At 43.0% G+C, this 144,179-nt stretch overlaps 3 protein-coding genes across 3 annotated transcripts; 1 reads left to right on the plus strand and 2 right to left on the minus strand.

The window, feature by feature from the left end:
• Window positions 1-5,823: 5,823 nt before the first annotated feature.
• bcap29 (B cell receptor associated protein 29) lies at window positions 5,824-9,078 on the plus strand. Its single transcript, XM_069686984.1, has 7 exons — window positions 5,824-5,915; window positions 6,412-6,512; window positions 6,646-6,793; window positions 6,925-7,060; window positions 8,063-8,159; window positions 8,336-8,436; window positions 8,528-9,078. The coding sequence occupies exons 1-7, from the start codon at window positions 5,824-5,826 to the stop codon at window positions 8,561-8,563; spliced, it is 711 nt and encodes a 236-aa protein (XP_069543085.1). The 3' UTR covers window positions 8,564-9,078.
• A 1,394-nt stretch (window positions 9,079-10,472) lies between these two features.
• LOC138612539 (solute carrier organic anion transporter family member 1C1-like) lies at window positions 10,473-28,696 on the minus strand. The gene is made up of 15 exons (XM_069685855.1): window positions 28,614-28,696; window positions 23,110-23,280; window positions 18,933-19,074; window positions 17,860-17,992; window positions 17,566-17,687; window positions 17,033-17,179; window positions 16,621-16,719; window positions 15,352-15,600; window positions 14,529-14,693; window positions 13,810-14,005; window positions 13,444-13,609; window positions 12,581-12,765; window positions 12,206-12,270; window positions 11,427-11,544; window positions 10,473-10,838 (listed from the first exon to the last, which is right to left on the minus strand). Exons 2-15 carry the CDS (start codon window positions 23,203-23,205, stop codon window positions 10,613-10,615), a joined length of 2,109 nt encoding a protein of 702 aa, XP_069541956.1. The 5' UTR covers window positions 23,206-23,280; window positions 28,614-28,696; the 3' UTR covers window positions 10,473-10,612.
• Window positions 28,697-36,869: 8,173 nt separating this feature from the next.
• LOC138613137 (cGMP-inhibited 3',5'-cyclic phosphodiesterase 3A-like) lies at window positions 36,870-117,244 on the minus strand. The gene is made up of 14 exons (XM_069686739.1): window positions 116,348-117,244; window positions 75,982-76,032; window positions 66,258-66,518; window positions 63,220-63,377; window positions 53,144-53,217; window positions 51,285-51,433; window positions 51,006-51,143; window positions 50,226-50,337; window positions 49,865-49,978; window positions 49,100-49,299; window positions 47,572-47,775; window positions 46,260-46,421; window positions 40,711-40,969; window positions 36,870-38,778 (listed from the first exon to the last, which is right to left on the minus strand). Exons 1-14 carry the CDS (start codon window positions 117,242-117,244, stop codon window positions 38,465-38,467), a joined length of 3,093 nt encoding a protein of 1,030 aa, XP_069542840.1. The 3' UTR covers window positions 36,870-38,464.
• Between the last annotated feature and the right edge of the window lie 26,935 nt (window positions 117,245-144,179).

Here is a 144,179-nt window from a genome sequence, read left to right on the forward strand (position 1 = left end):
GAAATACTTTAATTTGTCGTTGCAACAATTTATCTTGGTATTGATTTTTGTTCATATCTCCCAGCTAACCTCCTCTGCTAAACAATGGCATCTGAGACCTTTCATTGTGCATGACACGTACACCCAGCGGATACTGCAGCTCTAACTGCAGCAGCATGAACTGATTCTTCCTCTAAGTTCACTTTCTGTCTTCTCTTCTGAACCTGAAATACCTCCTTCTGTACACCGATCAGTAATGCACTAACAGATGTCTGCTCATGTCATTTACCAGGCCCTTAACATGCATAGTGTTCTGCTTTACCTAAACCAGGTGTTTTTCCCACAAAACATATCCTCCACACATTATGATGCAGTGATCTAACCACGTACCTGTGCATAAAACTCTGCACTCTGTGCTGAAAGGGATGTAACCTCTTTGATAGCCCACATTTACAGACCTATCATTTTTTTTTTATTCGCACTGTTAACTTCACAACAACACCCCCTCACCTCCTCTTACTGTAGCTCTCTGTGAAACTCTGTTTTCCACCCCCTATATACGTGGATCTTAAAATAGCGTTGCTGGGAAACAGTCTATACGGTAAAGAAATTGAGAATTCATCACATGTATTTATTTTCTTTATCAAACAGTTACTATTGAGAGTTGACTAGTAACTCCTAGTAACTATAATTAATTGCTTAATCTTTACATGTGGTGGTGTATCATCACTCGACCACTGCTGTCTGACTTCTATCCTTTTTATTTCTGAATATTTATTCCCTACTTTCCCTACGTTTAATAAAAAGGGAGAAACGCTTTAAAAAAAACCTCTGACCTGTGTTGATGTGTATTCAGTCTTGATGAGCTTTAATCTAAATGTGAGAATTATGTATTTTAGGCACTTCCAGAGAGATGTGCCTCATATTTCTTCTTTTTCATAAGCTTTCCTGAATCAAAGGTTATGGTTCGGTTACTCGGTCAGCCTCCTTTTCCGCAGACAGCGAGGTGTAACCAAGCGAAGCACACCACCTTGAATGGGCTGTGTAAAAGAGGCTAGAGAGATTTTCCTCACCTCAACCTTACCTACTGACTTTGTCCCTGAGTGTGAATGAGCCTCTTATCTTTCTTACCCGTTGTGTGTATGGTTACATACAATTTTGCCTCTTGTGTGTAAGCTATGCGTGTTGTGTGCTCCTACCAGGTCCTCATAGTGGACAGGAGTTCAGGCGGCTCAGGTCAAATCTTTTTTAGTGGCACCTTTAAGTCTCTTGACATCCTCCTGGATCCATATTCTTCAACCGACTTTGCAATCGACAAAAAAAAAATACTTATTTTTATAATATATATATAATTCTACTATTAATTTTTCAGTATTACATGAACACAAGACATCTATAGCATTTCTACCAATTCTTGTAGGTAGTTTTACCTTACTTAGAATCTAGAGTAAATTGTTAGTTTTTGTAATCCTTAAAAAATTGTGTTTTGGGGCCATATAGTTTATAATAATTCCGACTTTACCTGAAATTGACAACCAACAAGCAGCTGCAGCAGCGCCAGGGAATTGTGTTTGGGCAGGTTATGGAGGGTGTTGGACTGTAACAGTTAACAGTTAATAACAGGTGGTGAAAGTAATTTTAAGGCAACAAACATTCAATAAATAATATCACTCCAGAAAAACGAGATTAACCCGGTTGCATAACTCAACGCACGTTACTAAATGTACAACTCACGCGCAATTAATTCCGCACATTAATTTGTGCTGGCCTACACCAAAGTTATAGGGAAAACTACAAAATGTAACACCAATCACAAACTATCACGATGCAAACCAAAGTCTACACAAAAAGCATCCATGAATTTATAAAATACGTCAGCTGTGAGCAAAAACGGCTATAACACTTTCTAGAGTTTGACAAGGTAAAGCAGATTTATGTTACATTTCTATGAGACAGCAATACACAACTCCAGCTAGCTGGCTAGCAAACAGCTGCTTGCTAACGTTAGCCCCGCGGCACGCAGCACAGAACAGAAGTAGCTTATATTCAGACCACAAAGCTAATTTACCTAGTTAATGTAGCTATTTCAGACAATTATCCTCCTCCATAGCTGTTATCATACAGTCATTGGTTGGCATCAAAGAATGTCCTCCACAACATTATCAATTAGCATACTTATTGCTGGGAATAGGAGTCGTGAATCATAGCCACCACTACTCACCACACTAGGCCTACTCTCCCTGGTAAAACGGTCCATAATCAGCTGATATATTTAACTCACTGACGAACTTTATAGTAATTCACCGAATAAACACGTAGTATTTACTCCAGCCAATCCAATCTAAGAACGCAGCCACAGTCCACGGTCATCACTCATGTCAAATGTAAATGGGAAAATATAATTGTTTAAGTTGTAACCTAATTAAAGGAGGGCTGGAGCTTATAGGCATTGGATAATGGATATGATGCATCAGAACCTGCAGTGAGACAGCAGACTCAACAGAAAAGGACAGTTGCACCATTAAATTGTCAAGTGCTGGGCTTTAGACAAACTTGACAGGAAAAGGAGAACACAGCTCTGGCTGGTACTGAGCAAACTGCGCAATGGGCTCTCCTTCTATTTATAAAAGTCCTGATTGAAGGGAGATTGAGTTCACCTGTGTCTAATTGACTCCAGCTGGCACAGGTGTGCATGTTGCTCCTCTCAGAGCTCAGAGGGATCATGGCAGATATGAAAGATTTCAATAATGATTATCATATAGGTTTTGCCGTTGTTGTTGTTGTTGGTTTGCATTTTGAGTATGAGCCATTGCAGTTACTGTATTTATATATATATTTTTTATTCCATTGATATTTTTCCAACAAAATAACTTGGAGGAGGGGGGTTTGGGGAGCTTTGCCATTCTCAGTTGGCGCTCAAGGCCCTGCCAGCCCCTCTCTCCGGCCTGTCAACAACAAGGCACTCCAAGGCTAGTCATGCTGGGACCCAGCCACTTTGGCCACGTTGAATGGTGGGAATATGAGTTGAACAGGTGTGGACATATTCACAAGACCCCAGCTGACTGCTATTGAGTTGGAGCTTCAGATGCATAAAAAATCGAATACCCAGTTTTGGTAGAAGCTATAGGCGATGTTAAATTATGGAAACATATTGACACAGTGCAGGAAAACATTGAAGGGAAGTGACCTTGAGAAAGGATCCAGCTAATCAGAATTAAAGTGATGTTTTGTTGATGTACTTATGAGGGTTTTTATCTTTGCAGGTATATTTTCTTTAATTAACTCGACCACCAGGCTAATTGTGTAAGTTTCAGGAGGGGAGCCTGGGCTTTGCTCTAATATTTTTCAGTAAAGGTGAGGAAATACTTACGTTGGCTGGGAAATTTAGGTGAGAAAGTGACATTTTCAAAGTTGTTATGTCTTTAAGGCAAGAATAGATAAGTTGGGAGAGGCAGAGCCCTAGATTTTGTCAGTTGTGGCTTTGCAATCTCTCAGTGATATCAGGGACATATTGCCAGGAAAGGCCTTCAAGTAAGTGAACCGAACAAGATGCCCCTGTGGCACCAGAGGATGATTGCTAAAATGGGCCTCACAGGTAGTTCACTCTTTGCTCCATTAGTGACCCATATTAGCAGACACACGTGGGACCGATACAGACCTCATGGTGGGACATGTTGACAGAAATGTTCACAAGAGAAGATACCTTGGAGCGTGACACAGGCAAATATAAGTGCATCAAATAGCATATTGATGGCCATTTGGTGAAAAAAGCATCTGACCCTGAAGGCAAAGCTCTCAATTTACAAGTCGATTTATGTACCAACCTTCAGCTGTGGTCATGAGCTCGGGCAGGGAAATGATAAGATTATGGATTCAGGCTGCTGAAATGAGTTTAGCTTGAAGGGTTTCTGTGCAACCCCCGGGGACTGTGTGAGGAGATCTGATGCACATGAAAAACTCAACTTTATGGTTGCCTCTGTGGATGTATTCTGGGCACAAACAGATGGATGCAGACCCAATATTACACCTATAACACTCATTAGGGCCTACATTTGCTCATCCTAGAATGCCCTTGTAGAATAGAGGCACTTGAACCAATGTGAACTCTGGTTGCCCGCTGTTACTGTAGATATTCATGTGTATTGTCCCATACTATGCCTGTCATGACAGAAATGTGTAAAGACAGGCATTGAATAAAAAAAATGCAGCTCTCTGGTTAGACCTCTCCACCAAGCGCACAATCATCATAGCCTGACCATCTGTTTATTGCAGGCATTTTGCTGTAATGACTCTTCAGTCTCCTGATCTGCGACCTCTGAGATGCTGAGGAGAGGAGAGCAATCAAAGCCCATTCACGTCTGCCCCAGTCATTTGCCCACACTCCAAAAGCTATCACTGGGTGCAGCTGTAAACATTTTGCTCCTCGGCACTCCTGAGACTCGCAGTCAAAGAGGATAGCAGCTATCAGTCTCCTTCACGGAGGAAGCCCGGGTGAATACACTTTGCGGGCTGAATACAGTAGAGAGAGAAGTATACACAGAATAGTCCTTGGAGCTGAAATCGAGCCGAAAAACCTCATTATTCAAACGGAAGAAGAGTGCGCTGAAGGATACGCTCAAGAATTCCCCCAGCCTGTGTTGTTGATGTGCAATACCTTTGCAATTTGTGTGTGTATGAGCAAGCCAAGGTGTTTGTGCTCCCTTTGAAAAGGCACACAAAGACACAAAAACAGCAATCCTTTTGAAATGAAAGAGCTTCCCAGAATGGGCCTATATCTGCGATTTCACTGAAGACTATTTATATTCAACTGGCGTGTAAACTGAGGACTTGATCCGTCCTGTCTGTATCTCTTTTACACACAGGGAATACCTGGACGGACATACAGGACTTCCTACCGACTCTGAAAAAGCTATAATCAATATACTCTATCATTGGACAACACCGCCCTCTTGTGGACATATGTAAGGCTTCTTTTTTGCAAGAAAAGAAAAAAAATCAGAAAAATCAACTTATCCAAAGAGATAATAACATATAAAGTCTGTTTGTGTGTTTTGGATGTCACCAAGGCTGCATTATTAGATTAATAAGACACACAATGTGCCCCCTCACATGACTATTTTTGTGCCATGACATGAAATGTGAGAAGACATTAACAAACAGACACACACACTCTCTCCCTCTCTCTCTCTCTCACACACAGACACAAAGGGGGGGAACAGAAGACAAAGAGGAAAATCGTGCAGACTGAAAACACATTAGTTTGCTTTGTCAGGCTGTGATCTTTAACTAACCCAAAGGGGCTGCCCAGTGATGTCAGCCGAGTTTTATTTTAGGGCTGCAGCTCCTCAGATGCTCACCAGCAGCTGTTGTGAATGTTTGTGAGGTTGTGAGTGCGCATGTCTGGACTTTCCCCAATCGTCTGATCGCACAACTTTTTCTGGTAAGCCAACAACTCTGTGTATTGCTTTGAATGGATTGACCACCCGGTCTTAAACATAATGAGAACACCAGCGGATTAGAGTAAAGCTGTAGAGTAAGACTAGATTTGAAGGTAAAAGCCTAAGAATAGTAAATGGGCTATGAATGCATGCTGCAGAACGGCTGTTGTATGTAGGAGGCCTACAGAAACATTTGTGCGTGTATGCTCAGAAAGCCACTCTACAATATAGAAGAGTAAAGAGTAAATAAAAATATAGAAGAGTTTTCATTGACTTCCACTTGCTTTAGTGGGAATAATTGTCATAATATTTTGATGCATTTAATGTTATTTAATGGAGAATTATTAGTGATACCACATGTGGAGCTAATCAAATCTGTTAATGTCCTCAGGAAACCACAGTCACAATGACTCTTCAGTGGACGGCTGTGGCTTTCTTCCTCTATGCAGAGATAGGGGTCAACCTCATCTTGTGCATACCCTTCATATCAGCACGGAGGTACTGCAGTGTAGCACACAAAACTGTAAAACTACAACATAATCAAAAGTTTAAGAGACAATGCCGCTCCAGAGTTTACTTCAGAAAGGCCGGCTGTTGAATATCTTTTGGCATATCCCCCCATAATCTGGCTCCTTTTATTATCCAGCAATTATTATTTTTATGTACCATAAAGATTACTTCTTTTCTGATTTTACATGTTTGTTTGTCATTAATGTTTTGTTTTATATATTGTGTATATGCCAAAAATGTTGAAACTATTTGACAAAATACAATTTACAATGAGAAAAAGACCATTAAAAAAAAAAAGACAAAGAGGCTAATTTTGCTTATTCAGCGTCTCCTTTTCTGAATGATTAAAAAAAACTCCAGTGCAAAGAATTGAAATAGGCAGTTCACATAAACAACCAGCAGAGTGCGTTCACGTCCTTTCATGTTGGATCCTCTGTGAATAATGACTGTTAAACTCACTGTGTCCTTTTGACCTATTTTGTAGATGGCGTTCGGTTTTCAGCTTGAGAATATGGAACTGGTTATCTCCATACTGGAACAAATGCTTCTTCACTATGATCATGGTTCTTATCGTTCTTTTCCTCGGTGAGCCATCTGCTGAGTCAGAGACGATCTGCTGAGTCAGCGACAGACATTACACTGAGTAGACTGACAGCATGTGGGCAGTTCAGCCAAGCCAGCATCAGTCACGTTTCTGTCTCCCCCTGCCTGCTCTCAGATGCTGTCCGAGAGGTGCAGAAGTACTCGGGTCCTGAGCCCATGCACGACGCAAAGGTGAACCCAAATGTGTACGACCATGTCCACATGAAGCTTTTCAGAGCCCAGCGGAACCTCTACATATCTGGCTTCTCTCTCTTCCTCTGGCTGTTAGTTTCAGTTCTTCCTACTTTTTTCCTGCCATATCTTTACTTGATGTCTTTCCACTTGATCTTCTACTTGCATATTCAATTTCTGAGCTGCTTTCTTATCTTGTTCTTCTGGTGCCCACCTTTTTCAGTATCATGCGTCGGGTTGTCACCTTACTAAACCAGGTGGCTGTCACCTTGGACAACACTGCAGGTCTTCAGGCACAGATGGACGGTGCTGTCAAAGCAGCCAAGCAGCACCAGGAGGACAACCTGATGCTCAAACAAGTCAGAGCTATAGTCTTAAATCCTGTTCCTTCACTTTCTCCCCCAACTGACTCTATTCATACCGTGGCCATTTTCCTATTTTTTTACCGCTGTGTAACAGTTTGCAAGTCCTATAAATGTAGGAAATGTGACAAAACATAATCATTTAAACTCTTCTAGATTGATAAGCAACTGAAAAGACAATTAACAGTGAAAATCAGGAGGAAAATCGGGCCATATTTCAGGTTAAAGCCCAGTATTTTTTACCTGATTAGCTACTTTCAGACAGCGGCTAATGTTAGCATTCAGCCCCCTTCCTATCTAATATTACTGTTAGCTAAAAAGGAGCTGAATGCTAACATAACCTTTCAATATTGTTATATGGTACAATAGGAAAGGTGATAAAAGACTTTTCAAAAACAATTTGATGATCCGCTAGATACTACCAGACAACAGCTAATGTTAGCAACCAAAATCAGTTCCTTGCTAACAAAAACGTTAGCTTTTTCTATGGTGTCATATTGCAAAAGGTTATGATAGCATTCAGCCACTTCCTAGCTAAAAGTAGCCCAATATTAGCTTGGAAGTGGCAGAATTCTAACATTAGCAGTTGTCTGATGCTAGCTAATGGGACGTTAATTTAGAAATGGCCTTCTGTCCCTCCTGATTGTCACTATCCATTGTGTCATTTGTTTATCAATTAGGAAATGGTCAAATGGTGACAATGTTCAGATTCCCAACGTTCATACAACTTAAAACTTAGAAACACAGCACTCTGAAATAACATAATTTAAACTTCCCACCCTGAGTGTGATTTCAGAGGAAAATGGCAGCCGTGTGAATATGGCTAATGTGTAGCATTTACTATACTTTAATTTCAATTTCTTCTTGGCTCATGTCCATCTTTTATAGTACATAGGCATTTTATTTTTCTTTAATGTATTTTTCAGTGTTGTTTCAGTTTTGTTAATTTTGTACGCTGCTGTCCACGGTTGGTAATTAAAGAGAACTCTCCGCCCTCAGGCTCTCCTGGACGAGGAAAGATCCATGTCAGCGAAAAAACAGCAACTGAAGCTGGAAGCTGAGAAGCTGGCAGATCAACTGAAGGTTGCTGAGGAGGGTGAGTAATCACCACTTTGTACCTTTTAAAACCAATGAACCGTGCTCATAACAACATGTTCATGAAATCTATAATAATAGCAAAGCATTTTTTTGAAACATTGGCAGAGCATGAACCCTTCTGGTCACTTGTTATAGTGTAGATCAATGTTTAGATGTAATCATGTTTGTGTGTAGCTGTACGCAAGTCCCAGGCTGAAGTGGAGGCCATGAAGAGGCAGGCAAAAGGTCTGGCTCAGGAGTATGACAGACTACTGAGGGAACACCATCAACTCCAGGTAAAACACACTCATGCAAAAACAAAACATAAAACGCTTTTTCTATTTTAACCCTACTTATACTGTTTTTAATTCTTTACTTGATCCACAGAATCCACAGAGTGCTGCAGACAAAAAGGATCAGTAACCTCGAGAACACAGTGGCACATTTCTTCTCATTACTCATGAGCTGTATACAGAAGGCCACCAGAGGCCATCTTTTATAACTTTAATTTCCTTTAAAGGTCAAACCGAGGCACATTTTTTCAAACAATCATCCATCATATACACACGGTAGCATGACTGTGTTTTCAAATGCTGCACAAATCTTCCTACTAAAGTCTTCATTACAAACAGGAAATACATCTGTTTGCACTTTACTATTTTAAAAGTGTACATGTGAATTCAATTAGTTCTCATGCTTATTGCTAATGCTAACATTAGCATCACAACAGTGTCCTGCAGTGTGCCAACGCTTAGATGCTGTACATTAAGTTATTGCATTTGTATGGTAGTTGTGTTGACTTTCTACTGCCTTGTAACCCCAATACATGCTATAAGAAGAATAGTTTTTTACTTGACCCAGCTTTTCTTGACTATCTGTGATTTCATCAGTTTATATGGCATATTAAAGAAGGTGTGGACATGAAAAATAAACAAACAAAACGCCAGGTAGTGTGTTCCTAATTGTCATGCTGAGAGCAATCATAGAATCATTGAAAAGGCTGGTGCTGCCTTTACACTTACTAGGGTAACATGTTGAAAACAGAATGCAGTGAGCCGCGTAATGAGGCACTCTGCTCAGTCAGGTAGATGTGGTTGGATTTGTAACAAATCTCATCATAAAAGCCAAAATGCAAAATACAATACAAGATCAACATTGTCCTATTTCTGTTGGTTGACTGTGGTCAACAAGTACAGCTTGAAAATATTTATACTGTGAGGGAGCATATATTATGTATGTGTACCATGACTAAAAATACAATGAAGCAAATTCATTAAATATTAATGTAATAGTTCTGATGGAATCCTTACTGGTACATTTGGACAGGAAGTGGTTTATCCCCTTTATGCCAGAGGCATGATCTTTGTGTGTTGCCTCAAACTTTCATCTGCTTGTTGCAAGGAAACGCTTACGTATCTCAGTGCAGCCACAGAAAGTCTATAAACTAGTAGATGTATACATAAGCCAAGCTATTAAAGGGGGCATATTTTAGCTATGCAAACAATTGTGTAATTTTCTAATGTGTTTTTGAATCACGTTGGTAAAGCTTGTTTCGTTTTAAAAATTGTATTCATATTCTATTTCAATTATTTTTCGGAGTCTCACCTTCCTCTTGAAACAAACAGGCTGCTTTGCCATTCAAAGGTCAGATCTTAGCCACGATTGGCTGACAGTATTTGGAGTGACCACGTAGCCCCTTCCTCATGTGTGCAATCCCACGTAAGGGAATGGACGCACTGCACTGTCACTGTCACAAAGTTGTAGAAAACATGGCTGCTTTTGGAGCGGTTATTCTGTCTTATATGTATGAGCCAGAATTGGAACCTAAGTGGGAGGACGATACACCGGGGCAAATGCAGAAACCCAGGAGTTCCCAGGAGGTATCGGAGTAGTAAGTTGGCAGCCTGGGTTGAATGACGGTGAATGAAGATTGGTTGATTTCAGCGAAAGCAAGGTTCTACGTAGAAACCTGCAGCTGTTCTGAACGGCCCATTTCAGAGGCGACCTTTTTAAAAATGTAATTCTGGAAAAACACGGAATGATGCAGTTTTTACTTTTTCACTGTGAACAATAAACACCCAAAAATGTGAAACCCATGAAGAATATGAGAACATCCATTAAGATATGGCCCCTTTAACACAAGACTGACATGATGGCGTTTGACCATCTTTTCAGGCGGATTAACATACAATGAATCCCACAATCAGATGTTATAAAGTTTAATCATAAAAATGAAGACTAGCATTATAAAATACAGCACAATTACATGATTTTTCTGCAAAAGTCTTCCATTCATGAAAAACACAAAAACAGAATTGTATACATTCCAGAAATAAAAAATCGCAAGTCTACACAAATGCTGTACAAATATTTACTCAGTGTGCTACAGTATGAAAAGTGTCCACAGTGTTTCTCTGTACATGAGATGTGCTCGATGGAGCTCTGTCAGAAGACACGAGCGTGTGCTGGGGCTCATAAGCGCGTCTCTCTGTCAGGATTACGGTCGCAGGCGGGGATAAACTGCTCACAGTGTGTGTAGCTGCTGTCCTCTTTCTTTAGTGACTCCAGCTCTGCGTTGCCATTGGTCAGGGCGTTTTTCTCCTCCCTCTTGATGTGTCTCTTAAGAAGGGCAAAGCCGGGAATACAAAGGAAGAAGGAGACCGTCCTCAAGCCCAACGTCAGGCCCAGGTACACGATCCTGCAGAAAGTAAGGAATACTGTGAGGGGACAAACTGGGGCGGTCATAATCCTAGCCTCAGGTTTATACACTCACATTACCACCCAGGATGAAACTCTTAGTTAATGTTGGTTTCCATTACAATAACCAAAAACCAGTGGATTTGAACATTGTCCTCTGGGAGTTGTTTAAAGAGTGTTTCCCTTCAACAGGACAGCACATTCTCCACTGGTGATACAGTAGTGCAACATTAATATTGATACAGAGTCTGCTCTTAAAGGGCCACGACCTTTCTCAAGTTACCAACCCTGCAGACAGTATCAGTCTCACTTGGGGTAGAACAGACGGTTTAGGTTAGCATTCAGAAGTGTAAGCATCTCATTAAGGATACAGCAAACATGGCCTTGCCGCTGGTAGTATATTGAACAACAGCTATATCGTACATCTAAAATTCTTTGCTCTGAATTGATTAGCATTACGGCGAGACAGGGCAGCGAGAATTTTTAAAGATATTCCGTCAAGTAAACTCGAGAGTTTACCAGACAACCCAGTGAATAATGCATACAGAGCTTCATAACAAAAGCCAGATCAAAAGACAGATCGAGTTACCTGTAAGATGAGGTGTTATATATTCTGCACGCTCCTCTTCCTGCACACATCTTGTATCCCCATTTCAGGCACGTTGTGTCTATGATGGCTCCAAAGTAAATAGGGGCAGGGATTCCAGCTGTTGTGCAGTTCAAATAGTTGTTAATACAAGCAGAGACCAAATAAAGGGTTACTACATCATTTACAACATAAAAAATGACATAATACAATAATTGCTTTTGCTGATTTGCTGCTGATTACTTGATTTGCTTTATATGACTGTATTTAATGAGTAACAGGTGACATAAACTCTTGTTAAAATAAATGTTGAGCTTCAGGTAATGACTTGTTTCCATACACATATTCCAGTAGTTCTGCTCACTTCATACATTATAGTGATAATCTTGAAGATTTTCATTTAAATAAATGTCTGTTAAGTCGCTATCTATCTCCAAATGAGGTAACACAATGGTGATTGAGCCTATGGCCCACTGATGAAAGCCTTTGCATTTGCAGTATATAGTATTATTATGGACTGGCTGTCTGGTGCGACTTTCGCAGAAAAAATCACAAGCGGCGCCCAGTTAGTGACGCGTTTTCCATCACCCAGCAGTGGTTGGTCTGCCAGAGAGGGTAGGCGGAGCTAAGGGGCTGCTTTTGCGGTCTCTGCAAGTGTTGCGAGTAAACAGTAATCTACTATGGCTGAACAAACAAAGAAAAGATTTCTTAGGAGATGTCTGTGTTCTTAACATTCACTCTAAGTAGACCATAAAGGACAGAACACCAAAGATGTTTCTCACCGAGGGTGCGAGTGGCCAACGTGTGGATTCCAAGAGCGAGAGATTTCAGCTCAGGTTTAATGCACCTGTGAAGACAGAGAGGTTAAAGGAGGACCAACCTTCAAACCATGCAACACTTAAAGACAGACAGTGTTTTGTAATGTTATCAGTGGAAGATGTAACATTGATAAGATGTTTTAAGGTACAAACATTTCAAAATTGCTTTAATGCAAATTCTGTGTCATATGGTTGTGATAACGTTTTTTCTTATAACAGCAGTGAGTTTAATCTGTCCACCAGATGATGTATTGCTTCAACAACAGGCTGAATGTGAAATGAGTCCACTGTTTCCAATATCTTTCACAAGGGGTCCACGAGACGGTTTTGTCGACAGACCTGACAAGCAGCACGAAGCCAGGTGTTCCCCCCAGAGAGATGATAAACGAGCTGACCACGGACAGAGCCAGGAAGTAGGGGAAGATTTTGTCACAGCTGTCTCTGCGTGGACACTGGCCCAGAGTGGCTGTCAGGTTTCCTGGTTGGGCTTCAGCCAGCGTTACACAAGTGCAATTATTAAACACCTAACAAAGAAGAAAACAAGAAGTTTAACAGTGATAGATGAGCTGCAGAAAGTAAGGAAACGTGCATCCTGCAGGTTCATAGCCCTGCAAATACAACTGAAATGTCATTTGCTACCCCATTAGCATCATTAAAGGGGGGTATTATGCTAATTTCTTCATAATTTCTAAAGCTTCATGTTTTTTCTCTGTGATACCTGTGGAGTAGCTTAGCATAATTTACAGTTAAAAAAACTCTTCACACTGGTGCTCTGTGCAGGCCCTCATACAGCCTCTTCCTGAAACGACTCAGTCAGCTTATCCCTTTAAGAAACCCCGCCCCTACAAGCCCACCTTCGTCTGATTGGCCAGCCCTCCGAAGCCTGCTGAGGCTGCACTTTGTGACATCACAAAGTGCAGCGTGTAGAAAAACACCTGAAACCTGAGAAGTACTTCTACCTACAGATTTGAAACTTCACCCACGTTTAGTCTGGACATCCAACATTTTAACATTATATATAAGTCTTAAAATGTGAAACAGCATAATACCCTCTCTTTAATATTAGGTTACAGCAATAACTTTTGCATAATACAATATAATATGATATGAAATCTGGCAATTAAGCCCTTATATTTTCCTGTTATCAGCAGTTAAACAGCAGTGTCAGCAGGGTGTCATGAAGTTGTTTGTGTTCGTCTGACCGTATTTCTGCCTGATCCAGTGGACGAGGTGCATCCAGCCCAGCACGGGGTCACATAGGTGATCCCGTTCTCCCCACACACCGGATCCCACTCCCTTCTCGAGCAAAAGCAGCCCGAGTTACAGTCAGAGAAGAGAGACAGTTCCTGATAAGACAAGCTCTCCACTCTGCATGTGATAACATGAAGAAAAGGCATATTTTATTGTCAGCTCATATAAAAAATGCATCAAATAGAAAGCTCACTGTGCATGGGATATGAAAGTAAAGACAAAGAAAGGCAAGACAACACAAAGGAAATATGTTAGCTTTAAAGAACGTAGCTCCTTGTTCTGTATGTTATTTATTCCACTGACATTCATCCACACACCTGGTATACGAAACCGTGATGCCTGCCACCTTGGCATTCTCACAGCCCATGGCGAAGAAAAAGAGCGACAGGAAGTAGCCCAGCAGGGAGGTCCCAAAGGCGAACTTAGCCGCTTCCATGATGCCCAGCTTGTACTTCTTCATGATAACACCTCCAGAGAACATCCCAAGAGCCACAGCGGGGATGTTAATCATGCCTGGCCAATACGCACAACACAACAGATTCTTAAAGGGACAGAAGACCAGGAAGCAACATGGCTCCCTAAGAGTGATGGCAGAACTCTTCTTCATATCAAAGTGACTCATTCATAATTCATGTTTAGTGTCGAAAAGATGACTTTTAATGATTGAGAAGATACGGATGCATCCTCTAACCACTGTTGTTAATTCTAAAAGGTTGACCTACTGTTTTTTTTTAAATAAATGTTTGTAATTTTCTATTTGTCCAACGATTGCAATAAACCTGGTGGTCACTTTAAAGCGGCGGCATTTATCTCAGAGCGACGTGCGACTCAGAGTATAAAAAATTCATCAAAAGCTCGCTCATGAAACACTTATGATGACCGGCCAGCACACATCTCTTTGCATCCTTAAAGACGCTCCTTTCAGTGAAGCAACGCAGGTTTCAAACATGCTTGTAAATCATTTAAATATAAGATAAGCAGCCAAAGATCATGCAGACAAGGTAAACATCATGCATTATCAACACAGCCTGCTTACCCATAAGGAAATTGGCCTTAGATGCAGACTGGCCGTAGTGCTGCTCGATGTATTTGGGTTTGTAGGTGACCATCCCGATGAGAGAGTTGAACTGGATGATGCTGACGCATAAGTAGATGAGGTACACAGGGTTTCCAAGGAGACTCTTCAGTGTGGGCACGAAGTCTGTGAGGGGAATTTATGAATAGCAATTAAAACATGGGCTTTACCTCTATCCAAGCTTTTCTTTTTTCTTCATCGTTTCATAATTGACTTTTGCATTCTAAAAAAGCAAATGATGATCAAAACTAGACTCATAACCTTTTAATATGAAAACTAGTGATGCAACGATTGATCAGCCAAAACTCAGTATCAGCCTAGTCAGCCATATTGCTTTGTTTGCAAACATTTGCTGATGGCAGTTGGCAATGTTTATCTGTTGCATAGCAAAGTTGGCTAAATAGTCTGTTGGTTTCTTGTGGTTTGATTAAAATAATAACAAAAAATGATGACTATCGGCGTCAGATATCTGCCAAATTGTTATTTTAAATGTAGGCATCGGCCCAGAATTTTAAAATTGGTGTATCTCATGACACAATCTTTGATTAGTTGGACAAACTGTTGACAAAAGTTCTTTGTGAATCTGAAGAAAAAAAAAGCTCAAAAGAAGAAATAAACTTGTGCCAGAAATATAAGAATACTGCGGGCAAAAAGAGTCTTTTGGAGAAGCAATGGAGATTCAGGTGACAGCAGTAGAATGAAAAGTAATAACTCCCCTAAAGACTCCACAGTCTGCATACAGATCACTCTCTTTTTTAATACCTTTGTGTGACTCTAATCATACCTTTGGCCATCTGATGTAAATTAGCCGGCTCCTCAGGTCTGAATTTGTGCTCCATGGTCGGGGAATCTTTGATAAACCTGGTTTGCTCTGGAGTGCAGCTGGTGTCGTGTTTCTCCACAGGCATGGGCAGAGATTTAGGCAGGAACCAGAAGGGAACAGCCGACATGAGGGTGATGGTGCCTGCGATCAGGTAGCCCAGCCACCACGCCCCCACCCAGCGGGCGTCACCGGGGGTGATAGTCACCGTTTCTACAAAGAAAAAGAAATCCTATCATCAAAACATCATTTTTTTTCTTGTTTCTCAATAACTTAAAGATATAATCTTTTCATGTAAATAAATATCTGTTAAATCACTGTCTATTGCCGAATGAGGTAACACGATGGTGATTGAGCCTACGGCCCACTGATGAAAGCCTTTGTATTTGCAGTATATAATATTATTTGGACTGGATGTCTGTGGCGACTTTCGCAGAAAAAAATGTGGCGCCCAGTTAGGTACACGTTTTCCATCACCCAGCAGTGGTTGGTCTGCCAGAGAGGGTAGGCGGAGCTAAGCGGCTGCTTTTCCGGTCTCTGCAAGTGTTGCAAGTAAACAGTAATCTACTATGGCTGAACAAACAAAGAAAAGTTCGATGACTACAGATACAACTTCAAAAATAAGTGAAAATCCAAAGAAAAAGAAACAAACTCGACGCTCAGATGAAGGCAAACAGTCTAAAAAGGAAAGCGACCGTCAGCAAAGAAAATCAAGGGTTACAACTGGAGCCAACCGTGGACGTCTTGATATGTAGGAAGTATACTCCCAGTTACCGTTTATCGCCATAGGTGCCGCAAAAGAGAACGAAACTGAAATCTTTGAGATTATAGCTTTAAGTAACATTTTTTGGTAGTCAAATTGATTTAATTTTACATGTCAGCAGAAAGACAAATGTATAGATAAAACATAATTTATATACAGATTCAGTTCCAAACGATTTACATTAAATGCAGAGCTGTGGTAAATATTCAAACACAAATCATAACACATGAACGGATGTCTTCTTGCTTTTATCGTTACACAGAAAGATTTAAAATCGTCACATTATACTGTAACAGAGGATTAACACTGCCATTATTCATGTCCTCTTTGCAGATGTGATGTGTCTTGTGCTGATTTCACTACTGTCATGTACAACAACCAATTTCTAAACCCAACTGTCCACAGAGGAGTGGGACTGTGTTTCATTGTTGTTCAATCATAAATTATCATTCAGGTAACAGCGTACCCACCCATATCCACATAGCCGATGTCAACGTATATCTTGGCACACAGCGACCCCAGCAGGTACCCGAACACAGGGCCGATGATGGCTATGGTTTGGACACATCCTTGAAATTTAAACAGAGAAACTGTGTTTCACTTAAACTGCAACCAACACTTACACACAACCTGCAAACACAACAAGTTTGCAAGGAACGCATTAAATATTCTAGAGTTGTACTATTAAATATTTTTTAAACATTCACCCGAATTCTTTTTATGTCACACAAATTACTAGATACCTCGATATAAAACCCTCTTATTTAATAGTATAAATGTAAACAAACTCCACTTCCTGCACAGATTACATTAAAAATAAAGTGAAAATAATCTTTGTTCTATGCAAATCTATAAACATAGACAGTGAGTGAGGTGCTTTACCAATATAAAGGGCAGCATTTTCAGATTGTGCATAATCATCAATATAGGAGATTCCTAAAGGCTGCACTGGAGTCTCTCCGATCCCACGCAGGACGTTTCCCAGAAACACGTAGATCCACATCGAAACGCTGGACTCTCGCTCACAGCCTACAGTCCCAAATAAAACAGGAAAAAACAAGTAGAAGACAAATTATACTTAAAACCTTAAAACATTCACAAAAAATGAAAAACAAAAATTCTTCACGTCTATCTGGACTAACTTACTAAATAATTACTGCTCTTAACCGTGATGAGACAGCCGGTTTTTGGTGAACGACATGACATCACCACACCCTGGTGAAGTCATGTAAATCACAGATGTCAAAGAAAAATAATAGAGTCTGAACTTAATGGATCTGTGGCCCGTGAGGTAAAGTTATACAAATATATTTTAAGTATTGGCAGGAAGAATTTCACCACATCCTCGGATGGGTAAATAAACTAAAACACAATGAGTCCTTTTGACTACTGACAGGTTCCGCTGCTAATCTTACCTCTATAGGTCAGTATAGAGGGTCGGTCACCTGCCCGGGAGGACTCAGGTGAGCTTGCTGGACATGGAGAGAAGTTATTGGTTGAATTCACTGAAGATCTAACTGATGTTTCGATCTTATAGCTGCGTACAAAATACCAATGTGACTGTTAAACAAGGGGAGGAGAAAGCATCGGGTATTGTTAGATACTCACTATGTGGAGCATAAATAGAAACTACAGTTCCAAAGTTCAAACACTGCCTCTACGTTGCTTGAAGTTACGCTGCATGCATACAGACAGGACACTCAGCCTACCGGCCAATGATGAAGTGAGGCATGGCGATCAAGAAGGTCCCAAAAGACATCAGGACACATCCGATTGCTATGATCTTGGGTCGGTGGAGTTTGGCACCAAAGTAGCTCACAAAGGCGATCACCAACAAATTCCCTGCAGGGTTGGGAGTGATTTGAAAAAGAAATGGAGATGGAGAAGTAAAAGGCATTAAACATGACACCTTTTGTTGAGAATATTTCAATTATTTTTACTTTTGGGAATGTGAAGTTACATCACACAGTGGTGCATGTTGGTAACCTGCTTACATTTTGTGTTTGTCTGGGTTGTTTAAATCAAACACATTTAATGGAGAAGAAAAGAGAAGTAAAAGGGACCCCAGTGGGAGAAATGGAATTGCAATTTAAGCACGATAAACTGGAGGAAAACGTTTGTTAGGTTATTTAATTGTAATTATTAAGGTAGTAGCAGGATATCTACTGTGTATTAAAGACACATAAATTCAGGAGGGAATTACTTTTTACATTTAGACTGTTTGACATTTTGAAAAATAAACTGACTTGACTATTATATGAGGCTTATATGTGTAATATTTTTTCCCTTGTCAGCAGGTCAAATCTTGCTAATTTGAATTTTTCACAAAATATCAGGGACAGATGTTTCTCATGATTCCTCTGCGTGTTTGTCATTTACAATATAAACAGCAGTGCCAGACAACTCAGCAGGTTTTCATCAAAGTCTGGGGAAAAACATTCATATTCATCTGAAGCATTCACACGCAATATTACATACTCTTCATTCAGTATCCAGTCTGCTGTGCTAATGCACAAACCACTACAAAATCCCTTTTTTTCCAGGCCTACATGCTGTAGCTTCAAAGGATTCTTCGCTCATTAAAAGTCAATTAGGTACGGGACCATTGTGACTATTCCAAGCTCAAAAGGAGAACCATATATGCTATAGTGTCAGGCTTGCTGACATGCTGAGGACATATTTTCGGCTTACCCGCATTAGCATCTAAATGCTTCAAAACATGTGCATGAGTAGCCAGTAAATAGAGAGAGAGATGAAAAAAAAAAGGAATTGAAAAACTCACCTATTTCAAAGCTCCCGTCTATGATGCCGATCAGATAACTGGGAATCTCGAAGCGCCTCTCTAGTTGTGTTATTGTGCTCTTCATGTAGCTGCCAGATAAAGCTTTGGCAAAGTAGGCGAAGGACAAGGCAGCAAGAAACATCTATAGAGACACAGAGAGAAGACAGAACACTGTGTCACAAAATGATCCTGAAGAGGTACTCCTAAATAATTCTACCTGTCATTTTTTATATTAATGGGATCAGTGGTAGCACAGTTTAAACACTGTAACATTGACTATTTACATTCATCTCAAAGTCAACAATAAATCAGATGAGAATCCACAATGGAAAGGAAATGTTGAAAAGTACGATGAACTAAGGTCAACTTCTTAAATAATTAAAAACTGAGCACAAGCCTGCAGCTTGCGAATGTATAGCTCATGTATGTATGCTGTGAATTTGCAGTGCAGGTACATGTTTGCAAAAGTAAAAGCTAGCCGTGTGCTGTTAGAGCTCGGACCAGAGTGTATTGAGCTCCCTGCTCCTTTTGCAGAACCACCTGTGGACACTAACAGTCAGTAACAAAGGGAGGATTAGAGGGAAGGCTGGGTTGATAGAGAAGCCAATCCCACCAGGACACAGACACATATTACCGCACGATGAGCTGACAGACCTACCGACATGCAGCGTAATTAGAAACAGGTGAGAGGTAACCACAGCTCCAAATCTCAGGGATGGAAATAGCTAAGGCTTGGACGAGGCGCACGTGCCGTCAACCAACACACGGGCCTGTTTTTTTTTCGTTAAAATTTCATAGCGTGTTTCAAAATGTTAAAACTACAAATAAAAATAGTTTCAACAGTGAATACATGATATACAAGTGACTACAATATCATGGTTGGCTCCATAACAGGTCTGCAGTAACAGACGGACAGACAAAACAATAAAATGTTCCAAATTAAAAACATTGGTCTTTAAATTATTCCTTAAAATTCCAAGGGAGTTTACTGTCCTGAGATCCAGGGACAGAATGTCCCACAGGGCCATAAAAACTGAGAGCAGTCCCCACCAGATTTCTGTGGGACCCCCGAGGAACAGAAAAGCAGTGGAAGATCTGAGAGTTTGAGTTGGGGTATAAAATGAAAGGGGGTCACAAGCTGGCAAAAACTGACGCTAGTCTCTATTGTTCTGTTTTTGGATCTGCGAGTATTATTTCAGTTTTCTACTTATTTCTTCTTAAAATGTTTACCCATCCAGCCTAAAATTCAGTGAGAAAGCTAAAAAAAAAGAGATGTTGTCTGGCAAGACAGAGATGTACAGTTGTGTATTGTCCATGTAAGAATTAACATTATGATGGCTATTTTCTACGAAGAGGGATCATATATTAAGAAAAAAGCATAGGACCGAGAACACTTCCTTGAGGAACACCAAATTCAAAGTAAAAAGTCAAGCAAAAATGAATTTTCTATCTGACATGTATGAGTGAAACCATTCAAGCACTGTGCCTGAGAAACACCAATGGCGTAGCAGGGCTACCACAGTCGTTTCACACATGGCAATCAGCTCAAAGTTTAGATGAATAGGAACGGTTACCTTATTTGACTTTCACCCAAAGCTCGTCCAATCAGAATGTAGCGAAGTAAGAAGCTTAACAAGTGTTTTAGATTCCAAAAATACTATGTGATAAAAGTTTAACATAAAATACGTTTTCTAAGCATTAATTTGACTGAATAAACAACCACTGTGTCTCAGGTTTTCTGCAGCAGAGGTCCCATTAACATGGTCCTGCGGACTGAGAGAAGGAAAGAGACAAATCTGTGAGGTGCTGAGAGGGACCAGCGGAGCTATGGCAACCACCTGGGTGGTCTGCAGCTGATTAATAATTCTCTCAATTCAAGAGCAGGCTTTGCTCTAATGTCAAGTGCATAATTACCCTTCATACCACCGAATATACAGAGTGGATGTAATGCTTCTGCAGGAATGCTGAGGCACGATGCCTCTCATATGGCTCCATTAGTAATGTTGACATGGGTTTCTAGGTACCTCAAACCTGCCAGCATCATGGTGTCAACATTTTGACAAATGCCACCACTTCAAAGGAGCCTTCAACACTTCATAGAATATGGATGGTGAGTTGTTTGAGGAACATATTTTCAGATATCTTCCAAAACTAACTAAAAATCATTGTTTTATATCCCCATTGCTTCATCATTATTTAGGGCACAATTCAAAGCAGCATTCATCCATCCGTCATCGATACCTACTATCACTGATGATTACATCACTTGATGTTAAGTGTCTGTTTTAAAATCTAGTAAGCATCAAATTAGTACTGATCATGATGCCTTATGACACATTGTTTCACAAGTCACTTACACTCACTTACGCACATACATTCCTCAAAGCTCTCGTTACAAAGGCCAATTTACAAAAGTGTTTTTAGTTTCATTTAAGCTTTAAAAAAAGTGCACATCCAACATTATAATAGGTCAATTACTCAAAATAATAGTGTCCACCTTGTGAAATTAACTAAATTAATAAATAACATTGTGAATCTTAAATTGTGAAATATGTCTTAATTCTACCTATTCTGCTTTGCAGTTGGATAAAAGTGTACATTTTCTTATAACACATCATGCATCAAAGAAAGTCTCACATTATTTTCATGTGTGGTACAACACATAAACAGTATTTAGTATAATCCTAATGTGGCCTGGAAAAACATGCAGAAGACTGCTGGGAATATTTCTAGCCCATGTGCTATAAAACAGACAAAAGGCCTTTCTCTAGATAAACAATTGAATGTTGTATCAGAAGCACAGCCCCGAGAGGTTCAATGCAGGATTACCACACAGGAAAACACGCATGGACAAAACAGGCAGAAACACAAGTATTTCACTAAGCAGCTTTCTCTCACTTTTGTTCCGTGTGCTTCTTAATCCAATAAAGAGGTACAAACCCTCCGTTCTGACCTCTTTTACTCAAGCACAAACTTTGTTTAAGGAACTTTTCACAACATAATACCCGGTACAAAGGGCACTGAGAGCTGCTGCACTCAACACCTTGCATGGTCATCAAGTAGGCCCACCAGAAACATTCAGCACACTCAACTTAGACTGTTAGCAGGTGTTCAAACAATGATGGATTTATACCACCACATACAGAATACACCTATATTAGCTTAATTCAGCTAGTCATCCATAAAATAATAGCTATTAAATGACCTGGTGGAAGAAATAACAACACAGCAGAGATACCTTCAGTTATACTTTTAGATATCTTCCCCATACATGATGAACCAACACAAGAACAGTTAAAGGGGATCAGAGTTTGATATTATAACACCTTTTCTGTAATAGTGCTAGCTAGCTAGCTTTGCACTGTCTTAACCTTAGACTGTATAAAAAGATGGACGACATGACAGCTCCCTAAAAGTGAAGCCAAAACATGTTGAGCGCCCCCTGCTGACTGGCTGCAGTACAGGTCATAAAGCCCGCCTCCTCCATGTTAACAGATGGGACATGAGTCAAACTATAAAATCAAAATACAGGTCAAATACATTTTTCTCAAACATCGTTTCTATCATTATAGCTAGTTCTTATCATGCTGATTTACGTCCAAGTGTTAATTTTTCTGACAAATTGATTTTTAATTAGTTATTTGATGCTGTAAAAAGGGCGATTGACCGGATTAGCAGAGTAGAGGAGGAACGGCGAGAGGAAAGTTTCCACATCTGTGAACGTCTGCTTCAGACCCACGCAAAGAAGCTGTTAAATACCGCTGTGCGAGATCATTGCTGTTTTTTTGGTAAGTTAAGTGTGTGTTCTGGTTAGCGGAAGTGGCTACGGCAGCTCCACCCGCCGTCTCTACTGCGCAACTGTGGCTCCAAATGACATCACCATTGCAAGATGGCAGCGCCTATCAGGGGGGCGGTTTTGGCTTTTCGTACAATGAGAGCAAGGCGCGTTATCCTTCTATATAGACAGTCATTTGTCTTAACCTAAAAGATGGAAATAAAAGGACTTGGAGATATGAGATATGTAAGCAATCAAATTTCACCAAACCAATGCACCAAAAATTAACCTTCATTCTAATCCTGCATCCTCGTTTACTGAACGTGGTGTTCTTCCATGTGTTCAGCAACTGCCTCAAATGATATAACATTTCAGAGAGTGCTCATTTCTACAGTGGCCTACCTTCAGATTGGGGTGGCAGGAGTTCTTCACAGCAGAGGAGGTTGGGCTGCTGTCTATTGTCCAGCTTCCTCCTGCTGTGTTGTCCATTTTCATCATGGCAGCGCTTCTGCCGTAGCTCGCCTCTGCTGTGCTTTTCTCTTCAAATGATCCAACAGCTGTCCTCCCTCACACCTGTTGGAAAGAATTCAGACTTAGAAATCCAAGCCAGCACGTCAAACAGGTTTATGTGGAAGGAATAAGGTGTTCCTTGGACTAAAATAAGGTTGAACATCAAAGCAAAGTTTAATGTCAATGTCATCTTTGTGAATTAACAACCAACACGCTAGGCTCAAGACGTGTATATCCTAGCTTAAACACTGGTAAGAATAAATGGCTTGATTGAAGATGCCTTCCATGATGCACTCCATTGGTTTCCTCTATGCACGCTTGTATATTTAAACCATGCAGCCATCTTGTTTAGCAGATATGGTTACAGTATTAACAACATGAACAGCAGCAAGATTTGACCTCTTGATGGAGATGTGCACAAGGTCAAACCTCTGAAGAAAACCCAGGTCACTCTTCAATGTGCTTGTTCAGCATTGATGAACATGTATTTAAAGACATTTTGGAGGCTGTTTAAAGGCACATTTTGTTTCTTTGGCATGAAGCTGAAGCCATTAGCTGTCTCAAGCTTCCTTTTCCACAATTTCTTAACTGATGGGAAAGTGACCTGGAAAACAAGTCTTTTGTTCCCCTGAATGACTGAGACTTCCTTTAGTGCAGTGGTTCTCAGCTGGTCTAGCCTCAGGACACACCATCCCCTAACTCCTAATTGATCGCGACCCAAATTTCGGAACATTTTCAACCACTCAAATTTATTTAATGAACGAGACTAGGTCAAAACCTAGTATGTGGCTGACCGCATCAGGTCAATGTGCACTTTTGTGGGCAATGTGTTAGAAGGACCGTCCTTATGAGGCCGATGACAACGTGTTTGAAAGCAGGTGCGTGCTGTGGACGTAGGTGAGGACAGCGGACGGGAAGCGGAGGAACAGCCCCGCCTACTCCCCGAACAAAGTATCCAGAGCCGTGTAGACAGAGTCGTGTCATTGGAGGTCCAATATGCTCCATGATCCACCATTGTGATGGAACTCTCTCTCTCTAGGGCTCTCAGTCAGGCAGTTACTCAGTCAGTCACATACAGTAGAGCGTAGTGTAGAGCTCACCCAACACATCAATAACATCACAAAACATTTCCAACATCACAAAAGACTAGAGAGTCTTACTTTCCCGACGAACACAGTGTCACAGACTGGTCTTGCCTTTACGAAGTGAAGCCTATATGTTAGTTCACCCCAGAACGTCTTCTCAAGGAAAATTTGCTCCGTCTGTGTTGAGCGCAGACCTAATCTGCCCTGGAAAACTCCACCCGCAGGGGTGCTGTGATGGCCAGATCAACTCACAGTCTTTGTATCTTAAATACTCACCAACTGCAATTGAATTTATTAATGTATCTTATTGGTTTAATTATTGACTTCAAAACTTGCGATATTATTCAAAATAGCAACTGATAGGTACACACCTGCACCATAACCACTTTTCTTTTTTTTTAATGAATTACAGCCGAATCACACAGTTTTCTTTTTTGATCTCGTCAAACTCAGACATGGTAATAGCAAAGAACAAATTGTTTGCACTTACCAGTCCTTGTTGTGTTGAGATCCTGTTCGTGACGCCAATTTGTGATGGAATTCGGTAAGCTTGATGAACCAGGAGACTCAGATGTTTTAAGTTGAAGAGTTTATATACTTGATCAAGGAGAAGTGACAGAAACAATACTCTTGGAGGAGTCAATTCTAACAGACCTCTCCTGGTGCTTGGTATTTTACCCCGCGGACAATGTGGTATCTATCTACTATCGACCATACAAGGTCCTCACTGGAGCCAATAGTCCTAATCCTAGAAGTACATTGTAAGCAGTTTTACTTATAGTTAAATGAGACAGACAGCCTCAAATGAGCAGAGACACGGGAACAAGTGTTAGGAAGAGTAATCAAGGTAAAGAGCCACTCTGTCCATAGCAACAGATAACTCGAAGGCCAACTGTCCGGACGGTGCATATCTTCATCAGCACACAGTAGGATTTACGATCTACAGTGTTATAGGGTCACTCTGAACCTTGGGAATACTATCTCCTGCTATCGCCTGACCACTGAGTCCGTTAGGCCTCAGCGGATGCTTTGACCAATATCTTCTTACTCTAAGACCTGAATGAGGACTATTTTACCACACACAGTATAATAAGCAAAATATTCCCTCTACAAATCTTTCGTTTAAATTCTGCTACCCACTGAAAGCAGCTCCGCGACCCACTTTTGGGTCCAGACCCACCAGTTGAGAAACCATGGCTTTAGTGTAACACTGACCGGTGCTTATAAATTAATCTTGGGAGAGAGAATCTGATCAATCCTGCTGAGACTGTTTTTGTGGGGCAGCATTTGCTTTATGCGCGACGTCTGTTTCAGGCCAAAATGGATTCTGTGAACCACTGATGCTCTAACTAATAACTCCACTGACTATTTCAGTATAAGTGTAGGTTCATTGTTTCTTAGTTGTATGTACTGAAACATGTCAATCAAAGCAACAAAAAAAAAACTGTGTAAATGTCATTTAACACAAGAACAGTGTGATTGTCACAGCCTGACGTGGTTATAAAACTGTACTTACACCCCCTCACCTCATTAGTTTCCTTCTTGTTTATTTACAGTCAGAGGTATAGTTATCTTTTAATGACCTCTTTAATAGGCCTAGTTATTACATTCTTAGTTTATTTATATTTGGGTAAAATAAAAACCCCATCTTTAAAATCAAAAGCTCTGTTTCCCTGTGCCGCTCTGATCGGTCCCTCACACACAGGCGTCGGATAAAAGAAACCACTACATCAAACTAGGGTGACATGATTGTAGAGGACATTTCCATCATGTGAAAAACTCGCAGCATTCTAAGTAGATGTCCTGACATATAATTTATGAGTCCTGACTGCAGCCACATCCATCTTACATATAGGTCAAATATGCCTACATCAACAGCACACATGAGAGCCTGTTGGGAAATCCAGACAAGCCTTGAGCAGATGTAATAAGCCAGTAAGAGCTCAGTAAATACTGTAAATCTGCTATTTCATACAGGAGAGGAAAGTGATTGCCCTTCAGTTAAGACCTTTCCCATGTCTGAACTTTTCTGTAAGGACGAGAAACACTGTTTGTAAAGCACATGCAGTGAGTTTAACATCCGGGATCAGCTGTCATCATCGTCATCAACAACACTGAGCAACTACAAGGACGTTTCTCCTTATGTCAGCTCCAGACAACAACATCATTCTGAAGAGTTCTTTCAGCTAATCGCCTCTTTCACAGCCATGACGACACTAAGAGGTTTTAAGAAAGGTCAAAGGTCAACTGCAAGAGGAATCATATAAGCCAATGATGGCTGACAGAAAATAGTCCAAAAGACAAAGTAAACGCAGATTTCACTTATAAGCAATAATGCAAATGTCCCACTTGACCTGAGTTGCCACACATGCAACAGCAAACAGGTGACAGGAAAAATAAAGAAGTCTCAGCCATAGACTGTATAAAAAGATGGACGACATGACAGCTCCCTAAAAGTGAAGCCAAAGCATCGCTATCGCCCCCTGCTGACTGGCTGCAGTATAGGTCATAAAGCCTGCCTCCTCCATGTTATCAAATTGGACATTGGTCAACCTATAAAATCATATATTTTTTTCTCAAACATGGTTTCTGTCATTATCATTTTTATTTATGTCAAAGTGTGTTTCTGTGTTTAGTTTTAACATTGTGATTGACAGCTCTGTTGACGAAAACGGCTCCTGCAGCCGATCTGCTGCAGAGAAGCAGAGCAGAGGAGGAACAGCAGGAGACGCAGCTAAAGCAAAAACTACAGTCATTGAACCTCTCATATTTGTTAATATCTGCTTCAGACCAACACAAGAAGCTGCTCTGCTGTAGACTGTGTCGACCTGAGGGACCTCTGCTTTTTTAGTGGTAAGTTAAATATGAGTTTGTGATGTGATGAAGTCACTTGTGCAAGATGTGCAGTGATGTTTTGGCTTGGCGAGAGGAGGATGTACAGTCAAAGGTCTCACAAAGTTTTTTCGTGCTGGTAAATAATGCATGAATGAGGGAGACGTATAGAATCTCAGAGAGCTGAGCCGTGCAAAGAGCAGAGCTGTGACACAGTTTAAAAAGCCAGACTGCTTGTTCAGTGCATGACAAGTCCCTATGGATTCCTCCTCCGGGCACCAAACCACACACGTACACACACACACGCCCCCAAACTCTGCAGCTGCAGTTGATGACATAAGGGCTTTCATGCTCATCTCCCCCTAACAAACAGAATTTTGGCATCAAAAAAAGTCTGTAAACAACAATGTCCTCCATGTCTCCCAGACATGCATGAAGAAGTTCTTTGTTGTTATTTACCAATTAGGGATGCACAAAGAAAAAAGAGCCTTTCATCCAGTCTTATCATCATGCAATGATACGATGACAAGTCAACTTTTGTGAGCAGTATTCGGAACATGCATAGACTGTGAGAAGAGTGTTTCTGACTGAGGGGTTTGTTCCGAGAGACGCTGTTAATGGGCAACACCCCCCAATGTACAGACATACTGCATTGTCTGAGAGTCACTGTGGGTTTGGACTAGACATCCCGTTCAATACAGGAGGAAGGGAGGGAGGGTGGGAGGGGCAGTTTTCTGAAGGTGAGTGAAGTTTTTTTACTCCACTCGTATGAACATTGTGTTCAAACTCACTAAAATGGACCAATCTACATCCTGTTTCTTCAGGACACGATGCACTCTTCAGCTCAGCCTTGAAACGTTATATTATTTGACATATATTACACATTTAATAGATATCCTGAGGTCATGATTAAAAGTGATTAATGCTTTCAATGCAATGACTTGCCACCTGATCACATTCCTGGGAGTTTTGCACAAGTGCCTGCTGCCATGTGACCTTTGCACTTAAATTAACAGAGGTGCATAAAGACAAAACGCTTACCATGGGGCAAAAACTCTGTGAAAGAAACTCTGATGCTCAGAAGACAAAGAGAAGGGAGTAAACTTGTGCTAAGGTCAAATACTATTTTGACTTTTGTTAAACATAAAAGCAGTCACGTGATGTCAGTTGAATTAAATGTGAAATCAAATGCACTCAGGTTAATGAATTAATATGCATAAGTAACCTGATAAGCTTTCTAAGGATTCTGCAAATCCCCATCTGTCTGTTCGCACAGCTGTGCGCACTGCACCGCTCAAGTGTTGGCTGATGCACACTTACAAATTTTAGGTTTATCACTTAAATCTGCAAAGAACATCAAATAGCTGCAACTTCACTCAGTTCTAGCCCCCAAGACAGTCAGAACGCCAGAGCAACATTATCCGCGTGTTTCTTTGAGCCGCTGAGCATTCCCACTAAAAAGAACATCATGATACTCACCCAACTCGCAGCTGTAACCCTGCCCCCACGCGACGTCTCCAACTTCTGATTCTCAAAATGTAAAATTAAGGCGAGAAGGATGCAGCCGCTTCGCAAAAAGCTTCAGCTGCATGCAAAGACCCTGTTCTGATCGAGTCACCTCCTCTTACTGTACATGAGAACAGCATGTCTCACCGGGAGCGACAGGGTGGATACTGAGCACCGTGTTCACAGAGACGCTCACGTGACGCGCCTTAAAGAGCTGCGAAAAGTATTCGCTATACCATGTCCCACCTTTTCCCCGTGTCTGAGAGGCTGGGAGTGGGGACATGCTACTGCAGACGTCTGTGTGGAAGTCAGAAAGAAACCATTATTTCAGATTTCAACAAAGAACAGTGAATCTATCAGACCTGCAGCATGTTGTGGCTTTAATTTGGGAGAAGTACAGCAGACCTGCATCATGCTCAAACATGCATGGATAAATGGTTCCCCTCTGCCACCCACAGTCTGTGCGTGCATGTGTGTTTGCAGCTCTCAAATCCTAAAAAATATGCCGAAACCACATCATGCACACTGCTCACACACACACAACGAGGTCACATGTAAATATAGAAAACATGATCCTGGATGAGAAGATGTGGACCACTGCGTGTCTTTGTTCCAGTTTATTGAGTGCATATGAGCATTTAGACTATTCCCTCACTTTAAACTGAATTTATACCCTTATTTACCTCTCAGGCACCGTACAAAAGTCAATTATTCTTAATAACACGGACAGCATAATGTTGCAGTAGATTTTCATTTGAAATGTCTTTCTTATCTGTGGCTAAAAGCCTGTGTTCCTTATTTAGACTCTGTTAGACACTCCATCTGAAAAAGGGTCATTTTCACCATGGAAGAGGATGAATGGGATTGACTAAAACTTTTGCCTGCCTTTATTGACTTTTTAAAAGTGGGATATGAAATGTTTTAGCAGCCTCAAGAAATAACTTTGACTAAACTAACATCATTTATCATCACCATTCTGCAGTTTTATTACCTCATCCATACCATGCAGTTGAATTACTTCTCATGTGCAATATTTCACTTTACTTTTCATCAACCATATCGCCATTGTACAAAGTGTGTCTTTAACTTTGTATTTATTTATTATTAATATTATTAATTAATTAATATCTTAATGTGTTTTTATTGTCTTTTTGTCTTTTTTTTTTTTTATCTATCACTTGATTTACCCTTGTCCTTTACTTTGAGCTGTTCTAACAAGTGAATTCCCCCAATGCGAGATCAATAAAGTCTTATCTTATCTTATCTTAAACTGCAGTGAGATTCATTAAAATGTGACAGAAACACGTATTGAAGACTGAACCAGCCACAAAAAACTTGGTTCAGTTCTTTGCCTGTAAACTCAGGAGGGTATTCACTAAACTAATATTAACACTTTTAATTGGAGCCTCCCAGCATAAGAATTTCACACAGTTGTAGGCTACTTGTAGAACCGGAGTGACAGCATCTTAAATCTTGAACTGTAGCGAGTACTGAAAGTTAGCAGTTGAAATAGCATAAAGCTAAATTCAACTTTAACTTAAGATGATAATGTCACGTTTTAGTCGTGTTTACTTTTGTATATAACTTCACTGTTCTTATTTATCGTTCACACTTCCGTCTCGTGTTGCTGCACGTCCTGCCTTTGTGTGTTTTCCCGCCTTTGTGATGGCGTGCCCCGCCCTCATTGTTTTCACCTGTATCTCGTTGTGTCTGATTATCACATTAATCTCCGTGTTCCTCTCCTCTGCGCCTGTTCGTTTCGTCAGACTTTTCAACCCTGCTCCTCTATTCCTTGTAGCTTGCCATATTTTCACCTTGTTGATTTGGATATTTGTTTGCCTAGATGAACAGTAAGACTTTTGTTTTTGCCTTATTGCATTTTTTTGTTATAATAAATCTACTGTTGGGTCCTCTCCCTTTTGCTAAACTCAAACGTGACAGATAGCTTTGTTGTATTCAACTAAAAAATCTCCCTAAAACTGTCCATTGTCATTAAAATAAGAAACGGTGTTTTAAAAGAGCCTACAAAAAACAACAGGGTCCTAATTCAGCTTCAACGCATGGCTCCATAATAAATATGTGTTGTAGATTAAGGTCATAATTCCCCCGTTGAGCCTACAGACGCTCCAGACAGCAGACCTCATTTCTCAAGTTTCACTGTTGCCATGGGGATAACTGGTCTATACACAGCAGCCCTGCTTGTTATGAACATGGTACACACCTTTCACACAGTCATATGCACAACTAGCCAAGATGCTCATGTGATCTTATTGTGTTTCTTTGCTGCAGCAAGGCAGGGACAGCGCTGCTAAGGGATGTTTTCGCTTCATGATTTGTGTATGAAAATGTAAATAAAGGATGAAAAGACAGGATACTGGTGTTTCCTCTGTGCTGGGATGTACAGTTAGAGCAACAGGATTACATGCACTGGCTTTTATCTTAGAAAAAGCAATACTGGCAAAATGAAATGTATTTTATCGGAAGCTGGAAGTGGGTAATATCATCTTCCATTGCTGTAGCTTTAATTTGAGATTAGAGTATCGGTATTATGACAAACGTTCAAGAAAGACACGACTGGCATGTATCTTTGTGGCAAATCCAGCAATACCTAATTAAAGTGTTAAATTACATATTCAATATTTGCATAAACCAGCCCTTATTACCCACAATGCTGCAATAATACAGTAAACTCAGAGATATTAAAGCTCTCAATACTAACCCTGCTGGAAATGTGGAAGCCTTTTCTTTGCTGGACAATTAAAACAATGACCTTTTGACCTTTTGTCCTACTTTGGAGAGACACATTCTCATTTTGTAAGGCACCAAATAAACGTGCAACAGTGGAGGAAAGTATATTTGTGTACATTTACTTGTCTAAACAAGCTGTCTAACTGACCTGGGTAGTTAAAATAAGCTTCACATCCAGCAGCTAAAACATTAAAATCAGCAGTAACAGGAAGTAGTCTCATCAAATATTATACAATACATGAAACTAAATAAGAATGGTGTGGGCTTTGTGCTGTTGACAAGTTATTTTACTCTCGATACTTTAGGTCCACTTGGCTGTTAGCATGATAACATTTAGCATCTTTAACATAAGATATTATAAGAGCTCCTCCGTGCAGTCCTGGTTAGTCCATTCTTGTCTCTGCTTTCAGCCACTATCCCTCCCTCTCCCCTGGACACCTGCATTACCATCCTCCATCCAGTCACATGACTCTCACATCCACCTGCTCACTGGTTTCCCGCTCTGCCTCATCAGCCATGCAGTGTTCATGTACCAGTCCATTTGTTTACATACTGATCCACATAAACCTTTACCCTGATTCTCATTAACTCTGTAATCTTACAGCTCGTGTCACCTGAATTCTTGAACCTCTACCTGAGCCTTTATATGCATAAGCCTGCCCCTGTTCAGTTTGTTCTGTAAGAACTCCCAGTAAGCTTTGTCTCTTCGCTTCTTTTGATAAATTACTGGACCGTCCCTGGCTGCCATGCTTGTCTGCATCTGGATCCTTGCCTGACATGAGCAGGCACCATGCTAAAGCAGAACACATGTTGCGTTAAAGGGGCTTGGCAGACCTCAAGAGAATGTTGTCAGTGCATTATTAATGGTTTGCTCTCACCTTGGAACAACATAGAAATAAGGCATGTGGCACATATATACCATAAAATCAGTCATACTTATGGTTGCTGCAACTTTAGATACGTTGGAAAGGGCCTGATGAAAATAAAGCTGATCAACACACAGAAACATACAAATAATGTTCTTATCATGATGTAATGTTCAGCAATAAATATAAATTGCTAACCCACTGTTTCAATTTATATAAAATAATGTCATTCTTAACAAATATGTCCATGTTTGTGTACACTATATGAGTCTGTACGCCTTACCTCTCCATGTCTCCCCGTAACTCCTGGAGCTCTTCATCCATCTGCCAAAACTGTCATCGAAGTGTTTGTGCTTCTTTTACCTTAAATCTGAAGAGGAAATAATTTACAGCTTTCTATCATTTGAAATTAGAAATGTTATAAATATCCCCACAATTGAAAAAAAAAGCTGTCGCCTCACATTTAGAAGGTTCTTGGTTCGAATCCCGGGTTTGGACGAAGCGGGCCTTTCTGTGTGGAGTTTGCATGTTCTCCCCCGTGCATGCGTGGGTTCCCTCTGGTACCCGGGCTTCCTCCCACAGTCCAAAGACATGCTCATTAGGTTCACTCTAAAAGTTGGTCGTAGGTGTGAGGAAAGGTTGTCTGTCTCTGTGTGTCAGCCCTGTGATCAGTCGTGGGTGTACCCCGCCTCTCGCCCAATGACAGCAGGGATAGGTGGATCATTGTTAAGATTCAATAAGGCCAAATGATGCGTTTATCTTCAGTAAAACATATGATTCTGTCTGTGCCCAGAAAGCGGCTTGTAGAGTATCTCTGGTTTGCCTCTGACCCATTTAACAAATCCAAATGTTTCAGAATTGTGCTTAAAAAGGGGAAGCTGATAAAGTCTGTTGTTGTTTCATAGTTAAAGGAATAATCTTGAAGATGTTAATTCAAACAAATGTCTGTTAAGCCACTATCTATCGCTGAATGAGGTAACACAATGGTGATTGAGCCTATGGCCCACTGATGAAAGCCTTTGCATTTGCAGTATTACAGGCGGCCAGTTAGTGACGCGTTTTCCATCAGCCAGCAGTGGTTGGTCTGCCAGAGAGGGTAGGCGGAGCTAAGTGGCTGCTGTTCCGGTCTCTGCAAGTGTTGCGAGTAAACAGTAATCTACTATGGCTGAACAAACAAAGAAAAGATCGATGACTACAGATACAACTTCAAAAATAAGTGAAAATCCAAAGAAAAAGAAACAAACTCGACGCTCAGATGAAGCAAACAGTCTAAAAAGGAAAGCGACCGTCAGCGAGGAAAATCAAGAGTTACAACCGGAGCCAACCGTGGACGTCACACATGCAGCACTGTCTGAATATCTGGGAAGTGTGCTCCAGCAATTACTGTTTATCGCCATAGGTGCCGCCAAAGAGAACTCAACTGAGCTCTTGGAGATTAGACCTTTAAACTAAAATGAAGCACAAAGATGGTCTTGATGAAGCAAAGCACCTAGAACTCCCGAGGGCATTTCGTCACGATGAACCTTGTCGATTTGAATATAAAACTAAGTGTCTAAATATAGATCAAAGGCGTAAGAATAAACACAGGACAGACTCAGGGATACCACAGAAATTATAGTCTTGTAATTCAATGTATTCACATTACAACATCCACATGGTTCAGTTTGTGACAACTTCTAATGATCTTCAAATATATTCACTGTATGATACATAATACCAATATAGGCACTTCCAGTAAGTCTGGCAATATTGAAGCTACAGTATAGTGTCTAAATTACAAAATGGTAAAAATAAATAATGTATATCTAAAAGAGTTTTTGTAGGTTTAAAATTTCTTCACTGTACAGCATATATGTATATTGTACAAAATGGAGCATCGACCTGCAAGAAAGTTAATTATTGGACGTTCACAAATACTGTGTATTTGGACATGTTCTTCCCCGTGTGAGTATTAGTACATGTGGTATAAGTGCAAGTAACTAGTGAGATAAAGTAAGTATTTAATCATGTGTCAACTATATAAAAATACTTTTTTTTTTTTTTTTTACATAATTGTAAAGCTTGTTTGGTTCCCATTGTTACAATTATGCTACACGTGTGAATAAGTACGACAAATAAAACCGATGAAGACGTGAAAAGTACACTCAATCAAACTGATATACTGTCTCAGCTCAAATGCAAGTATTAAATTAAGACTGGTGTGATGAGGAGGGGGGAAACGCACACGCTCTAAAAAAGACTCCCGTTTACCTTTTAAAGCTGGGAGACGTCATGTGATGAACTCTACTACTGCTGCCAGTGAGGATCTCTGATCTGCAGGATGAGTGGACGTCAGATCAAAGAGGAAGCACAAGGAGAAATATGCAAGAGGAACTTCAGCGCAGATTTCATCTGAGTGTTCGGGAAGAATTGAATTACTGCAGCACTTAACCCTTCAATATACCACCGTATTCACTTTTCCCCCTTTTACTACAGAGGAAAAGTTCGCCAAATACAGGACGGAGTCACATGAGAGAGGCCAATGGAAGATTTAAATACACACACACACACACACACTCTTCCTTTCTCACACGCACATGGTACACTGTATTTATACATTCACTTTATGTTATTATGTCATTTTACAACCTGGAAGCTTGAAACTAAAGGTGGAAGTTTTCTTTCTTTTAGTACACAAGTGGTATCTGGATACGAAGCCGAATAAAATGTATCCACTGTGTCTGTTATGATGACCACAGCTCATTAGGAATGAACTGCAGGCGTCATACAGGAACAGCCGGCATGTTGTATGTAGGGTACAATGAGCGAGACGGCACGCTGTCATTAGAGGCCCGAAAAAAGGGAAACTTGTTCTGAATCAGTGGCTTCTAACAAATTTGGTCTAATATAGAGGGTTCGGGGGTAAATGATTCTCCGGCTAATGCTTTTCTCATCAGTGGGTCAACCAATTATCTCCAGCTCATGTGTCCTGAGCTGCAGGATGAGCCCCACCCCCCCATTTCCTCCCTCCCTCCACACTGTAGCAGGGCAGCGGTAAACAGGCCATTATGGATGTAGCGCGCAATTCACCGCAGCCTGGGACATTGTGTTGTGATCGGGAATGTTAATGCAGAGTCTGTGAGAAAACAAGGACAGGATGTTCCACACACGTAACTTCTGATGTTGTTGCTCAGTCGGATCCTTTCTGCAGGCCGACATGTGTGCTCCTCACTTTTTTAACAGATCACTTTAAAGAAATGAGATTACAGAGGCGAGCGTGAGATGAGACACCAGCGCTTAAGAGATTTCAGATGTGCATGTAGGTCATGAGAACCCGACAAGATTAGCGGTGGATAATTCATTACATATTGCCTCACTGCACTCTGTGTGACGGAGAGTCGACACGCCAACTCCGTGTAGAGGACTGAACTAACTCATGATCTACTTATGGCCCCTCAAACACATTTTCTATGTAAATTTGAATTATTTAAGCAAAGTGGGACACTTTGCATCCTACACAATGAGTGAGCAGAGCTTGGTAACCTCATGGATGTTTCTCAGAATAAAGGGGGGCCATCATGTGAACCCTAGAAGCCTAGTTTGGTGTTCTTAGCATTACATTTTCATCACAATCATGCATCAGGTCCTGACCTTCTATCATCATGTTCTGTGCAGCTGTTATCATGCTAAATGATTAAGTTATGTATTTGAAACAATACATTTTAAGTCTCTCAGAAAGTTTTTTTTGTTTCAATTTTCATCATTGATTTCGACAATAGAATGATAGTCTTTAAGATTTACATTTAAGTAAATGTCTGTTAAGTCTCTATCTATCGCCGAATGAGGTAACACAATGGTGATTGAGCCTATGGCCCACTGATGAAAGCCTTTGCATTTGCAGTGTTACGCACTGGGTGTCTCGTAAAGCATCCCAAGTGGCACCCAGTTAAGTTTCCATCACCCAGCAGTGGTTGATCTGCCAGAGAGGGTAGGCGGAGCAAAGCGGCTGCTTCTCCGGTCTCTGCAAGTGTTGCGAGTAAACAGTAATCTACTATGGCTGAACAAACAAAGAAAAGATGGATGACTACAGATACAACTTCAAAAATAAGTGAAAATCCAAAGAAAAAGAAACAAATTCGACGCTCAGATGAAGGCAAACGTCAGAGAGGAAAATCAAGAGTTACAACCGGAGCCAACCGTGGACGTCACACATGCGACACTGTCTGGATATCTGGGAAGTGTGCTCCCGCAATTACCGTTTATCACCACAGGTGCCGCCAAAGAGAACGAAACTGAGATCTTCGAGATTACAACTTAAAGTTCTGCTGTGTTTTATGTTTTGTTGTTGGTTGGCTATGATGGCTGACATGCCAATGGAAAACAATTCACTTATAACTTAAATAATTCCACCGCTACTGTCACTTTAAGATCATCTTATCTTAATGTATAATTACGTGTATTGTTATGTGTATATTGGACATTGTTCTTACATGCTAGTGCCAAACAGCAAGCTCCATTTTAAGTCAGTTTAATGGACAATAAGTATCTGACCTGAATATCAAATCAACTATACTAAATAGCATTCTATTTTTACTGTGATAATGAAGCAATAAGAACACATTAAAAGTGAGTGCATAAAATGTAAGTGCCAATGTGAGGAAAAATCATGTACTGAGTCTGAGCGACAGAATATTTGGTGATCAGAATTCCAAACACAAACTGCTGCCATCACTGTCACCTGAGCCGTTACTGAGACGGTGACTTTTCAAGGTTTTCAAGGTTGTCAACTAGATTTTTATTTCATTAAAGAAAGAACAATCTTTTCAAGTAGTTAGCTTCAGAGTGCTGCTTGGGCTGTCATAGTCTTTCACCACCACTGTCGAAACAGAATCTAATCTGAGAGCGGGTCACCTGACATAAATCAGGCTGTTTTTATCAGCTTAAACGTGATTTCAAACCATATTTTCCTCATGTAAAATAGTTTGAGGTTGGGATGTAAAGTTCAGCCTCGTTTGAACCGACCGTCCCTGCACGTCTGTAACATGATTGACTTTATACTTCTACAGTTTAAGGTGTTCCTGAGGGTAAGAGGTTAGCATCATTTGCAGGTTTGTATTTACATAGAATGAGAACCAGTAAGTAAAGCGTATTATAAAGCACGCTGAGAAGACAAAGAACACTGTGTTGGTTAGTTTACCTATAGATTATACAGTTTATAATTTATGTAACTGTTTTATAGATTATACTTTCCTGTTTTATAAATACATGGTTAGCTGTTTCTATATTTAAACACTTTGGCAGTGTTATTGTACGCTTTGTGTACTTCTTTTTGGTCGTGTATTCAGCACAGATTCGGCATGATTTCAGGCCTCTGGACTACACCCTTAAAAACCCTTTAAAGACTATATTGATGTAAAGACTGGAGACTAAAGATGGCACAAAAAACAGGTCATATTTGTAGGCTGAAGAAGAAATTGTGCATTTGAACTTAAACACGCGTACACATCCACACCTGCACACACACATACACACACAGTGTCAGTAGCCTCATCTGTCCTTCCCTAAACTAACGTGGAAACACTTGTGGTATAAAGTACATCATTTGGCAACAAATATCAAACAGAAAATGCATAACAATTCGATGTTGTAAGCTAAAGCCTGTGGGTGAGTGCTTAATTTTGGCAGACGTTGAAAGGAAGAAAGATACGCCAATGTTCCCTCATGTGATTGGCTCCTTTTATAATCCATATATATATAAAAACATATTACGGCCCATGTGAGACCTCAAAAACTCTCGCTAAAATTGAAACACAAGTACAAGTAACTGTGGTGTCTATATAGAATTGCATTCAGAAAATAATTATGTATAAATTGGCAGCAAATTTCTGCAGTCCTGTGTTACCACGTTGGGTTGAGGTCGGTGCAACCAGTCTCTCTCTTCTCTTGACAGTAGCAAAAGAGTCTGTATCCCAAAGTACACAAAGAATCCTGTATTGCAATATGGAAAGCTCCTTTAAATGTTTGGTGCAACCAGATATTCAGATAAAATGTGTAAAGCACAAGTTTTCCCACCCTGTTTTTCTCTGTATAGGCACACATTTCCCAAACATCTACAGTGTTGTGTCTAAGTGACGTGCTGGCAAAAACAGGAGTCATTTGATTGGATAAGAAAACAAGAAAAACGTCTTCATGTCCGCGCCCTGACCGACTCCATATTTCCCATGGGGCTTTTCACTGTGGGTCCCCCTCCTCTAGTTCCTCTGGAGGTTTAGAGTCTTCCTGCGGGGACACAGGCCACTCTGGTTCCTCCTCTCCCTCCTCGGGATCCTCTCCTTCTACCAGCTCCTCTCTGCTGCCCGGCTCCTCCTCCTCCTCGTGGATAGCCAGGATGGGCTCAGCTACATTGTTTAAATGGACCGACTCTGCTCCCTGGCCCTGTTTCTGGGCCTCCTCCGCGATCACCTTCTTCCACATCTCGTGGTTCTCCATCAGGTGCTGCGTGATCTGGCAGAAGGCTTTCCTCCTCTTCTTGGGAGCTGATTTCTCTGTAGCAAAAAGAAAGAACATTTTTGATGATTTACTTGAATCAATTTAAGCCTGAACAGAAAATGTACTTACAACTGCAGGCACACATCAGCACACTGACTGAACAGTCACACATAACACCTATGTCGATCTCATTGTACTGGGTTCTTAGCGCTGTTGCCTCACAGCTCGTATGCCGGTTCAGACGTAGTGGGCCTTTCTGTTTGGAGTGTGCACACATGTTCTCCCTGTACATGCGTGGGTGTGGGTTCCCTCCAGGTACTCCGGCTTCCTCCCACAGTCCACTGACATGCTCGTTAGGTTCATTGGTGATAAAAAAATTGCCCGTAGGTGTGAGTGTGAGTCTGACAGGTTGTCTACCTTCATGTGTCAGCCCTGTGATTGACTGGCAATCAGTTCAGGGTGTACCCCGCTTCTCGCCCAGTGACAGCTGGGATAGGAACTAAAAAGATACTAAGTTTAACTGGGACTCTATTACGGGGTCATACTTACAGTGTTGAGAAATAACTCCAGGCTTCAGGAGCTGAGAGAAAATAATTCTGGGAACTCTAAAATCTAAGGTAAATGTAGAGTTATAATTCAACAGAAAATAGAAAGTAGCATTTACTGTTGTTCTGACTGGACCGGATCTTACATCTTTATATATTATAATATACTTAAAGTCATATTACATTTAAAGCTCGCAATGTTCTCAATGCTCTGTTTTTAACTGTGTAAGGACTTTGAATGGCTTTATGTATGGATGGTGCTTTATGCCTTTTTTACCTGTGTTAAATAAAGAAAATGGCAAAAGAACTGTAATTTATTAAACGTTTAATTTGTAGTTCATATAAATATTAAACCGGGGAGGAAGTATATGTTTTATGAATTATAAAACCCTCTACTTTGTGCACAGTATTACTCCCAGGCTGGTCTAGAGGTTTACTAAACACTGCACTTCCCTTAAGCTTTGCAAGGAGTTTTTTTTAAGTGACAAGTGTAGCCTGATCAGAGACCTTGTAATATACTGTTGGACTGCAGTTTTGTATAACATCCCTTTTCAATGACCTTTTTCTGAAGGGGCTGATTTCCTACATTTCCTATGTCAGGCCTCTAAAGTGAGGAATTTAAATCAACAACATCCATCCATCATCTATACCGCTAATCCTGTTCAGGGTCGTGGGGGGCTGGACCCTATCCCAGCTGTCATTGGGCGAAGGGCAGGGTTCACCCTGGACTGGTCGCCAGTCAATCACAGGGCCGACACATAGAGACAGACAACCTTTCACACTCACACCCACACCTATGGGCAATTTAGAGTCACCAATTAACCTTTCAAGCATGTCTTTGGACTGTGGGAGGAAGCCGGAGACCCCGGAGGGAACCCACGCGCGCACGAGGAGAATATGCAAACTCCGCACATTCAAAATACCTTGCCCAAACCGGGGTTTGAACTGGTGACCTTCTAGCTGTGAGGTAACAGTGCTAACCTATCTTAGATCTTTTGGATTTAAATTCTGTTTTAAATTGAGTTTGACTCTTTTAAATCCTCTCTGCTTTAAAGGTCTGCATTAAAACTAACAAAGATGCTATTTAATGCTCAACCACAGACGTAGCTAATGAATAGACTAAGCAGTCGAGTAAAACATAATATTCTAATAAACAATTTTCATGAATGATTTGATGTTTGCTCTGTATGGCTGCATCAACAGTTTGACAAGCGGGGACTGTTTTTAAACCTTTTTTTCCCATTTTTTTACCGACTGATTGAGTTGGATTGAGGTCGTTGATGGTCTGGATTCGGCCCATTGGCTGCTAATTGAAAAGGTCTCTTTTATAAGCAACAAACCCCACTTTACAAATTTATTTCCCATCATTCAGAGGAGATAACACTCTAAGTTTTTTGTCATCACTCCAAGTGTATTGCTTTATTTTTAGCCCAGAGTGCTTACGTGATGCTTCTGAGCTGGTCGACGCGTCCTCCTCTGCAGTGTCCTCCTCTTCCTCCTCCTCGTTCTCCGTCATCTCCGGCTCCTCGGTCTCTGGGTTGGGCTCCACCCATCGTCCAGGTATGAGGCAGGCTGAGTCGTAGGAGTTGCACAGCGGCCCCACGATGTGTGTGATGAACGATTCCTGCAGTTTGGCCAGCTGTGGTGCCGCTCGGTCCATGAAGGGGCTGATGGGAAGGCCCAGGCTGGACTCCTCGTCGCCCTGCACAGAGCATGACCCACATTAGCTAAATCATCATCAGCTGAGTGATTGCATGAATCACATTTCAACTCATAGACTACTCCAAAAGAGCTGCGTCACTCAGGCTGGAGTTAAGCAGTGGGATGACGTCAAGCCTTCATCTATCAAGTCTGAAAATATTGTGTAAGAATGTGAAGCTTGGTGCCGACTGCAGCGAAGACAATTATTTGTCAGCACTTAAAACATAAAGTGGAACAGGTGAAACAAAGAAGGAGGCTTAAAGCTGGGCATAGAGCAGTATTTCTCCATGCCAATCAATGACTACTTTACACCTGAGCTGCCAACTGAAAGCAACAGTTTCAACATCACTCTGGGTCCTGGAGGACAGGGTGAGAAATTCCTGACAGAGGCTTGATTGCCAGACATACTCCATCGTCCAAGCCCCCCACCTACCAGCAACACACACTTGTTCTTTTCTCTCTTGTAACCCAGTTGTGTTATGTGTGTGTGTGTGTAAAAGCTCAGGTCTTTCTGAGGGACGCTGTTGTAAAACTACAGTCGTGCAAAGTGCTGTTGTTTCAAAAGACTAAAATGTATTCATCATATAAATGGTGGCCATTTTTCTTTGATGTCACGCTCAGGGTTTGAAGCTCAAATGCAGCTATAATATTGTACTGCTGTATTCCAGGTTAGCAAATTAAATAAAAACTACTAGTTCCTATTATTTGACAACTTCTTAATTCTTGAGTAACTGAAAACTGAAAATTGGGCCTAATTTCAAGGTAGAAAAACATTTTTGAAAACCTATTAGCTTCCGACAGCGAAGTCACAACAGCTAACATTAGATTAGATGTTTAGATTAGATATTCCTCGCCATGCTTTGAGAAAGACATGATGGGGGTCAAATCCGGTAGCCGTTTATTTCTTTGATAGTGATGTTTCTTTATGAGAGATGCCCTGATTCAGTGAAGGCATTTTCAACTAAGTCTTCGGTTCGGTGCGAGTGTGCCTGAAGAAAGCCCAGTGGCTTCCCTCCCTCGATAGCTAACATTAGCTTTCAACCAATTCCTAGCTAACATTACTGTTAGCTAGCTAATATTACAGTTAGCTAGCGTTTACGCTCCTATCCTGTCATGTAACTCTAGCTAGCAAGTTGTTGCATGAGTTTTCAAACATGTTGTTTTAACTGGACAAATGGACCGTTGGCCCTCCAGATTTTCCCTTTGCATTGTCTCTTCAACCAGGAGGTGGTGGAGCGATAATGATGTATCAGATTCCTTATGTTTACACAACCTTGAACTCAGTGGTAAAACATTATAACAGCATTTGACCTTCCTATCCTGACCAAAGTAATTCTGGTAGTATATGTTCGACTGTATTCTTGCCTGTAGAAAAACACATGCTGACCTGCTGTGCAAACACTACAGGACTCAATATGTTCATGTTGATATTGAGTATAATTAATTAGCTATAAATGCTAAAAAAGAGGACACAATTCTACATTTGTGTCCTTTCCAGCTACCTTACTCCAAATGCACAATTTCATGTGAGTTATTTTCTGGTAAATTCAGCAGCATGTTTGCCGTCTATGATGTCTGTATGGATGTGGATGAACAATAACATATAGCAAGGTTTCCTGGTTGCCTTGGTAACTAACCCAACATGTAATCCCATACTCTATACAGTAGAGTGACTTTGTTCCTGCAGAGCAGAGAGATGCTAATGTAAAAAGCACAAAGAGGCATGAAAAGATTGGGTCTCAGTGGGACGTGAAACTTCATGGAATCACCTGACAGGTGAGCGAACACAAATTTAAAGAGAGGAGGACTCTTTCTTGGGATTTAAAGCAGTTATTAAACGTCTGTAATCCCAGAGATTTATGCAGTTATGACACTGATGTAAGACACCCACATCCTGGCTCACACATCATAATCAATTTGAGAAAGCCTCTCAGCATAAATCTTATCCTTGGGGGTCTGTCTTGTTTGTGTGAGAATTATGGGCTGTATGCTTTGTATACACGCCTGAATATGTTCTGTATAGAGGAGGGGCTGTATTGCTTTGCGGCTTTTCAAGGTCTCTCGGAGCGGTAATCAGGGGCTGCTGCTCCTGAATGACAGTTGCCTGGGCGCCCTGCTTACGTCACCACATACAGCAGAAGCAGTGAGACTATTGTCATTGAAGAGCCTTTCTCCTGCACTCTGTATCCCCCCGCATTGACCCCTCGGTGGCCTGTAACAAGGTGGTTGTGTCCGCTGGCTGACGTAGCAGCATAAAGGGTCGGGGCTTGACCCTGAGGCAATTAACAGAGATTGGCAGCCGTTCAATGCCAAGGGAACGTACTGTTACAAAGGTCGCTGAGGGTGGCATTATAGACTGAAGGCTCGACTAGATCCTGTTTGTTACAGCAGCACCGTACACTCAGTGGCCAATACAACCGTTCTGCAATAAAGCCTGCTATTATATTCAGTTTGGTTAATTCACCTCTATGTTTTAGCATTGATGTCGTAATCAAAGTTGGTGTTTTACTGCTGTGCACATTATTCAGATGTGTTTCTAAGCACCACTCATGCATGTAAAGATGAAATATTAAAAGTGGGTAACACTTCTCAACATAATGTACTCCTCCACTTACTATGGCTCATTAGAAAACATACAACTTCCATCAATTTCAGTGAAAACAGAATACATTAAAGGTGGAATTTAGGTCAGAGCTATTTTGAATCGCAATAAATCGTACAGGTGTATCTAAAAAAGTTGCTGCTGGGTGAATATTAAAAATAAGGCAGCATTTACACATGATTTTATTACACTTGAAATAAAGCCAAACCTCTAAGGCAAACATCTGTACTGCCTTTTTATTGCATACTTTATGCACTTTGGGCAACTTCCAACTTAATATTGCAATATAATCTGAATATAATGTCTTTTACTTCATTCTACCTCGTTTTAAACATTTCTTTAATCATATCGTTATTGTTCTGTTTTTTATTGAGTAGTGTTTTTAAATGTCAAAGTGTTTTTTGGTTCTGTACTATATAAATAAATAAATTTGCCCTGCCTACATGTGAATCATTCGCCCATTTCTGCAGCAAAAACCTTTTCCTCTATGCGCAAATGCCACGAACATTTTTAATGTACAAGAATAATACATACATGTACTGATGCGTAAATCCTGTCATGGACTGACCGCTTTGACAGCTTCTCACTCAGAAACACCTCTCAGAGGCGACACTGCCTTCACCATCTCAAAATGTCACAGAGAGTGAATAAAACATTTATTAAAGGTTGTGAAATCCACCAAGCTTCAACGCAAAGACTACAAATAGGGGAGGACTGTATTTCATCTCTGTGCTTTAGTCTCTGTGGGCTTTAAGACACAATAGAAGACGCACAGCACGCTGCCAGGGGCTGCTCTGCTCTACTTCATCTGAAGAGGAAACATCCGAGTACAGTAGCTGGTGTACATCTCTTCTTCCTGTGTGTGTGTCACTAGTTTGATTTTTAGATTAGAAGAATGAGCACATTGTCTTAATAAGAACATTGTGGCTGATTCTCATTAAGGCAGCGATCTGACTGATGTGCAGGTTTACAGGTTGGCTTGACTGATTGATGGAGAATATGGTCTATATCAAATTTTTGGTTACAAGATTAAGATAAGTCATGAAGATGTGGAGCTGAATGGGTTTCGCATAACAAATCCAATGAAAAGCTCTAAACAAAAAATGTGTTAATGTGTCTGTCATTTATTCAGTGTCGAGTTCCCTCTTGTGTTCGTTGTTCCTGCTTGTCGTTTCCCTCCTGTGTGATTGTGTTCCCTGCCCTGATTGCTTTCACCTGCTCCTTATTTAGTCCCACCTGTGCCTGATTGCCCTCACCTCCCCAGTGCATTTAGTCTCTGGCTGTGTTCCAAATGCTGTACTATATATTACATACAACCTACTATACACTACGTACTATATACTCCATACAGTGTTTGGCAGTAGTATGTAGTATGGAGGAGCTTTTTAAATTCATTTTGCAGTATGCTACGCCAGGTGAAAGTAAACAATAACCGCCGCTTCTTTAGCTATAGCGCCCCCTTCTGCTGGAATGCTGCTGCTGTCCGTCACTTCATCTGCTGTTGTGACGTTCCAGCACTTTGCATTGTGGGATACAGTAGGCGAGGTCGACTGCTCCGATGCAAACTGGAGATTTTTTTCTGAATCCGTACGACATCTGGGTATTTTTGGCATACTGCACATTTAGCTTTTGTTTGCATACTACATACTACATTTTGGCCAAATCAGTACGTACTAGTATAGTACGCCATTTTGAACACAGCATAAGTCTTCCCCTGTTTCTGTGCCAGTTTGTTTTCGTCAAACCATGTAGCCTCGCTTCTTGAGTGAATGTTTCTGATGCTGTTCCGGTGTTTCACACAATTTACTGGACCTTGTACCTTTCTTTAATGTTTATTTTTTACCTGCTTCCCTGCTTTTTTTTTGGCCTTTTTGTGTTAATTAAATCTGCTACGGTCTGCTATTGTGTCCGCTCCCTTTTTGTTTAAACGTGATACTAAATATGTCCAACCTCCTCAGCCTGTCCTAACACCAAGTCTATTTATTTTCTACAAGATACAAATCCCTTCACAAATTAACATGTTTATTTAGTCAATCAACACAAACAGAAGTAATTAGAGTGTTTGTTAATAGTGGTTACATTGCATAAATTAGGTTTCCCTACAAGTAAAGTCATACAATTATGGACATCCACCCATTTTCTTTAAGTGTAAATCCGGCACAATCTGTCTGTGTTTTGTCTGTTACAAGTGAATGTTTATGTTTCAGCCTATGTCTGCACTGCAGCGGTCAGGCCTTCCTAATCTCTATTTACAGATTCAACATGAAAATATTGTGGTCAGACGATAGCCGATGGGTTCAGAGATTGAGGCCTTCCTAATGTTTTTCATTTAAGCAGTTTAAGTTCGTCCTTGTTTACTGACCCGAAAAGATTTCACAATAAAACGAGTTATAGGCCAGGTTGTGTTTGCACATTATTGCTTCTTTATAGCTATAAGCGTCAGGTTGATCTACCTAAAAGGAGCAATGATCAATATGTAATAATGTAACATACAATCAAAATGATATACTGATCCTGCTTACACGTGGACATGATTTAGTGCTGCAGCACTAGTGTAATGGACCGTAGTGTATTATACTGTGCAGGTGTTTGTCATGTTCGACCCTGCGTGCACACATAACAGCACATTGATCTTTCGTTTAACAGACACGAATGGGGTCCAAGTTCCCATCAGAGACGTTTCACACACCTGCTCATAGAACTCGTTGACAATGCCCTCTGTCCACTGCAGGTGCAGGTCCTTACACTTCAGAGGCCCATTGATGTCGGCCAGTTTAATGCACATCTGGCACACCAGCAGCCTGTCGTTCTCGTTCGACCAGTCGATGCCCGTGGACGGATCGTCGCCAACCTGAAGGATTAACGTACTCAGTTACTCATTGAAACATGATGGCAGACACAGCAGGGTAGACACACAGTACGTAAATGTGGTGTTGATCTGCTGCTTAAAGAGTTAATATTGGTGTTTATTAATCAGGGAGAAGACATACAACAACACTGGAATGCAGTCTGGATCAAACAAACTAAATAGAACAAAAAAAACTAAGAAGATTTTTTAATGTAATGGCACATAAACAAATAAGAAATAAATAAAAAATATCATTAAAATAATAAGTTATGCAGCTCTTGATGATTTGTTAACAGCTTATTTCGATGTGTGTGGCAGCATCAAACACAAGAAGGTGAAGCTCGCGTTAACCTCAACACTGTTAGAATGAATTTATTTCTAGTTACGTTCCTGCGCTTCAGACCTGGGGAAGGAAGACCACTGACTCCCTGGGTCTCATCATTCTCACTTAATAACTCAGGAAGCTGAAGAGATCAAGTGTAAAACTTGATGGGTACTTCACAGAAACCTAATTTCCTTCCAGGAAGCGCGGAGGGGGATGAACTGCAGGCAGACATGACTTGACGAGACAATGAGCTCAATGCTAGCTGACAGAGCATGCACATAAAGCACCACCGCCGTTCTCATACTCACAATGAAATAACTCAAGACCCTCAAATCTAAAGCCAACTGTTTGCACTTCAGAGTTTGTGAAAAGTCGCAGGGTGCTCTGTTTTCTTTGACCTGAGTCCAACATACTGTAATTACCTCAATGCTCTGCATACAGACCTGTTCCTGGAAAACCACCAGACATTTCCTTTTCAACAAAGCCTTTTTTCAACAGAGCTGAGGGATCTCTGTTAGAGCAAGGACTCCTACAATGTACTCATGACTCATAGAACTGAATAACAAAGCGACCACTTAAAGAAGAAATAAAAGAAGTATTTAGACAATTCATCTTTTAATCTCAGGATTTGTGTTTGTAACCGAGCGTTGGCATTTACCTAAAATCCCCCACCTACATTGCTGAAAGATTAAGTTAGGGGGAAATAGTTTTAAGTTCTCGATTTTGTGAAATAAAACATTTACAAGGGATTTAAGTATAATATCTATTAAATCTTACACTCATATCTTTTTAATATGTAGTGTCAAACAATTATATTTCTAGACCTACTTTGGCATTGAACTCAGCGAGGAAGTCAAAGTGCTTCTTCAGATCCGTCGCGAGTATGGCCTCGATGACGAGGAAACGGAAACGCTTGAACTCCACGTGGTCCAGGTTGACGAGGAAGTTGTACTCGGGCCGCGACATGAAGAGGTTCCAGGCTGAGGCAGCGTGGTGGTTTTCCAGGACGGATCGATCATTGTAGAGGACTGCCTGCAAACACACAAGACGCGTTACAGAAACAAGTACAAAATTCCTGAGTATCGATCCAGCTATCCTGCTCGTACAGTACTGACAGAGATCTAAAAAGTGAGACGGGATAACTCAAACGTTGCTAAATTATGTCACAACAATCCTGCTATTATTTAGAATTTAGAAGTACTACATTGCTACTTCTATTTTTTTGCTACATTAAGACTGATTCTTGTCTGAAAATGGCTGTGAAAAAGTTTAATCTTTGATTTGATATTATTTACAAGACATAAGGGCACAAAACAGATATTTTTTTCAACATGGCGTCATATTACGTAACAAGAGGGACTCGCGGCGTCCAACTCTGCCTTAGCTCAAAGTGCAGAAGTAGGTGGTAGTGAGTCTGAGCGGTCGTATCATATTGTGTAGGTATTATTTCTGTAGTCTAGCAGTGAAATTCATCAGCATTTATTTTTGCGTTTGTGCCGGTTGCACAAGTTCTAGCGTGACGGGACATTGAGCCCGCCGGTCTCCTGACAGGAAGAGGAACAGAGCTAGCTTTCCTGCCTCGGTGCGTTTTGTGTGCAGGTGAGGAGACTAGACTTTGGGACGGGACGAACAAGCACCTATCAGGAAGCTGTCATTGCTCTTTCTCCCTCTCTGTCTCTCTCTCTCACACACACCGCCGTGGCACACCGTAAAACGTAGTACCAATTTACCGTTATAGAAAGTAGACAAGCTGACACTCATTAGTAACTGTAATGGGTAAGTATTAATGCTCCCACTTGCTACTACTCATGATTTGTTACAGCCTTTGGTTTGAGATAAACTTTACAATATTGTGATGTGAGCACAGCGGTAGATATCGCTAGCTAACGCCGGTTTCTCGTCGCACTACAACTCTATGTCTCCTGCGGCCGTTATTTCTCCTGATCCTGGCCTGTTCCTGGTCTCTTTGACATCCATTATAAGCCTGTGGTCCGTCGTACGCATATGAATGAACAATTTCTACATCTTCAATGAAAAGACTGTGATTTAGATCCATATTTATTAACGTTAAACCGTCATTAATCTGTGGGACTCCCTTATGTTGCCGTCACATCCTGTTGTCTGTTTTCATGCGGAAATATAAGAAAACAAAAAATGACTCCAGAAGCCGCTGTAAAGTATTAATTCATATATTTCTCAAACCTGCGAGTTGCTCTTTAAGTAATCTATCAGAATGATTACGGCTCTTTTTACCTAAAGTTAGGAGATATGTGTGTCTGGACAGAAAAGCTGAGTGTGCAATTATAAATCAGGCAATGAGCTTCTTCTTCCTGATCAAGTAGGCTAACACGAGTACCTGTGGGGCGCTGGTGGCCACGAGGAAAGCGTTGGTCCGCCCGGGGTGGTCGTAGTCGTGCATTGCGGCAGCCACATAGAGGGCCATGAGCTCCAGAGCAGGTATGAGGCCTGACAGGCAGCCGTAACCGTCTTCTGACACAGTGTAGGTCTTTGAAACCAGGAAGCCCATGTGACTGTGTGTTATTCCACTGTCGGAGTCTAGCCACGGGGCGGGGGCAGACAGAGTGAGAATATGTCGCAGATTTGTGCGACAAAAACACACATAGTTGTACCTTAACACACATGCACACACACACATTCAGAAACACACACTCGAACACTCAAATCCACTTATATGTGGATCAAAGGGAAGGCCCCGGTAAGGCATACAAATGAGGTTATGAAAATATGGGTGAGAGGGAACTCTAATCTGCCTGCAATTTCATGCTGTTCAACACTTCAAATAGTATTTGGCACGTCAATGCGAGTGCCAAAAGCCTGTGAAAGATAAGATAAAGTGTGAGCAGGATAAGAAGACACTGCTGCAGGTCTGACGCTCTGACATTAATGAGAGGGCTCACTGTAAAGCTGCAGGCAGACAGAGGCATCTGAAAGTCTGGCCTACATATCGAAAGTCTTTAAGGGAATAAACGACTTTAAAAAAGTTATAAAACTGAACAAAGAAACATTCAAAGCTCTTGCGTTCTGTTTAATTGACACTTTCACATACACACCAGCACCCCCTGCCACACTTCTGCATATGTACCTGTAATGTCAGACACACCTGAGTCACTGGCAGAGCCATGGTCAGCGATGAGGCTGGGCAGACCGGGCACAGCCTGCGTGGTGAGGTACCAGACTGCATGAAGCACATCTGTGGCGTGGATTCTGTTGTGATCTGGGTCAGAGGAGGAAACAAGTCAGCTCACTGTGTGCGGGATCTTCTCCACCAGGGGGCACTGTTGGGCTGCTTATGTGTCTTATCACGACATAAAGGCTGCATACAGTCATATAGATGCATCACACAGCAAAAATGGTGCAACATGTCCCTCTAGTGGCTGCTTTCATTGCTACAGATGTAAATAAAGGTTATTAACTGAGTGGAAATAATTGAAAAGGAAGGAAGTGGAGATGTCCAAGCTTACATGGTATGTCTCTGTAACCGTTCTCAAGGGCGTGGAAGTAGTTCATGAATTCTTTGACAGGGATCTTGAAGGTTTCAAACAGGCCTGTATCTTCAAAGAGCCTGTAGGAGACCTAAAAACACACCATCTCATTGTCAGTAAGTCTGGGATCGATACATTTGTAATCAGTTTTGGTACAGGTTATTGTATCTCGTAAATTTGTCTAACTTGAGCATTTTAATTTTTAACTGTCCAAATCCATTATATCATTCTGCAAATCATCACTAGCTTTATTGCCACTCGGATACCCCTTTCCTACCAACAATTAGTGAGTTGACACAGATTTTTCCGACCCAGGAAGACCCGCTTATAAATGCTGATTGTCTCTTTTCCCATTTCGAGTGAAGTACACTCCTTTCGGTCTCTTTTCTGCTGCGTCACCATCCGACGTCACAAACGCGCCCGCACAGGGTTAGTAAACAGTGAAGAAGTTACGGTGGTTGCGTCTTCATTGTATCTCTTCCTCATTCAGTCTGTGTATCAAACTCAACTTTGGAACGATGTTCGAGCGCTGCTTGGACGGAGACGGGCGGAATTTGTAGCTGAGATGACGAGTCGCGGAAGTTACCGACGGAGCATAACATCGTGCCGGAAAGGGGTGGAGATTAGTTGACGCGGGTTCTGTGTTCCCATCAATGCCGATCGGAGCTGAGGTGATAATTACCCGGGTGTACTGCAGAGTAGAAAGGGGCCTGACTGACCTCTCACCTTTCCCATTGGCACTCTTACTGATGTGCTCACCTGACTGAGGATCCGTCCACATTTCCCATTGGTCTTCTCCGTCATAGTGAATATGGGGAAGTTCCAATTGTTTAGCTGACTCATCATCGGCTCTAAGTCCTCCATTATTAACGGCTCTGGAGCCAGCATTGGTTTGTCCTGTGAAAGTGACACATGATGAGAAGTGGTGACACAAATAGATGCAATGTAAATAATGCATGTTCCAATACAACTGCTGATTGTAGGTCTGCTGTGTCTCGTTAACAGCGCTGTATTGCTTTAGCTGCGTCCTTGCTTTACCTCCGGAGGTATTAGTGGGTGGAGGATGACATTCTGGGCGGAGTTTTTTCCTTCCTCTGCGTCCTCCTCTGTATGTGCTACATCACTGCTGTCACTGTGGTTGGCTTCGTGGGTGCTGTCATAGTCTGATGACACAACCACTTGGTCCTCTGCCAGGAAGAGGAAAAACAAAGAGATGTCACCCTGCGGCTTAAGGAGGAAAGATCCACTGTAATAATCTCTTTAAGATGATGCATATTGTCAGGTTTTTTGGGGGTGTTTAATTCACGTCTCCACTTCCTCTAATCCCTTTCTGTTATAGTTGTTTATTCTCTGCAATGCTCAAATGTCCCAGAGAAGGTGAGTGCTCTTGTTTGTTATAACTGGTGCATCTCTGTGATTGCTTTGCTTTCTCACTCAAAACATGTCTTCCACTGTGTCTGGTTGCTGCACGAGTTTATATCATCAGAAAAACCAGGATGTCTGCCTTTAAACGTCTGTATTTGACATCCCAACGTCTAGTTTAGACCAGATACACAATATATGAAGAAGCAGAGGGATAAAGAAAATGATCCCGACGTAAGATACAGAGAAATCTCATTGGACAGTTTTTGTTTGTTTGGGTTTGTGTGCAGCTGCAGAGTGCAGGACATACAGTTTTATTTTGTGTATGTCAAGGCTGCACGGTGGTGCAGTGGTTAGCGCTGTCGCCTCACACCTAGAAAGTTCCTGGTTTGAATCTCAGTTTGGACGAAGTGGGCCTTTCTGTGTGGAGTTTGCATGTTCTCCCACAGTCCAAAGACATCCTTGTTAGGTTCATTGGGGACTCTAAAATTGCCAGTGAGTGTGAAAGGTTGTTTGTCTCTAAGTGCCAGCCCTGTGATCAATCTCAGATTCCATCGGCTATAGTCTGACGACGACGATGTAGCCTCTGGGACAACAGTGAACATGCCGGGGCAGGTAGCCGGAGGTAAGCGTTAAAAGACTTCCTTTTTCGCGTGCTGTATTGTTTTCAGAAAAAGAACCAGTTTTTCTTGTGATTTACTTTAATTAACGGGTCTTACCCTTGCCGGAATTTCAACATCATGAAGCAGATTAGTAAAAAGTAAAAATGTATCTTCTAAATCTTGAAATGTCTTCAAGAGGAGAAGAAAACTACCTTTAAAATGCTCGTTTGTTGAATGGAGATCGCATCGATCATTTCTGATGCATTCGAGGAAAATCTGAACGCTGAATGGCTTTCGTGACACAGCGTCAGGGAATTTATCTCAAGTTTAATTTTAGATCCCGAACAGATTGTTAGCAGTAAGCATGCCGTTGTCTGTTTATAGAGGTTATTAAGAAGATAAATCATCATCAGCTGACACTGATGGTAGCCGGGATGTCATTACGGAGCATAACGTTCCTCCTGCTTTTGCTCTCCACAGGGACTGTTTCTCCTGCATACTCCGCAGCCTGCTGACATGTGTTTGGTCTATATTACTCGGACTACAAGCGGAAACCAGAACACTTGGTGTCCCTAAAATCCACGTCCCTGCCTACATCTGTAAATTACCCTGTGATTGACTGGTGATTAACTGGTGATCAGTTCAGAGTACCCCGCCTCTCGCCCAGTTACAGCTGGGATTGACGCTAACTTCGCCCGCGAGCCTGACCAGTATAAGCGGTTTAGATAAAGGATGGATGCATGGATGGATAAATATGTCTACTGTTTTTAGAAGGGTCCTACTTTAGCACATTGTAAAGGGCCTGTAAAGAACAGTCTCAGAGGAACAGAGAGACCGGGATATATAGTAGTAAACACGCTCACAAACACTCTCCCCAAGCTGCTTGGAGGTAGAGGCAGGGACGACAGAAAAGAAGCATGACTGAGATCATACCTGGCCGTGGTATCCTGTCTCCCTTGTCTATAGAGCCCTCCCCATGGCTCAGTTTGATGTAGGGTCTCCCACAGCTGAAGACAAGAAGGTTCAACAGGTTAGAAAAGTTGGATACGAAAGGAAAAATAACACCATAGTGTGTGACATTCTCTGATGTGATGCTGTGATATTTGTAGCTTGTGCAGCGTACATACTGTAAATGTCAGTGTTAAAGACTACACGCTAAAAGACTGTTAAATGTCAAAAACATGTTAACAATGTTGGCTCAGACGTGTCCATCCAAATGTGTACAGAACCATCTGCTAATCAAATGAAAGAATGTCTTGTGCTTATGAGCATATTTAAAAAACCCTTCAAGAGTAAATTTGCTTTTTATCACAGTGTTGAGAATTCTGCTGTTTTGCTGGCAGAACAAATTGTTAAAAAGTAGTCCCAGCCCCAAAATCAACAGAAAATGTAAGGAAAAAGAAAGAGCGGCGCATGTGTTTGTTTGTAGGGCGCAAAGTGTGTGTAGCTGCGCCAAAGAATTGGGAATAATGCCATCCACTACATCTGTCTTTGATTTCGAACCAGACGTCAGAAGTTGTCGAGAGAGAAAACTTAATGGGATTCCTACTGTGCTGTCCCCGCACACACACAGACGCCGCACAGATGCTCGAAGAAAAATACTCATTAATGAATTTAATGGATGCACACATTAACACAATGCAAAGAGAATAAACAACAAAACAAATGTGAAACAGTTGCCTGACTGGCGTTGTTATAAATGAGTCATTAGAAACCGACTGAGCCCACCATCTCTGAGCTTTATGACAAATCAGCGTGAGCCACAGAAACATCCAACCGCCAGACCGAAGAACACAATAATTGACTTGTGTATAAATCAAACGGCAAATATTATCTTTTACGGAAAAAGAGCCCTGAGCCGGCCTGGACTGGTTAGTTAGCTGTGTGACACCGTGGGGAGCCGCTCTCAACAGCTTTTCCATGTTTCTCCAGCGAGGCCTCCGTCAGGCTGGAGGTGGTTCCAATTAAAATACCTCTCCCTAAATGTTGTAAAACCTGCCTTCTCAGGGCAGGAAATGCCTGCCGCTAGAGCACGGTGTCACAGGGAGCACAAAGGCCTGTAGTGTGTCTATCTCCTTCTGATAAATTGTTTCTTGAACACGTTTGAGCTGTACCCACCCTGCCCTAATGGCCCTGAGGCCCCAACAAAGGCAGTTCTGTTGTGTTTGCATGGCCGGGATGGAGCGCTGCGTGTAATGCCTAGCAGGTGTGGAATATAAAATAGTTTGATAGTTTGGCGGGCGAACAGTTAGTACATTATTGTCAGGGGGGTCCGGGCAGGCTGCAGCGCTTGGCTTATAAGGTTTACTTTTAATAAAAGTAGAAGAACTGGCAGACACTCTTCCTATTCTGCTAATGCAGCAGAAAGGCCTCAGCCGCTGACACCCAGCCTTCAGCACAGAATGTAAACAAGAAGGACGGCCATGTTCGCCGGAGGAGTCTGTCAGTCACGTATCAGATGACTGCTTTTATCACAAAAAACGACATAAGTGTAGCTACAGTAGTTAGCGCTGTGGTTACAGTAATCTAACTGTCCCAGTGGGACAGACCCAGTGTGAAGACAAAATACACATGCCTGTGTGTCTTTGTCTCTCACAGCTTGATCATACGTTTGCAGGTACAAGCAGCAACACGGCTACGTTAAGGTTAGGAAAAGATTGTGATTTCTGTTAAATACTGAGAATATAAACACGTCCCGTCTCTGCCTGAAGCCAGTGCGGAGTTATTTTAATAATTTAACCAAAACCACAGTTATTGTCTAACCTTAACCAAGCGCTGTGAGTGATTATGCTGCAGTTGCCTCCAGTAAGTACGGTATTTTGTTCTGATGCTAAATGTGCAATCAATTGACATTTGTAGATACGCTTATTCAACATTCATCATATTAAATGAGCTAATATTAAAGCTGCTCATTATTATCTCAGTTAATTGATTAAGCGTTAGATGTTAATATTTTAAGTCGCTTGTTTGTGTTCCAGCTTTGAAGGAATCAAAAGCAGCAAACGTTCCTTTAGGAGAAACAAGGATCAAATGGTATGGGCTTTTTGCTTACAAAACGACTTAGATCAATGATCAATAATCATCTAAATAATGATGCTTTCTAGCTATTATTTTCAGCTATTTTGTGTGACTTTTATGCAGATGTTTATATACTGTAAAATAAATCTTTCTTCAACATGTTATACATAAATAAAACATAATTCCGGTTTCAGAACTTACACTCTGTTGAAAAGTTAGTAGCATATAAACCTGAATTATGGGGCAGCTGCGGCTCAGTGGTAGGTTCGGAAGGTTGGTGGTTCGATCCCCAGCTCCCTCAGTCTACATGTCAACGTTTCCATGGTCAAGACCAATGACTGTATATTTTGGTGGACGACGCGTCTCCATCTGCGCTCATTGTATGAAATTGAAAGCAAAAAAAGATCCTGCACGTCAGCGTATTTAACAGCAGAACAGCTTCTCGTGTTGGTCTGAGGTTAGGTCAATGACTGTAGTGATTGTTTTAGTCAAGTTTCCTCTTGTCGATCCTGCTCTACTCGGCTGCAGGAGCTGGATTTGTCAACAGAGCTGTCAATCATCCTTTATACAGCATCAAATAACTCATTAAAAATAAACTTGTCAGAAAAATAAACCCTTGGACGCAAATCAGCATGATAATAACTAGCTATAATGACAGAAACCATGTTTAAGAAAAATGTATTTGACCTGTATTTTGATTTTATAGTTTGACTCATGTCCCATCTTTTAACATGGAGGAGGCGGGCTTCATGACCTGCAGCCAGTCAGCAGGGGGCGCTGCAAATGTTTTGGCTTCACTTTGAGGGAGTGAAGTCGTCCATCTTTTATGCAGTCTAAGGGTCAAGACACTGAACCCCTAATTGTTCCCGGTGACAAAACCATCTGTATGCATGTGGTGACTGATTGACAGTTGGGCGTTTTACATAGCAGCCTCTGCCATCAGTGTGTGAATGGGTGAATGTGACATGTAATGTAAAGACTAGAAAAGCGCTATATAAATGCAGTCCATTTACCGTTTATTTGTAGGAGAAAAGGTAGTGTTCTATGCCTTTTTATAGGGCTAATCATATAAAGGTCAAAGGTCACATTTTTTATTGAAATAAAGCCAAATAAAATCGTCAAAAGTCTCTGAAGTAAAAAAAGACTCCTGCTTACAAGAACACAAGCACCCTGGCATTCTCCAGTACAAACTTTAATGGAGTCAATTATCCTGCAAACGGAGAAACTATAAATTGCAGCATTGTGTGATTTCAGTAAAAACAGCCCTGCAGCCTCTCCTCCGCCCATGTTCCTTATCTTAATGTATCGAGCCACGCAATAAGCTCTGACTGGCCTCTCCGCTGCAGCTCACTCCCACATTTTATACTCAGCCACTCACAGCAGGTTGACAGATTACCTTTGGTCCCGAGCCTAAACGGACAGTATCCAAGCCACGATAAACACAGCAGCCATTATTTCTGCTTCCAGTAATCTACCTACTCTGGAGCCAGATGACGTGAAGAAGATAACAGCACAGTGGCCGGGGCTCGAGGAAAATGGAAGGTATTCAATCGGCCCCTTTTTTTACTGGGCCTGTGTGATAATAAAAGCAGATATTGTAGCTTTGAAGTTGGTGTTGTTTCTTCTTAACGCCGTACGTCACTGAAAGCTGACATGATGGAAAAAGGAGGGAGGAAAAAAGAAGCCTAATGTCCTAATTAAGATTGTGCAGATTTGATGATGGAGCAGAGAGAAGCCAATTGAAGCCATGTGTTCATATTCTACAATGCTCCCCTGCATGTGTGCTCTCTCTCCCTCTTCTGTCTATTTCTGCCCTCTAAGAGGACTCTTTACGCATCAGGGAGGATTACTTTGATATCCTAATATTATAATGTGTTTTTGTGTCATGGCCAGGTTTCAAAAGACGCTGAGAAATACATGTTACAGCATGTTTTAACCTCAGTCCTATCATGCTATTATGGGGAGCTAATTATGGTAGAAAGAAAATGCTATTATGCTCTGTGCCTTTGGAGGACGCTATCCACTTCTCCAATGAGCCCTAAGAGTGCAATGCATGCTGGGTGCATGCTTAAAATAACCGGTCTTCTCATCACTACGGTCCGCTGTAATCTCTCCGGGGAAAAGCCGACTCCTATATACCGGCCGACGATTAAATAAGTGTTTAATAAACGCTGAACAGGCTAACAAGCCAGCTAAAGCGAGCACAGTATACCTGCTACTTAGTATTTAATTTAATTTATTCACACCGGAGGTTCCCGCTTGGTATATTCTCGTCGTATTTGCGGATTCTGTACCGCTCTGAGCCACTGCCTGCAGCGAAAACAGTAGTATTTCACTCCAGTGTCTCTCGCTGGGCCGTTCCTTTCAATGGGAGGGGCGCTATGCATGCTGGGTGTTGTAGGAATGTAGAATGGGCGAAACCACGAGCTGTTTGTACAACTTTCTCCACAGCTATGGCGCCAATTTCAAATATTATTGCTTCTCTCGATTACAGAGAACACCAGCTTTGACTGACAGCGGCTTTTTCCAGGGGCGAACTGCTCCTTTAATAAGAAGAAAAACTCCCTTACACTCCTGTAAACGTGTGTTTTTTGAGCTGAAGCCCACTCGAGGGATGATGTGTTGGCAGGCTGCAGATTTCTAAGAGACCATCACAGGTTTCATCCTAACAAAAGCAAGGATTTTCAGTAGGCACAGGCTGTGTTTACGTGTCTTTTAGCTTGAGACCGAAGCCTTAACAGCTCTCTTTCTCATTTAAGGCATCTGGCTCTCATCCGGACAAACACATTTTAAATAAAGTGTTCCTCAGAAGAGAGAGCCCTCTCAGCTGCAGTAAACTAAACCTGGAGACTATCTGTTCTCTCCAATTGTGCCTGTACAAGCCCTGCCAGAAGCAGCAGCTGTGGCACTGTGTCTTAGCATGTGTGTGTGTGCGTTGATCGTGGGGTTCTGGTGACTGGGGAGAGACCCAGGTGTTTGTTTACACTCACACCACCATAAGTGGCGATGGCTGGGGCCTGCTGCTGTGCCGGGCTGAGCTTTAAGAGAGCAGGCGACGGGGCTTTGTGTACAGAATCTGCTCAGTGTGCTTACATTCACAGAGCTTGTTCAAGTGTCACACTGTCATGGCGCAAACGGAGCCAAACAGGCCGCTGACAGACGTGGCCCACACACTGCTACAGAGGGAGCGTGACGCAAAACAAAGCAGTGTGCGGTAAACAGTATCAGTCAGAGCTGAAGGCTGGATAAACTCCAGTCATCACTTGCGGACTTTGTATGAGTTTTATAGTTTATTACATCAATTGTACAATATGAATAAACTGTAAGCTACAATCTGTTACAGTTTGTAAGAAGACGAACAAACTTATTATGAAAAGAGGGAAGATGGGTACAAACTTTGTTTAACGTAATGTTTACTACAAAATCCACATGTCATTCATTCGTCATAAGTCTGTGATGCAGCAGAATTATAAAATGACAGTTAACATCAACCGGATCGACTTCAAGAAAGCAAGCCAGCTCTGTCACTTCTCTTGGACCCATGCTCCACCGTTAGCAACAGTTTGGTGCATGAAAGTCAGTCCTACTTTGTTCTCCATAAATCATTGATTTCCTGTCCCTATATGCACTATCATGCACACTAATACACGTTAGCATCTGATGATTTGTTATCAGATTTGGAGAAGGGCAGGGCCACATAAAGATAAGTCAAATTTAATTACCATGGATATCTATGCCAAACGCCGTGTGTCATGCTTCTGTTTTATGTTCAACAACTTTTTTTATGTTATATAACACTTAAAGTTTAGCTCAGTTTTAATCTGCATCTCCCATTTTGGATTTTTTTGTTACTTCTTCTTTGTTCAGAGTGTCAAGACTGGTATGTATTGATTGATTAAAAGGTAATAATAATTTTTAACAGAAAAAGTGGCTAAAATGGGCCAAATATTACTCAAATAAATATTGGAGAAACAGTGGTACACACTGGTAACCATAAAGAGATATTTTGAACATGCAACAAATTAAGAACACTTTGAGAAGAGGGTTTTGAGGCTCTTTGAGGATCATCAGAATCTTACAAAAGATCCAAGGGTGGCACTACAGGGCCTACACCTGTAGGTATTGACAGAGCTATGTATGTAATGTATCACAATTGTATCACAAAAGTGGTTGAAAGCCGATCCCCAGACATATTAAGTAGACTGAGAAGATATGGGAAATCTACCAGATGGAACAAATAACATACTCCCCATACTCCTAAAGAAACCCTGCCATCTCCATCCACCTTTTTTTTCTTTTTAAATATTTGTTTATTTATTTATGTCTGGATTTGTATTTATTTTTTCTTTTTAATGTTTATCGTTGTTTCATTCCAAGTGTTTAAAGTAATGCTTTGTTTTTGTTATTTATAAACTAAATAGATACAGCTGAAAGAAGGAGGAAGGAAAAAATGGAACATTTGTGAACACGATTGAAAAAGTTGCTGAAATAAAAACTACACATACACAATACACAATGTTGTTCACAGACACATAAGGTGTATAAAAGACTCCTACATGAGCAGCACATAGCAGTTTGTAAGACTGTGAAGAAATCTAATCTTCTTTTCACATCTTTTTATTAAACTGCAGCAGATTTTAATATAAAAACACATTTTGTTTGTGAATTCTTTAATAAGTGCTAGTCTTATATTATATTAGCATGAGATTATAAAGATGTCACAAACAGGTCTTATAAAAGCATGTTTACTGGAAACTTGGACACTTAATTAAAAAAAGAATCTCTGCAGAAAGTTTAGTGACGTGAAATTATCTCACCTGAACCCAGGTAAGTAATGGTCAGGGAATAATGTGCCACATACACACTGATCATTTGCAAACAGGCAGGGACGATCAAACACAAAACACTAAACAGCTAAAAGGACGTTAACAGGCCCGTCTGGACAGATGCAAACAGTTTAAGTTAAATATTTAGGAAGTGATTTAACAAGATTTACATGTCCTAAAGAACACTGAAACTCAAACGACGCACTCAATCAAACTCCCGAACATGACACGTGTGACTTTTAAACATCTCACTCTAAAACCATGAGCATTAATCTGCTCCCATACGAGCCACCGCTCTTCTGGGAAAGCTTTCCACAAGACTTTGGAACCAAACTTTACTCAGCCGCAGGAGCATTAGTGAGGTTGGGGACTGTGTTGGGAGATACGTAAGCATCTAAATCAACCCATCAGGGTGTGATTGGGTTTAAGTCAGGACTCTGTGCAGGGAAATCCAGAAAGATATTTATTTATGGACCTTTACTGCGCACAGGGGAACTGCTGAAACAGGACATCGCATTCCCCAAAGTGCTGGGAACAAACTATTGTCTAAAGTTTCACTGTATGCTGTATTAATTAGGAGTTGCTTTAACAGCAACAAAGAAGCCAAACCATGAAAAGCAGAGCAGAAGTAGGTATCAGAATACTTTTAAACTTATAGTGAGTGAAGGGGAGAAGTAGTGCAGTTGCTAAATGCCTTCCTGATGGACAAAGCAGTGCACCTATCAGGGCTTTTTAAAGAAACATTAGGACAGCAGCCCTTCTTCTGTAAGGTAACAAGCCATGAAAATATTACTGCATCTAATATTTGAATCTAAGATCACGTAAGGTTCAAAGTATGGCCGTTAACTCAGCAAACATAGTATGAGTCTCTGAGCCATGAGCTGCAGGTATTGTCTGGATGAAGAGCTAGCATGCGTCTCCAGCTGAAACAATAACCTCAGAAGAAAGGAGCCACATGTTTTTATGGGAAGTTTTACAGTTCAGCTATAATCAATTAATAGCTTCATGAAACTAATCTTGTTAAAAGAATGAATACTGAACATACACAGCTGAAGAACGGCTGGCTGCTTCTTTGGGAACAACATGGATGGATTTACTTGAGAGGAAGCTGTACACAAGTACTGTATATATATAAATCACATATATAACTTTACTCTGTACAATAGGCCAGCTCTATAGTCACAGGAGAAATTCGCCACGTGCTGCCCTTTAATTAGGCTTTCCTTCTAATTTCCAAAGTGAGAAAAAAATGATGGCAATTCTTCTGGAAATATCAATTTTCTCTCCAACTCCAAAATTAGTTTCTAAATTAATCTGAGGTGGGAAATAGGCCATGCAGCAGCAGAGTCATGCCTCATTTTACATCCACAACAGCCAGTTTTAACTATCGTTAGGACATTTTAGAGGCATTTGCAAAAGCAAAAGTGATTTAGTTTTAATCTCAAAGTTCAGCTGTGCAGGATGTTCGGGTACGTGTGCGAGGGAGCAGATTCACATCTCAGACTCCAGAAATAAAGCTCGTAGGAAGAAACTGAAATCATGAGACGCTGTCGTTCCTTATGAGGCTCAAACTAAATGAAAATCGCTCTTTGTGAAATAATTCTTTATACTAGCTTTAAAAACAGAAGGCGGGAAACAAGATCCATGTATTGTTGTGTATGTCTGCACACACACTTCCCCCAAATGCAACTAAACACAGAAGTTGTTGTTTATGACGGCGTTGTTGCAGGCAGACCGTTTTCTGCTTCTGCCTTTGACTCAGACATCTGAAGTTCATCTACACATTAATATTTAAGCTTTTTTCTTTTTTTAGGGGCAGACAAAAGCTCCTATGCGACATTTGAAAATCAACTTTGAACAACATTCACACAAACCTACACTACACTGACTGTCCCTCTAGTTTGCCGCATCGCAAGCGTCTGTGACGTTGCTCCGCAGACTCCCAGAAGTGTCTGCATTTTCAGACGAGCGGCGGCCTCCGTCAGAAGACCTTCGTGCCTGTGACACAAACTCGACAGAGGAGAAACTGTAGAAGGGGGATGAAGCAAGCACAGACTCTTTCTTGTCGAGGCATATTAAATATTTTAAAGACGGGGAGCTGTCTTGTACAGCTTGTGCGCCCACATCTTTAAAAAAAAAAACACTGTATGCACGAAAACTCATATTGGAGTACACGCAAACATGCACAGCTGAAACATTTCAAGCTGAATCTCCATTTTCTACCACTTTGAAATTCAGAAAAACATTATTTCCCCCCGAGCGGTGCTGAGATAATCCAAACATAACGTCACAGTAATCACAGAGTAATTGTAAGGAATGCAATCTCTGCCCTGATCACAGTCGATTACGCTGAAATGTTTCACTTAGTAATAATGACTACTGTAATAAATTAATGCGCCGTGTTTATTCTAGATTTAAAACATCAGCGTGATATACGAGCCAAACAAAAAGGCAGCAGGGAGACACACACTTTTTTCTGTTGTGTTTTCAACAATACACGTGACGTGTCTGCCGCTTCGATGCGTCCATATTGCTCTGAACACACGGGAACTATGAGGACAGATTTTCTCCACAGATGTTGCAAAAAAAAAAATGCACCCAGCCATAATGTCCACCACGCAACAACATGCTTTCATGCACACACAAACCCGTGCTTGCACACTCAGCCGCATCCATCCTTAAACAATTTTCTCACAAAATCACACTTCGCCCATTTTATCACATGCGTACACTCAGTGCAGGCTCACGCTATCTTCTTGGTGTGTCTTAGTTATTCAGGTTAATGCGTTCGCCTGTGGGGCTTCTTTCCATTCTGACTCCCCCCCTGCGCGCACGCATCCCTCTCCCAAAATGCACTGCAACTGTTCACTCATGCTGATGTCTTTGGTAAAACTACAGCCGCACTGCTGGGAATAGACCCTCTCAGAGTGGTGCGTCATACTTGTCGTAGACATTGCAGGAGTCCTCCTTAAAGCATTCGTACCACAGTTGTGTGCAGCTAGAACAACTTGCACAGTGTGATTCCCGGCCTGTGCTTCAAACTAAGCAAACTTGTTTCCATATAACAACTTTTGGGGAAGGAAAAATAACAGGGCAACAAAACAAAGAGAAAATTGCAGAGAAAAACAAGAGAGGTATAAGAAAACAGGACATTCAGTCAGGTACCTGCATGTGAGCGTTTCATGGTAGGGTTTGATGCTGGCGCTGCGGTCCCTTCGGACGGGCCCGGGCTCGATGGTGGGCAGGCCGGTAGCGGAGGTGGTGGTGGTCCACGTGGAAGAGATCCTCCGCAGAAGACCAGGATGGAGACTCCGCCTCAGACGCTGCACACACACACACAGAAAATACACACACACACACACACACAGTTGACAATAGTGGACAGTATTCTTATAAATTTAGCATCTCTAATTTACTGCGGGAATAAAGACAAAAACACGGCTGTAACTGTGTTTGCATTTAGATAAGAGCTGTAAAAGTCCTCCCGCCTGAAAGATCAAACTCGGCTTGTTCACATGGATCATCTAAACGAGACAATTGTTTTTCCTCAATCTGCCCAGCACGAAACAAATGATGCTGCAGATTTCACCTGGACAATTTGTCATGGATGGAGATTTCTTTCTTCTTCTTTGGATCCAGAGAGAACGCTGCGGTCATCACTGACTGGAGGATATTGGCAGACAGCAGTGCCAAGGATGCCCCTCAGGACACTTTATTAGAGAGAATGTGAGCATTGCATTTCACAGATACATTTCATGGTCGGGCCTCTGCCTCTCAGTAATTCTCTTTTGTCTCGCTCGCTCCGTCTCTTTCTTTATCTGTCTTTTCTTCGCTCTTTCTGTGGGATTCCCAGCGCTCTGTGCCCTTGTGATGCCTCCATCTGCTCGGTGCCATGCAGCAGCAGCTTGGCACAGCCGCGCTCAACATGGCAGCCTTTCTCTCCCGCTCAGACTTCTGCAGGGTGACCTAGTAAAGGCCGCCTCGAAATCCTGAATGTGCCTATTCACAGCAAAGAGTCATACACTGAGTGCAAGCACACACACTCATGCACACTGTTTGTTTATGTCACTTTAATGACATTTCACTGACTTCCCTTCTCTTTGGAGGCTTGACCATAACCTGAATAATAGAGACAGAAAACTGTTGTGATTTTTGGAAGGGAACTCAGTTGCACATTGAAAGTGCATACTTATTTAAAAAAAGCCGCTGTCAGTCAAAGCTGGTGTTCTCTGTTATCTATAGAAGCAATAATATTTGAAATTGGCGCCATAGCTGTGGAGAAAGTTGTACAAACAGCTTGTGGTTTCGTCCGTTCTACATTCCTACAACACCCAGCGTGCATTGCGCCGCTCCCTCTGAAAGGAACAGCCCAGTGAGAGACGCTGGAGTGAAATACAAACGTTTTCACTGCAGGCAACGGATCAGAGCGGGACAGAATCTGAAATACGACGAGAATAACCTGGGGGATCGTCTAAAAAATCTTCAAGTCTGCAGACTACATTTCAAACCTGACGATTTTGAACGAGACATGACATCGGAGGCGGGCGTCCTAGACAGAGGAAGTGTAGTTTAGCGAGCTCTCTGGCCTCCGCCAGATGACGTGTTTTACGTCATCTGGTTTGGTGAGACTTTCCAGGGCTCACTGGAGAAGCGGATAGCGTCCTCCAAAGGCACAGAGCAAAATAGCATTTTTTTCCTACCATAGTGGCACTAGCTCCGCATAATACCATGGTAGCAATGAGGTTGAAAACTGGCCATTGAAGGAAACACATGCACCTACAACAGCATTGAAGATTCAGTCCTTACTCATGTACGCACATAGACCTGAATGTGATAATCTTTATGTACATACTGTGCACAGACCCACACACCTGGGGTCTCTACAAAAATCATTGATTAGAAAATATTTGCTATCACTGTGTTTTGCATACTAAATTTGCACTATGCTTTCAACCTGCAAAAAGTAGAGCAATTGTAGAGGATTTTTCATCAAAGTATTTCTATTCTTTTATGAAAGAACTGCAGACTCACACAACTGGAGCAGAAACAGACACACACACCCACACACACACACAAACACACACACACACACACACACACACACACACACACACACACACACACACACACACACACACACACACACACACACAGAACCATCGGCAACAGTCTGGCAAAAGCAGGTCATCTTCAGAAAAAGGAAAGAAGAAATGCAGCTGCTGCTGTAACTTCATTGTAACTTCTAACGTTTGAAAAGTAGCTGCCTGTTTTGTCATTCATATTTTTTGATGCTTTTGCAACATGTCTTTTTCCGATGCTGTGGCTTTTTTTGCACTACAGAGAACATGATGGAAAACAAGTTTTTTAAAAAGTGCTTAAAAAGCATCAGTATGCACCACGATGAACACCAAACTGTTATCCAAGAGGCAGAAAAGCCAGCACAGGGCTTTCCACTCCTGCACTAACCAGCTCCACTCCTCCTGCCCTTCTCCTCTCGGCCAGTTAGAGCCGGGCACTTCGTCTCCTTCGGGAGCAGGGTTTTAATGAGTGCAGCCTCACTGGCCACTCTACAGACGCAGTTTGTCTTAGCTACTTTTACAAAGTTCAGACGCTGTAAAAACACACCTGTCAGCCAAGCGAGGGGCTTGATGGCATGGCGGCCATCGACCGCATATGAGCTTCTTGGGATCGGTGTCTTCCTCAGAGAAATAACTCTATCCATAATCATGGTGGGGGTCCAGTTTGTTTGATACACACTCGTCCGTCTTTGTTACCTTCTGAGAGCTGCGTTCACCTTCGACTCACACACACACACTGTCTGGCTCTGCACATCTGTCATGTTGACACAGCTGTGGCTGTGAAAGGGAGAACAGTGTTCTGAGCCGTAGACGCTCGCTATTTTTCTTCACTCAACTTATGAAAACACTCTCCTTCATTTGATGCTAAAAGCTGTGCTAGCAGGAAGCACTCATTAGCTGAAACATGGGCTGAAGGATTAACGTGTGTGTGGAGCACTGCGGGGTGTATAAATCACTGGGTCTTAATAAACTGGACTGAATTTCCTTGTAAGGATTATTCCAGCTGTTTCCTAAATTTATATATTTGTTTGGCTACTTTTTTATTAACAATTCTTTTAATAAATGGATGAAATATTATCACTTTTATCCCATAAAAGTACACCTGAAAAGTGTACATTTCCTCACCTTGTGGATGGACGTCTTCTCTCCCTTCTCAGGCCCCTCCTCCGAGTCGGAGAAGGTGTAGGCATCGCTGGGGTTAAGCAGGGGAGCAGGCCGTGGCCGGTGCAGCGGCTGGAAGGTGAGCTGTGTGGTGAGCAGTTTGCTGACGGCCCGAAGCGAGGTGCAGGTGTTGGGCGGCAGAGCGGGGTCAGCCAGGAGGTCTGTGATTAGTCCGTGGGCTTCTCCCATCACTGCTATGTCCACCATGACAGTGGTGCCGGACGACTGCGGGGGGAAACAGGAAACAAAGATTATGGCCGCTGAGGCGAATATAAGTTTATCCTACAGAACTGGAAGACTATATACTTTGCAATGTTAGATACAGTTAATACAACACAAGCAACAATTAACTTTAACGAAGTTATACTGTAGTTTATTGTTAGTATTACATGACTAAATTTTCCCTGTGTTTGCGCATTTCTAGCGCATTGTTTTACTTGTTGTCCTGGTTCAGTCTCACACATAGACTCAATGAGAAGTGGATGTAGCCAACGAAAAGCGAGGTCTTCACGGGTCCACCAGAACCCTAGGACCCGGGACCCGAACCAGGACACGGACGGGTTTGGGTCCACATTTTATGTGGGCAATTGGTTCCAGATCGAAACTTGTTCTTTAAACCCGGGTTCCGGGTCTGTTCAACATTACATATAATACCCGGGTGGATCCGGGAAGACCTGGCGGTGATTAGAAAGCGCTGATCATGATGAAAGAGAAAGTGCGAGCAAAGTCCAGCTTTGGCCACTAGGTGGCACCAATGACCCGGCCGAGCGAGTGCTCCAGCTGCTGTTGCTCAGGAGGTGAAGGGTCAGATCACAGGTCAGACTCAGGCAACACGGATATAGCAAGCTAGAAATGCTAACGTTAGCAGACGTGGGAAACAGTAATCATTATCATTATTCAAAAGGATAAATAGTTATCTTTATCATGCTGGATGCAACAAAACGGCAATGCTGCTTCTAAACGAGCCGCGCACTTGTCATCCGTCTGTGTGACAGCAAGTGGACTCTAAATCTGAAATAACAAGTGGTTGGTGTTTTTATCAACACGACATGGATAACAGAAAACCTGGAAGCGTTTTATGAACTTTCTTGGCAGAGGATGGATTATATGCATGGCCAGACACAGGGGAGAGGGCTACGTCACATTAGGTAGGACAAAAAGTTTTGCTCAGACAACCGACTAGACGGGTCCAACAGTTCTCGGTTCTGCATGGGTCCCAGCATTCAAATAATAGACAGATCCCATTCAGTTCCGGGTCGTACGTTTCCGAGTCTCTTTGGGTTTGAGCACGACATTTGGGGCCTGTGAAGGCCTCTCATGAGGAGTTTGCCATTTTTGGTTGCACCACCTTGTTTTTATGGATGCAGAGATGACCATTTTTGGATTGACCAATCAGAATTGCCAAGGTAGCAACTTGTCAATCACAAGGTACCATGTTTTTTTTTGTTTTTTTTACTTTATTTGTGACCGTAATTTACTAGATCAACATCATGCTTCTATGCAGAATACTTGAAGTTGCCAATCGAGACCATAAAGACTTTCATGTAAATGAGAGGTAGAGTCGCCTCCTGCTGGTCATAAGAAAGAATGCAGTTTTAAGGCACTTCTGCATTGGCTTCACTTTTCAGACTCTAGAAGCTGCATCCACCTCTTACATACAGTCTGTGGTCTCCCTGCTCGTATCAGTGTCCTTTTTTACGGCTCACCTGTCGGACCCGCTGTGCAAACTCCCTGCACAGCACCAAATGACAAGCTAGTAACTAGTTGGTAAACAAAGTGATCCATCAAGCAGATAAAGAGTCAGATATATCTTTTGACAAAAACAGACACTTGTTCTTGACGATGCTGTCTGTAGCTAACAATCAAATATCATAGTATGACACTGATGGAGGCCATTCTACCTACATAATGAGTGCTTTTACTTTTGATACATTTTGTTAGTAATTCTAACATAATTTCAAATGTGGTGCTTTTCTCTCACCATTCTTTCTTTACTCATAAAGTTTTATATCACAGCTACATCTACAGCTGTATTAACAAAGACTAATTTGAAGCCTCCACAGTCTGCATGTGGGAGGCTTATCGTCCAGCTGCAAAATATAACATTCATGTATCAATAGATCATATGAGAACAATGACAGCGCACTCGGCCGTAACCTAATCATTTTTCAAAAGTGCACTTAGCTCAGGGAAAAACCAACATGGCACAAAATAAAACCGACGATATCCTTAAACAATAGCCAAAACGAACAATATGAAAATAAGAGAACAATAGCCAATTGATTTTGGACCGCTAATAAAGACGACGCATTTAATCACAGTGTCAGACTGAGATACTGCCAAGCTTTGAAGAGTGTATTATATTAACGGTATCACACCAAGGCGCTCACACACGCGCACACTTCCATCCGCTCGCACACTCAATGCTTTATTCTCCACCATATATGGCTCCTTGTAGCGCAGAGAAAGCAACAACACGACGAGCGGGGGGGTTGCTGCTTCACTTAGAAGGAGCAGCCTTTCATACATCTGAACAACATGAGGTGAAACATGCTTAAAACAGCTGTGCAATACTTGATGTCTAATGAATGGACTCATTAGCAATGTCTCAGCAAGAACCTGACCGTTGACCTCTTCGCTCCTGACCCCTCAAACGGCCAACAGACACGGACTGTTCCTGAGCGTCTGCCCCGCAGCTTTGAAGGCAGCAGCGGCGGCGTCGTGCGGGCCGGCCTTGTTTTTGCAGGGTGAAGTGAAAAGTTCAAAACCTACTCTTAATTGCTGCGACTAGAAAAGTTGAACAACCACAACTACACACAGGTTAGTCTGGACCGTAAGCGAGTTTATCTAATACCTTCACGAGTTTTCCCCCGAAGAATGTTATCAGATTTTTCTGCCCCAATGTCTCGTTCACTTTGACACCGGCTGCCAGACACAAACTTTTACTGTGTTTACACTGGCTGAGTGGCAAGAGGCTGACCTGAAAGTCACATCAGATAAGTCACTTTATTTTTTTACATGTTTCCTATCGGTCTGCAGAAATACAATAGGCGTGTGTTCACCAGGTGTGAGGCCATTCCTGCATGATGACATACATTTATTGATAAATCTGACACATGACCAGCACCGGGACCGAGCTAATGTCATCCACAGACAAGGAGACGTCCGCTGGGACACATGATGGAACATTTCTGGACAGACGACGATTGTACTCCTTTCATCCCTCCTTTTCTCTTCCCTTCTCCCGCTCCCCTCTCCTATAGCACGCTCTAATGCATGCTGGGGGGGTAAGGTGTAAACACCTGTCTCTCAGCTCATTTGCAGGCTGATTTAGGAGTTTGCTAAAGAGGGGTGGTTTAGGAAGAATAAAGCTGCTGGAGACCATCTGGCTGCGTCTTAGCGTCTCCAAACACACACAAAAACTCATGTGCGACTCCTACAAACTGTACCGAAGCATCATCCTGAGCATGCAGTACGTGCCCTCAGATAAACACACTTTTACAAGGAGGATGAGCACTGTGTAACTAAGCTTGACTCACACCAGCGTAGGAACTGAAAGGCCATGAAAGTGGAGGGAATGATTAATGTGTTGGGTTCGATTTTAAACTTGGAGTAACCAAATTTCTGCACAAAACTTGACATGAAAAGTAAAGTGTGGTGAAGGCGCCATTCATGGGTAGCATTCGATACAGCTTTGGGACACAGTGGGAATCTGAAATTGCGCCATTACTTTTTGTAAAGCTGCTACGATATACAGATTGCAGCATTCGACAAAAATAACCTGTTAAAATCATCTACCTACCCTTGAAGCTCTCGACACAATGTTTGTTTAAGCTTCTAAACAAAGCCGACTGCAGGGAGAGATAAAGAATGAAAAGTCCCGACCCTCCCTGGCTCAAGCTTTTATGAATCCATTAAAAGTTGCATCTTGGCTTGAGGATACCTCCTGATTTTCCTAATCTTTGAACAATCTGCAACCTTAAACTTTGGAGTCATCAGTGCACCTCCTGTAACAGATCAAACTGTGAGTAGGTTACATAATATCATAAGGTTATATAAGCGTTTCCTGTCAGGTTAGATGATCAGTTTCATTCATCAGCCATGGCCACCTCTGCTGCAGCCGGCTTCGCTCTCTCAGGGGATGGATCTCATATGAGCCCCACAGTGGGACCCCTGCCTGGGAAAAAGCACTGAGTATCTCAGAAAAAAGCTTTTGGACAGATGTTATGATGGAGCGTTACAAAACTCGCAATATTTTTCTAAGACCATGGCGAATGCTCTTACCTTGGACACATCTGCAGTGTTTGTAAATTCCATTAAAAGCTCTGATTAAAGCCAATGTATTTTACACTCCCGGTGAGGCTGTATATGTGTTTAATGACTTATTTCTAAATGGCTCCCCAAGCATTCATGCTCCTTTTTACTGCTGCCCTACACCACATTCATAGTAACACACATTCACATCTGGGAACTGTCAACAACCGTCTGCCACTGGCTCACACTCCGCTCTGAAGAGATTTTTCTGAGAAGTACACCCTTTAAAGTTAGTCAGGGCTTCAGCACCTCTGAGAGTGCTGCGGAGGAGATATGAGAGAAACTACTTTAATATAGAACAAAAAGAGTTAGGTTGCCTTTGATCATTAAAACAAGAGCTTCCTTGGTTGGAAAATAATTAATCATTCCTAGGTTTACAAGTGAAACAGCAACATACACACACAAAAGGTGGCCATTAAACAGCTGGAAGCAGGAGGCCTGCATGTTGGCAAAATGACCAACTGACAAACCCTCATCTGGTTAGGGTCATACATTAGCTCATAAGATGAGTTGCTCAACAGCCCACTGAATTTACATTGGCTTTTGATATTTGATTCTGGATAACATTTCAGACAGATTATTGTTGAAAATGCAGGACGCAACCATAAAACTTTTCCAGGATCTTTTTTTCTGGAACAGTGAAAAAACTTAACGCACTGTCCTGACTTTGCAGCACAGGAGGATGTTTACAGGATAGCAGTAGCCGTAGCCTACAGACATTTTGGGAAATCAATGTATTCGCTTGTCTTGAACAGTTATGAAGATTTATATCACTCTTATAATTAAGATGAAGCTTCAGCTAGATGTGCGCTAGATTAGCACGCAGACTGGAGACAGCTAGGGTAACAGCTAGCTTAGGCCAGCTACAGCCAGCAAGCTAGCTCGTGCTAGTTAGCTAGCTGTAGAATAACAGTTTCTAGATTAATTTAAACCTTACAGACGTGAGAGTTGTATATTTCTACTTGTCAAACCCCTCAGCAAGAAAGCACACACTACAGAGTAGTAATATTAACATGTTGGGAAATAAATGTTTTCACTTTCTTCTTAATATTATGAACATTTTTACCACTGTCATATATTTACAGTAGCCTAAACATGAAGCTGGAACTAACAACTTCAGTTTAGCGCAAAAACAGGAGACAAAGGGTAACAGAAAGTCTTGCGCTACCCAAAGGAAAAAGAAAGTGTTAACCAGCTCCTCTTAAGCTCACCCAACAACACATTAAATCTTGTTTGTTTACTCTGGACAGAGCTAAGCTAGCGGTGAAAAGCTAAGGCTACAATTAGCTTAAAGTAGCTACAGCCAGCTAGCTCGCTGTAGAACAACTTGTTCTAGATTCATTTTAACCTTAGAGACATGAGAGTTGTGTTTTTCTACTTGCCAAATTCTCAGCAACAAAGCAGATCTGTTTTATTTGTTCAAACGGATTAACTGACCTTGCACTTCAAAAAGTAAACATTTGGGAGCGTGTGCATTCTTTCAGCCGTTTGGGATTTTTGTGGCAAATCTTTTGCTTTTAACCGGCAGACGTTCCAGATTTGACTAATGCCAGCCCTTGACACACCCACTGATCCTCCTAATCCAGGCCCTTGTGCCAGCACCTCTGCACACAAAACTACCACAAATCTGTGTGATATTCGGTCACAAGCCCCAAATATTCTACATTTGATAAAACTGACCACTGACATCAATAAACAGTTTTTATGGCTCCTAAACAAGCCAAGTTATATACTTTACCATGTATGAGTTTTCTGTTATGACATTTTACTTGGAAAAACAACAGTTTAATTGTCTTAAGTGCCTGTGTTAACACTGTTTGGAACGGCACGTCAATAGACATGCCATAGATTAACACCCACGCTGCAGTTCATGTAAACCAAAGCAAGGGACAGTCAAAACAAACCAGCAGTCACTCCAGAAGAGTGAAAAGCTGTTTGTCCTGCACTTAGTTGCAGAAATGTGCAACAAAGATTGACCAATAATATTTGCAAATAATCATCAGTCCTGAATTAACATCCATCTATGAAAGCATGTCATAAACGTGCATGTACGATACTTAAACGTGTACAGTAAAAGTGCTTGTGTAAAACATTCATTTCAACTCTGTCGGCTGTTGCATCAACACTGAGCAATGGAAATATGATTGTTGGTGTTTGTGCTGTGTCCACATAGTCTGTTGCCAGTAACTCTGCAGGAGACGGATGGAGTGTATTTGGTGCAACAAACAAAACCCTGATCCTTCTGTCTAATGATGATTATTAATGATATACAAGGACAGAGAGCTCACATTTTTGTAATTTCAGAGGCGGACCACTTCGTGCACTTTTAACCCCTTGGCTCCCTCCATCTAAACATGCAGTCCTCGAAGCCTCTGGTAAAAATGCCTGTGCAATGTGGGCTTAATATTGTGCAATGGTGAGAATGTAATGTATCCCACGGGAGAGCTAGAGACCGGACAAATGTCTCAGGGGCCTCCTGAAGAACGAAAAGTCTTTGATTCGCTTAGTAAACACATTTTTACAATGCAAGCAGCTCTGGCTCTTCAGATGCACCCTGACGAACACACACTGCGGTGCTTATTTTGCAATTAACCCCACGCACAAATCTTCACAAGAACAGGCAAAGAAAGGCAGGAATGTGCTTCGACCGAAGCAGGGGAATATATTAAAAGATACTTAAGTGAGTCCATTATTTTTTCTGAGGTTGATTTCATTTACACAGAACTCTCAAAAAATCATTACCGCGCAGCTTTCTATTTCAGTGGCAGTGCAGTTAGCGTAATGGCCCTGATTACATCTGTCGAGATGGATTAGCCGAAGAGGAGCCTGGGAGATGGTGATGTTCTCTAGTTAGAATAACAGAGCAGTGATACAGTGTGAATCACAGCAGAACAGTAACACAAAACTCCACCGAGACAATCCTCGCTCCCTGCCACAGCTCCGACAGCCAAAACTACGCCCAGCAGCTCTGCACTTCCTCAACCCCACCGCGACCCAACTCCCCTCGCAACCCCTCCGACAGTCCAGACTGGCGCTGTGCTGCGCCAGGTCCTCGGCTGCAGCAGCCAGGATACAATTACACGCCATTACATATTTTATTAAAAAGGGGGTGTGTTGGGGGGGATCAAAACAAAACAAAAAAGAATAACCGCCTCATTAAAAATTTACTGGGAGAGGTCGAGCCAATTGACCCCTAGCATGCAGCCATCTCATCTCCAACAGGCTTGTTTTTCCTTCCAGATATTTCAGGGTGTTTGATTTCAGCAAAGGAGCCAGCTGAGATTAAAAAGACAGAGACGGAGTCAAAGACACACTGGTGGAAGCAGAAGCTAGAAATGCAGATATAAAGGATGGCGCATATAAAAAAAGAGATGCATGAGGTGAAACAGATGGCTTATGCAGGGTGATGAGTGAGCGATGATTTCCCACATGACAAAAGTGGTTAAACATATATCCATCAGCGCTGCGGCGGGTGCAGTCACAAGTTTGAAATCCTGCAAACTAAACAGGCATGCTATAAATAAATCCAAGTTAATGTCATTCCTCAGTTTTGCTTAGAGAAATGGCACCAGCTCGGAGGTGTTTTACTGTTACACGTCATTAAAAGTGAGAGCTTGAGCATAGCTAATGTCTCTGTATCATTTATGGCAGGTCCAATTATTTCCCAGGCAGAGGGCGGTCAGAAGAGCGTGTTTTTAGTCTCCTTCAGCCTTAAATTCAGTCTTACCACAAGGTCCGATTTAATGAAAAAACACCCTGCTATGACTTTTCGATGGGTCCAACCAGAAAAAGGGCAGCGACCCTCAAACAGGCCGTTAAACAAATGCTGATTTCAAGAGTTTAAAATGCGCATGGCGATTTTGAGAAGTCTCCAACATGACTGCAGTGTCACGGCTCGTCTGCCTCACAGACCACTCCTCCAGCCTTTCCGTAATTTAGAATAACAGTCAGAAGATCCGGGCCTACAAACACTCTTTTCTCCGATAATCTCCCGGGGTAATGTTCCAAAACCAATGTGTTTTCAAGTCGAATACAAATATTTAAATAGCTCTTTCCATACATAACTTCACTGTCATTCCCAAAAGCTAAAACATCCACCACAAGCTCTGGACGGGGAAAAAGACGCGGTTTGGAAAATGAGCCCGCTAATGTGTCCATGTTGGCGAATACGACACAGCGGAGATCAATCAAGCAGCTCTGGTCGCCGGCTAAAGAGCGGGGTGTGTGATTTACACACTCTACCAGGTGCCACGGTGTAGCGAAATGCCACCAGCCTCTCTGACCAACAACCTGGTCCAGGAGAGCCAAGCCAAGGGAAAATCAGGCCCGAGATTGAGAGCGGTGCCAACATAAGCCTGGACTTCTTACACGTCTTGTCAGTCTTTGGACTATTACGGGATTCCACTGACGAACGCAGAGCACCGATCCAAACACAAAAAAAAAAGACTGAACTGACCACTGAGTCTAAACGGCAGCTTAGGGAATACATCAATCAAAAAATATGTGCTTGCCTACGAACCCCACATAACAAATTGATCTGAGCCTTGCACAGAGTGTAACATGCTATTTGAATATTTCTCCGCTCTTAGCGGATAATACTGTAAGGCTGATTTTAGGGAAAGATACACCACTATACGAGTCTTAGCATCTTTAGGAAATTATACAGTGTGTCATTTCATTTAAGGCCAGTGCTGTGCTGCAAAGTTATGATCTCTATTCATGAAAAATCCCTTAAACTTCCCCCCAACCACATTTATTTCTACCAAAGCCGACACTGTCAGCAGTGACGTATTGTCTATTCATTCCTAAAGGATATCCTTCTGATAGGAGAACATGCAGTACAGGACATACTGTATATGGCAATGCCAACGCCAAGGGCATTGTTTGTTCTCTATGCACTCCAGTGTCCTGCCCTGTGGCTCTGCTGCAGCGCGATACATCCATTCTCAAACTCACACACATAAACACACACTTTCTCTCCTCCAAAGATGGGACAGGTAATCTCAAAAACCTGTGTGTGCCCTCTGCATGCCGTGCCCCCCGTGCTGAGTCCTTCAACTTTTTCAATTCCCGAGCTTTAATGGCTTTTGCAGCGCCTTAAAGCCAAATCACAGACCATCGTCCTGAGTGCAACAAGGACTCTGGTTGGAAGTGACACCTCTGGACATGCTGTTTAACCACGGCTGAAATGAGTGGGCGAGCATGCCTGTTAATGCAACGATTTCTGCCATTTGCGTCATTTATAAGGTGTGTGTAGGCGAGCGACACAGACCAGGGAGGTCGTTCCTGTGTGTGTGTGTGTGTGTGTGTGTGCTTTCCTGTCAGCTGTTTATCATTATTGTTATTAGTCTCTTTTTCTGCGGACAGGGCTAACCTGTGATCCTCGGGAGCCTCTCTTGTGGTCCCAATCCGAGCGGGGGAGCATCTGTGGGAAAAACAGAGACAGAGACATGTTCAAACCGCAGTCCTGCACATCCTGTTCCTGTTAGCGTCCGACAACGTGCCTGCTTAGAAAAACAACTTAGATATACAGTACAGTGTAGCAGAGAAAAGAAGGAGCAGGAGCGGTGATGCAAAGAGGCAAAGACGTGTGGGGGGAATGGAAACGCTCATAAATGCAAAAATGGGTTTTGTCTATTTTTTTCACTTTCCATTAAGCGCAGACGTCTAATGCTATTTCACAGTCAGGTTGGGTTTACTTTAGCTCTTATTCACAGCCTAAGGGGGCTGGTGGAGGCTGAGGATTTTTACGCTGTCTAATTACCAGCCACTGTGTCCTCCCACAGGCCTCTTAAACCGGTTTTCCACTTTCTTGGGAGTCACTGAATGCATCAGCGCAGCTCTGTCACCATTTTTTTTTTAGTGAACACGTTGCAGGAGAGCCAAGTCAACATTACACCCCCCCCGCCGGTGTTGGAAGCCCTGAGAAACCCAGCGTGTCGCTGTGACAAATTGCTGCAGCGCACACTGAAGCAAGGGGCTCAGTATAAGAGCCAAACTGATAATTCAGGTGTAATTTAGTGTGTCAGTGGAGGTCATTGAGTTGTGTCATGCTGGGAGGGAAAACAGTGGGAAAGCAGTGGGTTTGCTATGAGCCTGTCTGGACAGCAGAGTTGTTTTCTGGAGGGTTTCCCCACAGCGCTGCTGAACAAATACAATAGTGAAGTTACTGTTATAGTTGCCTTGTTGTAGGGTAGTTTACTAAGTACATTTCAGACTGTAAAAACACAGGTATATGTGTGCTGATATGGAATAAAAGATTTAACAATGTACGATAATGTTCTGTCCCAGGTTTTTTAAAAGATATTCGGTTCTGATGTTTCTTTGGGGACATTAAACATTTGTCTGTGAAAATTTAATCTGACAAATCAGCAGAAATGTGTCACAACAGAGAAGATTTCCTGAATTATCTAGCCGATCCTCTATTACCCCTTTCCTAAATTTAGCGCGTTAATGCGGGTGTTTCAGACCCGGGAAGACCCGCTTACAAATGCCAAATGTCTCTTTTCCCATTGCCAGTATTCTCCTGCTGGTCTCTTTTCTTTCTGACGTCACAAACACGCCCGAAACAGGGTTAGTAAACAGTGAAGATGTTACGGTGATTAGGTCTTTATTGTATCTATTACTCATTCAGTCTGTGTATCCTATTCAGAGCCGACAACTCTGGAACGATGTTTGACGGAGACGTGCTGAATTTGTAGTTGAGTTAACAAGGAATTACTGACGGAGCATAGCATTGCGCCGGAAAGGGGGCGGAGGTTAGCGCGTCAACACGGATTTTGTGTTCCCATAAATGCCGATCTTAGCCGAGGCGATAATTACTGAGTCTACTGCAGAGTCATATGACCGGGGTCTGAATGTCGATTGTAAGTGGTGTAGTGGGTGTTAGTGGGTTTTCTGACCAGTGGGAAAGGTTAAAGTTTAATAGGGACTATTTTCTGTTTAAAAGTCGTTTCAGTGGAAACTTTTGTTATTTGTCTATTTTACGATGTATTTACAATATGTTTAAGTGTAAAATCATTATTGTACGTTGTTAGGTGTGTCAAACTGAGTTACAGTCATACATTGATTAATCAAACTAAAAATAAGGAGTCATATGAAGGTTTACATCCTGTGTTTTTGGAGGGATGACAACAATGGGTACTTCTGCTCAGAGTGTATGACCCTGACGGCAAGCAAACAAGGTCACCATCATAACAATCACACGCAGCACGGTGCACAACCATCCACAGAGCGCAAAGGTTTGACATTTAGAAGGCTGCAAAAAAATGCAATACGAGCGGGTTGCCCTTTCTCAACAAACATCTTCATCTCACATTCCCCATTTTATACCCCGAGGGCTGCAGCGATGAAGGGTCTATTTTCTCTGATCGTCAGCGTGATGATATCTGTGAGCCACTTTAAAGCTCCATCAAGCGTGCGTGTACCTCCTCATGCATTAAAATAACCATACAAGATGGTTACAAGGAGTCAACAAGCAATCAGCTGTTTAAGAGCTCATGTATGAGATGTAAATTGGTGTAAATGATAGAATCAGATTTCTGTAACACTCTGACGACGGGGCTTTCTGCTTTCACAGTATAGGAGCTGGCAGCAGCTCCTCCACGGCCGCAGCAGAGTCCTGCTCCATTAGAAGGTCCTCGTATCACTGAGGCTCTCCAGGCGCGCTCGCATAAACAGCCTCTTATGTAACCCAACCTTTCATCTACATGCTCTGAGAGAGCGACCCAGACTACACAGAAGTCTACAATGCGCGCTTTGATGTGCCAAAACAAAAAAGCCACACAGAATCAAAGCCGAGCGGAGCAGATAGCCTCTCGCTCTGAGTGACTTTACAGGCCACAGCGGAATTCATTTCCTCTGAGGCTGGCTCCGAAATGTGATCAACAAAAACATGTGGATTGGTGCTGCTCGCTGACTAAACAGTGGATGCAGTCTGGTGCCAATGTGATCAAATGTTTCAAACCGGTGCTGGAAAATCAGTAAACAAAATGTTGGTGTAAGTGAAGCGCTTTCAAACTTTCAAACCACCGGTGTTACGAAAAATTACTGCAGCACAAACATCGTCTGTTTTTCCAGCAATCAGTCGTGAATCAAAGAGCTGCAGAGCAAGAAGCAGCTCAAATATGAACACATCACTAATGGCGACAACGATAACAGGAAATAACACAACTTTATTATCCTGTTTTGCAAAACTATGCGACAGTTTATCACCGATATAATGTCTGAAAAGGTGAAAGCACACATGAACGATTTCTGCGGCATCTCCTGGTTCTTCATGGACGCCTCCAGGCAGCCGAACACACAACCCAAGCAGTGAAATTTCCAAATGGATTTGTTTTCGTCTTAAAGCTCCAGCGCACCTACTGGGAAAAATAACTTTGTCGAAGTTTTGCCCTTTGTTTCACCCTCTGCGAGATTCATTATGCCGAGCTGTAACTCAGAACAAGCCAGGTCTAGCAGCGGCTTTCCATCACTTAGAGCAATACTTGTGATTTATATGAGACTGGAACCAGTCCTCTGGAGGAAATATGCTTTGTGTCTTTGAGAGTGGAAGTATGTCTTTCAGTCTCAGCTACCAGAGAAACATGACACAGTCAATAAGGCGAAGGCATTTTTATGGGACTGTGGCTCCACTGAGAACACATTCTGGAGATTTACTGTACTGTCATGATCCACAGAAACAAACAGAATCGTATAAATACACTGATTTCAAACCAGATGATATATAAGGTCGATGTTGTTTTGGTGCTTTTTCCAGGTTTCTGCTTCAAATGCACCGCTGTCGCCATGACGGGAATTTTGTTTGTTTTGCTCACAGCAGCACAAAATCACACAGAAAAACTCGGAATGTTTAAAACCTCCAGCAGCCGCGCGTCTCTCCAGGAACATTGTCCCGGTTACTGTGGATAACCCCTCAAACCTCACTCTCAACAGTTTACTTTGGATCCGTGCTCTGTGTTTTGAAGCCTGTATCCAGTGAGGTCTGTGGAACATCCAGGGTCACCGTGACATTGTTCCTGGAAAGAGACGTGCTGCTGGATTATTAAACATCATTTGAAATGCTTTGAGAACCAATAATGAGTCCCTACAGGATTTTGATTGATTGTTGTGGCCAAAAGTGCCTGATTTCTTTCTAAAAAATTGCACTGCAAGTTGCAGTGATGTAAGGTTTTTTCCCTGTGCAGCGCATGACACATCCACTGTGAGCAAGTGGGACAACACGCCAATAAAGCAAGCTATTGACTGAGACAGCTGTTTGTCTTCTGACATCACTTGCGGTCGATTATGTGTCCAAGTGAAATATGTACAAATTAAATGAAACTAAAGTAAACTGTCATCAAATGCTAATTTTTCACTGCACATGCGCACTACAAGGCACGTCAAGTTACACTGATGCTGTTCTGATCGGCATTTTGGGTGCTGCGCTTATATAAAACCATTTAAAGGAGACAGATGGATTTTTATCTCACTGCAGGAACATGGTGGAAAGTTAGGAACACAGCGTCCGAGTGGAGAATAACCTCAACACAAGGCATCAGGAAGTGGCTAACGGAAGTGACCGGCTAACAGTTTTAACCACATAAACATGGATACATGAGCACAAGAAGACGCTGCAAAGACATTGGATACATTGAGTCTCCTTAAAGTTGCTGTAGCTCGAGGCTGGATTAGGTAGCCAGGTTAGAACGGCACATGTACATGCATGGTGACGCGTGACATAGGATGATTGGTCCAATTTGTGCAAAAGTGACGTCATCGCAAGGTCAAGAAAAAATCAAGAGGATTGGTTGAAGTTGTGACTTTGCAATTTCCTGAAAGGACTAAATTCCCCAAAAAACATTCATCTTTTAAGACATCATGATCAGCTGACCCCTTGAGGGCGACGCCAGGTGAGCCGAAGCCAAATGTTTGGAGTTTTGGAGTCTTGTCATTTTGGAAGAGGATTACTTCTTGGGAGCTGGCTATAGGTTTTCAAAAGAGAGTGCCTTGGAGTTTTCTATGGCAGACTCAATTCAGACCTCATGTCAGCCTCGGCTGTACGGCCTTTTTGCCCAAAACAAGGATTGTGTGTCTTTACTCAGATTCATGTTGCTACTCAAAGATGGAATCGAAGAGGAAGGTTCACAGATTTAAAGTTTTAAACTGTGTCCTCCTGACAGGTTGTGTGAGTCAGCTCGATGGCAGTTTAATAAGAAACATTTACAGGCATAAAGGTCAATAAATGAAAGGACACTCAGAAGTGGATGGAATGAAACAAAGAGAGCAGAGAGCCAGAATATGCCCTGTGAATGAGCCACGCGCTCATGACTCAAAACAGTGCCAGCCAAGCAAACTCCCAGCCTGCCTCTCACCCAAAGTGTTAAGAGGGCAGCAGTGTGGATGCCAGTGTGCAACTGTGCCCCGGTCCACCACCATGGCACCGGTCCACAGCCCGCAGCGGGCTGCCGTGCCTCTGAGGTGCTGGGTAAACACCACGGTGTCAAAGCACAAACAAACTACTGGAACATGCTTGTTGTTTGACTTGCTCCCGCCAGTAACCAGTCGAGAACCACTTCCCCGTGTGTGGGTGTGAAGTGGTTGGAGCTTACAACAGCAGAAGCATCCACAGAGGCTCGGCTTTCACACTGATCGACCTGCAGCCTCGCAGTGAGCCCGACCCACTGACACCCACTTATTCTGTCTGGAAAGGGAACCGGAAACTGCCTCGTCCTAATATAGCTCAGTGAGATTTTACTGTTTCTTAATCATTCATTCATAATCAGGCCCCCATTCTTCTTTCCCTTCCTCCCGTGTCCTCTTTTCTCTCTCATTACTGGCTTCATATGAGCGGAGCTGATGTGTGTCGACTCAGATCTTCCCTGGCTGCATTATCTTGTTAGCGAACCGGATATAAAGGGACCCAAATTCAGAGCATTGAGGACACAGCTACGAGAAGCTAGAGATGTTCTTGTAGCAGAGGGAGAAGGGAGGGAGAGAGAGAGAGTGCTGATCTTACAGTATGGTCGGGTTAATTAAGGCAGAGTGTTGAAGGGCCAGGAGATCAGTCTGCAGGATTTCCAATCAGCTTGACCCAAGGGTTTTTATGCACCACCTCTCAGTCCAATTAAACTCACCATGCTCTCTCTCTTACAGCTCGCTCTGCAAAGTCATGAATTCTCACACACACACACACGCCTGCTTACGTAAGTGCACTGCACACACACTCAAGCACTGGCTCTCACACCCGCTGCCTCAAGGTCTCCGAATATTTTCTTACTTATTGCCCCCTTTTGTTCTTTTATCGCTGCTTTCTGTCAGAGATATTCTGACGTCTGCAGAGCTTGACTCAGAGGGCCTTGAACTCACTTTCATTTCAGCAGACTCAAAGAAAGTAGGTCAGAATCTGCCGAGTCTCCCCGTGAAGGCTCGGTCGCACGGGCAGCGTGAAGCCAACAATTTAGATTCTTACGCTCATTTTCACGCACGTTAGAGCCAAATTAAACTCTATATTGCTCATCAACGGTTTGAGAAGTAGGTGTAATCTGGTGTTGCACCCCCAGGTGGAGGCATTCTCATGATTTGTGTCACACAGCTGATTTATCTCCGGGTACCAGAGCGCTTTTGTTTTATGGCAGCAATGAACAATGTATGTATACATGCACGATTCCCTTCTGAGATAGTCGGAGGATATTTTTGCAGCAGCTTGAGAACTAATATAACACCTCACATACATTTTAGATCTCCATTAATCACTACCTTTGTGCTTTGATAATTAAGACCCTCTGGTCTGCTTTTTTAAAAATCTATTTCTATCTGTGACGCGTAGACGAATGCAGCTTTCCTTTATGACTGTCAGCCTTACAGATGTCTAAATTTAGCGCTGGCGGCTGCAGAAACAGCCACAGTATGTAAATTTAAAACATCAATGACACAATGACAACTGAAAAAGTTATATTTTTAAATGATCAGGATAAATATATAGATGTAAATGAGAAGTGGAGCAGTGAGAATCTTATAATGCTTACTTTCCATTTTGTATCCTCCTTGGAAACTCTCTTCATAAACTGTCCTTAATTTTATTAAACACAAGGCGACTGTAACGCGAAGCGGCAAAGGAAAATAGAAATTAAAGTGCTGAGAATTAATAGGGGTGTGTACAGTATACAGTAAAACCAGAGTGTGGAAAGGCTCTGGTCCAGGCCAACGTTCTGACCCAAGCTGTCTGGCCCTTTTGTCCCTGTGACTCCGTTTAACCACGCCGCACCTTCTCCTCTGCCACATGCCGCCCGCTGGAAGGCCACTTATAAATCCTTCTCACTCGCTGAGGGGAGGGGGTACGGAGAGTCACTCCTATTCACGCTGGCTAATGTTTTACAGGTTTTACCGAGGGGGTCAGTCATTGTGGGTCATTTGCGTCATCGCTGGAGGGAAGGGAACTATTGAGGTGGGCCGCCCGAGCGGAGGGGGCTGTGCGCAGGGAATGAGGAACACACTTTTGTTTGTGTGGAGATTATAGCACACACGCCTAAAAGCTGTTTGGCATCCGCACACTCTCTGCTTCATGCACCAGCTTTCACAGCAAACACACACTTAATGAACACAGCCACACTTGCACATGCACAATATGATCCCCTGGTATATTTAACACACTTTCACTGCATGTGCACTCTGGCTTGTGTTTACCCCTCCTCTACTCTTCACACTTTCTTACTCTTCTTATTTCTGAAGCGTGACTGATGGGATTTCTCGTCTTTAGGTTTCCTGTGAGAGACTTATCCTGATCCTGAAAGAAACCCGGGGTGTGAGTCTCTACCAGAGATAGATCTGTCAGTCTCTCAGGGTGAAAGCACGGGCCACAAGGAGGCCGTGGCCCAGAGGAAACCTCACAGGGAGTACCCCACATTCTGACCTCAAAAGCTATCCAACAAGACGGCATGAAATGTGTCAGTGACGAAGCAAAAAATCTCTTCAATGAATGGTATGAAAATATTTTTGAAGCCTTATTCATGTGGTTTTATGAGGTTTTTTTTTAGTCATACTGAGGAGGGGCGCCAGGGAATTATGAGTGAGGGAGCCACGGGGGGCCGGACTGTTTATAGCAGCAACAAAAATAACTGATATTTCTGCAGGAAAACCAGACTTACTTTAAAGTGATTATCTTGAAGATTTTCATTTAATAATTGTTTGTTCAGTCACTATCTATCGCCAAATGAGGTAACACGATGGTGATTGAGCCTATGGCCCACTGATGAAAGCCTTTGCATTTACAGTATTACAGACTGGGTGTCTGGGGTGACTTTCATGGAAAAAATCTCAAGCAGCGCCCAGTTAGTGACACGTTTTCCATCACCCAGCAGTGGTTGGTCTGCCAAAGAGGGTAGACGGAGCTAAGCGGCTGCTTTTCCGGTCTCTGAAAGTGTTGCAAGTAAACAGTAATCTACTATGGCTGAACAAACAAAGAAAAGATCGATGACTTCAGATACAACTTCAAAAATAAGTGAAAATCCAAAGAACAAGAAACAAATTCGACGCTCAGATGAAGGCAAACAGTGTGAAAAGGAAAGCGACCGTCAGCGAGGAAAATCAAGAGTTACAACCGGAGCCAACCGTGGACGTCACACATGCAGCACTGTTTGGATATCTGGGAAGTGTGCTCCTACAATTACCGTTTACCGCCATAGGTGCCGCCAAAGAACGAAACTGAGATCTTAGATTTAGAACTGAAATGTCCGTTACTAAATGCACAAGGCAAGCACATTAAAATCTGTACATTACGAATGAACAGATCAAATGCATACAAAAGGAGCACAGGAACAACTAAAATGATATAAAAAAGCAGATTCATTTTACGTTAGTATGGAAAGAGCACAACACAACTCCTGCTAGCTAGCAGCTGTAGCCCAAGGCACCAGACCAGAAGAAAATTAGCTTACTATTAGCTCACAATGCTAACTTACGCTATTAATGCAGCTCGTTCAGACAGCTCTTCTTGTCGTCCTCCTGATCCTCCATGTTTTAGCATCACAAAGTCCTCCACCACGTTAGCAGCTAGCATTCTCATTGCTGGAATTAACACTCTGTAAATCGTGGCCACCGACATTCACTCTCCCTCCTTACTTACCGCTAACAAAAGTTACGCGGTTAATAATCAGGTGATTAGCATGAAGTTAATATATTCCACTGAATCTATTCAGGACTTGTAGTAACTCAGAGACAAGAAACTGTTCGAGCAACTATCTTTATGCTCTCGCACACGCATACACACAAGCAACGATACAAAGCAGCTAATCAAATCGCACAACAAGCAGTAAAGGTCAAAGGTCATCATCACCTCAGTCACTGAGACATCCATATGTCGGCTATGTATGTCTGTAATTCACAAACTCACTGTGGGAAAGGAGATTAATACTCTTTACTTGCTCGTGAGCCCTGGCCGACTCCTTCAACAGCAGTTCATTTCCCGGCTCCGCGCGTCGGGCTGGGTGAAAAAGACGGGGGACCTGGCCGGGTATAGACCTGGCAGTCCACCTCCAAACAGCATGCCAGCGCCATTAGTGTATAATGGTCCAGTCAGGATTACTGCTGGGGCCTGCAGAGCTGAGAGGGGAACACAGCTCTCACTTGTTTGTTTGTTTTACAAGCTTGTGCTCTGTTCAGTCTGCAAGGTGCCAGTGGGCTTTGTGCGCTTTAATTCACAGTTGATTCAACAATAGTGGCTACTCTACGGCCACGGCACGCTCGTTTCCAGGAGTTATGGGAGGATAAATGGGTTATGACGCTGCGATACATTTAATAAACGTTAGCTTACGCTGAAAAACAGAGATTAGGCCTGAGTGTCACTCATTCTGTGGTTGATACATCCACACCTCGATAGGCGTATTAGATACACATGAGGACTATAACTAATTCTCTGTTACAGGCTTTTCATTATGGACGCCATTGAGATAAAGAGTGCATTTCCCCGTCATCAATCAACTCAGCCTGTTTCAGCCTCTGGTATTTTCCAGCAGCACTTTCACCACAAAATGGAAATGGTAATATTGATTTATTTGTCCTCTTAAAGACTTTCTGTAGCGTTTATGAACGACACTGTGAAGGCCGGGCGATTAGGAGTCTGATAAAGAGGGTTCAGCCACATTCTCTCCTCACAGCAGGTCTTATTTAAGCAATGAAAGATGGACACATTTGAGGGAGTTTGGCGCTGGGTTCAGGTCTCAGACAGCAGGGCTGGGTGCTACAGTTCCACTGTAAAATGTTTTTATGAAGCCATAAGTCTGACGGGGACAGGAGGCTGTATTTCTTATGGAGGAGGCGATCTACGTCAAAAGTGGGTGTTGAAAGTTAATGAACAGTTGAATAACAAAACGATTTGGACATGGGCTCGACATGAGAACTGAAGCAGCAACCGAGGACGGATTATGACATGTGGAGATCTACTTTTCGATAATACAGTTATAACGTTTCTAATCTTTGCTGTGAGATATTCAGTCGAAGGCGGATAAACAGTCACGAGCAGCATGGGAATTTGTGCGTGCATGCTTCCTCCAGTGCATACATTATTTCATCTTTTATTCACGGGCCTGACTCAGCGAGGTCTGAGCTCTATGTTCTGTCTGTGAGAGAGGACCACACACACACACGAACACATCTCCCCAACCTTTTCAGCTGCACATAGAACATTTACAATCCCATCAAGATTCCCACAGGACTCCAGTAAACAAACAGACAGCGACTGCCCGCTCAAGCATATGCCTTTAAATCACTCCATCCTTTATAAATCACTGAGGTAGAAACAGTCACAACAGCACCTATGTACTGACTGATGCACTCAAACGTTTGTGTGTGTGTGTGTGTGAATGGCAGCCTCTAATAAACAGCATGTGTACCTGTGTGGGGGCATAAATCTCTGCTTCCTCTTTTTGCAGGTGGAAGGATTTGCGTTACAGAGGCTGTTCCCCTAGGAGAGGCTCAGGTCGGCCCCAGGGGCGGGCCGGTTTTTCCACCATTAGCTTGTAAAACGCTTGCTTTGTCAGTGGAATTCACAGAGGGCTCGAGTAGAAGGAATGCCGGGGGTCTGCGGGGACCGTGCAGGTACAGGGGAACAGGAGATTGCCCCTCCCTGACGCACTCTGGTGGGCTTCTCTCTATATGAGGCAAAGCTTTGAGCCATTAAGGATGGGCCGTCATGCTGATAGCTATCCTGGAGACCTGGCTGAGAGCTAACAGCGGGATCAGATGGAGGAGATTCCCGTGGTCCTCGGGGGAAATAGGCCGCAGGCTCAATGAGTGACAGAAAGCCATCTTCTTCGATCACGCCCTTGCTTCAGCTTACCGAGGCTTAGCGAGCAATACACAATATAAACTATCCTAAAGCTCTGATCCCGCTCGCCTATATGATATATGATGTCATAATAACTAAGGATACTGTAGTTATAACATGCTGTCACTGTGTTGTGCAGCAGCTCCGTCTTTGGCAAAGGTATATCATGATGTATGGTTCTAGTAATGCTCGACTGAAGTGACAACAGCTCTGCGACTGGACCACCCAGAGGGACTGTTCAGAGGCACATTCATTTCAGACTGTGAATCTGTGAGTGGACATGTTTCATATGTGTTTATCTGCGTGTGTAAGCGCTGGAAGAAGTATTCACATCCTTTACTGAAGCAAAAGAAGTTGTACCTCAATGTTAGTGTTTAAAAAAAGAACTTAAAATGTAACTAAAAGCAGCCTGTTCTTGTTTGTTTTCACCACTTGGGAATATCACAACAGGGTGTAAACACAACACTCACTCATCTCATGTAGTGGTGATGGTGCACGTGCTTGCAAACAGCTGCAGATTAAACATCCAGCAGATAAAATAAGATGCAACAATAGCATTAGTTTGGAGCCATGTTTCAAGCCACAAGATGATTGTAAGTCCAATGTTCACCCTCCTTTTGTCTCTGTTTTGGGTCTCCACCAACTTCAGGGTCGAGGAGGGGCTGGAGCCAATCCCAGCTTTCATTGGGCGAGAGACGGGCTACACCCTGGACTGATCACCAGTCAATCACAGGGCTGACACACAGAGGCAGACACTTTGTAGTCACCAATGAACCTAACAAGCATGTCTTTGGACTGTGGGAGGAGGCGGGGTACCCGGATGGAAACCCACACATGCACGGGGAGAGCATGCAGACTCCACACAGTAAGGGCCACTTTGTCCGAACTAGGAACCTTCTAGCTGTGAGGCAACAGCGCTAACCACTGCAGCCACAGTGTTTACCATATTGTGTTGGTCAAGTAAGTTAGTAGCATGCAACAGTAAGGATACCAAAGAGGGGTCTGAAGCTGACTAAACTTTTCTGATAGCGTAATGCAATGAAATTGGGCTTGCTGCTGTCTTGGCCAGTCACATGCACACATATGTATATGTCTGAACAGTTTTATGTGGTAGTTTGTCGGGGCTAATTTTAACTATTTGCGTCTTATTTTGTAATATTAACACAAGATTTGCTGTTAAATCCTTAAATCTATATAGTTCCTAATAGGTTGATGTCTGTAGTGGAGTCAGAAGTTCATCTTCCCCCATGCAATACAATGGAGAAGAGTTTTAAAGCAGCATAAAAAGGATGCAATAAAGTAAATGTATTTTAATGCATTCTACAGCCGCACGCGAGTTTGTTTGTGACACACAAATGCAAAGAAGCCTGCCCTTTTGCCTGTTTACACTATATGTCTGTGAGTTCATCCATGTTAAGGTGTACAGTAAACAAAGAGTACATGTGATTTCATGTCTGTGTGTGTGCATGCAGATGTGTAATAGTGTCCATGTATGCATGAGTGCTGAGGATCAGGAACAGCATGAAGGCCGACCACAAGCTAGAAAAACATTGTTAAAAACTTTGCTAGTCTGCTGTTTAAACATGGAAGGAATCCTTGTAAAAATACACAAAGCATTTGTTTCTTTTTTACACTCAACAACACAGAGCAAAAAGTCTTCTGATCAGAGCACTGGTGCCACACACACACACACACACACACACACACACACACACACACACACACACACACACACCAGGCCAAACTGCTACTTGTGTTTACCTAGCCATGTGACTCGGGCTACGGTGCGTCCGGTGACGTCAGCTTACATTCCTCACATTCATCAGTCTCAGTTCTCACTGATAGCGTCTCAGATGCGGAACAGAGGGAGCAGAGATCATACGTTATAAAAGCAGCAATCATTCACTGGGCCTGTGTTTGCTATATTTATCTTTTCCTGATAAAATAAATAGGCACTACTCTGTGTTCGCCATCTGTTTTCATAAGCGATTGGGTGTGCTCATGGACAGCTATCGCCTGAAATAGTCTTCCTGCTCCACTTCAAACATGGAAACAAGAAATAATTGCAAAACTGCTGTCAAGAGATTTATACACGGAACAAACAACTCAATAAATATGCATGAGAGCTCTGGTTTTAACCTACAGTAGGCTTTGTTCGGTGCCTTTGATTGTTGTGTCTGCAGCCTAATGTATTTTTACCGCCTGTATTGGAGGACATCAGTAATTTAGATTGCACAGTTTAATGTATATGTGAGAATGTGCAGTGAATGAATCATTGTGTGATGAGGTAAAAGGTACTGGGCTGTCCAGAGTACAGATTTCTCGTAGCTTTCAGACTTCAGTATTTCCTGGCAAGATCCAAAAGCATTAAAAGCTCAATGCACACATGTAGGTCTCATGTGAATAATTTAGTAGTAACAGAAGGGCATGTACCAATCAATAGAATTTGACATTATGTTCGCGCCATGTGGTCATAGCAACCATGTTTAAGTATGACAAACTCACAACAGTAAAGGAAACCTATAATGCCAACAGGACTGTTTCAATCAACCTAATGAGGAATATGCTTGTTAATAATCCCCAACAAATCAAAATAATTGATTCTGAACACATTAATGAAATTTTCCCAAACAATGTATTTAACATGCTCCCATCCACAGTATTAATAGTGGTCGTTTAACTTAAAGCTTCAGTGCGTACAAGTTGCTGGCACTCAACCTCCTGTTCCATGTGTGCAGGGAGCCAGCTAGAGCCAGAGCTTTGTTTGTCCTGTCTTGGCTACTGTAGAACCGTGTTGGGTAACTTTTAAAAGTAACACGCCATTCGTTGATTACTGCCATTAAAAAGTAACTCGTTACTTCACTGCATTACCTACTGACAAAAGTCGTTGGAGTACTGAATAATATTGACTATACTGTCACTGCAGTCTTGTTTACGGTCCATAATCTGAAACTCTGCAGCCTAAAAACAGGAATGACAGACCCAATATAACCTTAACAGCTCTTTATGATGCTAACAATCAGTGAACTGAGCAGAGGCATACAGTATTAGGCACAGCTGTTTCCATTACAACATTACAGCACAGGCTCTTAGTCCCACCAGTGTTGTGGAGCTGTGTTTAGCTATAGACGCTGAATTCAAATTTAAAGTAACAGCTGACTTCTCCTCCAGACACAACTGACATTTCACTGTGATGTTGCTCTTGTCCCTTTCACCCAAAATTCTAACTAATGGGACTATTTCCACCAAGTAAATGCCGACCTCTCTGCTAGTTGAATCAGCTAGCTAGTTAGCATGCGCACCGACACAGCTGTGTTTACCTTCTGCTGGTGCGCAGCTACCTGCCAAGAAGTAGGAGAGAAACAGAAATAATGTTTTGGGGAAATACAGCACTTTTTTTTCAACTAAATAATGGATTACTTTGCAGAAGTAGAGTGTTACGTTACTCTTTACATCAAAAAAATTGTCTGAGTACTCTAACGGATTACTTTGTAGTGCATTACACCCAACACTGCTGTTGAAACATGGCCGACTCCATGGAAGAGATCTGCTTCCTCGGCAATAAACAGTAAAGCCCTCATTTTAAGGTAAGTAACAATTTTGATTTTGTGTGATTATGTAAAAATATTCGACATTTCATCTTCTGTTTCTGCCAGTAGATCTCCTGAACTCCCACACACTGATCCTCCATGGGGAAAGATTGTGGTCTTTGATTAATGCTCCCAAAGCCAACAGCGAGTTGAAGCACAAGACAGACCAGGTTTAATTTATTAACAGTAAACTAAAACCACACCTAACGTTAACTTTTTGAGTTTTTCTGCCAAAAACTACAACCAGGACTCAGGATGAAAACTTCCAGTTTACGGCGTCCAAGTCCTAAACTTTGTACGACCCCCATCTGTCCTGAACCACCTCCTTCACTCAGAAAATGTTGCATGTGAACAAAATCCTGGCAGCTTTTTTATTCCTTCTACATATAAATAAGAGCATTTATCAGTAAAATATAAAGGTAACGTCTTTGACTAGTTAATATGTATGTGAACACCTTGTTTTTGTCCCATTCCCCCTTTCCTCATGATTTATTCCCCTTAAAATAAAAGCCTCATACTTGCCTTCTGTAGCTGAACGCCAAAAAGCTCCCACAACAGATAAAGTTTAAAACAACAAAACAGCTCTACGAGGGCTTCTCCTTCTTAGCCTTCTCTAAACAGTCCACTGTGCAGCGCAGCTGAGGAAACAATTAGCTGAAACCTTTGCCTTTCACATGCTGCTCCCCACGCCACGGTCAGAGGACACAACAGAGCAGCAGCTACCATCTGAAGAAGCACAGGGAACATGAAGGAGGCCGTGTTTAACCCCACTCAGGCACTACACCGTACAAATCCTCATTTGTTTGTCTCCTAATTGGCCAATCAGTAAAGACGGCAGGATAATTAATCAAACAATGAAAAGAAAAATTAATCCTCGTATTAGGATCGTGTTCAGCAGGGGTTCACATGCCTTATTTGTGGCTCTGTAGCCTGAAGCTAGTGCGACTTCTCGTCTGTAATTGCTGTAATTGCACTCTCTGTAGAGCATGTTAAGCTGAAAAAAAGAACGTCCGCTGTAACTGTGGATAAATGACGACCATCAGGATTGTTGTTTTCACAATCTTGGCTCGAAAAATGCCCAATTGGAAAGAATAATGCAGTATAACGCAAAGTAGTTGAATTAATTAGGGAGGCAGACTAGAAGAGAAGTATCATAAAACGGAGCCATAAACAGCTTCTACTGCACGGTTGATAAGGCTTCACTGTGTAGGACTTGTAAATACAAAATGGCCACCCTGCAGTTAAAAAACGGTGAACATTTGGGCAAAGGGTCGTTATTTTTCCATCTGAAAAATCTGCATGTTTATGATCTGCATGTGCGCATTAATCTAATGGAAAACAGACCCCAAAGCAAATTAGTCCTCCTCATATAACCTGATTACTACAGCTGCAGCAGCCCGAACCAAATGGATCTGGTGCAGACAACTAGCGCGGGTAGTGAGGGGAGGTGAACAGAGAGCTCACAGATCTGGCCTCAGCTCACACACTGTAAAAAAAGAAAACATGAAGATGAGAAGACCGACCTCAACCAACCTGCGACCACATCCAAAACCTCCACTGTCAGCGACTGCAGCATTACTGAGCTAACACAGCAACAATTACGAGCTGTCAGAGGTTGGACGCCGATCGCTAAATGACGCCTGTCAGGACCACTGGAGATTGTTTTAGCAGAACAGACCATTTTCCATGTGTCACATTTCATTTATATCTTTTTTACACTGTGATACCAACTGTTAGATTAACTCTGATGGGCTGGAACACAGCAGCATTGCAATGAGACAGGTTAAAGGGATAGTTCAGTTTGGGGCAAGCACAATGTTTTCTGAGAATCTACTAAATATGAAGCTTCAGGAAGTAAATAAGCTAATGCCTGGCCCACTGAAAATGTGAGAGACCCCTCACATTACGATATATAATCATAGATTTAACAGTTTTGCTCCTATAGCGTGTGGAGAGCAATGATTTCACCAAAACAGCACCCAACAGCTTCATTCACCAACAACCAGAGTCCGACTCTCCAAACTGGAGATCTCGCAAATCTCTCACGGCCAAACCCGACTTAAGAGTAAACAAATATGGCGGACGTCGGGGCAGGAAGAACTGCTGATGATAGTTTTTGGACTTTTTACTGAAAATTCAGGAAGAGAAAAGAACGAACTGTGGATGAAGTGGTGGAGACGGCGTGAACACGGGCTGTACATGTTACTTTATGCTCCCCGTTTGCTTTTGTCGCCATGTTGGTGGTTGTGCTTCCTTCTTCGTCAGCTTGCTTCCCCATTAGCTATTTGCTTCGTTCCACGTGTCGATCCAAAGACTGCGTGCCGGCTGTCCTCGGGGTTCGGCCCACACAACAGGATAACGGATCGTAAGTATTGAACATGTTTAATATTCACGATTTGAAATCGGTGCGGCCACGACGGGCTTCCGAGCAGACCGGGGGAAGTAAAATCACACCTCGGGAATATCTGGCAAGATAATCTTTAGAATCATCAAAAAATCGTGACTTTGCTTATGATTGTCAGAAGGGGGGAATCGGGCCCAAAATCGTCCTTATTATCTTGTAGGATGTACCCCGCTTTAGCCTAGCATAAATAAAGAAAACTGGGTTTTAGATAAAATTAGATATCCATGTTAATTTATGAGCTTAGGAGATGCAAGAAGGTAGACGACCTAGGCAAGCTGTTGCCCTCGCTTCCAGTCTTTTGGCTAAGCTAGGCTAAGCTAATCGCTCACTCAAAAAAGAGACTAAAATAGGAGTGGTATTGATCTTTTTCTAAATGTTGAACTCTTTGAAAATGAGTTCCAAAAGTCACCTTGTCCTCGTCCTTGTCTGGGTTCGATCCCTCTGCTGAGCTGGCACTGCCACGCTGAGCAGCGGGGCGACCAGGGGACCTGTGTTGGCAGAACGGGCCTTGCCTCAGGCGATAGCACTCTCAACTGTGGCTCATTGGGTTACGGTTCGATAGTGCTCACAGAGTTTGGGTCACAACTCCAGTCGCATGCAACAAAGCACTAATGTGAATGAGTGTGTGTGTGTGTGTGTCCCTGGGCCTCAGAAACAAGTCAAGGCCAAGTCAGCCAGAAACCCAGCCGTGACTCCAGGCTGAGCTGCAGGGCAGCACTTTTTTATGGCTGTCATCTGGTGTGGCTGCCTTTGTGTGTGTTTCCTCTGTCTGCCTCTTTTTCCTCTCTCACACACGCGCACCTGTGTGGCAGCCTGTTTTCCACTGGGGTCTAATTGATTGGAAAACAAAGATGGACGCCCATGCGAGACGAGCCCTGACGATTAGCAAGAGACACCCAGTCTGTTACAGCGGCCCTGCTCCCGACCCAAACCCATCAGCCAGACGAGCTGTCAGTCTGCACCGCCACCTATCACACTCCTGACTGGATGAGTGACGGAGCCGAGCGTCTTCGTGACAAAGAGGCGGCCGTAGATCACGGCTGGTTTGGGCGACAGCCATCCCTCTTCCCACAGCCGCCATACATTACTTTCAATAGGGGGAGGAAATGAGTTGGAAATGGGCGGTGTGATGCTTTCAGCTCCGGCCTCTCTGAGCAGTGACTACAGACATAACACAGGGCCATTAACGGAGTCGCTGTGTGTGTTTAGCTAGCCAGACAGGGTGGCTGCTGCTAGCTCGAGATTAAGGAAGGCCTTATTATCAGCAGTTTGATGTTTTCAGGCTGGGAAATGTCTCACTTTAGGGATACTCTTGGCTATCATGCTTAAAAGTTTTTATGATGCTTGGAGTAACACATGTACATGAGTAATTTAAATGATGGATCCAAAAGATTTAATGCTGCACTCCAGCAACCGTAAAATTATAACATTTTCACATCACTCCTTTTCAGTACAGCAATAAACCAAACCTGAACCTGCTCTACTGTACACTTTGAGAACTCTAGGGATTACCGCAGCTGTATTAATCTTACTGTATGTAGGCACGAATACACGGGGGAGCGTGTTTCCTTTTCATCAGAGTCCGTCCTCTCACCAGAGCGAGGGAAGTGAGAGGAAAAGGCAAAACTAAAAAGAGGAAGAGCCTGTAGAAATGAGAGGGGTCAGCCGTTCAGAATTCATCAGCGCATGAAAGGTAGGCAGGAAAATGAATACATGCGGCGTGGAAATAGGAGAGGTGGTGTGTCGGGCATTACAGTTTGGAGAGCAGAAGAAAGGGGAGAGAGAGAGGGAGAGTAAAATGGGGGCTAATCATGAAAGAGACGGCGCTGGGAGGCAGGAGGAGACAGAGGATGGCTAAAATAGGGACGGTGAAGTAAGAGAGGGAGAGGCTGAGAGAGAGAGAGAGAGAGACACAGAGAGATGGGGATGAAATGAAAAAAGATAGCAAAAGTGTGCGGCTCTAATCACACAAGCACATTGTCAAAGTGTAGATTAGGGGGAGGTGATTTAAGCTCGAGGAGTAATGTCTCCATCCAGAGCCGGAGCTTTGAGCGCACACAGGACGAGATGTGGGGGAAAGAGAGAGCAAAAAAAAAAAAAAAACGCACCTCCCCGGAGTGGGGAGCACTGTGTTACCATGGAAACAGCTCTGACGTCAGAGCAGGCATTATGTGATTACTCATAGAGTCTGTTGAGGAGCGGGCCAATAAAACAGGGACCATTACTCACACACAGGGAGATGGCCGGAGCTCACGTTACACACATGCTTGCATATGCACGCACACACATACACGAGACACATTAGCAAAAGCATATGGGAACACGCTGTACACACACACACACACACACACACACACACACACAGTGGAGGCTCATTTTAGCAGCTCCACCTTAAATAAGAAGCAGACCAGTGATACACAGTGTGAACATTTTTACAACCCAGACTCAGGAAAATCGTCACATTTTTACAAGCGCTCCTGGTTTGGAATGCAAAATGTGCAAATTCAACGTTTGTTTAATAACCTTGGTGCTAAAGACCGAGGCAATAACCTGAACAGTCATCGCTCGGCGCTGAGACCTCAACACGAGCGTCCCCTCGATGACTGCGCACCACGAGTCTGACTCTGTGTCCCGAAAAACCAGGAGGGCAAACGCGACCTCATCAGCACAAGCACAAGCAGCAAATCACCGGCACAATCTGCGTGTTCTGCATTCCTCGCACACTGACCCACGTCTGACAAAGTACATCAAACATGCACGCTGACATGTACACTATTGTGCGTCACAACACACACACACACATGCGCGCACACTTCCTCTCGCCGTCTCCCACACATTCTCCTCTGGGAGTTAAAACACTGTTAGGGCTGATAAGGATCCAGGCAAACACTGTGGATAAACAGTCACTCTGGTAATTAAGAACCAGCAGCCAATCAGAGGCGAGTATGCCGAGACAAGCATGTGATCCAGACTCCATTACTGAGGCCGAACGCATTCCCACCACAAAGAACATTAGGTGAGTCCAGACAGGCGGCGAGAGTCACACACGACTCACAAAAGTGAGACCAGCTCTGATAGTTTCATTCAGCTTTCACCTAAAATGTCCACTGTGGATGTGTGGACGTTCTGGACACGTTTCTAACACGCTGTAGACAATAAAAGATCATACAGAAAGATTCTTTAGGACATGAAATGCACACATTTCTCTCGTTAAGTGTATGTGTTCTCCAGTTTTACAACTCTGTCACTGTAGTCGGACACAGCAGTCTACTTCTCTGCTATTCGTCGGGCATGAAGGTCCATGGCGGATTGTACTGAGCTGAGGGATGTGTTGATGGAGCAAGAGCTTCATCAAACAGAGAAGTGAAAGCTGAGAAGTGACGGTCGGTGAGCAAAGCAGAGCAGAGGTTTTCCAGGTCGGTTGGTAGCTGCGGAGCTCGCCTCCATCGATAGCTGATGCGTTAGCCGGGTTGCTAGCTAGGGCTGAGAACAGCGTTTTCTCGTTCTTTCCTGCTGTTGTGAAGTGTAGTGTTGCACTATTTTGTTTTTTATCGATTACGCAAATCAAAAAATAACATAATAATAATACAACCTGCCAGAATGCGAGATATGGAAAAAGTTTGGGAGCCACTTTCCTCCTGACAACGCCGTCTCCATGCTCAACCAGAAGTCTCACAACAGGACTCTTTAGGGAGAAGCCTCAAAGCAAGTGTGATATTTGGTACGTGAGGAGCGGTGCCACTGCTGGAGAACAGCAGCGAGTTTAAAAGTAATATAATGATGGAAGAAATCCCCAACACAGCACAGTTAATAAGTTCTTCATGAATAAGGTAACAAGACCCAAATTCATAACTACAAAATGTAGGGAAATAGGCAGATTATTGTGGTTCCAAATATATTGTGTGTTTAATAGTTGCTTTCAGTACTGTGCTCCCTTTGTCTAGCGTTTAATAAACTGATTTAATTTACTTTTTCATTTAGAAAACTACCAACAGAGCTCTTCATAAGGAAAAAAAAAAAAGTTGTGGACAAGATGTTTATTTCTCCACCTCACCGCTGGGATTTTTGCAATGGTCTTAAGTGGAAAAATATTAAATACCAGCTCCAGTCATGTTTTAAGACATATAAAATGCTCTGCTTGAAATAATAAATTGTGTCTGAGATGTTTTTTCTGCAAAATACGTTTAATTACATTTTTAAATCCTCACAAGGCGTCTCCTCCTTCTCCCTCATTAAAAATTCCTGAATCTAAATAGGCCCCGCCCACGAGCACATTTCCAACCGCCCCCTCCGTCACAAAAACAAAACAAGTCTCTGCCATTGTTTAGTGGCAACTTGTAAAAACTTAGCGAGCTTGAAATGTAGTAATTAGTAGTAGTAACGTTAACGTTTGTAGTCAGTAGTGAGTTTGCAAAAATTACGATGACGGTTACAGCTGGCTCGCACATTGCAGAGGTGATTGCCATAGGTTACATATGATGATATGCATAGCGTCACCCCGTCTATTAACGGGATTGGCTCCTTAGTTTTGTGATGTCACAAACCTGCCAATCTGAAAACGTGTTGTTCAGCCTGTCCTTGGTACACTGCTGTTTAAAAGCAGGCAGGCCCAGCCATGGAGATGACTGCTTATGTTGTCCCTGATATGTCTTGTAGCACATTTAAAACACCACATGGAGATGTTCACAGAGTTTAACACTGGATTTTCACTGGAGGGAGCTTTAAAAATATCATCATGTCCAACTTAGTGTGACAGCTGCCATAGCTTTTAATAAAACGTCACTATAGCGCGACCATAATGTCTTCAGAACATAAACTGAAAAGGCTTCAGGCTTACTGTTAGCAGTATATAATATTCTCACCAAAAGTTACCCTAATTCTTTTAAAAGCAGCAAATAGGTTTAAACAATTTTCCCAAGATTACACATCTCCACAAAAAGCTGTAAATAGGCACTGAAGGGGCTGTTGGCGGCCTTAGCTGGCAGTAAATGAAGGCTTCTTGCACAGTTCTGAATATTTTCCAGTTAAAGAAAAATTGCAAATAAGCCGTTAATTGTTCGACATGTTTCCATGAATTAAAACACAACATTTAAAATAGGTTACACAACAGATTGCTTGTGAATTTTACCCCATTTTCACTCAGATTTTAAGTGCAGTATTCACAATACAAACAAATCTAGCAAACAGCTGTAAATGTGAGTCAGTGTCCTGAGAAGACATGGACTATTCCAGGTTTGAGATCATGTGCGTACATATCAAGAAAGACACTCGTCACAGTTTTGTCTGCAGCGAGTGAGACTGCTTAGCGCTGATCAAACGACCCATTGAAGCTGAAGTATCTGTCTGTCTCTGTTCGTACAATACAACGCACGTGTGAGCCTCGTCCAGCGTCAGTCCATCCCTCTCTGCAGTGTTTTAAACTGTCCTTAATGTGCATGACGCAGGCTCAGTTATTACATTTGGGACAAGTGCTCCGTGTCACTCGTCTGGCACAAATGTGACCGAGCTTTGGCGAAACCCTGATATACAATACTTTGCACCATCACTAATGTGGTTACAATGAAACCATATCTGAGCTGATCTGATTAGAGGCTGAAAAACCCAACAGCTCCCCCTCCTCCTGTCTGTCCCCGCAAAGTGTGCGAACGTGTCCTATTGTGCACCTATTAGCAAGCACGCATGTGTACATCCATCCATCAAAGCACAAGCGTGTGTGTGCAGGATGTGCGTGCATGCATGTGCTGCAGTCCACCTGGCAGGCCGGTGAACTTAATGAGTCTCGTATTCATGCAGCGTGCGCAGCCACATCCGCTGCCCGAGGCTCTGACCAGGTGCTCCGACACCAAACATATTCCAACAAAGTGAGCACGATCCTCTCAGAGGGTCGACCCTCTCGTAATATCAGCGTGACCAACAGCGTACCACCCAGAAGGAGCAGCTTTCTTTAAACGTGGCTCTAATAACATTACCTGACTACAGAACGTGGGAGGCTTTCCAAACAGGCCGATTGAGTTACTTTACAAACGTACTTTATTATGAACCAACTTCTGAAAAGCAAAATCACATTACATGTAATCATATTGTTTTTAACTGCGCTTATAAATGAAGTATATTAAATCAAATGGGCAATGTACTGCAATTTCACGGCGGTAAAGTTAATTTACTTTACAAACTACAGGAGGAGTTCTGTCAGGTGTGTTTAGAATATTTCAATCAGTGTCGGTGACAGGCTTCCTCAGATTCACCAGTTTCCTGAGCGGTTAAAAAAAAGATTGGAGTAAAATACACAGAAAACATATAGGACTGTTTTGTCTCATAAATTACTATAAGTGTCAGACTCAGGGACACTTTGAATGTGTGCAAGAGGAGACAGGGACCGAACCAGGGAGCATTTTAAGCTGAAACTGAAACAGTTTTTGAAGAGGGCTCAGTCATGTAGCCATGTTTGATTCTGTGCTTCCTGTTTTACAGTTGGTTTTATTGTGTTGTTATACGTGTTTTGTTGTTGCTGAGTCTGTTTTGTACTGTCTGTTGTGTATTTGTTGTTGATTTCATGTTTCATTTTAAAGGCCCATGTAGGGACGGCCATTGCAAATGAGCCAAGGCCATACATGGTTTACTTGCTTCGTAATACAATACATACAAATAATACAAATAAACATACAAATAAACATTAAATAAATAAATAAATGAATATCTGATCAATGTAGGTAAAATATACATTTTTTACGACAGAATAACTAGCAATGTCTGTTTGCACTCTGGTTTAAAGACAGTGAGAAATGTCGGTGAGAAACAGTCGGCCCTGCAGGAAGTCTCCCGGCCTGGCTTGGTCCAGTCAACTCAGACGTAACAACACAAATATACTAATGAATCACAGCTGCAGGGTCTAAAGCGCATTCATTCTCCTCACTTCACTTCCTTAAAAACCTTTACAAAACACACCCTCGCTCTCTCTCCTTCCCTTCTTACCTCTCCTCCTCTCTTACTAACGTCAAGCAGGTAGATCTACACTCCTGTGAGCCATCTCAGCCATCACGACAGCAGGGTGGACTTCCCCTCGAGAGTAACCGTGCTGCTACTGATGAGAGGTTTCTCAGAGTTCAATTCCTCGCCCCCCCCTTTCCTCAGATCCTCAGACTTCCTTAGAACAAAACTTCTCAGGGCTTATGATTCAAAGAGACCCAGGAGGATGTGAGTGTTAGAATTGGTCAGTGCTCCAAATGTGTGAGAGTTTGTTTTGCAGCGCACTGGGCCGCTGTCTGCCCCGGTCTGCAGCCAGGCCCTGCGGGTATAAACGACTTGGCCGGAACAACACTACCAGGACAGCGGTGAAGGGCACAACAGGACTTTGAAGAGGAAGAGTGTGTGTGTCCTCAATGCATCACCTCCTCTAATGTTTTCTCTCAAATGTGACCCCTGGTTCCAGTTCCTCTCCAGCAGCTGACCACCATATGTAAAAGGCCCGCACAGGTCCACTCAATCCCTGTCTAATGGGCTGCACAGATGCCACTTTCCTGGAACAATTCCTCCTGTGTGTGTGTGTGTCTGTGTCTCTCCGTGCAAACAGACGTTCTAACGCTCCACACATTTCCCTCAATATGTTTCACCGCCGTCTGGAAACAATGAAAGGTGCTGGGTGAGAAGTGGGGAGGGGGAGAAAAAGTGGAAGACGTGTGGAAAATGGCACAGTGGGAGAGAGGGAAACACATAAGGGGGAAAGTTATGCTGCTGTTTGGACAAGCGTTGTTGAGGGTAAGTAAAAAGGGAAGTACGTAGACTAACAGCAGGCCAGTCTTGGAGGGGAGGAGAGAGAGGAGGAGAGAGTGAGGGCAGATTATTGACTTAATGGCAGAATCGAGGCTGTCAGGGCCTTCAGAGACGCTGTTTGTGTAGTTTGGACCGGGCCTGGCTGAGCGTGCGGCGTGATGATGGAAATCTTACACTCACTCAAAACAAGCCCGCTGACCTTTTCATCTACCGGCCCCCTGAATCAATCTTAACATTCTGCCAACATGGAAATGAATGAGTGCTTATTACATCTGTGGCAACATCGCAGGCTCCGTCCCGCTTCTGCGCAGGTGTGTGCGTGTGCTGGGAGTGCGTCTCATGAATGTTGCCCGTTTGTCGACATTCGAGTGCATTCCTGCCGCCACGCGTCAACATCGGCACACGTGAAAAGCAGCGGGAATGATCTTTATAAGCATGTAATGTCTCTCAGCGACAGAGGCGTGACGAGAAACGCAAAGGCCTCAGTTGCAGTGAATTGAGCGGCTTCTTGAAGGTGACCAATCTTCATTAGCGCTGACACTCCAGAAATAATGAGCTGATCACGGACAGTGCGAGCAGCGTCTCACTGGTGGAGCCACCATGTTGTTTTCTGGACTTTGTCTGAATACTTAACACACTGGAAAAAGGCCAGACCAAACATCTGCCTGAGACGATATAGGATCTGAAATGAAGAGGACACGGCTGCCAGAAGAGGAGCCGGATTAAAAACTAAACAATATCAACATATAAATAGAGCAGAGCCAAGTTTAAGATGGAGATCAATAGGCATTGATGTTTCCCTTTTCCATAGATCCTGAATGGATGCTGGGCGGATCTTTCCTAGAAACTGTGACGGGACTGCCAGCTGTGGTTTGGCAGGTAGTGCAGCAATAGATTTTCTTTGAAATGGAGACACGCTCTGACCCAGTTATGGACAGAGAAACTTATATGCAACAAAGCTGAATTCCTAAGATACCTCTCAAAGTGATCCAAATTATCACAAGTCAAACCTGGTAATATTCTTGAAGTCTGGGATTGCAGGCCGGACGGTTCTGTCGACTACTCTCCCAGCTAAGAGCTGCTGGAGGAATTGTGAACGTACTGAATCCAAGATTTCATTGAATCAACTAAACCTCGTGAAATGTGAGCTTCTACTCTCATTTACACAAATTATGTAGAGGACTGTTCACAGCACAAAATATAATTGAGTTGAGTTGAGAAGAAACACTATCGACTCCATTGAGGGCTGAGTTCAGATTTACACACCGACACATGCAAACGTTCAAAGCTGGCAATAGCCTTGCTTTTGGCCACTCGGGGCAGCAGAGACAAGCTGTAAATACATTGACATATTATCACCATTTAATCTCTGTAGCATAGTATTTGCATATGAAGGCAGAATCTGTAGATGAGGGACAAGATGGTTGGTGTCTGACGCATCTGAATTTATATGCAAAGTCACGGTCATGTCAACCAATTGGCCAAAACACACTTCCGTTTCCCAACAGTTACCATCGGACGATAGCATTTTATTAATCTTTATAACAAATATCAGCATTTGATGCTGATAACAACCTGTTCTTCAACTTTCTGGACTGTAAACAAAGAACAACGGACGGAAGAGGAAGTCTTGGCCGGTGTCATCTGAATCTGGGGTTAGCGCTGTCGCCTCACAGCTAGAAGGTTCCAAGTTTGAACCCTGGTTCGGACGAAGTGGGCCTTTCTGTGTGGAGCATGTTCTCCCTGTGCATGTGTGGGTTCCCTCCGGGTACTCCGGCTTCCTCCCACAGTCCAAAGACATGCTCGTTAGGTTCACTCTAAAAGTTGCTCGTTGGTGTGAATGTGAGCGTGAAAGGTTGTGTGTATCCTGCCTCTCGCCCAATGACAGCTGGGATAGGCCCCAGCCAGAAAATGGATGTATGGATGGATCCTGATCCATTGGCTACACTGGAAGCCTCTTAATATTGGCTGTAGACACCAGAGTCTAAATCACTGTCCAATGATAGCCAATGGGTGTTGCACTGAAAGGTTAAGTATGTGAATCAAATCCAAAAAACTTTTAGTTAAATTCAGCAAATATTTTCTCACAGTCTGTTAGCTGTTTGTTGGAAAGTAATCCTCTGTTTGTACGCAGCCCTGGCTCTATAAAATTGGCAACAAAGATCCTCAGAAGCACACAAAGCCAATTAGCTACAGGAAGGGTTAGTGCACTGCTCTCCATCCTCTGCCTCTGCTGGCTACGCTCCCTATTCCACGTCCTTGCTCATGAGGAAATCGGCTACAGCATGAAAGAATACAAACTGCCCTATTGGGGCTAACTTACTCTTGGTTAACAGATGTCTGGATTCCAGCATATTGCTTAGTATTAGTCCCCAATGTAACCAGACGTCTACAGTTGACTCCGGGCATTACGGTTGTAACTCTTGATTTTCCTCGCTGACGGTCACTTTCCTTTTTAGACTGTTTGCTTCATCTGAGCATCAAATTTGTTTCTTCTTCTTTGGATTTTCACTTATTGTTGAAGTTGTATCTGTAGTCATCGATCTTTTCTTTGTATGTTCAGCCATAATAGATTACTGTTTACTCGCAACACTTGCAGAGACCGGAAAAGCAGCTGCTTAGCTCCGCCTCCAACCACTGCTGGGTGATGGAAAACGCGTCACTAACTGGGCGCCGCTTGGGATTTTTTTCCAAAAAAATGTCGCCACAGACACCCAGTCCATAATAATACTATATATTGCAAATGCAAAGGCTTTCATCAGTGGGCCATAGGCTCGATCACCATTGTGTTCCTTCATTCGGGGATAGATAGTGACTTAACCAACATTTATGTCCACTCTCACTCAGCTCTGTTTTGGTCTCTAAACTCTAAACTTCTGACGGACATGTTTGGCTATTTAGCAGCTAAGCGCTCCACTTTGTTTACTAGTTAGTTGCTAATGGCTGAGAGCTACTACAAATAGAGATGACCTGACCATAAGAAGCAATGTGTGGATCAGTGCGTTGCCCTAGGACGCTTTTGATTTGTGGACAGTAGTGGTCCGTGACACCAACACAATCATTTGAAAGACTCTAAAATGTGAGGTCCTATATGTAACACCGAACACAAAGATGTGAAAAATTGATCATAGCTGCTTTTGTATTAAGATTATCGGGTTACAGGCCAGGTCGGCCTGGAGCTGTGCAATCTCTTCCCCATCTCTTGGAACAAGCACTACGACAGACACCTTCACGGTTTCAATAAAAGGTGCAAATAGCAGAGAGAAAAAGCGAGCCTAGTGCACTGTAACATGTCTAACCAACTGACAGACCAGAAAAAAGAGCTTTATGTAACATCTGAGAGCCAGAGTGATGACAGAGAGGAGGAGGGGGAGATTGCCCCTGGCTGATGGGCAGGATAGAGACAGTGGAGAACTGAACTCTCATGGGCCCAACATCACCTCCTCTTCCCTACATCTTACTTACATAACAGGAGCAATATAACCGAGTATAAAACTGCAGAAGCTGCTTCAGGTTCCTTTATATACCTTTGGGACCTGCTGTAAGAAAAGCCACCAGATACGACCTGAGCGACACCCTACTTTATGTCGCTCTGTACCCCTTTAATCAAGCACACAAGCGGAGTTCACACCTTTGCACAACCCCAAACTCAAACGCGACCCTTCTCAAGTTTAGCTGCAGTCTCCTCAGAGTGTATTAAAACGGAAAATTAAGGCAGCGTGTGCAGAGCAGGATAGGTGCACATGTATGTGTGTCTTTGTGCGTGTGCGTGTGTGTGTGCAGGCTCATCTGTGCAACATCTGCTCCACCAGCCCAAGGCTCCTCGCCTCTTGAGAAGTGGGTCACGTTTCCTGATGACGTCAAAAGTCCTTCTGCCTCACCATTTTGTGGAGCTTTGCCAAAACCACCACATGCCATTCCTTGTCCTGATAATGGAAACGCTCCCTCCTTTTGCCTCTATGAATCACCTGCCAAAACGCTCACAGAACTCTCTCTCTCTCTAAAGCCTTACTGATGAAGTTCCCCCTGACAATGACAGCAAGACACAAGGTAACGGGCTGATTACAAACACGATAAAACGATCTCAAATTAGCTCAAAAAGGAGACAAATAACAGAGATTTAAAGAAAGGTTCAAAACAACACACAATGTCGTTAGCATTGATTTATAACCGACTGAATCTGCACTGTGGTCGCAGAGCCGTTATTGTGATCGAGGATCTGAGGGTGCTAAACGCCCTCGAGCCCGAAGGCCTGACACTTAACATCTTCTGAGAGAAAAAAACTGAAAGAAGAGACGAGGTTAGCCGTCTGCTACAGTAGTATAGAGATTTCATTTAAGCTGTCCAGTCCCGGAGGAGACAACGCAGGGATCAGCGAGAGCATGAATGGAACAGCGGTTAATGGAAAACATTATTGAAAGAGAGAGTGTGCCGAGAGGAGCCTTAGGCAGCTCGAGCTCACATAACCATTCAAATAAAGGCTCAGTTCTAACCTCGATCACGTTGTTGTGGGTCCCATTTTCAATTTTCACCCTCTTTTCACAGAGCGTGTGGCTATGCGTTACCCGTTTGGACGGGGGGATTTGTTTGAAGTTTTCTGAAACAACGGCATCTTTCTTATCGTCGAGGCTCACATGTTGTCGCGGCGTGTCTTTTCTCACTTCTCGCTTTGCATGCGAGGATGTGACGTGAGCGTGCGTGGACCAGGGGTGGCTCTTGCTTCATAAAACAATTAGCTGCTGATCTTTCCTATCTTGCACAGGAAGAGGTGCTTGGAACCAACATCCCATTATCTCAACCACACAGCACTCGTCTGACCACACAGACGCACACACACTTATACGTGTCTATGTAGCCAACAGTGGACGACGATTCAAAACGGGCCAAGTGTGGACCTTTGTTTCTGGTTAATTGGGAAAACTAAAATTAAAAAGAAAATGTACTTTTTTTTAACTTTTTCCATCATGTAATTTTGCAAATGCGCTGTTTACTATGAAATTGCCAAGAGGGGACTTTGATTGTTCCCTCTGGTGCCCCCATGTGTGAAGACACGCAGTGAAAGAGCTCTCGTGGATGCCTCTGTAGTAGACAAAAAATGCATTCTCAGGTGCCCTCCCAAAGTATTAAACGTGATAAGGTGCCCTCCGCCCTGCCAGTTGATGAATGATACACGTTATCAATATACCTCTTAAAAAAAACATTTGTTGCGGCAGCATGATTCTACCTCATTTTCATTTCTTGTTGGGGCCCGGAAACTCCATTTTGTTAGCGTGTTAGCTTGTTAAAAAGTTAGCATGTACAATTTAAACGTATCTTTAGAAAGAAAACGGGGCAGGCTCCTGCTCACACAAGAATTGACGCATGTATTTTATGACAGAGGTGCAGCAGTTGTACTCACATAATATAACATTTCTATCTAAGTCAGGGCTTGGTTTCACCATGCACTGTTTCACATCACAACTTTCTGCACGCTGGTGCCACATGCCGTACAGCTGGTGCCCTTTTTATTTGTTTTGCCCCTACCCCTTTAAGCAGCCTGAGTACGCCACTGAACACAGGTATTGTTTTTTTAGTATAACTTTATATTATTTGACAATATTTAAACATTTTTCTTATAATAATATGACAAAAAAATATTACAGTCAATTTATATGAACATAGATAATGTTTTACCTTAAAGATTATAAGTGACATATGTTTTTTCTCTCTTGGGGAATTCATATTCTTCTGTGTTGTTGTCGGTGAATTGATGATCTGTGTGGACTGTTGTAAGTATGCATTTTAAAGAGCTTAAAGTTATATCTCATTTTGTATTAACTCTGAATTAATTTAATAGAGTCCAGAGAAAAGAAAAACTTTTACAATCTTTAGCAGGTTTTAAATCATGCACACATGCACAGAGGAACTGCTGTTCATAGCCAAAAACTGTGGCCAAGTATACACAGATGTCACCAACAGCACGACATGTCAGCCCTGACATCGTTTAGTGTCTCCAGGCAAAGCACACGGCTGCAGCTACAAATCAATGAGACCTTTCCTAGCCTGTGTATTAGCAGGTTGTTACAATGTACTACAGGGGGGGTCAATATGCTATCATATTCCACACAAGACCTGAGTAATGTTTCAAGAAAGCTGAGTGAGGACGAGCTATAACTGCTGCCTTGGTCTCACCAGTTCTCTGACAGCTGAGCGGTGACTCACGCTTTCAAACTGAATAATACAGTGTGTAGTTTTGCAATATAGCAGGCCCTCTGGATGTCCTGCCATCGCCAAGAACCTAACAAGTGAAAGTTAACCTGAGGGGACGTTCCCTCTAAAGTTCTTTTAAACTTTTTCGACTGTCCCGCATTATTTAAATGGTAATGCACAAACGTTCACATATTTAACACACACACATACCTGTGTCTTAAAGGAACGGCGCTAACAAATACAGATACACAGAAAACACTGAAGCCCCTGAGCAAAAATGCTTAAAAAACTTTAATAAAAAAGGCAGACTACTTTTTCATTTTTCACTTCTTTCCCCATGTTTTGCTATTTTGGATTAATAAAAATACCTCATTTCCTTGGACTGACTGTTCGTGGTGTCTGTTTGCAGAGTGGATTCAGGATTGTGACCAAACCGGCATAAACATGGCTCCACACTATTAAACCAAGCATCATAACCAGCATTCCAGCATTGCCACTTTGCATGCATTTACTTCAGATTTATATAACGTGTGTACATTAAAATCCCATACTGACACTATATACCATCACACCAATTCAGCGTAGCACCACAGCTTTACATTACACTTCTAATATCTGACTAATTGAAAGTGACTGCGCAAAAAAACCCCCAAACCCTAAGACCCTCACCCCTAACCTGACTGACAGACAGATGTGCAGACAGAGTTTTTTCCCTCGAACATATTTAGAGAGTAAAACATAGCACTGAGCAGGGAACAGCAGAAGCCTTGTTGGCTGCAGGGACAGACGGGCTCATGGTGAGCCAGTGAGGCAGCGGGCTGGAGGGACGGGGGAGGGCTCACCAGGCAGACGGTACAATAACACACTTCCTTGTACCGCGGCATCAGGCAAGAGGAGCATGCAGCCCACTGACAGAGGGTGAAACTGAAGTTAACTACTCTACATTTATTAACAGCCACTTTTATGTTTGCAGAATATAGTCAGTTTATAAAATATATTACACAATTACAATAATTTGTTAAACCTTAAAGGTATAATAAATGGGATTTTCCTAGAAAAATAAAACATAGACTTTTACAAATATAATATAATATAAATCATCACTTATGGGCCTCTATACATGTGTGTTGGTGAGTGTGCGCAGACCCTTGTGAGACCCTTCCCTCTGCATCTTCTCTGTTGTTTTGCTTTGCACGGGACGTTTTCAGGAGGGGCGCTGTTGTGGTTCCCTGAGCCAATCACAGCGTATAGGTGAGTGTGGGAGTGGTTCAAATGAGCAACTGGGCCCCATTCAGACCGGCGAACATGGCGAAAGAGCGATGTAGAGTTTGGCCTTCTTTCTGTTGGACAGGTTGATGCCTCAAACCGGGTGGGACAAGGTAACCAGCGGTTAGCATGCTAGCTCAAAGGTAACCATGATGCTGTCGGTGTTAGCTCGGCGGGGTGGGCGTGTTCTCGTGAGTGTTCTCGCCCAGTTTGAATGTGTGTGTGGAAAAATCCTACTTATTATACTTTTAAGCTTGATATGTTGTTGAAGTCATGGTATAAATTTGCTGCAAGACAAAAACTGTGATACTGTAAATGTTTCCCTCCCAATTTTAAGTAATATTTTGAATGCATGTCTTTTATTTGTAATAAGATTAAAATAATATGTAATATTCTAACTGTTGGGATCCTACTTCTACCTGAGTACAGAAGCTGAATACTTCTTCTACCACTGGTGAATTAGTGATCAACAGTCCTGTGGTGAAATAAAGAGGCTGTAATGTGTCGAGGACAGTGTATGCTGCCAGAACCTTTTGAATTAAATAACATATTTGCAATAGTCTGCCCTTTGTAGCTCGACAGACGATTACAAAACACCACCATCCATCAGTGAAAACGGCCTCCCTTGACATGCTCCTGAAATATATAATCAATTAATAGCTGACCATGTTTGGATTTATCGTACAGTCCCAGTCAGAGGGGTTCAAAATGTCCCTGCTTGTTAAATAAATCATGGCAGCGGCAGCAGCAGCAGCACCGACTGTGGCCTGGTTTGTTTCTGGTGGAGACACAATGGCCAGACTCGACCTGAGGGATTAGCTGCACTTCCTCCCTGAACCCCGGACACCAATCAAAGGCAATGAGATCAGTTTCTGGGACACCGCTGTCCCAGATGCGCACGTGATCACTCTCAGTTGTTTCTGTCATTTGTTTTTCACACATTCAACTGAGATATTTACATCCCCCCCCTCCTTCTCTCTGCTTCTTCCTCCTTCTCCCGAACATTCGCACACACACATTTGAGCACTCACTTCCTGGGGCGATGTGAGGGTGTCCATTCATTCGGCAGAGGCCAGCTGCACACCTGGTGACAGCCCAGGATGGTGGTGTTGGCTTAGGTCAGAGTGTGCGGGGAGAGGAGTGCCGAGAAGGGAAGGGCAGGCTGAATGAGCCCACAGGCCTGTCCTTCAGGGGTCTGCTTAACCTGCACATTCCACTTCATTTAGCGCTGGGGCAAGCACAGGAATGTCCTCCCATGTGAGGGATCACTGTCTTTACGCCGGGTTCCTCCTGTGATTGAAAAGGCCCTTCAGGAGGATAAATAGAGATGAAAGCTGGACATGCTGCGCTCAGTTTTCCAAAGTGATGCGCTGTCATACCGGATACTACCCGGCACCTATTAACCCGCCGATCCTTTAGACGCCGGAATCACTGCTTCAATATGGTTCATACAAGTGTGAAAAGAGCTGGGAATCAAACTTAAGTTGTTTTTTGTATTGACACACTAAGAAAGTGCAAATAATGTGACAAACATTTTGGAGCTACTGCCACTGTATTCTTATGCGCTGTCAAGAGGTACCAGGAAATACAGAATATTTGAAGGCCGAGGCAGGCATCGCAACAGAGTGCAAGAACAGCGGGGGAGACCGCCTGTGACGGGCTACAGCACCTCCTCTGGTGCGGCTCCTTCCTGGCAGTGATGTCGGCACTGTTTGCCAGACGGCAGCCAGCGGAAGGACCCGGTGCACAACAAACACAACCATCATTTGAAGCTGGAACAGGCAGAACTTCTGCTGGAATATTCGGCCCCTAAAATGGATTTTCTAGGTGTTTCCGGCAGCCAATGTTAGTGTTGCTTGTTTGTTTCCGTGCCAGTAACTTTTCTGGCAGTACTCTGAAGTCAATCCATTCGCCTGCCTTCTGTCTGCCACTATGCACGGTTTGAGTGGTGGCACCCGGGGCCTTTGTTGCACGTCGTTTTCTTCACCTCAAAACTGGCAACTTTCAAACAGTACCCAGCCATTACCATGCATGCAAATAAAAACTATACCCACTGCATCTTGTTCTTCATAAACACACACTTACTCTCTCTCTCGCTCTCTTTCTTTTTGCCGCACACACGCAAATCATGCATAAGCACACACACCCACGTACTGTACGCATACACACATTTGTGCCAGGAACATTCTGTTCACCTCCATCACTGAAATAGTCGGTCTCTTATGGTAACACAGAAAACTTGAGTGACATAATTACCTAAGTCGAGAACAGACAGCAGAAAGAAGAAAGTACGGCGCGTAATCTACCCTTCAACATGCACACACACAGACACAAAAATCCATAATTCGCTTCAGATTTGACTATTTATTCTAATGTGAGGCAGTTTCTAGGATCCTGAGGTGTTAATATGTGTGCTGTGTGTCAGGACTGGAGGCCTGTGCCTGTCTAGCAGTTCCAGCTGCGTTGGGTTGTGTCTGTGGTTTGAGGCCCTCCGTGTTTCTCCGAGCGGATTCAACCTCTCAGCCTTCAGCAGCTGGCAGCCATCAAGCTGCTGGCAACGCACACATACACACACACACTCGCTTACATTGCACACACACACATGCTCGCGCAGACGTCCTTCCATAATTTCCATGGTAATCAGTAGGGAGCCAGATTGTGGTCGTGCCAGGGAAAGGGAAGAGAGGGAAGAGGGGTACTCAGCTAAGTCCTGGACCTCTGGTTCGGTTGGCTTAGGTGATCAGAGACTCGGGGCAGGAGTCAGGATATGAACTGCTCGTGCTGTAAATGAAGGCAGTGACAGGATTGGACACAGATGGGTGAGACATGTAATGGAGAGTTGAAAGGATCATTCGGCTTTATCACAGCTTGGGTCTTACTTTTGACTTTTGATCACTGCTATGGGCAACAATCGAGTTTACCAAGTTTATTGCTGAGATCCAAGAACAGGGCGAGATCACTAAGAGGTTTCAGATGGGTCAATTAGCAGGCAATCAGCTCACAAGAACAGTTCCACATTTTGGGAAATAGCCTGATTTGTTTCCGGCTAAAAGTTAGATGTGACGATTTACACTCATCAGCCACTTCATTAGGTACGCCTGTACAATCTAATGCACTGCCATGGATCCTGCTTTAAATTCAATGACGTTTATCACTGAGGCCGTAGTTAAAGGTGGCGTTGTACTGAACTCAATTATATTCAGATGTGTCTCTAATTTTTTGTCCTCCTTATTTACATACATGAGGGGGCCAGAGTATTAGAAACACCTCTGAATATAATACAGCTCAGTACAGCCCCACCACCAATTATAACCTTGATGTTGAAACATCATTGAATTAACACGTCTGTGATGGCTTAGAAAAAAGCCTGTACATTACAGGCAACTTCAAAGCAAATCTTATGGCTGAGCTGGTGTGTTGGATTACATTAGATGTTTCAGGTGTACCTAATGAAGTGGCTGGTGAGTGTATACCACTGTCATGATAACACGAGGCAGCAGCTGGTTTAGCCTAGCTTAAAGACTGTAGCGGGGGGATGGGGAGGAGCTAGCTAGGCTCTGTATCTTTTTTTTTTTTAAATAGACGTCTACCAAAACTTCAATAACATATGTTTTACTTTTAACTTTGACGTATCCTGGTAGATTTTTAAAAAATGTAGAAGCAAGTCTAGCTAGCTGTTCTAGTATTTTGGTCAGTTAAGCTAATCTGTCGCTGCCCGAAGCTTCATTCAGAGGAGAATCAAACCTCTCAACTTACTCTTTCCTACTCAATAACTTTTTTAACAATATTTTTTAGAAGACAACATAAATGATAATAGTGAAACTATCATATAAACTTTCTTTGGTAAACATTTAGCACAGTTTTACAGATTCAACTGTGACCTAGCGTGCTTAGCATAGTTCTCATTTGCTGAGAAAGATTAACCCTCTTCCTACTGAAATTAGCGCCGGAAAGGGGGCGGAGAATTAGTATTCCCATCATTGCCGATCGAATCTGAAGCGATAATTACCCGGCTCTACTGCAGAGTCATTTGACACGGGTCTGAATGCCGAAAAATTTTAGTCTTTCCCATTAAGAAAAAAATCTGAGTGTTAGTGGGTTTTTTAACCAGTTGGGAAAGCGGCTACAGCTCCATTTTAGTTGAGCTTTTGGTTCTAACCTCAAATAAAAAGGTCGACATTATCTCATTGGTTTGTTTACATTTTCTTTAATTATCAGACTGCTTATTTTTTTTGCCCACACACTTTGTTGTCGTGATGTTGCTGAGTTACCACGTCCAAACTGTATCTTTGAGTACCAGGACATCATAACAGATGTAAATTATTTCCAAAGCTCTGTAAAAGGGACCCAGGTTGTAACAAACCTGATTCATACTTGAAACACTTGGGAGCCGGCCATCCCAACAACCTGCCCAAAGCCGGTCTGTTCGGTGGGACAATTTGTGTAAGAAGCTCTTGTTTATGCCGCCACAGACCAAATCCCAGTGTAATGTGGCTTCTCGCCGGGCAGCCAACATGGCAGAGGTAACACATACAAATCTGGAGCACAAGCACGCTTAAGGTTTCTTCACTGCATCAGTCAAACGCAAGACTCTTCCACCATTCTGGGGGGTTTGAGTAAGCCTGCTGTTTTGCCTGGCTACTAAACAAAACCTCGAATGACCTACTTTCATTCCTACACCAATTCCTCCAGCCCTTTCCTCCTCGCACACTCACAGTGCAGCTAATACAGTGGGACTAAATGGGGATTGAAAGTGTGAATAGGATCGCCCAATTGCAAGACGCACAACGCCATACTGATATCAGCCTCCTTTCCAAACGCAAGGGGAGGCTTTCAATGAGTTTCGAACCCAGAGGACGGCCCATTCAAAAACGTCAAAGTTAAAAACATCATATCCCATAAGGCTTTGTGTTGAGAACACAAACAAGCTGTTTGGGATGAGTGTGCGGTGGTAAATCACAGCCCTACAGGCTATCAACAACCTCCTCCATCCAAAACACAATTCGATTATGGACGGTGCAGCAAATATAGAGTAACAGGAAACATTTACAACAGCAACAGTAATTATGTTTGGATCCCGTTCCACAGGAAGTCATTACCATAGATTTCATGAATATCTTTATCATCCAAGTTAAGAAAGAATTTCCTCCTCTGGTTGGGATAATATTTGTGTTGGTGTCAGTGAGAGGACAGAGAGCAGAGGCCTTCCAACGCCTGGATGAGAGAGCCATCCTATCTGTTAAATACTCACACCCTGTCTTTGCAAATCATCTCCGCTTAAACTCTGCAGCTCAGGTGGGTTCAGGCGAAAACATTAATTGAGACCCGGCAGAAAAGGCAGACTGATTTTTCTGCTTGAGAGGAGAGAAAGTTCTATGACAGTGCTGATGTCTGCAGCAGGGGAGCCTTGGACTCAAATTTCCTTACACACTGTGAAAAGCGATCCACGCCGCAAGTCCACACCTCTTCCTCTCGTTCAATACCCCTCGCTGAAATCCAGAGAACTGGCCTGTCATTGTGTATTAACCCAAGATGAAGAAGTGTACCGCAGAGGCCCCCGCTAACCGCTATCAGATCAGCTGATAATGACTTTCTTTTATTACGCTTCTGATGGGAAGGACGACCCCGGCGTTGCGAAATGCACCTACTTAGCAAGCTGATATGAGCTGGCAGCCAATTTGTAATCAAAAGGAGGGAAAATGGCTGTTTATTAAATCTACAGTGGTGCAGATTTAAGCATCGCCTCGGAGCATGGCTTCTGCAGAGCGGCGGAGGGCAACATGGCAGCTTTAAGGCTTGGAAGACGAGACTTAGGGATTCCTCTTTGCTCTATTTATTTTCTGCATAAACTGTTTTTACACAGCGACTATCAATCTGAAGGGCCTTTATATAAGACGCCGAGGTCTGTGGGAGAAGCTTCCTGAGAAAAACAAAGTTAAGTATCAACTGTAATCCTTCATCCAGACTCACACTGTTCTTCAAACACTTCAGACACACAGCACTAATGCAAACATGGTCATGTAAGCAAAGCGCAGATCTACTCCGTGTCTGCTTCTTTTAAACACCATAACTCTATTGATCACGACTAAAGGGCAGAGCTGTTAAAACATCATCCAGCCTCTGCAGCTCTTTCAGATGAGAAGCAGTAGCTGGGAAATTACGAGTACATCTCTGCCATGCTGTTAGCGTATTCTTTTTTTCCCTGCAGTCGGTTGCACATTTTATGGTGTCTGGCATCTTCGCTGCTCGCGTCATGTGGTGGTTGCATTGTGAAACCCCCCCCCACCCCCAAACGTGCGTCTGACCCCCTCCTTGAGGAGGCCAGAGTCCCGTGTGAGCGAGGTGATGACTAGCGTGGGTCAGCATGGGCTTGTTTACACATTACAGACCACACAGACAAGACACGGTCAGGACAGCATATGCACGCCATGTGTGTCTCAATTACAGGCAGGCGGCGACTGGTCGACTGCTTAGCGCTGCTGCAGAGATGAGAGTGAACGGTAGAGCATTCAGACGATCACAATCTTTTATATTGTTAGCTTAGCTTTCATGATCTATCTAAGACATCTGAGCCCTGCTGTCTTTATGTCCCACAACAACAACATGTAGTAGAGATCTTCTCTCAGCAGAGGGCTCCAGCCAGAGCAGAGTCAGAGATGGTGTACATGTTTGCATCTTGATATCTCCTCTTTGGTTTGTCTGTTGGTTTCATCTCGCTCAGCTTTTATCAGGCTCCGCTTCCAAGAAATCCAAAGGTGGACATGAAGGCGTTAATCGCTGCAGGTGCATCAATGAGAGCTGTTTTTAAGTCTTGATTTCTGGGCTGTTTTTGAGACCTAACACCATTATCAGTCCTTTAAGTAATTAAAAAAAGGAAAGTAAATTCAATGTAAACTACAGAGCCAGCTTGTTCCAGCTCATCACTCATTCAGCAACAGAGACACGTCCTCACTCCAAACTCACTCTTGCACATCACAGTCATAATGATTGACACTCACACCCTGAATCCGAATAAAGTGTAACCTGTAAAACATCTATGAGTCTTTTCATATCTCATTTTGTGTGTGTGTGAAGCTGTGTGTGTGTGTGTGTGTGTGTGTGTGTGTGTGTGTGTGACCGTGAAGAAAAACAAACAAGCGCACTACAACGCTAACTAGGCCTGAGGGCCGAGGGCAGCTTTCAAGTGGCCCGGGGGCCGACACTGCAGCCTCTCACCTCCCAACCTGACCGCACTCGCAGGTCACAACGAGAGCTTTGATCACTCCCGGAGTCTGTTTCCCATTCACACACTCGGCGTGCTCATTGATTTTCCATAAGGAGGGCCAGAGGAGCTGATAGGAGCCTGCTTGAATGAACCCCCTCCCTCCCTCCTGACTAAACACAGGTAGGCATGTGTATCAGTATCAGAGGAGGTTTAAGAGCCAGAGCTGCTACATTCCTGCAGGTTTAAGGACCGCTAGCTCTGATAAGTGATGACGAGGAAGTGGTGGAGAAGAGCGGGGACAGAAAGATTAAAACGCATTAGTCAGGTTGTGATCATCAGGGGGAAATTTTTGACATATATAATCAGGAATGAGATGAATCATTGACATTGTGTCCTCAGCTTCCCTCCCTCGTCAGCACTTGAAAGTGTTTCAAAAATAGCATCTTAATACCAAATTTGGTCCTTTATTTGCAAAAGACTAAAGACACCCACACTGGCAACTTTCCTGTCTAATTCGTGCAAAATGTTTGGAGATAAATTCCAGTTAATTGACCCTTTTGTTAGAAGATAACATATTGTTAAAAAATAACCTTAATGATGCATTAGCATAAAATTATAATCCCATGCTTGCCTTCCAGTGGCTGTAGAATATTAGTCCAAAGACAATCGGAGCAAATATTACAGCACACTGATATCCGCCCTGCACTGGCAAAGACAATCAGAACATGTAGATGCATAATTATCATAATAAAGTTATTATTGTTGTTGTTGACATAAATCATATTCATATATTGTTGTTGTGTGTTGCACTTTACAGATTATCTGTGTTAAATGCATTTCTAAAGTCATAATGAAAGTAAAGTAATGCTGATCATTCCAATCTCAGAAGGCCAACAGTGCTTATTTTACTGTCATTCACTGCCCCCTCTCTCTTCCTTAAACACAAAACTCGTCATTAGCAGAAGGAAAAACAAGGCAGAAAAAGGAAAGTTGAACGGGACAGAGGCTCCTTACCTGGTCCCTCTGGATGCATGGCAGAGAGGTCCGGCGATGTGACTTACTGTTGGACTGACTGTTTGCCATGTCTGAGGCTATCACAGAACTGGACCTCCTGCGCCTTTTAAATACAGGGACCTCTTCCCTGCCTCCAGTCACGGGGGTGCAGCCCTCCTTGTGTCTCCCTTGGTTGGGAAGGAGCCTGTCAGCATACCTCGCCAGCAGGATGCCCAGCACTCCAACCAGGTACGCTACGTACGGTCTCCAAGTGGCCCGAACTTTGTGCAGCGAAAAGAGCGAGATAGTCCTGACCAGGCTGATGAAAACGATCACGGATATGCCCTGATTCAGCCGCGCTACCATGAGTGCGCCGGTGGCCACGCAGACGAGCACGACCACGGCTGCTGTGCTGACTGAAAACAGCTGCTCATCTGTCCCGTCCAGCAGAGACCACGCCGCCGCCTCGCCCAGGTGGCACAAGGTCAGGAGGGAGAGGGCGGTCTGGATCAGAACCCCGCAGCGGATCAAGTAGACCCCGACCCAGAAGAAGGCACATACGAGGGTGAACAATGGCGAAAGCACACTCCAGCAAGTTTGCAACAGCTCCGCCGCGCAGCCTGAGACGAAGTGAAGGGGGGACGATGAATGCAGGAGTGTGTTGTCAGCGCTCCAGTCTGCACATTTGACCAACAGAGCGAGAAAAACCGAGAGCGACCCCGCACACACCGCACTCCGAAGTCTCTGGGAACTCCATATTTTTGTGAACATTAGCCTCACCCACGACTCGTAATCTCGGTCACGGCACAGTGGGATGACACATGTTTTCACATAACCATTGCGATCCGGTGCGCTGAGGCTTTTTTCACGAGTATTGCTCTGCGCACCGGTACTGTCAGATTCTGCAGGCATCGCCATCACTCATGACAGATATGAAGTATGAGGAAGTCTATAATGCATCTATAGCAGCGGGGTCATGAAACAGGGCATGAGTTAGTGACCAAACAAACATGATTTATTGCACGCATGTTGAAAAAGTACTGCGAATACGCACCGATGCGTCTCCATTTACGCATGGAGATGTGCTGCCTCTGAACGCATTCTCTTTGTTTTTCCAGGTGCGGGCGGAGAAACTGCTGCCCGAGACAGCATGAAAGGAGCCTGAGTGACAGAGTAACTCAGATGTTGTACAGATCTAGGGCACTGCTTCTCTGCACACACGCGTCCTGCTTTGCACTCCTTTGTGCAGCGCCGTCTCTTCCACTCTTTCTGTCCCCTTCGCCTTGTGGCTCCTCCACGGCCTGGTCCGCGCAGCAGCTGCAGCAGCAGCAGCAGTCTGTGCAAAACATCAGTCCCGATCCGTGAGCAATCAGCGGTAAAACGCGCTCCCTGGGTCCATTGTTTGGCTACTTCCCGCGGTCCCTCCTAAAACGAATGAGGCTCCCCCGGTTACTTTCGAGGATAAACGCTGCTGAGGAATTTAAACTGTTTGAGGGAAAGTCCGGCAGGTTATTGCGCGGTGTTTTGAGGGTAAATCCGGAGTGTTTGTCACCAGCTCTCCGGTCTCAGCTCATTCACACCCCCGAGTTCCGACTTCACACAGGGAGCAAGATATTGCAGCAGCAGTGAAACCCCCCAAATCTCTCCTCAGCCAGCCCAGCAGGCGTTGTCCTCATGATCCCACATTTGTTTAGATTTCTTGACAATTTTTAATCATCCGATTTTTTTTAGTAAAATATCAACATTTATCTTTGATTCCTCTTGTTGATTTAAAATGCAGCAAAACCTGTTTTTGCATAAAATGGGGTTGACCTATATTTTCCTACTGAGCTCCTCTCTGAATGGAATAAACATGGTGTATTAAGGAGCAAACATTTCAGGATATTTGTATCCCTTAAGGTGTTTTTTGATTTGTGATTTTGGTGTTTTACTTTGCAAGGTAACCAAGCCACGCTGAGGGCTTTAAACCTCCTCTCTAACAGGGGGAGAAATGTGTAGATGCTGATTAAAGCACGCAAACTGTTTCTGCAGTGAACTCCCCAGGCCGTCCTGCGGCTTCCCCTACGCTTGACTCCTAATGTCCCCGCTCAACCAGGTCATTGAAATATTCATCCCACTTTAAGTGTCACTGATGATGTGTTGCGTCACAGTGGAAGGCTCCTATCAATGTTTCAGCGCGCAGATCTTCCGTGTGCAGGAGTACATGTGTTCACAGTTCAGGAGGCACATTTGTGTTCCCTCAAACGGCCGCTCTCATGGGATCACGCCTTCTCACGTGCTGTATTTAGACATCTAGAGCAGAGCAGGCACCTGTAATCTCGCTCGAGTATGCTGATGCACAAACGGAGGAGCTGACGTACATAACGTGCACGCAGTCGGTCTCTCTCGCACGCACTGGTTTGTATTTTGCTGTATATAAAACCCTGAAGCTTTTCAACATCTGGCCTTCTCACAGCAGCCAAATGAAGACGAGGCGTTTAATGAACAATGCTCTGTCATGCCATGCTCTTGTTTTTGCAGCTGCACGTCCTTCATGAATCTATGGACATTCTGCAGCCTTCAAAAACAGAGAAAAAGCATCTCTAGCAGGTGTCACCATCCTTACAAAACCGTCTATTCTCTCTGCATCTGTGCTCAGGTGTAGAGAGAACAGAGGCGAAGGAAAAAGCACGTTAGCACGATTCTCTCTATCCACCGGTGTAGACAAACCTGTGCATCTGCTGTCAGCTTTGATTAGCGGGGGAAACCTGGGAGGAGAAGAAGCGTTAACAGGGAGCGATAGGAGCAGGAGGAGGCCAGGTCCTGTCCCTCACCTCTCAGCACATGCTCACAGAGCGCCAGACAGCCCTTTCAACGCGGAGAATCGCACACGACAGCCGGGGCGGCTCCGAGTGCGAGCCGATTTTTTTTGCGACGGCATCTGTGTTTCTTCACCATATCGGGGCTCACAGGTAACTTTTTGTTGAAGGAGTTGAAACAATTTTTTGCTTCATCTCGACTGGTTTATTTCATGCGAGACAGGAACAGAAACATTCCCTCTTTGCGAACAGAAGATAAGAGCGAGACAAAGGAGAGAGGAGTTGGAGTCTGCCAGAGAACAAGGGTTCATTTCACTCACAGGAAACAGTGGTGCACTCCTGTTGTGATTGTTGGTTCTCTTTCACATTTTAGAGGAGAATCCATCATTTGAGGGGGGGAAGGTCGTCCAAAATAACTTTATCTCTGTGTGGTAATGGGCTAGGAATCATACAATGTGACATAGATCATATTTAGGGCTGGAAAAAAGGAGAAAAAAGTTCAGTTAGCTGGTGTAGAATATCTGGAAACCTGAACGAAAACTCATCATAACATGAACCTTTCCCCATCTCAAAGCATCACTTCTGCTTCACATGCAGTTTGTGGGAAATGAAGATGAATCACGACACTTTTAGCAGCTCCTACACCCACAATTCTCTTCCGCTCGTCCCTACACACACGTCTGGAGGCCCTTCTGAATTACCCGTAAGAATTTTAATGACTCACGTAACAGTCTTACCCTATTCGGCAATGCCACGGTCCATTGTAAAACAGGAATCTTTTTATGAGGAACAATCCATCAGACATCTGGTTCGGATGTTGCACGGGGGAGGGGGGGCAATCGTCTGATGTGACCTCGCCGAGACCTGCGTCGGCCTCTGGGGCTGCAGGCGGCTGACAGATCTGATGTATACTCAGGAAGTGTCAAAGGGCTCTTTCCTACGGGGTTGTTTACCGCTAAACCTCTTTATCCTACAGCCCTGATACGCTCCACTCGTATCCACAGGGTGAAAACAATCTGATGAGATAAATCACACATGAATCACACCTTAGGTTACAGGTAGTTTTCAGTGATGTAAAATATAAGTATACATGCTATGTGTGGCACTTTGGCAGGAGCTGGGATGAGAAGTTATGCACACTTTTCTTTCCATTCTACATAAAGTACAGCGAGAATCAGAGCTGAAACACGAAGAAACAGAAGGAAAAAAGCAGAGTGAGTGTGAATGAAGTGTTAGAAACAAGCTTACATTGTGTTTGACACTTGTGTGCAGAGTGAGATCCATCACAGCTTGTTTACCAGCCCTCATGGGCAGAGGTCGGCTTATGGCCAAGTTTCCACTGAGGTGCTGTGGACACCATCTCCACACACACACACACACACACACACACACGGACAAATGCCACCACCATCATACTCACAGTCATGCATGTGCACACACTTCCTGACACAGTGGTTTTATCTCCCTGTGTGCGCGTACAGAACAGAGGCCTTCAACAAGTTTCCTTTCTCTGTACTAACACGGATCTGACCTGACATAGCTACACAAACTGTGATTAGCCCATGCTAGCTTGTATTACACAATCAGGGCAGAAATGGAGCAGGAACCGAGAGCAGAGCCAACTGCATCATGCATGAGTCTGGGTCAATGATTTCAACATCTGCCAAACTGTCCCATCAATGTTCCAATTTAAATCATGAGCGACCCGGGGATTCATCGGCACAGGGGAGCTGCGGGATAGAGACGTCCAGATATAAGTTAATAACATAAGAAAGCTTGAGCCATACATGATGACTGCTTTCTTGTGTCCAATGACCAAACAATTCCTCTAATAACAGAAAATTATTTGCAGATGAATCAGTAGTGAAAATATTACAGTACACATTGTTGTGTTTAGAAGGAAAGACTGAGTCTGCCTCCTTCCTGCTGTGCTTGTTGTTAAATAAAGCTGCTGACTGTCCAGGCAAGGCAAGGCCGAGTGCTACTGTGTGAACAAGAAGGTTACAAAATGTCACACTAAACAGGTGTGTATATACAGAACATGCACGTGCAAACTGCCTCAGACAGTCACTATGGGGGTTTAGCAGCTCAACAAGTGTGCAGAAAACTGCTTCAGGAAATCTTTACCATATAGATGGTGCATATTTGAAAGCTCAACATTGCTTTATATTATTTTATTCTAACACACATACATATATAATTAGTAGTTAATTTCATTTTCAAGCTACTTTAGCCTCCCATCCATCCATTATCTATACCACTTATCCTGTTCAGGGTCGGGGAGGGCTGGAGGCGGTAGCACCCTCGACTGATCAACAGTCAATCACAGGGCTGACACAAAGAGACAGGCAACCCTTCACGCTCACACCTACTGGCAATTTAGAGTCACCAATTAACCTAACAAGCATGTCTTGGGACTGTTGGAGGAAGCTGGAGTACCCGGAGAAGCCCGGGGGAGAACATGCAAACTCCACACAGAAAGGCCCACTATGTCCGAACCGAGATTCGAACCAGGAACCTTCTAAATGTGAGGCGACATTCCTTTGGATTATCTCTTCCATTACATAGCAGAGGGACATATTGTACTCTGCCTTCATGTAGTTGACAGCTACAGTAACTAGTGAACTTACAGTTTAGATTTTACATTAAAAAACACAAGCTAATATGATGCATTACTGTTAAAACAGTTTACAAATAGTAAACAATAGCTCTACCTCGCCAAACTACAATGGTAAAATGCAGCTTAAACATGAATGCATTTCATTCTCACTTCCTGCTGATTTTGGCGCCCCCTGTGGACAAAAGTGGTATGCAAGGAGCAAGGAAGATTTTGATCTAACTCAGGTTTTTGTTAGCAAGTAAAAGTGAGATGCTTCACTATTTTTCTAAACTGTTGTTCCTTTGAAACACAGCTGTTTGCAGGATGCATTGCATGCCGGTAATGTATCTGTTTGTTGCTATGTAAGAATAGAGCTAACAGATTTGGTTTTGCAGTAGTAAGCTAAAGCCAGGAGCTAAGCCAGGAGGACGTAAGCCGGAGATATACTTGCTATTTAACCTTGTGTTTGCGTACACAACCTGCTGCATCGTAATCGTTATTCTTCACATACTTGGCTGAGTACTATGCATGTTACTGGAGGATACCTCTAGAGGGCACACCAGAGAGCTCAGGCTGTAAGCAACTACCATATGTGCGGGATGTGAACAACAGACATGGTGACAATCGAAGAGGTTACTATTATGTTAATTCTGAGATCACGGCAGAAAAAGTGACAGCGGCGCCAACGCAGATGGATAATTACCGACTTGGTCTATCAGCTTGTCTTTAGAACTTTCTGCCATTGTTGCCCCTGCAGCTGTGTTGACCCTGTCGCATCCCCTCTGCCTCTACACTGCCCCTACCGTCCATGTGCATGTTGCATCTTGTGACCACGTACGTTCGCAGCCAACTCTCCAAACAGACGCAGGGCACCCGGGGCAGCCATCATGCGCACATAATTAAAAGCAAATATATCTCCGGCCTTTCTCTACAATGATCTGCTCGTGAACTTCCTCCATATCCTCTACACGGCCATGTCTCATAATGAAGCAGACATACCTGGAGAGAAAGAGATGGCAAATTCAGGATCGGCTTTGAATCTTTCAAAAATCTCCTGCTTCCTTTTACTGACTAACGTTTACTCACTGCCAAACTTGGCAAGCGGAAATGTGAACACAGGCTCTGTGGTCACACTCATATACAGTAGGTGCAGGGATTTCACTTGACCAGTAGTATTTTTGCAGTGTGCTTTTGCTACTTCTACTCGAGTAACTGATCTGAACACTGCAACACAACATTAAGCAACAATTATACAACAGTTATATTCATGTGATCTCAGTTTTCCCAAACTTTCTGGCATTATGAGTTAAAATGGGTTTTGTGTTTCTCCATCAGGCTCGTGCAGACGTAAAATGTGCTCAGCAGTGGGGCTCAGATTTTGGAGACTGATGGGGAGGAAGATTGGGATTGAATTAGAAGAAGGTACTTAATTCACTGGTGTGGGTGGGAGCACTGTGGGCAGGGAAAAAGAGAAAGTTGAAACACTGCCTCAGATGAATAATGCAATTCCAAGGTTTAAGTGGGAAAGGAGCCGCACATTTTACAGCATATGTATTCAGGAGAGTTAGAAAAGTTGCATGTTTTGAATATTTCACATCAAAGTTTTCAAAGCTGCTCTCTCAGGCCATGTGACAGTTAGCTGCTCGTCTTAGACACTAGATATCTGCTGAAGTCTGGGGTTTATGCTCACCCAGGGAAACTGCAGGAACTTCTATTATATAGCTCCGTCTCTCTTGTTCTGCAGAGCGCAGATTGACTTCTTAAGCCTGCTCAAATAATGCAAAATAAAACTGTAGATCATGGCTTGACACACCAGGCAGCCAAGTGTAATTGGTCTGTGTTTGTTTAAGAGCAGCCAGGAAAAACACGCGCCGTCCACCTTGTTTGAGACTGGTGCTGCACACAAAAGTCAGCTTTCATACGGGCATCTGGGCCAGGCGAGAAAGGCCAAGAGAGCTGACTGCTGACTTATTTTTTTTAGACGTCAGTTTACATGTTTTCCTAAACATGAGGAATGCTGTTGGGAGCTCAGGCCCAGACTCACATCCTTAGGCTCTATTCACTTGTCAGGGAAACAGGGGGTCATGGGTAGAGTTTTTCACGGCAACTTTCCAGGCGGGAAAAAGCACGAGGGCAACGGACAACCTTTTCCAAAAGCATAATCACAAACAACAATCAAACAGATTCGTATAGACTGCACATACTTCTGCCTTACTCTGTATGTTTGCATAACTAACTACCTGGAACAACCCTCTCCATCACTGTTTGGAGAAACTGAGCAACTCTGCTTTTGTTGATTTTCTTCTACTGAAGGATCACAAGAACTTTTCTGGGATGACAACATCCCCTGAGACATCCTGCTGATGAAACTATTTCCGAGCCAACTGGATGAAGTCAAAAAAGCACGGCTGTCAAGCTCAAAACAAACCGCTTTCTTTACAGTTTGAGCAGCAGACACTTTGGAGACCAAAGTTTTCTCTTTGTAGCTACAAAACGTATCATCTGAGGCCTGTTAGACACAAACATGTCAAGGGTTAAAACCAGTCCAACCTTTCTTGATGTTTTTGTCTCACACTTGGGACAATGTTTTATAATAGTACATACAGTATGTGTGGAGACAATATTGACCCTTCGCTTAGCCCTTCGATAAGGACTCACAGCTAGAAGGTTCCTGGTTGGAATCCTGGATCGGACGTAGCGGCCCTTGTTGTGCGGAGTGTACATGTTCTCTCCGTGCATGCGTGGGCTCCCTCCAGGTACTCCGACTTCCTTCCACAGTCCAAAGACGTGCTCGTTAGGTTCACTGGTGAATCGCCTGTAGGTGTGAAAGGTTGTCTGTCTCTATGTGTCAGCCCTGTGATTGACTGGCAATCAGTCCAGGGTGTACCCCGCTCCTCGCCCAATGACAGCTGGGACCGTCTCCAGCCCCGCTGTGACCCTGAACAGGATAAGCGGTATAGATAATGGATGGATGGACAGTTATATCAGAAAGTGCTACATGAAAAGATGAATCACAACGTTACTGCTTTGGGGTTCGGGTTACTATCAGTGTCATTTTCTATGTTTTAAAGGGTAACTAAACCTCAGAGTTTCGGCTGAAGTGCGTCTACTCTTTCAAAAAATGCCATTAGAATGTCATCAACATGAGGGGGGAGTGGGGGTTGGTAAGACACACCCACTTATGCGCCACACACGCACACATACGAACAAACATCCTAAACAGCCCATATACTTATTAGCAGGTTTAGCTAGGTTATTTAGCCATGAGCGACGACTCAAGAAGCAGCGCAGACACTTTTGCGACAGAAATGTCTTTTGAAGTGGAGGATTTTTCTCCGCCAGAGTCTCCTGTAGACCAAAGCGGTCCAGAGCCGTATCAGTTCGAGCCGCTGGCACAGGCAGGGGGTGCTGAGAGTGCCGGTGCTGAGGAGGATAAAAAACCTCAATGTACACTATGTGCCGAGCACCAACTGTCAGACAAAGACAGTTTGTAGCGAGAGAATAAAGTGGAGCACTCAACACAATTTCCTCAGGAGTTGGTGGAGACCAAAAATGGAGCTAAAAGAGAATATTGGCTTTATAGAACATTTGCCAGGTGGCCAGAATCAGGACGGCAAGTCGGTGGTAATAATATGTAAATGTGCATTAACAGCTTGTTTTTGTGGCTAAAACATTAAAGTTAAACTTTTCACAATAAGAGAACAGTTCGTACTTTTTTACTGTCAGTCTCATGTTACCGTTCATCTAAATTATCCCTTTAAATTCTAGGTAGTGAGGTTTACACACGGTATTACATTTGGGAAAAAGGTAGTTAAGTAGTATTCCTTAACCGCCCTGAGTTAAGGTGTCAGAATCTGTATCAGGTTTGAGACAGTCAGATTCCATGTAATGAGTAATAATGCAGTGACACTGTGAGCTCGCACACCACTTGATTCTGCCGGGTTGTAAACATGCTGTTGGAGAATGCGTCTGGCTGCTTTACACTCTGGACTTTATACTGGACTCAGAGGAATCTGAAGTACACGCTGTTGGTCTTTCAAATGCCAGACACAAACAATCATCAGGGATGAAAACCTACGGAACAGTTTAGGGTACCACTCCGAATCAGCCAACAGCTGTGGGCTCTCAGTGAGGCATGCGAGTTAACTTTCCTTTCCCGAGGCCAAATCCTCCAAACTTCGGCGGACCCTCATAAAAAGCCAGTTTTTTCCTGAATCACTTGTCAGGTGATTTACTGTAAAACACGATGCAGCTCTGTGATGGAAAGGAGAGAGGGAGGTTTCAGCTTGACGTTGGCTGACCTTTGCAGGATTTGACGCTCAAAAAGCAAGCAGACAAAAGACAGCAGACAGGCACACTGGCACCTGAACAGAGAGAGAGACAGAGAGAAGACAGGACACCACGGCAGACTTCCTGTCCCCAAGAAGCAGCAGCGTCAGCCCCGGCCTCATCCCGGTTCTGTCCAATCGGCTCGCACCTCACATGGCTGGTCTTCATCTCGACACTCTGACAGCCTTTCAGCCTGCTTCTTTTGTAACTTTTATTTGGAGACAGAGGCTTTTAAGCTGCCATGCATCCCCCGCTGTTTGTACCGTTTATCCTGGTTGCCATCACAGCGGATGGCGCCGGCACACGTCAGACCGCTCTTGGACCAGAGAGGAGGAGGAGGAAGTGATCCCTAAAGTGTGTGGCCCCTCCAGAGGAAGCAGGCGGGCCGAGGCCTCCATTTACAAACTCTCACTCTCTGCTCTGGATCCCGTCTGTATCAATAACATTTTATGGGAAACACCTACATGGCTGATACCCTAAACAAGGACTTTTAAGGCAACGTTTTCCCTCGTAGATTGAGAATATAAAGCATCTCCGCCCCTCCACTTTCCCCCCCTTCATCAACGGAGGAGGAGGGACTTAAAATCTGCCATTAAGAACAGCGTGAGGACAGTTGTGTAGACGGCAACAGACTTTTAAAAGCCCTATTTAGTCTTTCCAGTGGCTGTTTGACGTCATTTAATGGAGGAAAGGCTGTCTTAAGTAAACTGACAGAAATGAGAAACCTCTCTAACAGCTTACAGTTGTCATTCCGTTAAGCCCGAGCCTTGTAAACATCAGGGGAAAAATGGCACAAGATCCTGTCGCTCATGAGCCTCTGACGACCACAATAAGTGCCGTATGTTCAATTTTAACACGGCAGAATTTTAAAGGCTATTAATTGTTTACATCATAACACAGGAATGAAGTTCTTCCTACTCTGTAATACCTTAACGCCCTGGTTGAGTCCCACAAAACAGCGTAAAACAGGAACGTCTTTTTCCAAATCGTTAACAAACTCAACCCAGAAATATGTTTGCAAGATTTTGATGGAAACTGACACATAAATAATACCGTCAGTTAGCAGCAGCTTGGCGACTGAGTTAATATGTAAATGCAGTTCTTTGTTAGTAACAGGGATTTCCCTGATTGACGCTGTTTAAACAGAGATTCAGCGTTGGCACAGAGAGACGACGTGTGTTTAATTTTCCACTAAACCCTTGATTTGATTGCTATTTTTCAAAGCATAAAATTACAAAACAAATTAATTACCTATAATATTTTCTGCATGATAAGCTTCGTCTGACTCCTCTTTTGTTTGGAGCAAAGGGATTTAGACCGTTTTACAGGAGGCATGCGTGCCCCCGGATACACTGAACATCACCAGTGTCAGGAGTGTTTATAAGAGCCCGGTGCACGCACACACACTCTGTACCAACAGAGCCCTGTTAGCCTTTAAAGGCAAAGACAGCAGAGATACATGTTATTGTGAAGTTATAGTTGAGAAAGAGGGGTACACATCGTTTGAGTTACCCCAACGTGAATACAGATTATCAGAATATTTGAGGTGATTATTATAAGAAAGGAAAGGTTATAAATTAGCACTTTAAATCCATGTGTTTTAAATATGTTGCATTAGAGTCAGTGAGTTTTTTTGAATCCGTGGGTCTAAGATGAAGAAAAGGATGTTAAAAGGAGCAGTTCATCCCTGGAAAAAGCCAATATCAGTCAAAGCTGGTGTTCTCTATAATCGATAGAAGCAATAATATTTAAAATTGGCGCCATAGCGATGGAGAAAGTTGTACAAACAGCTTGCAGTTTCGCCCATTCTACATTCCTACAACACCCAGCATGCATTGCGCTCCTCCCTCTGAAAGGAACGGCCCAGCGAGAGGCGCTGGAGTGAAATACTACCGTTTTCCAGTCAAGGACATTGATCGCTGCAGGCAGTGGCTCAGAGCGGTAAAGAATCTGAAATGAAGAGAATATACCGGTGGATCGTCTAAAAAATCTTCAGGTCTGCAGTCTACATTTCAAACCTGACGATTTTGAACGAGACATGACATCGGAGGCGGGCGTCCTAGATTGAGGAAGTATAGTTTAAACCCCCGCCAGACTATGTAAAAACCATCATCTGGCGGAGATTTTCCAGGGCCCATTGGAGGCCCATTTTTTTCCTACCATAATGGCATTAGCTCCCCATAATAGCATGATAGGACTGAGGTTAAAAATCGGTGAACTGGCCCTTTAAAGCATCTGGATTCTCCTCTGTGTTTTCAGTCATCCGTGCTAGCGTGCTCTAGAATCAGCCCCAACACATTTACAGTGATAAACACTCCAATCCAGCAGCCCTGATGAATAAATCAGCGAGTTCTAAGTCAAGGTCATCCTCTCACTAGATTTGTTTTCATGTTGACAAACATTTCGCCAACTCTTAAAGCCCCAAACCCCCCCGACTGATTATTTGTTCTCTTTCTGAAAACCATAATGAGCGCTTCGCCGAGCACAGGCAAGAGCCAAATTTCTCACAATATATGGAGCTGAAACATTTCTCTGGGTCTGCATTATGCACACGTTACTCACGCCTCACTGGGAGCGTTCAATAATTAAAGTGCTAAAATGGCATATCTTTAAAAATTTAAACACCCCCCCCTTTTGCCAGACTTGCACTGCACTGTTCCTCTCACTATCCCACCAGTTTGATGTCAGTGGGGGATGTGTCATATGGAGAGGATGCAAATAAAAGTGCTGTTACATAAAGAAGACAAAGAAATGGAAAACATACATATAAAAGGTCCCGTGAGTTGATCAAATTTGAAAGTGACAATCTAAATAATGATTTCTCAGTTGGATATTTGTCCGTTACAAGATGATTTTTATCTGACTCCCAGATAAAACACATTAATGGGTTTAATCATTTAGTTTAGACATCATTCAAAATCAAATCAAACAGATATGAGGCCTCCTAAGCAGAAGAAAGAAACCGAAAATTACAGACTGAAAAATTCACTGGAAAGACTGAATAAAATATCGACATGAGAAGCAGTGGGAGCTGCTGAAGTGTGTCCTCTCCCCGCGGTATCAGATGAAGGGTTTAATGACTTCCAAAGGCCCAGGTCATTTCCTGCCTGTACTTCCTGGTGCTCAGACCTATGTGTGTTGGACTTGGACTTTCCCTGCAGCACTCCGCTCTGCTCGGCCTCAGCTGGACCGCTCCCTGGGGGGAGGGCCTCCACGTAGTCCAAGTGGTAAAAGCCAAAGACTTGGAGCTCTCAGACGGACCAAACCATCAGACCCTGGCTCTGATCTAATCGCTTGTTATTACTGTGCTGCACAAGGAAAGTGCTCCTTCCTCTACACATGCAGCCAGATAAGCCTAAAGAATAACTAACCACTCAGGAATCCAAAGTCTGTTAAAGGAACTCATGCCTGCTGGATGGATGTATGAGCGTGAAACAGTGGCTGAGTGTGCGTGACATAGCCAGCCTGCAGCTATATTTGCATGTGTATGGGAGCTTTTTAGATTTGTTTGTATGTGCAGCTGAGGGCACATGCACATCATGTTTGGCTGATACAGCAGGCACGACATCTGGGAAGAACATACTCACTGCTTTCTAGTTTCCTTGGCAGGATATTGTGCTGATCCATGATGACTGGCAGAGAAGCTGTGTGGAGTTTCCATTGCATGAGGAAGGAGAAACACTTGCTGTGCAGAGAGCTCTGTCGGAGACATTGACGTCATTTGATTGTATTTACTGACCTTTGGTTGACACAAGGTGAGCTTTAAAAGGCATAGAAAGGCAGCGGTGAAGCAGGGAATATACACTCAGGTATGACACTGACACTTGTGTTATTAAACCCACCTGAGAACAGCAGGAGGTCAAAGTCCTTCAATCAAATGGAAGTTAGACTGCAGCTGATGAAATCATGTTACTTTCCAGCTTTTCATTGTGAGTGCATGAAGTTGCAATGCATTGGAAAATGTATTTAGCGATCCATTTGATTTAAAGCTCCATACCGCAACAGTTTTACCTTAAAATTCATCATTTTGGTGCTCATTGACTTGTAGTTGGAAGAAGACTGCTCTTTCATTTCCAGTCCACGCTCCAAACAGGTGTTCGTGCACTACTTGGGTTGAGGGGATACAATCTCCCACGGGATGTGCAAAAGACTTTACTGCACTTCGACCCCCTACCAATTACGGTGCTTCAGCTAGCTATAAGTAGAAGCTAGCTAGGCAAGGAAATAAAGGGGACGTTAATGGAGGAAGCTAAGGAAAGAAAAATAAACAGTGTCCGAGAAAGAGGTTGGTCCTAGGAAATCTCAGACTTACTTTTACTGGTGGTTGAGAACTTGCTTGTATGTTGCAAACACAGAAGCCGTACTGGCCTTCTTACTGTTGAACTAGTAAGTCCTATTAGCTCAGTTGTAACAGCCCCTTTTACACTGCCAGTTCAAGGCGGGATTATTACGCCTCTGTTACGTTCTGTCTTCTGTGTAAAACGCTCGGAGGCGGAATGGTGAGACAAAGACGTTCTGCCTCCAAGCCGGCATCAGAGGTAGTAACAGAGGCGTTACAGAGGCGAAACAGCATCAGTGTAAACCGCGGAACTGGAAGGGTGGAACAGCGGCGTGTGTATGTGTTACAAACACACTAGGGCGGCTTCACGCCGGCATTGCTTGGTCCAATGGAAAATAGCAAAGGCGGCATGACAGTGGAGCTTCGTTAAGGAGCTGTGGTGGAAGTCCAATTTAAAAAAAGACTTATGTCTTGTGTCGTTGCAGTTGCTTGATGTTTAGCTCTTCAGTTTTTGATCCTGACCCAAGTCAGCCCATTTCGACAGAGGTCAAGGTGCGAATTGGAGTTACGACAATGGTATATAAGTTTTGATTGCATTGATAGAAGTAGTCCATAAGGTGGTCATAATGATGCTAAGATGATGCTGTCATGTACCAGGAACTGATCGATGTCAGCATGCTGAATATGTACAGTATCTATCCCTGGCTGTGTCAAGGAATATTTTGGTAAAGGTAGACAACAGCCTTAATTGATCAGCATTCAACAACAACTTCCAGAAGGACGCCACAGCATACTAACGGCTAACACAGTGACTCCTAATCACCTCCTCTTTCCCACCAAGCCGAGCACACTCTCTGACAGACCTGGTCAACTGTACAGTGGTAAGCTTAGCCCACCCTGTGCCTAATTCATGCTATATAGTGCAAACTTCAAAGTCACTTTGAAGATGTTCAGGCCAAAAGATGTGCCTGTGGGGTAAGTTACAGCAACGCTTGGTATCCTGATCATGTCCACAGTGCTGTTTTCAGACCATCTCAAAGCCTGAGAAATATGAAGTTCAATGTCAAGAGTGGGTGAACCTGTGCAGAAGATCAGCTCCACACACTGAGGACAGCAATAACACTAATGAGCCATAGGCAGACTGACATGGGATGGATAAAATAATCATGTGGAACATAACGTGCTAACAAATTATTGCAGAAATCTTTTAAACATTAGCAGTGTTTGTTCCCAACTTGTTCACAGTAATAACCTATGAAGTAAGGTGCTATAGGAGCGCCTGTTCTCTTTTTGTACCATGTAGTTTCTGAGTCAATACAGTCTGTACGTTGCAAATCTTTAAGTACTCATAACTTGTCTTGTTGTCTTGTTCACAGCTCACTAAAATATCTATTCAATGAGCACAGTGCAGAAGAGTATCATCTGTAAAGATGTTTGTCAGTCGTTATGCAGATGATACTGTGCTCTTTTGTTCAATAAGCCACTGTGAAAGCAGAATATAACTTTCCGATACTACACTGCAGGTTGCTGTTCTTAGTTTTGAACTTATATTTAAAGCAAATAAAACAAAATTCATGCATGTATCTATGTTCAAAGATATAGAACAAAGGAATTTACATAATACATGCACGGATTATGATTTCAAAAGATTATCTTTTCTTATGGGCAGCTTAACCCTGCCAAAGATTTAAACACTCAGCCCTCCCGCCTTTACTGCCTTGTGGGCACACTACATCCCTGACCTTTGACCTCTCAGAAAAGATGTCATCATGTTCACAAACACAGCACTCTATATAAATGTGGTATTGTGAGAGTAATTTAAACCCTAGCAGCAAAATCAGGACGTTCCTCATGTTAAATTTTAATATTGAGGGAAGGAAACAGAAGAAACGATGATTACTGAAAGAGTTTTCCTGCAATGTGAGGATGTCATTTTATACACATGATGCTGCCTCCATATTTAGGCCCCAAAACGCTGGTTTACCAATCGTTCTCAGGTTCATAACTGGGGATAATTACAATACTCGCCACTGCATTTTATACGATAAGGCTGGCTGGTCCTTGCCGACTGAGAGACGTAATTACCACCGGTATTTATTTATCTAAAAAGCCACTGACGGAAAAATCCCCATCTTATATCTGATTTCTGGAACTCTCCTCCATACTTAACCGGCTCCAACGACTCTCCGATGCTTCAGGAACCCGTAGTAAAAACGATGTAGGAAAGACTGCTCTCACTCTGATGTCATGGCCGCAGAGACATGTAAAATCAAAACATGTAGTCTCTTCTGTAACTAAAACCCACTTGTAAAGATAAAAGAAAACACAATTCACCTTTACAGGGAATTGCACACACTGCAGCTAAAACACAAGACATTTTTGGGCGAGCATCAGCGACTTTCCTGCACTCGCTGTGGCTCTCCAGCTCACATAACAGCTGCCGGTAATGCGAGTTGAGGGAGCCAGGTTCAGTGAACCGACCGGCACTGTGCCTGCAGCATGAATGAGCACTGCATGTGTGAACACCAGGAGCAGAGAGAGGTAGGGTTATATATATATATTGAGGAGGATGGTAGCTGACTGTTTAAGCAGGCGTATTTTCAATGAGAAGCAGAAAGTATAGAAAGTAAAGAGGTTGAAGTATAGAAAACACTAATATACATCAATGAGCCATAACATTATGACTTCACTGGCAGGTGACGTGAATACCATTAAAAACATTAAAAAAAGGCAAGTGTAAGGATGTGAGCAACATTGATGAGGGCCAAATTGTGATGGCTAGACGACGAGTCAGAGCAGCTCTCGTGGGGTGACCGGTCAGCGTGCCCATGCTGACCCCTGTCCACCGCAGAAAGTGCCTACAATGGCCATGTGAGCATCAGACCTGGACCACAGATCAATGGAAGAAGGTGTCCTGGTCTGATGACTCATGTTTTCTTTAACATCATGTGGATGGCCGGGTGCGTGTGCGTTGCTTACCTGGGGATGACATGGCACCAAGGTGCACTATGGGAAGAAGGCAAACCGAAGGAGGCGGTGTGTGTGCTTTGGGCAATGTTCTGCTGGGAAACCTCGGGTCCTGCCATTCATGTGGATGTTACTTTGACACGTAGCACCTACCTAAACATTGTTGCAGACCAAGTACACCCCTTCATGGAAACAGTATTCCCTAATGGCAGCGGCCTCTTCCAGCAGGATCATGTGCCCTGCCACACTGCAAATGGTTTGAGGATCAGACGAGTTCAAGGTGTGCATTTGGCCTCCAAATTCCCCAGATCTTAATTCAATCGAGCATCTGTGGGATGTGCTGGACACTTAACTGCAGCAATGCTGGTTGATAAAGCACACGTTATATATTAGCTAATCAAATGCGTCGACTCATTCTTGCATGATCTTTAAAATCCACATTTTGAAAGTAAACATGCAGGAAGATCCATGCTTAACTATCGCAGTGGTTGCTTTGTAAATGGGAAACAAAATGAGTATCACTCTCTGGAGGTGGTTGCTGGCTCATGCTAGCCTTGCAGCAGCAAGTGTAGCAACAGTTGGCTGAGCCACAACCTAGTTAAGATAGACAGATCTTTATTGTCACTGTTATAAAAACAACGAAAGGCAGCACAGACAAAACATTAATATTAAGACAAAACAAAACACGCTACAGAGATACTAAGAACACGATAATGGTAGCTATTCTGTATCGTTCGCTCTAGCATTAAAGCATCAAATTAGAAAATATCCAATTTATTAGAAACAACACAAACCATGCTGGAATGCGGCGACATATTAATGCATCTCAGATCTACATGATAGCAGGCCTGCTACCGTATTGACCAAGTCAACACAGCAGCATTTTCAATTTAGAGGTCACACAAGTCACAGCTAATAGAGCTCTGTCCGGATTACCAAGGCTTAATTAAGATTAATTGTATCATTTATTCCTCTCCACTTAGTGTATAAATCAAGTGTGACAGCGCAGTATTGAGTGTAGCTGCAGGGCTGCCGGGTATTACTGGAGTGAGTTGACATCCACACACAAGGCCTCTCAAGGCAGGTGGTTTTAGGCTACAGGGATTTTGACAGGCTCCATTAGCCAACACTTGACTCCAACACTGAGGAGTGAATGCAGACTGGAGCTCCCAGACCCCCCTGGGCCCTGTTTACCTTTCAGACCACACTAGACGACAGTCTATCTGACAAGGAGGAATGTGAGAGATACAGTGGTGCTAACAGTGAGGACACCCACAGTGAGATACTCGTATTAAACACTGTGAGGGCAGGAGAGGAAGATCAGTGTGGGAAATGTTAGAACTACAATGACTGAGAATTTGATGTCTATTAATTATTGTAAACATCTGCAAGTTCTTTAGTTGTGAACAAACAACTGTTGGTGTTGGTGCATTTCTTGGGAGCGCAAATCAAATCCTTGACCCTTCACCTTGGGGAGGGTGTTCACCAGTGTCTCTTCTGGCTGCTCCTCCATCTTTAGGACCTGATCTAAAGGGGAAACTTTCCAGCTGGTCTGTCTGCCTGCTCAGTAATCAACACAGGACTCTTATGTATGGTTAGCAATATAAAATTAGATAGATCTTAGAGCATTCTGTATGAGGCTGGATTTTCAACTGGATGTCGAAATCTTGGGGCTGCACGGTGGTGCAGTGGTTAGCGCTGTTGCCTCACAGCGAGAAGTGGACCTTTCTGTGTGGAGTCTGCATGTTCTCCCCGTGCATGCGTGGGCTCCCTCCAGTTCCTCCCACAGTCCAAATACATGCTCGGTAGGTTAATTGGTGACTCTAAAATTGCCCGTAGGTGTGAATGTAAGTGTGAAAGGCTATCTTGACTCTACGCATCAGCCCTGTGATTGACTGGTGATCAGTCCAGGGTGTACCCCGCCTCTCCCCCCTGCAGGATAAGCGGTATAGATAATGGATGGATGTAGGAAGCTGAGAAGATAATGACAAGGGTGAAAGGTTAGATTTCCAAAGAGCAACTAAAAACCAAATCTTTTGTTGTTAGTTAAACAAATTTCAAAATGAAAATATTCTCCCAACTAATATTGTCAGAGCCTAATACTTTCACCCCACACTGCTTCTGAGACATGGCTGGCCCTGACCTTTGACCTCTCTGTATACATGCCAACATGCATCCACATATAGTATATTCTTTATAGCATGTACTTTATTCATAACACAACACATCACCAAGCTGTTATCCTTTGCTGGACTCATTCTTTGTACATTGCTTGCAAAAATCCAGACGATTATGAAACTAGAGACCTTAAATATCTCTGCAATCACCACCTGGCGAGCTTCGTCTGTCAAACACAAGTGGAGAATTGATTTGTTCATCTTGGATCAAATTGCTTGGCAGCTGCGCGCTCTTATTTTGAAATAAAGGTAATATGAGGTAGAACTGGCGAGTACGATCGCACCTCTGACACAGAAAGCACCGTTTTAACGCAGCCGAGTGGCAGCTTACATAAAGATCTGAGATGAATCTGTCAGAATGTCAGAATGTACAGATCAACACAAGAGAGAATTTGCATGTTTTAATTGTGTTGCATGTCCATTAAAGTGTATTCACCAATCTAACTAACCTACATATCTCACTTACCCTTTCAAATGTAAGCAACAATTTATAGATTTTACCTTAATACAGTCTTACATGACTTTTTACTTTTACAGGTTGGGGTGTTTCTTCTTACACAAAATCCTCGGACAGATTTGACTTCAAAGACCTGAAAGAAATCCAGGATCGTGTGCAGTAAACAAATGAAGCTAACCTGGCTGCATGTGTATTAAGAACAGGGCAACAACCCTTGGCAAGGCATGTGGTGTCTCATGAAGGATTTTTTTCCAGTGCTGTATAACTTGTCACTGTCTCACAATTAAACAAAGCCAACAGTGTTTACAGCTCAGTAAGGATCACCCGGCTCTGCGTGTTAATTATATACTCGCTTGGTTTATTTTCCCGACGAGAGAGACGGATGTGTTTTGGTCAGCTTCCACTGCTTCTCAAGGGTCCACTTTATCAAAGTGTCTGTTCCCGGTCCAGATAACAAAGTTCAGGCGTATGAATCAAAAACAGGGAGTCCAAGTTTTTTTATCCGGCGAGCGATTCGTACGGAGCTGCCAGCGCCTTGGCACCCTGAGTGACCCTCGTCAGCGGCAGAAAGGCTGGACGAATATGACAAAGCGGAGATGAGACAACACCACAGTGCGTTTAAGGCTGCTGCCACAGTGACACAAGTGTGCATGAAAGCAAGGAAAAGATGGTGATTCATACAGAGGACAGTCATAATCTGATCTTTCTGGAACATACGTCAGATTCTTGATTGAGGGGCATGTCTCACAGGGCACAGAACATACACACAGATATTACAAACACCTTGTACATAAGCTGGGCTTGGCCTAAATAGTATAGGACACATGCAGTAAAATCGGAGCAGCAAGTAATGCTCAATTTTATTGCTGTATTGTTTTGACATTAATCTTTTAACTGTTTTGTCAAGAAAAGCGCAGAAGGGGCGTTGGTTTAGCTCCGTTGATAGAGCAGGCAGCCCATATACAAAGGTTACAATCCTCATCGCACGGATCGCCGCTCATTTGGTGCATGTCACCCCCCCACTCTCTCCTCCCCACATTTCCTGTCTCTCTTCGGCTGTCCTATCAATAAAGGCAAAAGCCAAAAAAATAATCCTAAAAAAAAAAAAAAGAAAAGAAAGAAAACTGCAAAAAAAAAAAGTATATTTTTCCCAGATCCAAAGCGGAGAAAATTTATGAGACTCTTGTTTTACCAAACCAGCAGTCCAGGATTCTAAAACGGACTTAGTTTCCTATCATAAAGTATTTGACAAAGTATGATCACAAGAAGCTGAAAACCTGAGCTTTAAATAAAATAAAAGAATATATTTTAGCTAAAACAATAAGTCAACTAAACATTTCAAAAATTTAAATTAGTGGAAAGTAAATGAAAAATATCTTTTAGGCAAAAACACACAATTAAAAAAATAACTATCATCTAGCAACTGAAAGTAGTTTTGTTTAGTGAAATATTGGTTTTATTACATATATATTTATATATTTCATATATATATTCATAGAGCCCTGCAATCATCAGCTAATACTCCAGTTGATAGAAATATTAAATCTGATGAGTAAACAGAGTAACAGCTGGTCATCGTGGTTCAATACAGCGCTATAAAACTCTCAGCGAGTCCATAAAGGACTTTTTCTCAGACTCTCTGTCAACAACCTGGTGAAGTTATCTCCAGTCGGACCGCACACTTCCTCTCACACCGCCATAAATACATTCTTAAAATATAATAATTGAGAGCTGCTTTTTCTCTACTAAACAACAAAAGCTACTGCAATCCTTATGGATAACATTAAAGACCTTAGCCTTGTAAACATCTCCATGTGGTGTTTCTCATGCGCTACAAGACACATCAGGGACAACATAAGCAGTCATCTCCATGGCTGGGCCTGTCTGCTTTTAAACTGCAGTGTACCAAGGACAGGCCGAACAACACGTTTTCAGATTGGCAGGTTTGAGACGTCACAAACCTAAGGAGCCAATCCCGTTAATGGACGGGGTGACGCTATGCATATCATCATGTGTAACCTATGGCAACCACTTGGGCGATGCGCGAGCCAGCTGTAACCGTCATTGTAATTCTAGCAAACTCAAGACTGACAATGTCAACGTTACTACTGCTAATTACTACATTTCAAGCTAAGTTTCAGCAAGTTGCCACTAAACGATGGCAGAGACGTGTTTTGTTTTTGGCTGTAAATTTAAGAGAGGAGAAACAGTAATGCAATCATGCTGTGCAACAACTCTTCTCTACACTATGCAGTGTAACTGCATTATTTTATCTCATCCTAGTCAACTCATAATGCTACACACCATGTCTGTTTGTTTTTTTATAATGGCTGCACATCTTTCTGTGCTATATACAAAATAACCCATCTACAAGGGAAATGGTGTACATAGTGTGTGTAGTTCTTTCCTTTAATTGCCTCCTGTATTTTGCCTCTTTTTATGAGCTGCTGTAACAAGTTAATTCCCTATGTGGGGGATCAATAAAGCTTATCCCATCTGATCTTAATGCGTGATATTTGGATGTCGGACGATGTTTGGATGGGCCCTCGGAAAATGTGATGGATTTTTCACATCTATTAAAAAAGCAAAAACATGTGCAGGTTAACTCATAATTAAAATAATCATTAGTTGCAACCATTGAAAATGTTTATATCACAAGATTAAGATTTAGGTCGAACATTGATCCTTAACTGTGAAACCCGACCCTGATGTGGGTGACCTGGAAGCTTTCTGGCTCATGACGAACAGATCAGTGCACGAGCGAATGTATAAGAGGGTAATAAGCAGTGTCTCTCAGATTATCATTCACTACATACCAGCAGAATACCACAGCACATAACCGACATCACTGCACTCCTCTCCAGTCATTACTGTCATCCTCAATGACTGAGGCTCAGTTCATTCCAGTATTATGATGTTAGCTGGAGCTGTAGTCTGATAGTTGCTGACTTGGCCCTACTTAACAAAGTTTCACCGAGCTGGCAGGGATGATCGATTCTTTTGGTCGCATTGTTTTTCCAACATCCCCATTTGGCAGTCTGACCCTGTCATTTATAATGGCCCTCGTCCACGTTTAATTCATACGAGCCCTGCACAGCGCGGCTCCATACAGGAAGCTGGCTTTACAGGCGACAGCTATTCCACTTTCCTGCCCTCGGATATTTTATCAAGACGGAACTGCGATCCGAGATTTACGTCCAGCAGGCTGTACATCAAACATGAGGGGTACGCCGGGCCAAGTTCCCGCAACCCCTGCTGACCTCAGATTTCAGATCAGTGAACTAACAACTTATCAACTTCTCAAGGGTGTTCTCCAAAGTGCTAAGCAATCACATCCATGCTGGTATTTGATGTAAAAGTAAGTGACGCAGTGTTAACACTAATCAGTAACGGGGCTGGCTGTATGTTCAGAGCGTGACTGTGTGGCGGCATTAGCTGGGTTCAGTCCAAAGTTGCATCAGAAACGCCCTCACAGAGGTGCCGTCTCCACAGTCTAATTAGGCGCTTCAGTAGCTGCTGTCAACACCGCCATCGTGGGCTTCAAAGCTCGGGCTCCAGCTTGTGATCTGTCTAAATATTTCTTTCATGAAACCCTCGTCATATCAGGGCTGATATCACAAAAAAGGTCAGCAAGAGGAAGAGCGGAGGAGGAGGAGGAGGAGAAGCTGCTATCAGGTGGTGAGATTGAGCCAATGGAAGTGAGTTTGACCCCCTCCAAGTATTTGAAGCTCTTGTGCATGTCATGAGGAGATCCAGAGGGACTCCTGTGATGCATGAAAAATCTGTTTTCATCTGTCCTCGCTTCCTCTCTCTGGTGCAGCACGGCATCGCTCCAACGGTCAGAGCTGGCTGATAGTTCGCTGTTGCCTGCATATCACACATAACTCAGGAGATGTTTACACCCTCGTTCAAAATTTCTGAAGGAATTTAATAAGAATTCTTTCATTTTAAGTGCCGAAAGGTTTATGTAAAATCTTCCGTTTTCTGTACATCGTGCTATAAGAGGTATTTCCACAAGGAGAGGGAGGGTTCACCAAAAGAGCAAGCCGTGCGGTTTGACATGCATACTGTACAAGCAATCCTTCAGAACAATCCTCATTCTGCAGCGCTCGGGCTGAGGGTGGAAAGATGGTCGAGAGCGAGCGCTACAGACATTCTTGGAGTGTTAATGTCATCATGATAGCCTGACCATGGGTCCGCAAACTGACAGACCATCATCTGCATCTGGCCTGCAGGCACGCTTGTGGTCCCGGGTCTCTTAAGAGAGGAGAGGCAGGGAGAGAAATGTGCAGTTGTTTAAAAAGGTTACATAACACAATATTTGGAGGTGATCTATTTCTTCGAGGGACTGTGGCGGCGGTGGTGACGGCAGTGGTGGTTGTGGCGAGGCTGGAAGATTCTAATCATATACCGGCTCTGTGTCTGCTGCAGCTGGAAGCATGTGCGTTAAATGTCGTGAATGAGAGGAGCAACATGATGGAAATATGGATGCATGCGAGAATCGTATTCCACTGAATGTAAAGGGCAGGAGCTACTTCCCTGCTCACGATGATTCCTTCATGATCTCATGTTAGAGAGATGAAATAAGACAACATGATGCAATGAAAGAATGCCAGTGGCTGTGGAGCCTCTCTTGAGACTCAGACATGCATGCCTGCACATACTGTCATATGCACGCACACATTCCTGTTTGCACCATATACTGTATGTTGTATATATGTATATTTGTCCCCATTAAAGTCTCATAACGCCTTTTACTGTTTCTCCATCTTGCCTTACTTTCCGTCCCTCTGTGAATGTTTATTTGTGGAACATATGTGAAGCTGTTTGGATTTCAATCTGAAAAGACAATCCTAAATAACAGACAAAATATAAGACATACTTTCAAACACAACATTAAAGTAATAACCTCAAAGATCTCAGTTTCGTTCTCTTTGGCGGCACCTATGGTAATAAACGGTAATTGTGGGAGCACACTTCCCAGATATCCAGACAGTGTCGCATGTGTGACGTCCACGGCTGGCACCGGTTGCAACTCTTGATTTTCCTTGCTGACGGTCGCTTTCCTTTTTAGACTGTTTGCCTTCATCTGAGCGTCCAATTTGTTTCTTTTTCTTTGGATTTTCACTTATTTTTGAAGTTGTATCTGTAGTCATCGATCTTTTCTTTGTTTGTTCAGCCATAGTAGATTACTGTTTACTCGCAACACTTGCAGACCGGAAGTCAGCTCTCGCAATGGAGCCAACAAGCTACACTGAGCCGCTCTCTCAGGGAGATGTTTTCAGAGAACTGATGTCCAAGCTGTCAATGAAAGAAAAATACATTTAATCTTTTGTATCGTAAAATGTGTCCAGTAACACAAAGTGCAACTGGGGCCATTCCTTCACTAAGACTATAAATTATGTGGCCTCTCACAAGGACAACATGTACGTCATCTTCTACCAGATATCAATAATTTCACAGTAGATGATTAACACCAAACATAACTACCGACAGTTAATAATCCAGATGATAGGAATATTAAATCTGTAAACAGAGTGACAGCCGGTCTTCGTGGTTCAATACAGCCCTATAAAACTCTCAGCGAGTCCATAAAGCACTTTTTCTCAGACTCTCTATCAACAACCTGGTGAAGTTATCTCCAGTCAGACCGCACACTTCCTCTCTCAATGCAATAAATACTTTCTCAAATATATTACCGTAAAATCCGGAATATAAGACGCAGTCTGTTTTTGGGGGTATCCCTGAGGGAAAAATGTTTCCTGTAGCTATTCATTAATAAAATAATGTATACAAGTTATTTCAACACTATTTCAGATATTTAGAACACATTCAAAACACACATATTACAGCCGATCTGTTTTTGACATGTAGAGTTTGCAATCCTGCTAGCTACCGGTGCTGTAGCTAGCGGTAGCTAGCAGCATACGGTAACGTTGATTGTTGAGAGGGTGGCTTCTGCTATGGCGATCATGACGGTGCATGTCCGTGACGAAGCGTTAGCATCAATCAAGTTAGTTTTCCTCGCTTAAAACAGAGAGGAAAACAGCACTAATTTTGTAAATAGGAGACGTTGTAGCGGCTTGGACCCGGAAATGTGCGGAGATGTGACGTCACCACTTAACAGGATAGCGCCATCGTCTGGATAAAATACGGTAAGACAGTAACATACCTCACTCTGCATTTTATACTGGTATATTGGTGGCACCGGTATATAAGACACAGCCAACTTTCTAGATGAAAAAGATGTATAAATTTTTTTTTAAAGGCGTCTTATACACTGAATTTTACGGTAATTTATTTTCAGAGAACGAGTTGAGAGCTGCTTTTTCTTTACTAAAAAACTGAAGCTACAGTAATCCATATGGATAACATTAAAGTTATATAATGGGGAGCAAAGGTATAATAGAGAGACTTGTTGGTATTATGTACTTCTTAAACACAGTGCAGCTACACTGTAGATGTTTACTTATTGGCTTCTATCCATGTAGATGTTGCCACTATTCAAGTTTTTTTTATATTTTTCTCTGATAAATAAGATAAAGGTTTGCAAAAATGATTCAGTTATTTTAAAAAATTTAATATCAAAACTTTCATTGTAGATTTTTTCCGAATCAGATCTTTCTTTCTGTTGAGAATAAAAAAAAAAAAAAAACCTTGTCTATAGTGAGACACAGTAATGACGTAGATACACAGAGGCATTGCTCCCAAAGCAAACAACAGCGACTGTTTCCCTTCCCCGGCGTCTTCATCATAGGAATGTGATGCAGAGGCCAGACTGAGATGAGCAAAGGCTGCTGTCACCATAATCAGCACAGTCAGAGATGGGAGCATGTGTCATCAGAGGAGGACTTAAGGTTATCGTAGTTCACGATGCTCCGCTCTCCTATTTTCTCTCTCTCTCTCTGTATCATTTCCCCCTCTCCTTCTCTCGGCTCCTAGGCCTCCTCCTGCATCGCTGTGAGCAAACAAACCCTTTCCATCAGCCTCTGCTATCTCCAAATGTCAATCAAATAGAGAGAAGAACTGCGGGGAACACATTTTAAACAACCATCGTGATGTCAGATTCAGATTAACCACGGGCGGGACACGGGAGATGGGCTTCCTTGAGTAGTGTTAAATCAAGAAACCTGTTTCATTTCAAAGAGGAGAACAGCAGCACAGTCACAAAGGGCACGGCAAACTGCGAGGCAGCATGTGCCACAGGCTACACAAAGAACACTATATACTGTATTTAAATAGCTCTATGTTTCAGGAGAATACACATCAATGCTGGAATCAGAGGTGGAGGTGACAATTATAGCCAGGAGGATCAGTGGAGAAAGGCTTCAGTGGATGCACGGCATGTTGCAGGACAGTCGTTACACCACCGCCCTGAGAATCACAGATCTTTAGTGGAGGACGACCTAATAAATCAGCTGCGTGTCTGTTTTTATGTGGGTCCTGCACTATGTGCTTTTATCTCGAGTATTTAACTTCTGTGAGCCTGATAGATGCAGGCAGTAAAAAAGAAAGAGGCCCGGTAAACAGAGCAGAGGGAACCACAGTAATCTATCACAGACACCTCTGGGTGCCGCCTTGGAAATGATGAAGTTAAAGGTAAAATTAGAAATATAAATGGAACCAGGATTTAAATATATGAAAGAGCTTCAGGGTTTATTGTTTAAGCAATGGCAGCGCAATTTTGGCTGGTGGGGCTTGATAGTTTTTTAGCGGGTGCTAATGACTTTTGATGCAACAACTTCAAAAACTGTGGATTAAAGAATTACTTCAGCTGTGAGCAAAACATCATAGTAAAGCTGACTCATCCTAGCTTACCGTGAAAACAGCTGCGCTCAACTCCTGCTAGCTAGCAGCTGCTTGCAAGCGGTAGCAAACTTTAGCTCGAGGCACACAGCACATAACAGATGTAGCATGCTTTCAGCTCACAATGCTAGCTTACAGTATTAATGCAGCTCATTCACACAGTCCTCTTCATCACTATCCTCCTTTTTGTTCTCATTATCCTGCATTTGTGGCAACACGATGTCTCCACCGCGTTAGCAATTAGCATCTTCACTGCTGGAATTAGCAGTTTGTGAATCGTCCCCACAAACTCTCCATCGTCTTGTTGGTAACTAAAGTAACGCGACTCATAATCAGCTGATTAGCATGAACTTATTGTATTACAGAGCTGATTCGATACTTGAAGTAATAGCTAGACTGGAAACGATTTAAGCAACTTACATTGTTGCTGTCCCACACATG

This window comes from Semicossyphus pulcher, unplaced genomic scaffold (genome assembly GCF_022749685.1).
Source record: "Semicossyphus pulcher isolate SPU_LCO1_2020_fin unplaced genomic scaffold, fSemPul1.0.p SCAF_8, whole genome shotgun sequence".
In the NCBI taxonomy this organism is placed as follows: Eukaryota; Metazoa; Chordata; class Actinopteri; order Labriformes; family Labridae; genus Semicossyphus; species Semicossyphus pulcher.

Coding starts and splice junctions, on each gene's coding strand:
- bcap29 (XM_069686984.1), top strand. CDS start 5,824: ATGACTCTTCAGTGGACGGCTGTGGCTTTCTTCCTCTATGCAGAGATA. Junction 6,794..6,924: donor TTCTCTCTCTTCCTCTGGCT/GTTAGTTTCAGT, acceptor CACCTTTTTCAG/TATCATGCGTCGGGTTGTCA. Junction 8,437..8,527: donor GGGAACACCATCAACTCCAG/GTAAAACACACT, acceptor CTTGATCCACAG/AATCCACAGAGTGCTGCAGA.
- LOC138612539 (XM_069685855.1), bottom strand. CDS start 23,205: ATGATGAAAATGGACAACACAGCAGGAGGAAGCTGGACAATAGACAGC. Junction 19,075..23,109: donor CCTGCCACCCCAATCTGAAG/GTAGGCCACTGT, acceptor GTGTCTCTATAG/ATGTTTCTTGCTGCCTTGTC. Junction 16,720..17,032: donor AAATGCTGCCCTTTATATTG/GTAAAGCACCTC, acceptor TTAAATTTCAAG/GATGTGTCCAAACCATAGCC.
- LOC138613137 (XM_069686739.1), bottom strand. CDS start 117,244: ATGGCGATGCCTGCAGAATCTGACAGTACCGGTGCGCAGAGCAATACT. Junction 50,338..51,005: donor GTGGACGGATCCTCAGTCAG/GTGAGCACATCA, acceptor GTGTGTTTTTAG/GTCTCCTACAGGCTCTTTGA. Junction 49,979..50,225: donor CGGTTACAGAGACATACCAT/GTAAGCTTGGAC, acceptor CCTCTGACCCAG/ATCACAACAGAATCCACGCC.